The following is a 143788-nucleotide window of genomic DNA, read 5'->3' as shown; positions in this document are numbered from 1 at the left end:
GGGTGTCTTCTAGACAGTAAGAATAAGATGGCTAGCTTCTTAAGATTTTACAAGTGCCTCTCAAACTAAAATCACCACAGTGTTTGGCTAGCAGGAATGTGGTCAAAGAAAATTAGCCAGAAGAGTTTTGGAAAGGAAAAAAAAAAAAAAAAAGAGTACCTGTAATCTACCTTAGTCAGAAAACAAAGGGCTGGGGATATAGCCCAGTGGTAAGTGCTTACCTAGCGTGTGTGAGGCCCAGCGTTCAATCCTCAGTCCTGTAAGAAGAGGTGGTGGCACACATCTTCAATCCCAAGTACTCAGGAGGCAGAGACAGGTGGATCTCCATGAGTTCAAGGCCAGCCTGGTCTACAGAGCAAGTTCCAGGACAGCCAGGGCTACACAAAGAAACCATGTCTCAAAAAGCCAATAAGTAAATAAATACTGAATCTTTGATGGAGCTGGAGAGATGGCTCAGCAGAGAAGAATGTGCCATTGCACATCCTTGCGTTCACATCAGAGTGATTCACCAGAGCCTATAACATCCCAGGTCCAGCGGGAGGGGATCCCATGCTGCAGGGATTATCAGGTACCTGCACTCACATCCTATACACATAATTAAAAATAAATCTTTTTAAACAAGAAAGTAGATGCAATTGCTCCTGACAAGTACTGCATGCTAATTGTCTAAGAAGACGGTTGACATCGCTCAGGACATGACTGTCACAAGCTAATGATGGAAAACTAAGTGTTTCTGCATGTCTCTGCTTCCCAGGGCCACCATACCTGGCCTAGAAAACTAAGTCTTGATCACAGATTGGTTTCCTTTGGTCCCTTGTAGTTATTTTTTACATCAGGCGGTTTTTGCCGGTGGGAGGGAAAGTGAGGCTTGACCGGATATGATTCCCCATATCTCAACATCTACTGAACCCTCCTCACCCAATCAAACTATGGCCCCTGGTTGGATTGATGGACCAATCTACCATTTCACTCCAGTTACACAAGGCGTAGATATGAATTGCTGCTGGCTGCAGGAATATATTTATAAGAACTCAGCTGGTTATGGCAAAGTCACTACCTGGAGGGATCAGGGAATTCCTCCAGAGGAAGCCAAAACCCAAGGAGTTTTTGGTGTTACTTGGCTTGTTATATATCAGCTGTATTCTGTTATGAAAGTCATGTGTGCTTCATAGTTTTCCCAATTGACTTTTCCCCAAGAAGGGCTAACAATGTGGACTGATCACTCTCTGGACATACACATTCCAGGTATTTGGAGAACAGCCTCAGGAAAGGCTTTCTCTGGAATCACATATCTCCCTTGGCCACTTTCAAGGACTAGCAGTAATAACAGTCTACATGCAAGTCTCCTGATTTAAGGTAAATTCCACAAGGAGACACCACCTAGGTCAGGTGGACGTTAAGTAATAGCTTTACACAATTCAGCTTGGACCCTCCTTTCTTACAGCCTTACTAACTTTATAGACCGCTAACTCCTTACCTAACCACTTCTAGGAATATTTAGATAACCTTCTGCGCTGACAGCTATGCTCAGCCAGAACCCCAGTTCAAGCCTCCCTGTAATTATCATCATTAGCAGCATCCGGCCAGGTCCATCCCCAGATGGAGGAAAGTACCTTATCAGAGATACCTCTGTATTCTCTAAGAACAGACTTAACCATCCAGGCTACCTGTTTGAGAAGGCCTGGCGGATGTGCCAATTAAGCCTTACTTCCTCCTTTCCCAAACCTTACCTCCAGTTCCAGATCTCCCTTTAACTATCACCAGAGGCATCTAGCTGTACACAGCTAGCAACTGAGCACACTTTCCCCCACCCTGCAGAAAAACAGCAGATAGCTTGGACAGATAGGAGCCACAGGAAAAAAGAAGACAGTTTTATTTTCTCCCATTGACCTAGCAACTTATAGATTCTTAACATTTTCTACCAATCACGTTTAAGATTATAGTTGAGCACATAAGAGCCCTCTTCTTAGATATTACCCGAATTCAGCCTTTAGTTAATTCATTTCCCCATTGGTCACTTCCCTTTGGGGTTGCAAATGGTTATTGCCTCCCTATGTGATTCTTATCACCCTTCCATTTGACCCTGGAAGCCTGGCTTTATATACCAGGACTTCCAGGGCACAGGGAACAGAGAAGAGAAAAGAGAACGGAAGAACTAGACGGGTAAGAACTTGAGAGGAACAAACTGAGATGGGGAAGAACTAGAGTGAAGGGCTAGAGGAGAGGACTAGAGGAATGAGATGGAATGTGGTGGTATTGTGTTCCCCAAAATATTGTGTACCTTAATAAACTTATTAGAGAACAGAAAATAATAATAAACTTGTCAGAGAACAGAAAAGCCACAAGATACTTAGGCTAGAAAATGTTAGCACACGCCTTTAATCCTAGCATTCCAGAGACAGAAATCCCTCTGGATCTCTGTGAGTTCAAGGCCGCATTGGAAACAGCCAGGCATGGTGACTCACGCCTTTAATCCCAGAAAGCAGCCTTTAATCCCAGGGAGTGGTGGTAGAAAGCAGAAAGGTTTATAAGGCGTGAGGACCAGAAACTAGAAGCATTTGGCTGGTTAAGCATTTGGCTGGTTAAGCATTTGGCTGGTTAAGCTTTCAGGCTTTGGAGCAACACAGTTCAGCTGAGATTCATTCTGGATGAGAACTCAGAGGCTTCCAGTCTGAGGAAACAGGACCAGCTGAGGAACTGGCAAGGTGAGATAGCTGTGACTTGTTCTGTCTCTCTGATCTACCAGCATTGACCCCAATAACTGGCCTCGGGTTTGATTTTATTAATAAGAACTTTTAAGACTCATGCTACAATGGGAGATGAGGAAGAGTCAGATGGGGAAGTACCAGCTGGGTAAGAACAAGATGAAAAGGACCTAGATGAGGCAGAGTTAAGACAAGAGAATTAAGATAGAACTTAGAGGAAGCAGTAGATAAATATAGAGAGAAATCAGCCAAGAAAGGAGCTAGACATGAGAACAGAACTGAAGCTGGGTATAAAGGATGTTATGCCAGAGGAATTAAAGCAAGTGGACTATAGAGCTCGGTGTGCTGGGATTCTATTTCCTGAAAATAGTCCTCACCGTTAGTAGTTCTCTCTCCTGAGCCCCTGGGATGTATAATATTAAGGCTGGTCCCTCTAATATTATACAAGAATGAATAAATGTTACGTCCCTCAGAAAAGTATATTCCCCAAGCTCTTGAAGTGATCCTTGGTATCCTACCTGCCTAGCTGCCGGCCTGCTGGAGTTTTGCTGGAGGTTACTCGGCTTGCTGAGGAGTCAGGATACAGGATGAAGCTCCACAAGCTAGAACAGAAAGAAGTCTAGAAGGCAATAAGGGCAGAAATAAAGTGCTTCTGCTGGGTTTCAGTTCTGCCGAAATGATGGGCAACTGTCATTCCAGACCCACCGCTATGTTCTCCCTAAAATTATGTATAGCCAATTTATAAAATCCTGCTTTTAGTAAATGATTTGTTGTCTGCTATTTTTTTTTTCAAATTTTCTAAACTTTCTAGCAATTCCTTTTATCCACATTGGCCTCAGCCTACAGGAAACACTCTGACTTACAGCCCAAGCTGGACATTAGAAGGAAAAACCGTGAGTTTTTAGCAAGAACTTCTTGCTCCTACATTATTGGGGGGTGAGGAGATGTCTCATAACTTCAGTGTAAGGGGGGAGGGATGAGAAGGTTTTAGCATCTCATTTAAACATCTGAAGATCCATGCAGGAATAGGAACATCTTAAGTTTTTTTTTTAAAGATTTGTTTATTTATTTATTTATTTATTTATTTATTTATTTATTTATTATACAGTGTTCTGTCTGCATGTATCCCTGCAGGCCAGAAGAGGGCACCAGATCTCATTACAGATGGTTGTGAGCCACCATGTGGTTGCTGGGAATTGAACTCAGGACCTCTGGAAGAGCAGCCAATGCTCTTAACCTCTGAGCCATCTCTCCAGCCCGGAACATCTTAAGTTTTAATGTTTTGTTTTGTTCTGTTTTTTCTCTTGGTTCCTTCAGCAGCTGTAATATTGTCTTAGAAGACATTGTTCCACACATGGCCAGGCTTTTATATTTTTCTTCTCTGAAACTCAGAACTTCTTATTTTAGAATACTCTAGAAGCCATTTATATATAACTAACGGCACTATTCATCCTGGTATGCAAATGAGAGTCCAGTCTATTCCATTCTGTCAGGCCACTTTTCTTTCAGGCTACTCAGGGAGACTCACTCCAAGAGCCTCCTCCATTTTGGCTTTTCTTCTTTTTACCCTTTAAATGACAACCCTGCCTGAAACTGTCAAATAAATCACTGAAGTTTTTTCAAAATAAAGAGGGTAAACACGACTAGCACAAAACCTTTCGTACCAGCTGGCCATGTGTTTCCCATCTGGCTGGACCTGCTCTCACAAGGCACTCCTGGATGGGGTGGGAGGAGTCTCATCAGCGGACTCCGGGATTAAGGAATTTCTCCTCCGCCCATCTTTTATTAGCCCTCCTGAAGTTTCCCTGATCACGCTTCTCTATTGCGTCTCTCCCTGTGCCTTGGAGGACTAAACGGCCTTTACAAGCCCACTTCTTGACCAAGGAAAAAAGCAAAGGGAGTTGTTTTTGCGCTGGGACAGTGCCGCACTTCCAGACTGGGAACAGACTCCCGTGCAGGTTCCGAAGGACCTCTCCTTTCGTCTTCACCGTGGTCAGTCACCTCAAGATGGGAAAGCTACAAGACATGCCTGGGAGCGAGCGAGTCATTTTCTCTCCTGGTGAGTGTGTAATGATTACTTCACAAGCAAAACTTTTCATTCAAGTCTTCCTGTGTACATGGCAAGTGTTGGCAGTATGAAGGCTGAGTCACCACGGTTCCTCAAAACAAAGGTCAGAAGACATACTGAGATGGGGAGTGTCACTCAGTGTGATACTACACATCCTCAACATCCGTGAGGCCCAAGTTCCATCCCCAACACCGGAGAAGTGGGAAGGGGCAGCAGGCGGAGATCCATCAGGCATCAAACCGTTTTCCCCCCTCACTTTGGTGAGACCAAAACAGGAAAAAGAACAATACACCTTGCAGACTGAGGGTTCTGTTTGCAGTTACGGACAGTTAAGAATAAGTTCCTGCTTGTCCCTATATTTATTTGTTTGATGGTCAGGATGATGGACTCCAGACAAGTCCATCAAATGCAGGGGATGTGCTTGATAACATGTAGGCAGGAGGTACGTGGGCTGGAAATACATCAGGACATATGCTTGCCCCTGATTGGATGTAGGCAGGAGCCTGGAACTCACTCTTGTAGACCAGGCTGGCTTCAAACTCACAGAGATCTGCCTGCCTCTGCCTCTTGAGTACTGTGGTTAAAGGCGTGAACTACCATTGCCAGGCTGGTTTTGCTTTTTTAAGCCTCTGCAAAATGTGACTCATCGCCATTTCCTGAGAACCTCTCAATGGTCCTGAACCACTATTTCATTAAAGCTTGCTTCAAAATTCGTGGAACTGGTCTTTCGCTCATGAATCTCAGGTTTAACACTTTCGGATCCATTGACTGGCTCTAAGGGAACAAATTAAAAAGTTTGTTTTGTTTTAATTATTTTATTTTATTAATTTATTTGGTTTTTTGAGACAGGGTTTCTCTGTGTAGCCCTGGCTGTCCTAGAACTCACTCTGTAGACAAGGCTGGCCTTAAACTCACAGAAATCCTCCTCGCTGTCCCCAGAGTGTTGGGATTAAAGCTGTGTGCCATCACAGCCAGCATGAAAAAAAAATTTATGTGGATACTGGTTTTGTTTTACAGTGTTTAATTTTGTTTTGTTTTGTATTATTTCTGGGGCAGGGTCTCATGCCTCGTACATGTGCTGTCCAGTAGCCAAGCAAGAGGCTTAGTCATCCCAGGGCCTTACATCCTACATAAGCCATGCAATGTGTGATCATGTAATTTGTATGCAGTGTGATCACGCAATCTATGTGCATGTGTGGCGTAGCTACATTAGCCCATATGTGCATGTGCAGGGGGAACCTATAAAAAGTGGGTTCCATCTATCCCTCCCCTCTCTTCCTGTGCGACCTTTCCATAGGACTAAGCACCCCCTTCTGTTCCCCTTCCCCTAATAAACTCTTATAGTGGGCTTTGTTATACCTCGCACGGTAAACAGCGCTACTTAAAAAATGACATTGTGCCAATTAATAAATAACAAGGAGAACTTGAATTTCTGATCTTCCTGCCTCCACCTCCTGAGTTCTGTGAACATAGATATGTCTCGTCATATCTATCTTATGTAGTTCTGGGGTTGACCCTAGGGCCCTATGGATGCCAGACAGTCAGGCTAGTAGCTTAAACTACATCCCAGCGTCTTGTATTTTGTTTTTGTTTAAAGATACTAGTTTGGAAACAGTCTCACATGTATAAACACCTACCCTCTAGAATGTTCACTGGGTGAGACTAAGACTTCTACCACAATTTTGAGCCAGATTTGAAGCAAGCTTTCAATACTGGTCAGGATGATGGACTCCAGACAAGTCCATTCTGGGGTTCCCAGAAAATGGCCATGCGCCGTGTTGGCTAGGTGCTTATAAAGGCAAACCCACAAGGTTACTTATTTCCTGCCTTCGTCCAATCGGGGACAAGCAAACACCCTGATGTACTTCCTGCCTACGTACCTCCCACCCACGTGTGGCCAAGCACGTCCAGTGCAGTTGGGTCAACCAAACTTGTTTAGGGCAGTGAAAACCTGTGCCTTGTAATCTTACATAAACAACAGCCTCCCGCATTTCAAGAAGTATCTATCCTGGGCAAGGAAGGGGTTTATAAGTCAGAGGCATTTTGTTTTAAGGATCTTGGGAGAGCAAAAGTTACATTTTAAGTTTTAATTACTGTGCCATAGAGATCCATGAAACAAAAATGCCTCTGACTGCCCAAGGATGGATAGTTCCTAAAATGCTGGAGGCTATTGTTTACCGGAGATAACAAGCCCCATGTTTTCACTCCCCTAAACAAGTTTGTTTGACCCATCTGCACCAGTTGTGCTTGATCACACGTGGGCAGGGGGTTCACAGGCAGGATATACGTCAGGATGTATACTTGCCCCTGATTGGACCTAATGGGATATATTTAAGCTGCTGCAAACCAAGACTTGAAACCGTTTTCTGGAAACCCAGAAGATGAACCTGGCCAGAGCCTATTTACCTGGTCAGTATTTAATTAAAGCTCACTTCAAATTTAGCTTTAAATTGTGGTAGTGGTCTTATTCTCAATCAGTGGAATTAACAATCTCTTAGGCACAGTAATTAAAATTTAAAACATAACTTTGGCTCTCACACATACAATAGGGTTGATAAAGTCCACTCAAGCATCTCTGGGATGCTTTTCATCTAGGTCTTGATGTGGGAGCTTCAGGCTTGTGAAGCATGGCTCACTGCACAGGGAACATCCATGTATACAGAAGAATCCAAAGTGCAGCATCACTGTAGGCCGGCAGCATGGGACAGCTGAAGGGTGCTCACGGAAACCAGTCCCCCCAGGTTCTGCAAAGCTGCCTGGAATACTGCTTGCATGTCCTACCAGCACCAAGCTAAGGGACCTGGGAGAGCAGCCCACCCTGGCTTTTGTTTGCTGTTTGCTTGCTTGATTTAAGATTTTTCTAGGGGCCAGAGAGATGGCTCAGCAGTTAGGAACACTTGCTACACATACTTACACTCAGATGATACACAAACACAGAAAATAGATACAAAAGAAATAAACATTATATATATATATGTATATATACACACATATATATACACACACACACATATTTGTGTGTGTGTTTGCATATGTCGTACTGCATATGTGTTGGTCTGAGGACAACTTGTCTCTCCTCCCACTGTGTAGGTTCTGGGGATCAAACTCAACTCATCAGGCTTGGCAGCAAGCACCTTGACCCACTAAGCCATCCTGCCAACCCATAGCCTGGGTTTGAAATCCCAGGGTCCCTTGAAACACTGAAGCAAAGCTTTAAAGACCTTGCCATTCTAGAAGAGATGAGAACAGAGACTAAGTTGTTCTACCAGCTCCCTGTTAATTTCAAGGTGCTGAGCTTCTAGTACATTCCACAGTTACTACTAAAAACCGTAAGGAAGAAACAGGGGAAAGTGGCTAAAATGGAAACTGGCCTGCCATGTTGGCCTCCTCACTGTCCAGTGTTACCAAGAATCCTGCTGAGTCTTCTAACCAGAACTGGCCCCCTTCGGTATGAGATCACTCTCAATATCGGCTCAGCCTTCTCATCTTCATCATCCCCCAGTGTCCCCAATCTTCCCAATTCCATCCCCAACATCACATAGACCAGGCATGGGGGCTCATACCTGTGATCCCAGAACTCTGGAGGACTTTCCAAGAAGGTTAGGAGTTCAAGGTCATCCACCCTGCTGCATTGCTGGTTAGAGGCCAGCCTGTGATATATGGGACCCTGTCTAAATATATAAAAGCTGTTGTTGGCTTTACTCAAAGATCACACACTAATAAATACATTTGAACCTATATTGACACATTACATCAACAAATGCTCCTGTGGTCATGACATCCCTCATCCAACACAAAAGCCTTGTTTTTCTAATTGACATTGTATCTGGAAAAATGCAGGAGTGAAGAAGAAAGACCCTCCAGGAGGGCAAAGGGTTAAACACACAGGTCTGCACATCACGACCTAGAGAGATCTCTCCAGGAACCCTAGAGATGCCTTCATGCAGATTAAAAAGTTTAGGGGGAGCGTGAAGGATTTTTTTTCCCTAAACACTGAAAGGAACCAGATTCATTATGGAATGACTCGAAGTTCAGAGCTAAAAGCAATAGCTAGATATTTCAGAGAGGGATAGTTTAAATTTACTAATTTAATATTACTAAAATAATCTTACTTAAAATGTGTAATTTTTAAATTTTAAAGAAAATCCATTTTTAAAGGTAAATCTATTCAAGCAGCCCTTTCAGGTGGTTCTGCTTTGTTCTGTTTTTGTTTGTTTCCTTTTGGACAGTATCTTGGCCTGAATGAACTGTGTAGCTCCAGCTGCCCTCGAGCTCACTCTTCCTGCCTCTGCCTCCCAAGGCCTGAGATAGCATCTCACACCACTAGTCCAGACTCTCAGAAACAGTTTTTAACTACCAGCCCGACACTTGATCTTATGTTAAACAAGTGCTGGAGATTCACTAAGCACCTTATCTAAACCCAAAACCGAATTAAAAACCTACCTATCCCAAAGAATAGAAACTTGCATTTTAGCACAAATTAAGGGGTTAACTCAAGATCTAAAGAGCAGAGGCAGAAATTCCAAACTAACCAAGTTTTACCTCCCACATGATAACACTTAATAGCAAACAAATTATCTCATTTTAAAAATATTTCTTTCATGTAGGGAGCTGCTAATTCACTTCTTTGGGGGTTTTGTTTGCTTCTATTATCATTCGAACTATGCTAAAGCCATATGCAATTACTGAACTATGCATTTCAGAAGGTTTCTCTGAAGGCCAGTTAAAATGCCTCTGTTAGTTCTGCAGTCTTGAAAAAGTTAAGGCCCCTGGTCACAACCTCAATGCTGAAGTCCACTGGAGAATTCACACAGGAGGAGGGAGCTTGAGCAAGCTCATGGCTACCCTGTTTTCTCCAAAGGGTAACTGTGGGTCTTTCCTTTAGTATTTCTACATGCTTCTTTTGGATCGTTTAGTCAAGAGCTGCTATATGAATAAAATTAGTTTGCTCTCCCCTAATGAAGGGTCCTTTGGATGACAAGACAGGAAACTGGTTACTCTCTCACTCTATAGCCCAGGCTGTCCTGGAGCTTACTACACACTGTATCTTCCACCCGGACTCTCTGAAGGAATCCACTGCTTATACTCCCTTTACCCATGGCCCATTGAAGCACTGAATCTGTTTCCTGGACCTCTAGACCCTGTAGAAAAAGCTAAACATATGAAATCACAGACCCATAATATTGTCCAGGTGGGAAGTTCTCCCTGTACCCTCAATGTTCAGAAGCAGGATTTCTGAATTTCCTGTTCCTACAGTATGAAGGAACAAAGCAGGAGCGTTAATTCTAGCAAAGTGTTGCTTACCCTACAGGGGTGCAGGTGGCCGTTCTGTGGGAGGGTAAATCTAGACACCATTGGGATTCCCCTGACTGTGGGGGTAGTTGAGTTGGTAGAGTGCTTCACCGCAAAAGGAGACCCTGAGTTTATCATAACATAAACTGGGCATGTTGGCACATGCCCACAGTCCCAGCATTTGGGAGGTGAGGGTGAGAGGATGAGAAATTTGAGGGCATCCTCTGCTACACAGCTTGTTCAAGGCCAGCCTGGGATGCAGAAGACCTGGCCACAGAAAAAGGTGCTCTTTTAGATGTCATTGCTCTTCCTCTTCACTGAAATGCCTGGTGGAATCATGACATGAAGCACAAGATGATTCCTACCTAGGAGACATAATATCACTACCTGCAGACAACCAACCATGTGTGCTCATTCCAATACATGAAGGTGAGCCGAGCACACAGCTTAGTTAGTAGAATGTCTGCTAGCATGCACAAAGCCCTGGGTTGGAATTTCCAACACAACCATAAACTGAGCACAGTGGCACACACATGTAATCCCAGCACTCAGCTGTAGAGGCAATTGCTTCCTATGTTCAAGTGTGAATGATTTTAAGCCTAGCCATACTACATGAGAACCTGTTTCAAGAAGAAAAAAAAAATCAAGCAAATATAATAAAAAGATATATAAAGGCAATAGACCATAACCAAGTTCTGAATCTACTCTTAGGGGTAGAGAGATGGCAAAGAGGCTAAAGGAAATGGCTGTTCTTCCAGAGGACCTAGGTTCGATTCCCAGAACCCACATAGCAGCTCACAACCATCTGTAGCTCCAGTTCCAGGGGATCCAGTGCCTTCTTAGGCACTGAATGTATGTGGTGCATGCCTGCAGCAAAGCACTCATACACACACATAAAACAAAACTTTTTAAAAGAATCATGTCTTAGGTAGGGTCATCATGTCCCAGGTAGCAAGTGAAGTCATGCTTGGCATATAGGCAATACAAGCAGTACTTTAAGTAAGCCCCTAAATAAACCAATGAATCAATATCTAATGATGCAGATGTAACAGTCTTATTAAATAAGAAACACAGAGCCAAATGCAGAGTTAAAAGCCCAAGAGGTCATCTCTGCTCTTAGCTACTGCTCTGACCTCTTGGGCTTTTAACTCTGCATTTGGCTCTGTGTTTCTTATTTAATAAGACTGTTACATCTACATAATGATCAGTCTTTTCTACCTTATTCTACTTCCTTAGTGTCTTAGGGTTCTATTGCTGTGAAAAGACACCATGACCATGGCAACTCTTATAAAAGAAAGCATTTGACTGGGGCTGGCTTACAGTTCATAGGTTTAGTTGTCATCATGGTGGGAAGCGTGGCGGCTCACAGGCAGACAGGGTGCTGGACACCGAGCCAAAAGTTCTACATCTGGATCAGCAGACCATAAGAAGAAGGAGACACACTGGGCCTGGTTAGATCATCTGAAACCTCAAAGCCCACCCCCAGTGACACACTTCCTCCAACAGAGCCACACCTACTCCAACAAAGCCACACCTCCCAACAGTGCTACTCCCTGTGAGCGGATGGGGGCCATTTTCGTTCAAACCACCACAAATCTTTTTGTCAAGGTTGAATGCACCAGCCTTTCTCCTGGATCTGGTGGTGGTTCCCAGAAACTTGCTCCTTCTGTTCATTTGCTTGTATTGTTGTTGTTGTTGTTGTTATTGTTTGATAAAGGGTCTTGGTATATAGTCCTGGCTGCCCCTCCAACTCACTATGTAGAGGAGGCTGGTCTAATTTATAGCAACATCCCAGATACTGGGATTGCAGGTGTGGGCCACTGCATCCAGCTTCAAGTCACTTTCAGTGCCATTGATGGTCTCAAGTCTCTGCTGTCTAAGACTGCAGGAGTCAGGCATGGTGGCACGTCTTTAATCCCAGCACTGGGATATTGGTGAAATTATTAAGGCCACTCCACGTAGTTAAAAGGAGATTTATTTAATGGTGGCGTAACTTACAAATTAAGGGATAGGTAGGTCGCGGGGTCTGGGGAAGGTGTATCGCAGTCCAGCGGTGTTCTCTGGAGCTCTGCTTGGCCCACCTCCACCGACCAGGGTCCTGGCACCGAGAGAGCACCCGCCAATCCAGATCTCCAGTTTCCAGGCGCCTCCCTTGGCCCCGCCTTGTAGGCATGACAGTTGCCGAAGTCTCAATGGGGGTTGGAACTTCCAGATCAAAGCTGGAATGGCTACCCACTACACTGGGAGGTAGAGGCAGGCAGGTCTTTCTGAGTTTGAGGCGAGCCTTATCTATGCAATGAGTTCCAGGACAGCCAGGGCTAAGTGAAGAGACTATGCTAAAAAAAAAAAAAAAAAAAAAAAAAGCTATAGGAAGCAAAAATGACATGAAATGACAGTTGAAGATGAGACATCTCAAGGCAAGATCAATGATGAGGATAAACAGGATGTTTGACGTCATCAGGTGGCAAGGCTGAGCTGAGCTCAGGAGGTGGAGTGCTCGCCTTGCCTGCAGGAAGCCCTCAACACACACACACACACACACACACACACACACACACACACACACACACACACACACACACACGGCTGTTAAGTGTCATCTCAACATTGAATCATTGAAGGCAGGAGGATCAGAAGTTCAAAGTCATCCTTAGCAACATAGCCAGTTAAAGGCCGGCTGAGCTCTGCTGCCTCCCCAGGGGAGGCCTTAGCTTTCTGGAGGAGGGAATGGGAGGTGGGATGGGGGGGAAAGGCTGTGGGGGGGGGGGGCAGGAGGAGGGAAGAGAGGGGGATGTGATTGGTATGTAAAATGAATAAAAAATTTCTTAATTAAAAAAAAAAAAAGGCCGGCCCAGCGGACTCTCAACATTTACAAATGACCAGTGAAACCAGAGGAATAAATAAAAAAATGTGTGGGAAGAGATAAAGAGCAATTCCTGCAGATGGATCCCAGTGGGTAGAGGCAAGAGGATGTGTCATGGAGATAAAATGGCAGGAAGACAGGGGTCCAGAGCGATATGAGGAAGACTTTTGTGTGCCTCTGAGAGAGACTGGGTTTTGCTCTGCAGGTTGTTAGGAGACTAAAGGATTTCTAAGAAGGAAAGCGGCATGTTAGGTAGATTTGCATTCTAAACAACAGATGACTCAAGACGAAATTTAAAAAAAATAAAATTTAACTTAATGTCCCCTAATGTTTTTGTTTTGTTTGCTTTTGAAAGACAGGGTTTCTCTGCATAGGTCTGGCTATCATGGAACTCTCTGTGTAGACCAGGCTGGCCTCGAACTCAAAGAGCCATCTGCCTCTGCCTTCCAAGTGCTGGGATTAAAGGCTTTTGAATGGCACATTACATATTTTTGGAAGTCCTTTGATCCAGGTGTGGTGGCAAGCATGTTTGTAATCCCAGTTCTTTGGAAGTTAAGGCAGGAGGATCAAGAGTTGGAGGCCATCCTGGGCTATATAGCAAGAATATTGAAGGGAGAAGGAGAGGGAGAGGGAGAGGGAGGAGAGGGAGAGGGAGAGGGAGGAGAGGGAGAGGGAGAGGGAGAGGGAGAGGGAGAGGGAGAGAGAGAGAGAGTCCTTTGAGTCAAATAATAAACTTTGTCTCAGGAAAGAATCCTAATATTTATTTGTCACTATACAGAGACAACTATTGTTGTTTGTTTTTTGACTCTTTGGGGGGACCTGCCACCCAGCTCCCAAATAAATCACACACAGACACTTTTTCTTAATTATCAATGCCCGGCCTTAGCTCGGCTTGTTTCTTGCCAGCTTTCCTTAACATATCCCATCAACCTTTTGCCTCTGGGCTTTTCCTGTTCTCTTACTTCTGTAAATCTTATTCCATTGCTGGTTGTGTAGCTGGGTGGCTGACCCCTGGAGTCCTACTTCTCTGACTTCTTCTGACCTTAACTCTCGCCTCCCAGTTTTCTCCTTCTACATATACTCTCTGCCTGCTAGACCCGCCTATCCTTTCTCCTGCCTTGCTATTGGCCAGTTCTTCACTAGACCATCAGGTGTTTCACACAGGCACAGTAACACAGCTTCACAGAGTAAAACAAATGCAACATAAACAAAAGTAACACACCTTAAAATAATATTCTACTTTAGACGATATCATCAGAAAATGTAATATTTTGTCCTTTGTGATTTCATGTAAGGAAAACAGGGTACCTTGCTGCTGTTTTAAGTTGAATTTATTGAACTTTTAGTGAAGATAAACATTTTCTTGCACATATCCTCATAATCTATTGTTCTGTGTTTCTCTCTTCTGTACTGTTAGTATATTTTATTGGGGTTGAAGGTAAAGTCATTACATGTCGTCTTAAAACCTTAACTCTCCTTAAGTAAAACAAGTTGTTCCTTGACTGGTTCGTTATCAGCCCAGACTCAAATATCCTAAGCTTTTAAATCCATGTAAAGATTTCGTTTTCAGTATCTAGGTACAGACTCTAAGAAGCTGGAAACTCAGCTACAAGGTGGAGGTGGGGAAGAACAACTCCCTTCTTCCTGCAAGTCCCCTGGGGAGTCTGGCCTGCCAGGTCTCCTTAGCCAATTAGTCCAACACACACCTTCTGCTGGCATGCTGTGGGAAGCTTTTCTGTCTACCAGATGCAAGCATCACTTGTAAACTTTAATTTTTGGTAGAAAGCACTATATGCACATTAAACACAGTATTGAGGAAGAAGAAGAAGAAGGAGAAGGAGAAGGAGAAGAAGAAGAGGAAGAAGAAGAAACCCTGCCATCTCTGGGTTATTTGCAATTTGGCTTTGGTTTAGCCTTCAAAGATATTAAAATACTGGTTCTAACTAGATGCCTCTCTAAGCATCGCAGAGGCCCTGGGAGGGAGGGGACGTGCAACATGATTTTACTGCAATTCAGGGACAAGTAAGCTTTTTCTTAAAAGGACAAGACAGAGAATATCTCAAGCTGTATTGCAATGGCTACTCTGATGTTGTACCAAGAAAAACAGAAAAACAAACAAACAAACAAACACGGCTCTGTTCTGGAAAAAACTTTATTAAAAGACTCTAAAATTGTACTTTTATAGAATCTTCATATGCTACAAGAGGCTCTTCTTATTTTAATTTCTCTCTCTCAAGTACTGGGAACTGAACTCAGGGTCTTATGCATGCTAAGCACATACCTACCACGGAGCCACACTGTCAGTCCTTTAATTATTATCAACTATATAAAAAGAAAAACGAAGGCACTTGCCTTCAAGCCTGAAGAACAGAGTTCAAGTCCTGGAACCAGCTCCTAGGACTTGTCCTCTGACTTTCGCACACACAGACTGTGGCACACATGCACACAAAAATACAAAAATGAGTGAAAGCGAACGTCATTCTCAACACAGAGATTGCACAGAAATAAGCCTACAGTCTGGGTTTGGCCTGCGGTTGGAGCTTGGCCCACCGGTGACGTAACAGGCTGTGGGTTTTTTACAACGAACCAGCATTTCTGAGGGGCTTTGAAGGTAAACAACCCATCTTGCTCCTGGAATGAAGATCTAATCACAAAAGCTACACACACTACAAAGAGCAAATGGCCACTGGGGAGGGCCATATTAAAGTATTCGAGCAATTCACAGATTCCGTCAATTTACAAAGACAAGAATAAGAACAACAAAATCCTTGTCCAGGGCGGCCAAGGTGTGTCAGGAGAGTCATCCCAGCACTGCGGGTCACCCCAGGCTTGAGACCAGCCTGAGCCTCACAGTGAGTTCAACATTAGCTACAGAGTGAGATCCTGTCTCAAGAAAGCAAAAAGCAAAAAAAAAAAAAAAAAAAAAAAAAAAAAAGGTTTGTCTGCATACTTGAGTGCTTGGCGGCAGCAAGATGAATGTCCCTGGATAAAGCCCGGGAGGGGAGTTTCATAGCTATGCTATGAGCAGCAATATACGATATGATAATGGGGGCAAATCACTAAAACTTTCGGGACTCACGGGCCCTCCTCTGTAAGATTAGGCCATTAAGTTAGACTGAACCTGAATGTCCCGTCAGCTGGGAGACTTCATCAAGTCTATTTTGTTACACACAGCAGTCCAGCCCATAATCTTAGAATTTATGGGCCCTGAATGTGTAATAAATTACCAACTGACTACTGACGGTTGTTCTGCCCTTGACAAAGGTACACTAGCTTTTGTGCACTGACATACATCAAATAAATAAATAAAATACAAAAACAAGTTTATATAGTGAAATCTTATTGGGTTATTTCTATGCTTCTGATCCCTAAACATTTTTAAAAAAATATTTATTGCATTTATTTATTTATTATGTTGGGGGAGCATGTGCCATAGCATACCTGTAAGGTCAGAGGACAACTTGAGTCAGTTCTCTCCTTCCACCATAGGGGACCCGGGACTGGAACTCAGGTCCTCAGGCTTGGCAGCAATCCCCCTTACCCGCAGAGCTACCTTGTTGGTCTGTGAGCCTTAGATTTAAAAATAAATCAGTAGAGGCTCAGCCTGGTGCTGCATGCCTGTAATTACAGGTGGCAGCAGGAAGGTCAAACACACAAATAAAGCCAGGTGGAATGGCACACGCCTTTAATTCCAGATCTTCAGGGGCAGAGGTGAGTTCCGGGCCAGTCTGACCTACATAGTGAGTTCCAGGCCAGCCAGGGCTACAAAGTGAGACCCTGACTCAAAAAATGCATTCATAAATAAAATTAGCAAGCATCAGTGGTCAGATGTGCTAGCACTTCCCGGATTGGAGAGGTAGAGGCAGGCTCTGTGAGTTCAAGGATGGACTGGTCAACATAGTGAGTTCCAGGCCAGCCAGGGCTAGGTCATGAAACCCTGTCTCAAAAACAAAACAAAAGGGAATTGAAGGAAGGTAAAGTCGATAGGATCTTCTGGCCTGGATATGAGAACTGGATATGAAAAGAGGATTGGGGATATAGCAAGGGTCACTCTCTTTATTTTTAATTGTGTGTGTGTGTGCACGTGTGTGTATCCATCTTCTGTCTGTGTAGGAGTTTACACACATGAGTGTAGGTGCCTGTGGAAGTCAGAGGCCTTGGATCCCCCAGAGCTGGAATTACAAGCAGTTGTAAGCCGCCTAATGTGGGTTCTAACAACTGAACCCTGGTCCTCTACGAGAGCAGTATACACTCAACCACTGAGCCATCTCTCCAGTCTCCACTAAGAGTAAGTCTGAGGTCTCTAGCTTTTGTAAGACAAGATCATGTCAATCAAGGCAAACGATCCGAGGATCACATTGCTATCATTTGTTGGCCTGCTGTAAATCAGGTTCAGAGTACAAACTCTGCATTTGCCCCAGAAAATGTGAATAGACTGTACATTACATCATTTATGACCGTAGGCAATTTTAATAAGAAATATATTATAAACCAGGTATGGTCTCATGCCTGTAATCCCAGCATTTGAAAATCAGAGGCAGAAGGATTACTGAGAATCTGAGATCAGTCTGGGCTACAGAGTCAGACTTTACCTCCAAGACAAAAGAAAAAAGAGCTAGGAATGCAGGTCAGTGGGTGAAGAAGTGCTTGGCTAACATGCGCGAAGCCCTGGGTTTGACCCCCAGCACTGCAGAATTGAGTGATGATGATCCACGCCTGCAACCCCAGCCCTAGGGAAGTAAAGGCAGGGGCAGCACAAGGTCAAGGTCAAGGTCATCCTTGGCTGCAAGGGAACAAATGCTAGTCTGTCTGGAAAACAGATAGATAGATAGATAGATAGATAGATAGATAGATAGATAGATAGACAGATAGATAGATAATAGATAGATAGATAGATAGATAGATAGATAGATAGATAGATAGATAGATAGATGATAGACAGACAGACAGACAGATAGATAGAAAAGAGCAGGTGCAGAACTGACTGAGGCAAAGTTTAGCACAGCTTGCTGGTCTCTTCAGTTTCTCAGTAACTATTCCTATTTTATGAATGGGAAAACAGCAGAGCCAAGTTAAGAAAAGAATGCAAGGGATGGAGAGATGTTGCAATGAGTAAAGTGCTACACACACACACACACACACACACACACACACATACAAATAAATTCAGATCACCAGAACCCACATAAAATGAGATACTGTAGCGAGTGTTCCCTGTGTGTCTGTGTAGGGATATGTACACGCGAACAAGAGGAGAGGCAGAGAGAGAAGAGTCCCCTGTGCTTGTGGGCTATCCACCAAGGTATATGCAGCAGCGAACAGGAGACCCAGTCTCAAACAGGGTGGAAAGTGAAGGCATTACATGACGTTATCCTTTGACTTCCACATGCATTCAACAGCATGTAACACACACACACACACACACACACACACACACACATACACACATGCACGCACACACACATACATATAAACCGTATATACAGAGAGGAAAAAATAACTTTTTTTTTTAAAAAAAAGAAAGCCTCAGTATGAGTCACTCACACAACAGTTAATCACTGTGGACCACACAGTCTCTGGTTTCCAGAGCTATAATTTTAAATGCTTTCCTAAAGAAAGAATTCATCGTGCTAAATACCCACTATGTTTTACTGCACTTAGATTATTTTTTATTACGTACTAAATTATGTTTTATGAGGAAATGTTGAAAGTATATATAAAAGTAGAGACAATATATCATAAATCCATATTCTTACCATCCAAAAATCAAATATTGCTTGAGTTTTGTATATACTTTCCTAAATATGTGCATAGCTCCTGTATACACCTTATATGTATTTCAGTTTTCAACACAATGGGTTTATACTCCACAGTATATTCTGTAACCTACTTTTAGATATACTGTTGAAAAATAGAAACCTTAATGGTTAAGCAAGCAAACAAGAAACCAGCTCTAAACAAGATGGAAAGAGAGGACTCTATGCTGTCCTCTGACCTGCACACACATACAAAGGTAGTTAGCCTTCAAAATCCAAAGAGATCCGTTTCACTGATTCACTTTGCCATGCCGACAACATGTTGACAAGCTTGTGTGAGTCTGTAGAAATCCCACATATAAACACATGTGCGGGCGCACACACAATCACCAGATTTTGCGTTTGTCCGTGACAACCTTATTTCCTCGAGGCATTTTGCGTCGCTGCCCCTGGGATGAGGAGGCGACAAGGGACTCTCCCTAGGGCGTGAGAAGCCCAGGCCCTCCCTTGACTCTCTCTACTCGAAATATTCCTCATAAAGTAATTCAAAAGACAGCTAAACAGAAGACACCTGGGAACAACGGCCCAAAAGGCTGTTGTGGAAGTTGTTAACCTCATATAAACATAAGTAAACAGACCAAATAACAGCTTGAAATATTTAGTTTAACCCTCCGTGAACCCACCGGATGTCCAACTCATTTGTCTTGTAATTACCTCCCATCTCCTAGGCACAAATTCATCTACTTCAGACATTCCCCATCCAGCTTAGAATCCTTTAAAGAAAAAAGACATGGCTCCCAGAACTTTGTGCAACCACGTATAAAGACAAATTTGTAATTTCCCCAACCATTTATCTCCACTCCGTATTCTACTACAAGAGAAGAATTTTGTCTTTCAAATCCAAGCCAAGGGATGACATCTACGAATCCTAAAATGTGAGCTCCCTCACTAACGTGGATGCTGAAAGTGGGGAGAGATTTCAGTGTTTTACTTTTAAATACGGCTCAGCAGAGGCCGCAAGCATTGCAGGCTATGCAGAGCCCAGCACCTGTTCAGTACCGCCTAATGAAAAGCAGAAGCATGTCCCTTCAGCCATGAATTCAGGCAATTTTAAATGATTACCAGTAATGGGCCTGAAAGCCATTATAGTGAAAAGTGTGGGGTTCTGTACCCTGGAATTTATCTCATCAGCAACTCCCTGGAAGCAGGGAGTCTGGCTGCATCAGCAAAAAGGAACAGAAGTCCTCAACTGCCTTTTTTACCCACTAGTCAACCAGGGAGAACACAAGGCATACAGGGAGGTGTTTGCGCTTACGTTCTGCCATATGCTTTATATGTGAAACCCAAATTCAAAGCCAGGTATGCCAGAAACCACCTGTGACCCAGACACTCAGGAAATACAGACAGGAACATCAGGAGTTCAAGACTCTCCGTGGCTATGTACAAGTTCTAGGCAAGACGGGACTGCATGAGACGCAGGCACCAATCAAGCCAACAAAGACTCAAATTCAGGCTTCAGAGTGGTAGTGCACATCTGGAATGCCAGCACTCAGGAGCTGAAGCAGGAAGACCACAAGTTCAAGGGCAGCCTGGGCTATGTAGTAACACCCGGGCTCAAACAAGTGCAGGAGAGACGGCTCAGCAGTTCTCTTCTGGAAAAGCCGAAAGTAGTATGTAGGCCACCGTTATGAGAGTTCACAGCTCTCCTATGGTGGCCTACAATTGCCTATAACTCTAGCTCCAAGGAAGGGATCCAACACCTTTTTCTGATCTCTGACACACACACATGCACAGCAAATAAACTAAATGTTTTTTGAAGTCTCATCTTACAGATGTTACCTCTCTGTATTTTACCACTCTAACAATAACAACCCAAAAAAGCACAGAATTTAATAAAAAAAAAAATACTATCTAGTATCTATGGCAAGTATAGGAAACGAGATTCTGTTTGCTTTTGCTAGTCAAATCCCTGCTAGATGGAGAAGGTTGACAAAATCGCCCATCACTACCAGAGGGAACCAGAGAACCCAGGTGCTCCTGGGAGCAGAGAACGGAGGAGGCAGAAGTCACTGCTGACTTTCCAAACGCTATTGCTGAGCTCCCACACCTTCATTTCAGGTGGAGGACACACACAAAGATATCTAGTTCATCTTTACAAAGTATGGAATCTGTGAAAGGCCTCAGAGATTCTGAAAAAACTCAGTTACCAAATTCAGTTTGTGATTCTGTCTTCACAGCCATGGAATAAAAACATCATCCATTCTGTTCAGCCATCTTATTGTCAACAATCTCCCACACCTTCCACCAGGGCAGGTAAATGAAGAAGTAGGAAATGAGACTGAGAGCCACGTTAGCAAGACAGAAGAAATTATGTACTCTGCAAGACAACAGTTAGAGGGGCTGACGAAACGGTCAGCAGGTAAAGGCTGCTGCCACGAAGTCTGATAACCGGGCTTCGATCCCTGGGGTCCACCTGATAGAAGGAGAAAACTCATTCATGCTAGCTGTCTTCTGACCTCCAAGGTCACTAAGGAGCAGTGTAGCACGTGCGTACACACACACACACACACACACACACACACACACACTTAAACTAATTTTTTAAAAAGTCCACTCATGTTGAATAGATTACCCATCAGTCATTGTCTCAATTTTAATGTATATATTAATTTATTTAATATACTATATATTAAATCTATTTATTTAATTAAATATAATTAATTAAAATTAGTATACTTAATGTAATATATTACATTAAGTATACTAATATATATTTTTTTGAGACACAGTTTCTCTGTGTAACTGCCCTGGCTGTCCTGAAACTCACTCTTGTAGACCAGGCTGGCTTCAAACTCACAGAGATATGCCTGCCTCTGTCTCCCAAGTGCTGGGACTAGAGGCATGTGCCACCAACCGCCTGGCCAATTTTAATATTTTTATTATTTTTACTTATGTGTGCACATGTCTGTGTAGGGGTTGTGCATGTGAGTACAGGCGGCTGAGAAGGCCACAAAAGAACATCAAATCCTCTAGAGTCCGAGTTAGAGGGAGCTGTGAGTCACCATCTCAGGTGCTGGGAACTGAACCCAGGTCCTCTGGAACAATAAATAGCATGATCTCTTATCCACCGGGCCATCTCCCCAGCCCTCAACCTTGTTTTCTCCCAGAACTGGAGGTTGAGTTTAGGACTTTGAGCATGCATCACCCCAGCACTGAGCATTCCGGGTACACTCTCATTTACCCTCCACACTTTCTCACCACACTGTACACCCACTTACACAGGTGAAATTTAACTAAGGAGGGAGAGTTAAAATTTGCATGCAGATCTTTCTGATTACCGATTTCAGGGCTCCTAATCACTACACTATACTGACTCTCCTGAGATAAAATGGGACAGCCAAGAATTAAAATGAATGAGAAGAGGAGATGGGAAAGAGAAATGAGAAATACATGAGGAACTAACCAAATTCTTTTCAAAAAAGGCAAATTCCATTCCCATGTGAAACATGCGGATGGTGTTTCCTGCCTCATACACAAAATGTCACTGTAAATGACTCAAGAGAGACCTTTTTCCATACTACATGCGTGTCCCAGCATCAGGCCGATAGTGACATCGCCTGGGACCAGCTGCTGCCCATAGCTGGAGGAGGTGGAGACTCCAGTGCTCCATTCTGACCTGATTTCCACTGGAAAATAAATAGCAGCCTTCTCACAGGAAACCAGGGCTTCTTGATTTAGTGGCCAGACTGCAAATATGCAACGGACAAAGGAATAAAGAGATACAGGCATCGGCCACTTGGGGGAAAATCTATTATTATCCACATTCCAAAGCAGGGAAGTGCTGCCTTTTAAAGACTAGTCATGGGGCATGGAAGCCTTCCAGGGCAAGAATGATTCCACTTGATGGGGGTGGGGGTATCATGATCTGGGAAAGCTCAGGGGGTTTCTTATCTCTCTTTTAAGTTGATCAGTATTATTGGTAACTAGGTGCTTTCAGATTCGTCATTAATGTCCATTTGATCAAAGGGATAAAATATAAGTAGATGGCTAAATTTGTTTGGGTGATGTGACATTATGACATTTAATACATTTAATTAAGTTCAGTATGCTGGCTAGTTTTATGTCAACTTGGTACAAGCTTGACTCATCAGAAAGGAGGGAATGTCAATTGGGAAAATGCCTCCATAAGACCAGGCTGTAGGCAAACCGGTAGGTAGAGCATATTCTTAGGTTGTGATTGATCTGGGACTGGTTCTGGGTCTGTAAGAAAGCAGGTTGAGTAAGCCATGGAAAGCAAGCCAGTAAGCAGCATCCTCCATGGCCTCTGCATCAGCTCCTGCCTCCAGGTTCCTGCCCTGCCTGGGATCCTACCTTCATGCTTTTGATGATGAACTGTTATATGGAACTGTGAGTGAAATAAACACTTTTCTCCCCAAGTTGCTTTTGATTGTGGGGTTTTATCACAACAGCAGTCACCCAATCTAAGACATTCGGCTTTCTCAAAATATCTGATACTAACAAGTGTCACTAGCCTTAACAAGAATTTTAGTAGCTAAGAGAAGTATGAAATTACGTGCTGTGTTGTTGACATTTTTGTTGTCTACCGTGTGACAATGGCCAAGTCTGCCTCAGAATGTTTTATCCTGTGATGATATGTATATATGAAATGTCATAATGAAATTTATTCTTTTGTAATCTATTTTTTAAAATGAAATTACAAAATTTAAATACTTAAACCAGGTATGGAGAAACGTGCCTCTAATCCCAGCACTCGGGGGTTGGAGGCAGGAGGATCAGGGGTTCCTTGGCTATATAATAAGTACATTGAAGGCCTGACTAGGCAATGTGAGACCCTACATCAAAATAGAGAATGAACAAGAAGTAAAAAAGAAAGAAGAAAAGAAACAACATCTTGTTCAGTTGGGAAAGCACTTTCCTAGCATGTATGAAGCCCCGAGTTGGGCCCCAGCATTTCCATTGGTTTCAGATCATATATAAAGAAAAATAGAATCAGCTTTCCAGTTGAATAATACAATGTAGAGTTGAATAAGTCTGCTAGACTCCTGTTCAATGATATAGGTTTAATTCACCACTTTTATCTCCATGCACAAGTGAAAAACTAACAAGATGTTGAAGCCTGAGCTTGAGTAATGGGTTTAGGTGCCATCTTCAATCAGCTGGGAACCATTAACTGTGTTTTATTTATTGTTGGTTTGTTTCCTTGCTTGTTTGAGACAGGTCTTACTGCATAGCACTGACTGGCCTGGAACTCAGAGATCAGCCTGCCTCTTCCCTTCCAGTTCTGGGACTAAAGGCATGAGTCACCATGACCAGATTGGGTGCAGTGTCTTAAGGCTGTGTGTTATAGGACAAAATGTAGCCAGACTCTCACTCTTATGCCAAGTATCCCTCCATACAAAACAACAGAGCAATAAGCAATATAACCACCACAACATGGGCAAAGGGGCATTCATTAGAAGACAGGGACAGCATGAAAATGAAGAATAGAACGAATACTCCAAAAGGTCGATAACAGTAGCCCAAAAGAGGTAGTCATTATTTTAAGTCTGGAGTGAGTACAGAAAGATTTATGGTTTGAGCCAGACATGGCGGCACATGTCTGTAGTGGATATCTGTTCTACCTATGACCTTGAAGTGCAGCCCCTAGAGATGTAGCGGGTAACTGTTCTACCTATAATCATGAAGTACCAGCCCCTGGGGTGTAGCCTCGGGACTACCCTTGAGACCTGAGAGGCCCATAGAGTCCTCTCTTCTCTGCCTTGTGGGCTTGGATGGTGCGGACTGACCCAGGCGGAAGAACAGTGTGGGACAGTACCTCAGCCCTCCAGGACCCTGTGTTGACTCTCCTATTCTGCGTAGTGAGTTTTCTCTCCTAATAAATTCCTTTTACCCTTTAAGCAGACTCCCGTGGATTTCTCGTTATACCAATGTCTGTGACCCCAGCATTTGAGGGGTTCGGGCAGGAAAATCAGGAGTTATCATTCTTATAATTACATTTGTTTATTCAGCTCTTGAGTGTGTGTGTTGTATGTGTAAGGCTGTGCGCGTACCACAGTGCACATGTGGAGACCAGCGTCCGCTCTCTTTCCACCCTGTGGCACCAGGGAAATGAACTCAGGCTGTGAGACTTAGCAGGGGAATCTCCATTCCCAACGAACTATCTCACCAGCCAGAGATGAGGGATTCCAGGCCGGCCTGGGCTACACGAGAGCCTGCCTCAAACAAACAAACACAAACAGGAATCCACGGTTCAAACACTCAAATGTAAAAGAAAACTGCTTAGATGATGTGGTTGTGACTGGGAGTTCCCACTGATCAGGCCGGCTACTGTTGTACGTCACATTTTTAATTCTTCTGTTGGTTCAGACAACAGTCAAGGAAGAGAGTACAGGAAGTTCTGTAATCGAATTAAAGAGCTCACAGGGCAGTGGTGGCGCACGCCTTTAATTCTAGCACTCAGAGGGCAGAGGCAGGTGGAGGTCTGTGAGTTCGAGGCCAGCCTGGTCTACAGAATGAGTCCAAGGGCAGCTACACAGGGAAATCTTGCCTTGAAAAAAAAAAAAAAGAAAAAACAAATACCGCCCCCTCCCCCCCCCCCCAAAAAAAAATTAGTTCCTGTGAGGTTGGAGTCATGGCTCAGTGGTTAAGAACACTCATTGCCCTTGTACCCAGGTTTGGTTCCCAGTACCCACATGGCAGCTCACATCCATAAAAATAAGTAAATAAACCCCGCTGGGCGGTGGTGGCGCACGCCTTTAATCCCAGCACTCGGGAGGCAGAGCCAGGTGGATCTCTGTGAGTTCGAGGCCAGCCTGGGCTACCAAGTGAGTTCCAGGAAAGGCGCAAAGCTACACAGAGAAACCCTGTCTTGAAAAACCAAAAAAAAAAAAAAAAAAAAAAAGTAAATAACTATTTTTTTTAGAAAATAGTTCCTGCCGGGCAGTGGTGGTGCATGCCTTTAATCCCAGCACTTGGGAGGCAGAGCCAGGCGGATCTCTGTGAGTTCGAGGCCAACCTGGTCTACAGAGTGAGATCCAGGACAGGCACCAAAGCTACACAGAGAAACCCTGTCTCGAAAAACCAAAAAGAAAAAAGAAAAAAAGAAAAGAAAATAGTTCCTTGTGTTTAAGCTTCATGATTTTTTAAAAAACTTTAAAAAAACAGTACAAATAACCACAAAACAACAATGTGTGGGACAGGGAATGGTGGTGACATCTGTAATCACAGCATAGAGGAGGCTGAGGCAGGAAGGCCTGTGCCAGGCCCAAGGTCAGCCTGGGCTACATAGACTATCATTTTAAAAAAAAGAGGAAGAAGTTTGTGATCACGGAACAGATTTATTACGTGGGCAGGTTTTGCTTGCATGGATGTATACATACTATGTTCATGCCTGGTGCCTACGGAGGTCTGAAGAAGGTGTTGGACCCCAGGGAACAAGAATTCCAGATGTTTATGATCCACCAGGTTGGTGCTAGGAATCCCATTCAGGTTGTCTCTGAGAGCAACAAGTGCTCTTAAGTGCTGAGCCATCTCTCCAGCCCCTGGAAAGGGTTTGTTAATGTCTGAATTTCAAATATCTGTAATAAAACTCCTACTTCTGCTAAATGTATACACATTTACTCAGCCGCCTTGTTTATCCTAGTCTCATAATCCATGTAGTTCCATTGTGCCGTCTAATTCTCTATAAAAATGCACACAAACTAAACAGCTGTAGGACAAAGACAATCTGTTGGGTAACGTCCTGATGTTGCCCGCCTCAATCCACTGCAAAATCAAGTCCTTGCGCAACGCCACATAAAGATGCACCTCAGAGAGGTGGGGCTGTTGCTCATGTGGTAAAACACCTAGCATGCTTTGGGTTCAAAGCATACCTCAGAAGGTATTCAGCTCCCTCAACTTCTCCCCCCACCCCCGTTTTCTTTTAAGAGACAGAATCTTCAGTAGGTCAGGGGTGGTGGCAGAGGCAGGCAGATTTCTGTGAGGTGGAGGCCAGCCTGCTCTACATAGCAAGATCCATGACAGTCAGGACGACATAGAAAGATACTGTCTCAACAAAATAAAACAAAACAAAACAAAACCAAAAACGAGAGAGAGAGAGAGAGAGAGAGAGAGAGAGAGAGAATGAGGAGGAGAAGGAGGAGGAGGAGGAGGAGGAGGAGGAGGAGGAGGAGGAGGAGGAGGAAAAGAATCACAGGCAGGCATGGTGGTGCTCCCTATAATTCCAGCAATTGGCATGGGGAGGTGGTGGGGGCGGGCAGGAAGATCAGGAGTTTTCAAGAGGTCAGGGTCAATCTGGGTTGCATGAGACCAGAGAGGCACTCACTGGCAAGTTCGTGTGTGTGTGTGTGTGTGTGTGTGTGTGTGTGTGTGTGTGTGTGTGAGAGAGAGAGAGAGAGAGAGACAGACAGACAGACAGAGAGACAGACAGAGACGCAAAGACACAGAGAGAGCTCACTATGTTGCCAGCAGACTCTGGAGAAACTCCTGATTGCAATTCCTTCTGCACCGGCCTCCAGAATGTCTGGAACTAATGCTTACCACGGTGCCCAGCTTTCTCACCTGGTTTATTCGTAAGACAAACAGACCCCCATTCTTGTCTCGCTGAGGGCTTCCTCTGTAACTAGAGTTATATAAGAAGTTTCTACAAGTAGCGGTCGCTGAAAGTTCACCAAAAGCAAAGAAATAGAAGCTCCAAAAATAAAAAATGAAAAGGCTAAAAAATTATGGTCTCCATGGGGAGTGAACAGACAGCTACCACCTCCTTAGTGATTCTATCTTGAAATTCTCTTTTCCACTGTATTTTGCTGAAAAACATTTTATATATATATAAATATATATATTATATATAAAATATAATATATATATATATATATATATATATAATGAGACAGAGAAACCCTGTCTCAAAAAAACAACAACAAAAAAAGGAATGATACTGAAAACCGATCATAGAAACAGAGCAGAGATTCCTTAGGAATCTCTTAGCCAGGCACGGTGACGCAGGTCTTTAATCCCAGCACTCTGAAGCAGAGGCTGGCAGATCTCTTAAGTTCCAGGCCAGCCTGATCTACAGAGCAAGTTCCAGACAGCTAGGACTGCAGAGAGAAACCCTGTCTCGAAAATCCAAAACAGAAGGAAGGAAGGAAGGAAGGAAGGAAGGAAGGAAGGAAGGAAGGAAGGAAGGAAGGAAGGAAGGAAGGAAGGAAGGAAGGAAGGAAGGAAGGGGAACTCTCTTGAATCAGAGAAATCTCTGAAGAGAATGGTTGATTTTTGTTTCCTTCTTAGGGAAGATGATTCCCCAAGGCCTCCCGCCCTCTTCAGAGGAAACAGCGACCTGTTAACCCCCCTCTGCCTGTGGTGCGGAGGTGAGAGAATGAGTATTCCGACATCCTAGTTGTTTCCAGGAGATCATCTCTCACTCTAAGCCTCCTCTTTGCTTGGCCTCTGCTTTCCTGTTGAGGAGGCACCATCCTGTTGTGTGGGAATTACATTTGCAAAGTAGACCTTCCCCAAAGCAAACAAAGAGCCCCTTGTATTCCTTCCCCCCACGCTTCCTTTACACCTTCCCTTTGTCTACCCCCGCCCCCCATCATCAGCCCGTGCTCCTCTTCTGCCTTACTCCCTTTACTCTCTGCCTTTTCAAAGGAATATCTCGCTGCAGACAGGAGACCGCAGTCTGTCTCTCAGTCTTTGTCTCCTCTCTACTGATCGGCTTCTTCCTAAAACGGCAGATGGTCAATGAGAGGAGCCATCCTTCAGTTTGCGTGCAGAGACCCGGCAGACAGACCAAACCTAGAAGTCGTTTACTATCAATACTACTCTGCGCAAGTCAAATAATTGGATCCATATGGACTGACTGCCTTAGGGGATTTTACAAAGAACTGAATTCCCAGGTGTTCCTCGGCTTTCAGCGAGCATAGGCAGAAAAGCCAGAACACACGCCTGCCATTGTGGATCTGAATGACACCTTGGTAAGTCAGTGCACCCGTCGGAAGACGTTATACTCAGTTTTGTTTCATAAAGTAACTGGATGCTTAAGTTACATACAAGAAAAGCCTCACCTAACAGTAGTTTCTTTTTTCCCTCCCTCCCTCCCTCTCTTCCTTCCTCCCTTCCTTTCTTTCTTTAGACGGGGTTTCACTCTGTAACCCTGGCTGCCTTTGAACTCACAGAGATCTACCTGTCTCAACAACATCCACAACACATGCACTAACTCAAAAACAAAAATAAAATTGTAAAACACACACAAATAACGGCAGCAAAATGCTGCCACCTAATTTATTTTATTTTTTCAAGATTTTAAGAGCAAAAAACGATTTACTTTAAATTACACATATGCGTGTGTTTGTGTGTGGGTCTATGTTTGTGAGTGCTGAGCCCTCAGAAGCCAGAAGCATCAAATCCCCCTGGAGCTGATGGTTGTGAGTCACCTGATGTGGATGCTGGGATACTGAACTCAGGTCCTCTGGAAGAACCATGAACTCTTAACCACTGAGCCATCTCTCTAGCCCCCCAAAGACAAAGTAGACACAGAAGTTAGAATGTCAAGGTATGGTGGTGCACGCCTTTAATCGCATCCCTTGGGAGGCAGAGGCAGGCAGATCTCTGTGAGTTCTAGACCAGCATAGCCTATTTATTGAGTTCCAGGCTAGCCAAGGCTAAATAGTGAGACCCTGTCTCATGAGACCCTATCTCAAAAAGGGGAAGAGGGAATCATAGAACTTTGTGATGTCAACTTAAAGTCTAAGTGCCTCACTCTAAATTTTTAAATTAATTTTTAACTTGTGCAGATTTCTAGTTAGAATGACATCCCTTACATCCACTTTTAAAAATGTTTTAGTTATGTGTGTTTGTCACAGTTTAGGTGCCCCCTGAGGCCAGAAGAAGGTGTCAGGTACCCTGAAGCTGGAGTTACAAGTAGTCATGGGCCTCCTAACATGGATGCTGGGAATCAAACTGGGACCCTCTGGAAGGGCAGCAGGCACTGTTAACCCCAAGCCATCTCTTCCCCTGCCTCACTTTTTACATGAAGATGGTATATGAAAAAAAAAAAAAAAGTTTCTTTCAAAGCCAAATGCCTGGGTGACAGAAGCCAGGACAGGAAAATCAGAGCTGCTTAAGCCATAAGGTCACGTGGCTTATGTCACACCCAACCACTTGCAATTTTGGTTATGAACTAAACCTCCAAGCTAAGAGTCACACAGCGTTTATCTGTTATCTGCTTACCACTAAACTCTCAGACTTTCAGGCTCTATAGTTCAACAGCGAGGAAAAAGCCCACGTATCTCAAAGCCGTGGAAGAATTCCAACAGTTTGTTAGAAGTTTTATATCATGTGTAATTTATCCAGTTAATGATAATTATTGCCTAGGAGTGACTGGGGTTTATGACGAAAATTCCTGAGACTGCTGTTGATAAAATAAGCTCATGAGTGAAGTTACAAGTGGGAGGGATGAGGGTAGACCCCAGCATGTCTGTACAGTGGATTCTCTTCTAGTCAGCAAATTGACCCATCCTGTGTGTGCTGCGTGTGTATGTACACAGCATGTGTGTATGTGCATGTGTGTAGAGGCCAGAGGATGCCCTCCCTCAACCGCTCACCGCCTTATTTTTTTGGAGACAGGGCCTGAAATTCTCTAATTCGAGCAAACTGACGAGGAAGTCCCAGGGAACCTTCTGTCTCCACTTCCCCAACCAGAGCATTACGTGTTGCTATGGCCAGTCTTTTACAGGCGTGCTGGGGACCCGAACTCAGATCCCCATACTTGCCCAACAAGCACTTTAACAAGCGAGCCACCTCCCTAGCCCCCAAAGAACAATTTTTAATCTAATTTGTTCCTCACTGGAATATTCTGCACAGATCACTAATCTCAGTTCTACTGTGCCATAATAACAAAAGACCGTGGTAACCACGCTAGCTCAGCCGGCTGGATATGAATCACCCCTGAATGTTTCACATATGGTATTACTCTATTATTTTTGTATGGGACAAAGTTGGGAGTCTATTATACCCATGGACCACATTATTTTTCATCAGGTTTGCCAGATATATGAGGGTTAGGAAGATAGTCGTCCTCTCAAAAGTGTGTCCCTTTTATGGCATTATGGGTTCTTGAGAAAATATATGTTTTGGCTCAGATATTAACTTGATGCTGCATTTATGTTCAGTAATGTTTTTTCAACCAGCCCATGTACCCAAGAAGATCCTGGGAAAATTTTTGAGCAAGTATTGTACTGAGTAAATGTTTTTACCACACTCAATATTCTAATTTTACCCATTTGCGATCTACAACATGTCTAATTCGCCATTTCCTCTTAGTAGGGAGAATGCCAATTTTGGTTCCAAAGTTTCCAAAGGGTGTTAGCCTCCTCGTCGGTGCTAATTGGAGACCTCATAATGTCAGTAGAGAACTAAGGTGAGTCGGAGGCCTGGTCACCGGGTAAAGGAGCTCACTGCGCAGGCCTAGCAACCTGAGAAACCAGTTTCACAGATGTTCTGTGATCTCCACAGAAGCGCATGTGCCCACACACACATCATGTACCATACATACAATAAGAATAATAAAATAAGGACTGAAAACACCTGACCGTGACCTCTGACCACCACAGGTTCATGCATGACCAAGTACATCAGCACAGACATGTACACCACACACACACACACACACACACACACACACACACACACACACACACACACACACATCAGAGGGTGGGACAGTTGGACAGCTCAGACATAAGGACACTTACTACCAAGCCTGATGACCTACATTCAACCCCAGAACCCACAAAGTGGAAGGAGAGAACCAGCTCACCCAAGCTGTCCTTCAAGTGCATATGTAAACAAGGAAATAAAATGTAAAAAGAGGGGAAAAGAAAATAAAAACCAAAGGGTCATGGGGTCAGAAGGCAGGAGCGACCAAGACCTCATGCTGACTTTGCATTTGCTTACTCAATTCAGGGCAAGCAACTAAATTTTCTGAGTTTGTTATTTCCTGTGTAAAATGGAGATTAAAAACTATTATAAGATCATGGTCTGGCACGCACCACAAAACACCATAAAATAAGTCTATTTCATTAAGTTAAACAGAAGCTAGGTTACCGTGGTGGAGTAGATCTGTGATCCCAGCATTCAAAGACTGAGGCAGGACAAGGGCAAGCTGAAGACTAGCCTGGGCTACGCAATGAGAGCCTATCTAGAAAATAAAGACAATTACAAACAAATTATACAGAGACTTCGCAGATAGATAGGAGATATGTGTACATTGGATTTTATAGGTTTCTAGGATTGATATAACAAGGATCACAAAGCCGGTGGCTTAAAACTACAGAAATTACTTTTTGTTGTAGTTCAAGAGACCAAAAGTCCAAAAGTCAAGGTTAGTAGAACTGATTTTTGCGGGGATGGGGGTCAGGTCTTAAACAATGGAGCTGCTCCACTTCTCTCCAGGCATCTTTGGCGCTCTTGTCTTGGTTTGTGGCAGCAGGTTTGGATCTCATCTGGTGCTTTGTTCTGAAATATACACTAATGTAGCCCAGTCTGGCCTTTAACTCACAGTGCAGCAGAAGCTGTTTTTGAACTCATGATCCTCCTGCCTCTGTCTCCCAGGTGCTGGGATTACAGCGTGAGCCAACAATATACCCAGCTTTGATTTCTACCTCTGTTCCTGGTGTTCCCCCTGTTTATCATTGAGTGCTGCCTCCTCCTCCTCCTCTTCCTCCTCTTCTTCCCCCTTTCCCTCCAACTGTTTCTTCAAGCTGCAGAATTTTCCACAACACTATGTAGCCCTAGTTGTCCTGGAACTCATTATGACCACCAGACTGGCCTCAAGCTCACAGAGATCTTCTTGCCTCTGCCTCCTAAGTGATGGATTAAAGGCATACGCCTATACATCTGACTACCCTCTCCTCCCTACAGGACAGATATCATATTGGATTTAGGAGTCACCCCATTACAGTAGAGCCTCAATGATAATTATACTTGCAAAGACCCAATGGGGATATAGCTAAGTGGTAGATCAATTGCCTAACAACCACAAGGCCCTAGGTTCAATCCCCAATACCACCAAAACAAGCAATGACTCCGTTTCCAAATAGGGTCACACTCTGTGTCCTAGTTAAGGTTCTATTACTGTGAAGAGACACCATGACCATGGGAACCCTTATAAGGAAAACAATTAATTGGGGCTGGTTTCCAGGTTCAGAGGTTTCATCCATTGTCATCATGGCAGGAAGCATGGCGGTACACAAGCAGACATGATCCTGGAGAAGGAGCTAACAGTTCTACATCCTGATAGGCTGGCAGCAGGACGAGACAGACATTGGGCCTGGCTTGAGCATTAGAAACCTCAAAGCCTACCTCCAGGTACACACTTCCTCCAATAAAGCCACATCTCCTAATAGTGCCACTCCCTGATGACCAAGCATTCAAACACATGAGTCCATGGGGGCCATTTCTATTCAAACCACCACACTCTGAGTTCCAGATTGACACTAATTTTGAAGGGACTCTACTAACTTTGTTCAAGAAATACGTCGCTAACATATCTTTTTAAAAAGTACACTTTAGCTGGGCAGTAATGGTGCACGCCTTCAATCCCAGCACTCTGGAGGCAGAAGCAGGCAGATCTTTGTGAGTTCGAGGTCAGGCTGGTCTACAGAGCTAGTTCTAGGACAGCCAAGGATACCAAAGAAACCCTGTCTCTTAAAACAACAACAAAAAGAAACCAAACAAAAGAAAGGGAAAAAGTACTCTTTGATGTTGTCATACAAGTATATAATGAATTTTAGTCCTACCCCCTCCTTCTCCAATGGAAACATTTCGTCTCAACAAGTGCCCTGCCTGCCCATCCCCCGCAACCCCGCTTTTGTGCTTTTGTGTGTGACTGGTGAGTTTCACTAGGGTTGCGGTGGGAGATGGGTCAGGGGTTATTTGCTGGAGCATGGACAACTTCTAAGTGGCTATACCACTGAGGAAAAGTGACACCCCTTTCCCCAGCCACCATTAACTGCCAATGGTCCCTCAGGGAGGACTGGGACCCCAAGAGCCCTTCCCACTTCCATGATGAAATGTTGATGGATGCCATCTTTTGTAGGTCTTGGGCGGGCAGGCAACCACAGTTGCAGTGAGTCCATGAGCTCACCCGCCATGTTAAGTCCAGAAGACACTATTTTGCAGCCCACCCCTCCCCCGACCTCTGGCTCTTACATTCTTTCCAGTCCTCTTGTACCATATTCCCTGAGTCTTGGGGTTAGGGGTGATACACGTGGCCATTTAGGGCCCAGCACACCATAGTCTTATTCTCTGCACTTTGGCTAGTGGTGACTCTGTACTAACTACCATAGTCCATGGCAAAGGAAGCTTTGATATTCTCTGACGAAGGACCAGAGCTGCACAAAGCTCTGGGTAGATAAAAATTAAGAAGACAATATGGCCCAGAACTTCTATGTCGCTCCGAATGGCCTTGAACTCTTTCTCCCTCCTGAGTGCTGGGATTAAAAGTATGCCCCCCGGGGCTGGAGAGATGGCTCAGAGGTTAAGAGCACTGGCTGCTCTTTCACAGGTCCTGAGTTCAATTCCCAGCAACCACATGGTGGCTCACAACCGTCTGTAATGAGATCTGGTGCCCTCTTCTGGACTGCAGGCAGAACACTGTATACATAATAAAATAAAAATTTAAAAATAAATAAATAAATAAATAAAAGTATGCCCCCACCACGCCCAGAAATGCCCTTATTTTTATGCTGGCTTTGGTAAACTACCTTGAAAATAGGAATGAGAATTTGTACCTTAAAGAGGAAACTAGAGCTCAGATGATGGGATGGTACCCTACCGACTCCTCTTCCTTAGCTATCAATTCCTTCATCGAGCAAGCAGATGGATGGAGTAATACTTCAGGGTCTGGGGTGGATGCTGTGACGTAATGCATGACATATGCTTAGCATGGTACCTGGCTTAAAGGGGATGCTGCTTTGGGCTTGCCTGTCAGAGGTGAACCTCTGTGGGCCCTAGTGTGGAAGAGTCATCATCTCACACAGCTGCATGATGGGTACTCTTGGCATAGACACTTGTATCATTCTGACTCCGCTTTCTTGCCAAGATGTCTCCACACCTGGTTATTCAGTGCCATGATGAATGATCGACCATGACTGCTGCCTCACAGTCACAAAACCACCAGTCACATGACATTGTTCCTCAGTGCCATCAACTCTGTAATCATTAGTTATTGTACTTGTAAAAATAACTGTTGAAGGCAGGCGTGGTGATACGTGATTTTTTCTTTTCTTTTTTTTTTTTTTTTTTTGTTTTTTTTGAGACAGGGTTTCTCTGTGTAACCCTGGCTGTCCTGGAACTTGCTCTGTAGATCAAGCTAGCCTTGAACTCAGAGATCTGAGTGCCTCTGTCTCCCAAGTGTTGGATTAAAGGCATGTGCTGCCACCACCACCTAGCATCACAATTTTTTCGAAAATTATTTAAACTATATAAGTGAATATTTAACATCCCATGAATTTAATATATTCCTCCACCAAACCTTTATAACTTCACAAATAGAAATTTACTCTATAGAAGAGGCTGGCCTCGAACTCAGATCCACCTTCCTCTGCTTCCTGAATGCTGGGACTAAAGGCATACACTACCACCATTTCTGGATTAAAAATTCTTAAAAAAAACAAAACAAAACAAAAACATAAAACAGGTCTGGAGAGATGGCTCAGCAGTTAAGAGCAGGACCTGCTCTAACAGATGACCTGGGTTCATTCCAGTACTCACTACTGTCTGTAACTCCAGCTCCAGGAGACCTGATGCCCCCTTCTGGCCTCTGTGGGCACTGCATGTACATGGTACACGGACATACATGCAAGCAAAACACCCATACATACCAAATAAGTTTTTATTATTTATTTATTTTTGAGACATGGTCTCTCTGCTATGTAGCCCTGGCTGTACTGGAACTCAGTATGTAGACCAGGCTGGCCTGGAACTCACAAAGATATGCCTGCCTCTGCCTCCTGCGTGTTGGGATTAAAGGTCTGTGCCATCACAGTTGGCCTGAAATGATCTTTTGAAATGTTTTAAATAATTTTTAAAAACATTCTCTACAAACCGCAATGCACAACTAGGCAGATGTGGAATTTTACAGGTTGATTTGTAAAATCAAAACCGATTGTGCATGAGTTTCAAACCTTAAGAAGCCTAAGTTTGTATGTGCCCATCACCTGACTCTGAAGACGCCGACTCTAGCACAGTTTCTGACAGTTCACAACCACTCATGTGCGCTTGAGGTTTGATATCTTGGGTCTACTTATATTTCAGAGTATAACTACGTGTCCTTCTGGCTTAGAAAAATTACGATAATTCTCACATATAACAGCATTTTATTACAGGTAAGAAAGCCTGTAAACAGATCTGGGTATGTGTACAAGACAAAACTAGACTCCTTTCGTTTCTTTGGAGATGAACTAGAAAATTCTCTCTCCATCTGTAATGTGGTCTGTGTGCCTGTGGTTACCTGACACTCCACCACACGCAAATTTACAGCAGAGCACGGGTTTTGTGTCTGCACCTCGCCTGGGCTTCTTTTGAAAACTCTTAGATGTTTGCAGATGAAAATGATCTCCATTACTTTTTAAATTGCACTTAAATAAAAAGATAAACATTTTGCAGATTTCCTTCTGAACTTTCTAAACTCCAGGAACCTCTGATGATAGAAACCCACACAAATTAAGCCATTTGGAGATTTAATATAAATAGGCACTACTTTGTAGTAGGTTTGGCAAAGAGAAAGCACTCCAACACAGTTGGCATCAAGCGTTTGGGAATCTTAAGTTAGAGCTCCAGCATTCCTTCTGCAAGAGGACAAAAGAGAAACTTCCTGCCCTTTCCACTGGTTTCTGCATGTGGGACCAATATGGGCAATGCAAAGTTTAAACAGATGCAAATGGAGAGGAGAGGAGGCAGGCCATGCCTCCTTTTACATTTTTCTTCATAAACAGATTGGAGTCACCCTCCTTGGAGCCTCTGCGGAGGAGCCTTCCCACTGAAGTTCCTGCATGCCTGAATGGTCCATTTCACCAATATTTGCTTATGGAAATAAAGGGGAGTGACAGGGGAGAAGCAGAGAGGAATGGGGGAGGGGCTTGAGGCTTGGGAGCTCTGACCACAGCCCAGTGCGCCTGTAACCTTGTCTGATGTGATCATTAACCTTTTCTGGAAAAAGCAGCCGGCAGCCCTCTGAGGTCTGTCTGTAGGATGCGGGGTGAGCTGGACAGATACTGCGCAGACTATTTACAGACGATTCCTTTACTTGGAGAGCTTTTGTTCACTTGTGTGTGAAAAGAAAAAAAATGAGATTTCAGCATTATTTTTTGGTATTTTTTATTTTTGCAATGAGTCTTCTTTTTATCATCGAACAGAGGCCAGGTAGGTCTTTGAAACAATTGGCCTGGGTGACTTGTTTGTTTGCCTGTTTGTACTTCTAGGTCTTTAAGTGTGATGTTTATACTGAAAATGATTTAGGTACACCAGCAGTTAATGGTACTGAGGGAAATAGGAGGCTTTCTGAACTACGTTAGTTATCTTGTGGTGGTGGTGGGGGGGATACTCTTTGGGCATTTTTTCCTAAGTAACTGCATTTTAAAATATTGATATATAGCTTACAATTATTTTTCTAAGAAAATCATTCTCTAAACTATTGCATGTTGTCCTTACAAGTATAAAGAACCGAGAATGTTGGTCTATTAGTAAACCTAGATTTTTAGGTAAGAGGCAAGATCCAAGTAAGTTTATTAAGAGAGCATGCATGTTGTTGATTGGAGGAGGGCAATGTGAATTGAGTTAATGCTGTGCCAAATCATGATGCGACGTGAGGTGATAAACTGGCCGACTGGCTGCCGTCTCTGGCTGTATATCTACACAGGACAGCTTTTGATCGTTATGGAGTTTATGAAGGAAAAAATGTAAAAGGTATGTACGCTCAAAGTGTTTTCATGTTTTTCAAGGACAGTGTCAGTCGTAAGTTTTCTGACACGTAAGTTTCAACAGGAAGATGACAGTGGTCACACCCAAGGCTGTCACTACAGACATGAAAAATGCTTCCTTGACTAGATGAAAGATGGTGTGTCCTGGGCTGAAAAGTCAGACGCTGCTTTTTAATTAGAACCCTGGTTGCTCCGAGGTTAATCAAATGAAGACACCTCCCCCAAGTCATTCCCTTTACAGACATGAGAAAAAAAGTTACAAGTTAGCTGTTGCTTTTTTTTTAATTACCTATAGCAATGATTACTCAATCCAAAATACAAAAATTGGATTTCTAGTTTTCTAAAATACAGAATATCCTGGACAACGTTCTTGTCCAACAACTGCCGTTAATTCCCTAGCTAAGATGAGACGTCTGAGAACGCTGTGGAAGAAATATGTGCAGGCGGATGTCACCACTCAGGTCTTACAGCTAATGCGGGGTATTAGGAATGTGCCCGTGTGTGTGCACCCCAGTCATTTGTGTACAGCTTAATCTCAGATGAACAAATAACTACAGCGCAGTTTGCTGTGAAGACGCTGCATGTTCTCCAGATACCATGTTGTTTTTTTAATTGTTCTTATTTCTCTTTTCTTCAGTTAATTTTCCCAAGAAAAGAAAAGCGTACAGACACAACTGCTTCCGAAGGAGATGTGTTTCACTCCATTCCCGGGTGCCCTTCCCCTGAGGTATTTCCGGACAAATGGTTTTACTGTACGCAATTGTATACCTTTAGTCCTAGTTTGTAATGGGATCACGACTTACAGTGATGCAAAAGTTTAAGAGATGCGTCATGCATGGGAGAATGAAAGGACATGGCATTTGGAAATTGCTTTCATAGTTAAGGAAGAAAATGGGATCGATAATGGGGAAGATACTGACGGTTGCTGGGTCTGAATGGTTATACAAGGCTAATCCATTATGTGTGTTTGCAAATGTTAACACTTTACAGACAATTGAGCACTGGGGGAATTTAATCATAAAAGTGTCATAAACATCTGTTTAGAAAACATGGAAGATCCAAGTGCAGGCCAGAACAAGCCCATTTCCTATTTGGATCAGTGTGGGCTTGAAAGCATTTGGATATTTTAACCCAATCCCTTAGCAATGACAGAGCAGCCTTAAGACTTCAAGCTTAATGTATAAAATCAACTTAATAATACCAACAGGGAGACAGCTTTCCAACCTCATTCATAGAATTGGTCTTGATGGTTGTATCTTTAAGAATGAGTCCTGAGTCCAATTTTGCTCCATGCCTTTTGTGTTTTCACCCTCACTAAGAGGCCAATGACTTTTCCAGCACACCTCCAGTAACACGACCAGCTCAACTAGTCTCAAATGCTGCCCAAGTTTAAGTCACTTCACACAGAAAGAAAGAAAGAAAGAAAGAAAGAAAGAAAGAAAGAAAGAAAGAAAGAAAGAAAGAAAGAAAGAAGGAAAGAAGAAAAGAAAGAAAGACAGAAGGGAGGGAGGAAGGAAGGAAGGAAGGATAATTTGACATCCATTTGTAATTAATTTTAGCTTTTTCATTCATTTAAAGTACGTCTGAAGCAAAAAGAACTACTACAGAGGTAGCCCCAGCTGGTTAAGGCACACAGGCATTTGCTAAATTAGCTTACTCAGTTGGTCTGTAGACTGTAGCTTTTATGGGTCTATTCATCTGGTGTAAAGAATGGTTGCTATGTCTATTGTTTAATACGTGCTTTTCAAACCCAGTGAAAGCCTTAGAGAGGAAACGAAGAAAGAGCAAGTCAGTAATAAACATTTATCAGGGGAGGAGACAGAAAGCCAAGGTTTCCATGCACATGTCTGTGACATATTACTCTTTACTATCCAAGTTATGAAAAGTATGTTTGGTAGAGGAACCTGGAAAAGTACAGTAGGAGGCTCCTCCAAAGCTAATGAGTAGTGATTGAAATGGGCTTCGGAAGGGTTTAATATGTTAAAGTGTCCTTTGGTGTGTGTTGATCAGCCTCACCTTGAAAGACAGCAGTAAAATGTGTTTGAGAGGAGTGAAGGAGTTGCAGATTTTCCTCAGCATTCCTCCATAAATAACAAAGACAAAAGGGGGCTTTTCACAGTAGCAAAAGAATTCCTGTATACACAAAGAAGATGCCCCGAAAAAATACAAACACAAGTCCTTAGTAGGTCAGCCTTTATCTTGGCTTTCTGCACAAATGCCCTACTATAAAATCAGGGCAGTAAATAAGTAAGCTTGACTTGCCAAAGTTAAGGGAAAGTTTGACCCTGACTCCAAGTTTACAAACCACAGGGAAATTTGAATAAAACCAGTGTAAGCCTGCTAATAGCAAGGGCCTTTCTGAAAGAGAGCTGGTGGATCTATAGTCTGCTCATGTTACAGCATCCATTTCCTCAGTGTTTACACTAGCCCTACATCAAGTACACAAACGTCACCTGTTGGAATCCAGTAATTATTATAAGAGCCTATGTAAGATAAACATTACGATAACTTCCCAAGGTCCAGCTCAGCCAGTACTAATCGCAAGTCCCATCTTTGATTTGAGGACAATTCTGAGGGACCTAAGCTGTCACAATTCCTATACATCTTGTAGCAAAACATGTTGACAGTTGGGTAAAGACAGCCTCCTTGGACAGGTAGTCCATACCGAATGGAAACTTCCCTTATTTCTTCACATTTTCTGCATGCTTTAGATGAAATCACATGTGGTCATTTGACTCAGGATCCAGGAAGAATGCAAAGAGGTTGATGAGGCAAACGAATTGACTCCAGTGTGTTGCAGAGTAACCCTTGGCGTGGAGACTTGTAGCTGCTCCTGTAATAGAATGCCCATTATCTTTATTCTGTTGATCTTGTCAGCTCCTACTGTGCTCCTTGCTGACCTCAGCATGACTGCTAGCCTTTCAAACCGACTCAAGGAAATGTGCCACGTCCAGCACATTTCCTTGAGATATATTGTTTTCCCGCAGAAATACTTCAACATCACCTGCTGCTCTAAGTGAATTAGCCTGTCGGAAGACAAGAAAGGGAAGTGTAAGCTTTGAGGAGAGTGTGAGAGGATGGAGGCAGGCAGGGAGCAAGAGTCCATTGTCTTCCTTCTTCCAGCGTCTCTCCCTATCTCAGTGTTTTTACCGATAAGCATCCACTCTGTAACCACGCACCTTTAATACAGACTTTTCGGTGACGAGCGCAACACATGCATAAGATTTGTTTCTAAGAATATAAAGACTATCAAAAGCCAAAGCCCCACCCCCACCCGATGGCCCCTTTTCACTTCTCCGAGACAGTGGCTATGAAAAGATTTTTAAGTCGCTGTCTTGTCAGCCAGGTGTGGTGGCACACACCTCTCATCCTAGCACTTGGGAGGTAAGAGGACCAGGGCCAGCCTGGGCTACGTGAAACCCTATCTATTAAATAACTAAATAAATAATTCTCATTAACCTTCCTTATCATTCAAAATGTGCTTCTAAGTCAACTGTGGTGGTCCACATATGGAATACCAGTACTTGGACAATAGAGGTAAGAAGATCAGGGCCAACCTGGCGTACATGAGACCCTGCCTCAAAATAGATTTAAAAAAAATAAAGAAATATAAAATATAAGTAATAAATTACTCTCCTCACCCTTAGCATTTAAAATATGCTTCTAAACCAGATGCGGTAGTCCACAGCTACAACCCCAGTACTCCTGAGCTGGAGGCGGGAAGATCTGAAGCCTGAGTTTCCTGAGATCCAACCCCAAAATAAAAGTGTGCTTTTCATCCTCTCTTTTCTCTTCTTCTTCAAGTAAGCACAATATTCTGCCAGGTGGGGTGGTGCATCCGTTTAATCCCACCACTGAAGCAGGAGAGGCAGCTGGATCTCTTTCTGTGTGGTCCAGGCCAGCCTGGTCTACAGAGTGAGACCCTTTTCAGGATAACAAAACAACAATAAAAACGGTGGTATTCTGACTCACTGCCTTCCCCCATCTGTGCTGATCCCAATCTTCCTCACCCCGTTCTTCCTCTTGCATTTAGCTGAAATCTAACTCCACCTTTGGCACGGACTCCCTTTCCAAACTGGTGTGTCCACTGCCCATCACGCGGAAACTCTCCTTTGGTAGGTCCCTTCCGCTTCAGTTAGGGCTTCTCTGGGAAGAGAATGCTTCTGCGATCCTCACACAGCAGCTGTGTGTCACACCTCCCATCCCTTTTAGTTTTCTTATCTTGGTGGGGGGAGGTGTGCAGGGGAGGGTGTGGTGTTGGGGAGTGGATGGAAACCAGGGTCCTAAGCATGTTAGGCAAACCTTCAACTGAGCTACGAGCCCACTTCGTTTCCTTTGACCCCCCAGCATCTCTCCAGGAGCCAGACCTGTACTTCCTAAGTGATGTGTCACTGAATTAAATCCCCAAGCCCTGGGTTGTTTTTTTTTTTTTTTTTAATTCATTTTGGTCACATACTGAGACTGGAGAGATAGCTCAGAGGATGAGAGCATGTGTAGTATTAGATCTCCTGGAACTGGGGTTACAGACATTTGTGAGCCACCATGTGGGTGCTGGGATTGAACCCCAGTCCTCTGGAAGAGCAGCCAGTGCTCTTAGCTGCTGAGCCTTCTCTCCAGGTCCTTGTTACTATTTTTTTAAAACCAAGGTTTAAAAAAAAAAAAAAAAAAAAAAAAAAAGACAAGGTTTCAGGTAGTTCAGGTTGGCTTTGAACTCCTAATCCTCCTGCCTGCTTCTCTCAAGTGCAAGATCCCCCACTATCTCACAGAATTTTGTTGTTAGAGTTTTAAAACAATTTATCACATTCCTCTTTGTTTCTTTAGATTTTTTTTTTTTAAATCGGTATTAGGTTAGAAGCCCCTTGAAGACAAGATTTAGCACTTTGATCATGGGGTACAAACTTTTTCTGAATCTAATGGCCTGAGAGCTTCCCCAGGTCTCCTGTGTGCACTTTCAAATCTGTAGCATCTCCACACTGATTGGCATGGAATCAAATGCAGCAATCAGGCTTCGTTGTTGTTGTTTGAAACGGGGTCTCAAGACTCGGCCCTGGGTGAGCTGGCACTCACTGTGCAGACCAGGCTGGCCTTCAGCTCACAAAACCCCACCTGCCTCTGCCTCCTGAGGGCTGGATAATGGGCATGCGCCACCACACACAGCTGGAAAATGACTGATGTTATAGTCAGGCCCGTGCTCCTGCTCAGAGAACATCCTTAACACACCTAATCCACAGTGGAAATCAAGCTTTTTGCCAGAAAACAAAAACATATAGATAATTGTAATGCATGTTCATAATGTAATTGTCACTCTTTTGTATTTGCATATAACTTATGGAGACATGACAATGTCTGCCATTAAAGCAAATAATGAAAACTCTTCATGAGACATAGTCCCCTCGCCTATTTAATTAACCCGTCCAGTCTTACTATGTAGGCCTAGCTTGCCTGAAACTCAGTGTTGCAGGATTACAGGCTTGACCCACCACTCCTGGTTCATTGTTTTTCATTTGCTTTGAGGGGTGTGTGTGTGTGTCTGTGTGTCTGTGTGTCTGTGTGTGTGTGTGTCTGGTTTCATACTCGGTATATATCTGAGGATGGCCTTGAACTTCTGATTTTCCTGTCTCTATCTTCCCAGTGCTTGAGTCCACAAGTGCCAGGGCTTAACAAGCCTTCACCACAGCACCTTTCTCTGTTTCTTTTCTTTGTTGCTCACCTGACCTTGAATTCCTAGGCTCGAGTGACGCTCCTGCCTCACCCTCAGGTGGTGGGTTCTGGACACCGTGGTGTGTGCAGCATTGTACCCAGCGCCTATGTGTCTTAGGCACCTTTTTAATTAGTCACCTATTGAAATCAGGTGGGCTGTGTTAGCACCTGGCACACATGTATGGAATGTGATTGCAGCTGGAGAATTCCACAAAGTCAGTTTGAGACACTTAAGTTGATCTCTAATCTGTTGAGTTTGGCAAGCTGTTGTGTTTCCCTGGTCCAGCTGCTGCTTTGCCCCCCAAACAAGAACTGTTTCTTACTTTTTCTGTTCCCCCCCTGAAATTTCTAGTTCTTACATTTTTTTGGATCTAGTTTTGCATCTTATATCACAGAAAAAAAAAGAAGTCATCAGATGGTCTTAATCCCACCCAGTTCCCTGCACCCTGATCATCCTCACCCTCTTTTTGGTGCTACGAAAGACACCTTTCCACAGGTGCCTGAGCCTCTTTTTCTCTGGGCTGGATGTGAGCAGGGAGGTTGAAGTGCTGACAAGCCTACATCCTCAAGCAAATGCATCCGCACGCTTGTGTGCCTCAGCATCTCATGACTGCTCGGCAGTCATCCTTTCCAGTTCACTCATTTACAGCCTGCTCTCATCTGTTTACATTCCCTGTAAATGGTCATCACTGGACCAGTGAGATGCTCAGCAGGTGAGACCCGTGAGGGGAGGAAGGAGAGAACAGATTCCCTCAAGTTGTCCTCTGGCCCCTACCCATGTGCCCCCCAGCATAGACAAAATGAAAAATGGTACCTGGCCATCAGTCATCTCTCTTTCTAAATGAATTTGGCGTGTTTTCAATCTTGTGTTTGCTTGGTGTGTTGTTCTGAATTTTGTTTCAGACAGGGTCTCCTTTCGTAGTTCTGGTTGGCCTGGAACTCACTAGGTTAGGCTGACTAGAAATTGCATCCATCCCACCTCTGCATTCAACATGGCTGGATTAGAGGCATGAAGTATGGTGCACCAAACTTCTATTTCTGATTTCACAGAAGAGTTTAGTCAATTGACTCGTCGATTAAAATCCCTTCCTGTTGGTCATGGCAGTGCCATAGGCCTGTAATCCCAAATTTGGGAGGTAGAGACATGGAGATCCATAGTTCAAGGTCAGCATTAGGTACATAAGGAGTTTGAGGCCAGCCTGGGCTACAAAAGATATATCTAATAGAAAGAAAGAATGACAGAGAGAGACAGAGAGAGAGAGAGAGAGAGAGAGAGAGAGAGAGAGAGACAGAGACAGAGACAGAGAAAGCAGGGAGAGAGGGTAAAGACAGGCATTGTGTTACACACTTTTTTTTTTTGGTTTTTTGAGACAGGGTTTCTCTTTGTAGCTTTGCGCCTTTCCTGGAACTCACTTGGTAGCCCAGGCTGGCCTCAAACTCACAGAGATCCGCCTGGCTCTGCCTCCCGAGTGCTGGGATTAAAGGCGTGCGCCACCACCGCCCGGCTGTGTTACACACTTTTAATCCAGCTCTCAGGAAGCAGAGGCAGGCTGATCTCTGACTTTTGAGGCCAGCCTGGTCTACATAGAGAGTTCAAGGCCTGTCTCAAAACAACAACAAACAAACCTAACCCAGATGTGGTAATTCTTACTCAAGAGGCCAAGACGGGATTGGGAGTTTGAGGCCAGCCTAGGCTACATAGTGAACTGGTGAGGCTCAGTCTAAGAGAAACAAACACACACAAAGCCCTTTCCCAGGTTCCAGGACAAAACACCTCCTCGTCTAATCTGGTCCTCTGGCCCCTGAGCAGAGGCTTTCTACCTTGCAAGCTGGAGTGTATCTGTACACTCTCTGCCCTTGAGATGGCTCAGTGGGTAAAGACCTGATGGCCAGAGTTCAGTCCTGAACAGGGTCCTACAGGTCATCCTCTGACTCTCACACATGTGTACAGACCCACCATAAATTCATAAATAAAAGATAAATGCAACTTTTTTAAAAACAAAAGATACCAAGAGACCATTTTGTCTAGTGAATGGAACACTCAAAATGAACCTTTTTAGGGGTGGAGAATTTGCTCCTCAGGGGTAAGAACAGTCGCTGCTGTTGCCAGACCCCAGATCCTTGTCCAGCGTCTGCATCTTGTGGTCCACAACCCTTGGTAACTCAAGCTCCAGGGCATCTGAAGTCTTCCAGCTTCCCCAAACACTAGATCACATACACACACACACATTCACACAGACACACATTCACAGACACACTCGTACACACACATGTAAAATAAAATATTTTTTTAAAAATTAACACTTCATTCCGATAACGTTCTGTCAGTCTTCAGTAAATGCCTGTTTTAGATGATAAAAACAAAACAAAACAAAAACACCAGAAATCTAACTCCAAAACATTAAAAGAAACAATTGAGATTGATAGTGGAGCAAACCAAGATTATTAAATTAAAAAAAAATGTCCTTAGTAGTTGAACTTCATACTTTGGAAGAGACACAGGGACTGTGCTGGTACAGTAAGGAATGATAAAGTGCTCTGAGCAGAGAGAAACAGCTGAATGTTCACAACTTCCTTCCTTCCTTCCTTCCTTCCTTCCTTCCTTCCTTCCTCCCTCCACCACCCCTTTCTTTCTTTCTTCCTTTCTTTCTTCCTTCCTTTCTTTCTTTCTTTCTTTCTTTCTTTCTTTCTTTCTTTCTTTCTTTCTTTCTTTCTTTCTTCCTTCCTTCCTTCCTTCCTTTCTTTCTTTCTTTCTTTCTTTCTTCCTTTCTTTTTTTTATTTTTCTTGTTATTAAGACAGGGTCAGCCGGGCGGTGGTGGCGCACGCCTTTAATCCCAGCACTCGGGAGGCAGAGCCAGGCGGATCTCTGTGAGTTCGAGGCCAGCCTGGGCTACCAAGTGAGTTCCAGGAAAAGGCGCAAAGCTACACAGAGAAACCCTGTCTCGAAAAAAACCAAAAAAAAAAAAAAAAAAAAAAAAAAAAAAAAAAAAAAAAAAAAAAAAAAAAAAAAGACAGGGTCTTTCTACATAGATAGGCCTGGCTGACCTTAAACTCACTTATGTAGACCAGGCTGGCCTCGAACTCACAGAGATCTGCTTGCCTTCTGAGTTGGAGACTGAAGGTGTCACAATGCCCAGAAAGATTACTACTGTACCTTGATTAGGCTTAAACACACACATGCACACACACACACACACACACACACACACACACACACACACACACACACTTTTAAAACAGGGTGTGTATATGTGTGATGGTGTGTATGTGTTTGTGTATGCAGGTGCACAAACACATGCTGACGTGGACATGTGGAGGTTGGAGAAGGACCTTGAGTGTCATCTTCAGGAACACTGTCCATCTCCTTTGAGTTGGCAATTGGGTGAGATAGGCTAGCAGAAGCCCCTGGGATCCTCCTGTCCCCGCTTCCTCAGGGCTGGGATTATAAGTGTCCGCCACTCTACCCAGTGTTCTCACATGGTATGGGGACAACCACGGGATGAATGAGCAGCCTGTTGCTGGAGACTGTGAGGAGGAAGAGAGAGTGTGCTTGACATGAAAGTCAGAAGCTAAAACGGAAGCGGACTCTTGGTCCAGCATCGCCTTCTTGGAATTAAAGGCGTGGGCCACAGCACCAGGCTCAGGACTCAGAAGAGAAAGGAAGAGAAGTCGAAGAAAAATTAGACGCGAGGCCTTTGCCTCGGGCTCAGTCCACCCACCCCCGCCCCCGGCTCAGTTCACCCTCTGCTCTGGGGAACACCCCCACCCCCGGCTCAGTCCACCCTCTCTGCTCTGGGGAGTACCCCCCACCCCCGGCTCAGTCCACCCTCTACTCTGGGGAGTACTCCCCGCCCCCAGCTCAGTCCACCCTCTGCTCTGGGGAACACCCCCGCCCCCGGCTCAGTCCACCCTCTACTCTGGGGAGTACTCCCCGCCCCCAGCTCAGTCCACCCTCTGCTCTGGGGAACACCCCCGCCCCCGGCTCAGTCCACCCTCTGCTCTGGGGAACACCCCCGCCCCCGGCTCAGTCCACCCTCTCTGCTCTGGGGAGTACCCCCCGCCCCCGGCTCAGTCCACCCTCTCTGCTCTGGGGAGTACCCCCCCCCCCCGCCCCCGGCTCAGTCCACCCTCTACTCTGGGGAGTACTCCCCGCCCCCAGCTCAGTCCACCCTCTGCTCTGGGGAGCACCCCCGCCTTCCACTTTTCCACCTTCTCCCTCGGTGAAATCAACTTTGATGATTGCTTGCTAACTTAACACCTGCAGGGGCTGAGGAGATGGCTCAGGAGTTAAGAGGACTGCTTGTCCTTGAGGGGACCAGAGCTGGCTCATAGCCACCTGCAACCTCCCTCCCAGGGGATGTAATGTCCCGTTCCGGCCTCCACAGGCACTGCACACATGTGCACAGACATCCATGCTGGCAGAACACCCACACACATAAAACACAAAAAAAGTTAAAAATAACTTAAGAAAATAAGTAAAAGTTAAGCATAGGGAAAGGAACGTGTTGACCAGCCGTTCTTACTGTACTGCCTTTCTTTCTCCCAAATAGAAAAATCTCTGATTCCGTTGGTTCCACCAGAAGAAGAGCGAAAGCAAAGATGTCCACCCATCCCAAAACCACCTCAGCCTGGCGACAGTGTGGCAGCTCCTGCGCAAACGGATGTTGTTGCAAAGTACCTCGGATGGCTTCTAGGCTCTTGAGACGGTTCCTCCTGGATTTTCTTTGACAAGAAAGTAATATAAATGGAAAACAGACTAGGTTGGAGCACACTCACTTGTCCGTATAACAATCCCTCATCTTCTACACATTATTTTATTGGCATATATTCATTATACTGTGATGGGTTTCAAAAAGATATTTACCTACAAGTGTGTCATGTACGTTGACTATATTTACACATGTACATCATGTACGTTGACTGTACTTACACGCATGTACATTATATGTATCGACTATGTTTGCACACGTGTACCCTCCCCTTTCTCTCCCTTCACCCTCCTTTTCATTCGCCCAGTTTTGTTTCTCCTTTAATGGCGTGTACACGTCAGTGATTTTAATTGCACATTATTCTTCTTACATGGATTAAAAAGAAAACCACTTCTCTAATATTACATTTATGTGTTTATTGAGTGTGGACGGGCGCCTCCGTGTGATGGTATTGTGTGGAGCTCAGAGGACAGCTTCCAAAAGCCAGTTTCCTTCTACCATGTGGGGCCTGGGGATCAAAGAAAAGTTGTCAGCCTTGGCCACAGCTCCTTCACCTGCTAAGCCGTCTCACTGGCTCAAGAAAACTACTTTAAAAAAAAAAAAGTGTAATAGCAGGGGTTTTTCTTGTTTGGTTGGTTTGGTTTTTAAGATTTATTTATTTGTTATATATACAGTGTCCCGTCTGCATGTATGCCTGCACTCCAGAAGAGGGCACCACTTCTCACTATGGATGGTTGTGAGCCACCATGTGGTTGCTGGGAATTGAACTCAGGACCTCTGGAGGAGCAGCCAGTGCTCTTAACTGCTGAGCCATCTCTCCAGCCCCCAGAAAACTACATTTTTAAGGATGTAGCTCCATTAGTAGAGAGCTTGCCTATTGTGAGCAAAGCCCTAGTTTGATTACCAACACCGAATTAAATGAAAAATGTTGGCAAAACACCTAGCATCCCAACACTGGTGTGTGTATGGTCCACACATGCCATCAGACTCATGTGGAGCAGGAGAGGCAGGAGGATCCACAGTTCAAGGTTACTTCAGGCTACACTGTTTGAGGACATCCTGTGCTACAGGAGACCTGTTTAAAGGAAATACCACTGGAAGTTTGGCTGAGTGTGGTGGCACATACTTTTAGTCCTAGCTCTGTAGAGGCTAAGGCAGGAGACTCGGGAACTTAAGACCTGCCTGGGCTACAGCAGGTCCTGTCTCAATCAATCCATTCATCCATCCATCCATCCATCAATCAATAGAAGGTTGGGCATGGTGGCATACTCCTTTAATCCCAAAACTCAGGAGGCAGAGGAAGGTGGATCTCTTGAGTTCGAAGTCACCCTGGTCTACAGAGTGAGTTCCAGAACAGCGAAGGCTACACAGAGATTTATTTATTTGTTATATATACTTGTTTCCAAAAAACAAAAATAAAAAAGGTAGAAAGAGCTGGGCGGCAGTGGCACATGCCTTTGATCCCAGCACTCAGGAGACAGAGGCTGAAGTATCTCTGTGAGTTCAAGGCCAGCCTGGTCTAGAAACCCTGTCTTAAAAAACCAAAACAAAACAAACCACCAAAACAGAAAGGAGGAGAAGAAGATTAACTGCATTGATTATCTTTTCAGAGTAAAGAGAAAATACTTGATTCATCAATTCTATTGAAATTAAGGGGAAAGACTGTTAATTGCTACTGTTGTATGTTGTTTTAATTTAATGCTTATAAAAGTATGTTTTATGAGCAATATCCATTTAAGGTTATAAAAGCAAATGTAAAATACCATTTATTTCAAAATGAAAATGTTCATTCCTTTCTCAATCTTTAATGTAATTTATAGAGGGCAAATATAATTGAAATGCATTGTATGCATGTATGAAACTCAAGGAATAGCTTTTTTTTTAAAAGAAGTCAGTGAATTTTTAAGCATTTGATATTGAATATGTTTGTTTTGTGTGTATTCATGGGTATGTGTATGATCCACACATGTCACCACTCATGTAGAAGTTGAAGAACTTTCTAGAGTGTATTCTTTCCTTCTACTATGTGCTTAGAGGCAAGCATTTTTTTCTCAGCTATCGTACCAGAGACAAGCTTTCTCTGTGTAGCCCTGGCTGGCCTGGAACTCACTCTGGAGGTAAGGCTGGCCTCAAATTCAGAGATCTGCCTTCCTCTGTCTCCCAGTGGTGGGATTAAAGGTGTGCACTACCACCAACTAGCCACCCTTAATTATTAAAAAGGAGGGTTGAGGTTATTACATAAAGAATTTGTCTCATGTCTGCAGGATGTGCTGAAGAAGCAGAACCAGGAGGATTGTGAGTCTAAGGCAAGGCCAACCTGGGCTACACCTACAGTAAAGATACATTGTTTTCACGTATGAATCATCAAAGAATAAATAAAAGATATTCTATTTTTTAAAAAAAGAATTTGACCATCCTCAACACCACCAGAAAGAAAATAGGAAAAGAGCAAATCTGGCACTATCATGGGTTTTAATCTTGCTATCAGATTATTAGCAGACTTTCAGGGCTGGGTGTGGTAGCTCATGCCTGTAATCCCAGATCTTGAAAAGTTGAGGCAGGATGATTGGCATGAAGTTAGCTTGGACAACATAAAAAGTTCTAGCCCTATTGGGGCTACAGGTAAGACCTTACCTCAAGATAGATAGATAGATAGATAGATAGATAGATAGATAGATAGATAGATAGATAGATAAACAGACAGACAGGCAGGCAGGCAGGCAGACAGACAGATAGAACCAATCACTGTCCACCAAGGCCAGAAGAGGACATCAGATGCCCTCGAGCTGGAGTTACAGGTGGTTGTGAACCATCTAATATGGAGTGCTGGAAGCCAAGCTCCAGTCCTCTGCAAGAGCGGTAGAAATGCACATAAACCAAAACAGAAATGGTTGTAATTCTTCAGATTTGCTAACGTCTTTAATAAAGTGAGTTTTGGAAAACAAACAAGAAAAACCTTCTAAACTCGTAATTTAAAAGAGAAGCAAGATATTTCCCTTGTAAGTGATTAAGATGCTCTTGTAGCTAGCTGGGCCTGGGAACACTGCTGCTGCTCTCATCACTTGGGAGGCTGGGCCAGGAGGACTGATGTAAGTTCAAGGCAAGCCTAGGATACATAATGAGTTCATGGCCAGCCTGGGATGCATGGTGAAACCCTGGTGAGAAAAGAGGAATGTAGGAAGGAGGAGGGAGGGAGGGAGAGAAGAAGGGAGGGAGGGAGGAACTTATCAAAGTTCAAACCAGATAGAACAGGACAGGCTTGGACGTGAACTGGAAACCTGGTTCTAATGGCAGGGCTAAACCACCACTACAGCATAAAGTACATGGACATAACTCTTCATGCTGCCTCACAGACATCTGTTTCATACTACATGTCAAAAGTCTGCCATGTGTCCTTGCAAGGAGATGAAGTGTAAATCTGCTACAATCAGGTGGATCAGTGAGAGAGCAAGGTTACAGAGCATCAAGGAGTAACAGGCATGAAAAGGATCTCTTGACTCAGAAGCTACTTCATTTTTTTTATCTACTTTGCAGGCACAGTGAAGGAGTAAGGTTGAAAGCCAGACTGCTGCAGGCCTATGCTGGGAAAGAAGGAAGGAAAGAAGGAAGGAAGGAAGGAAGGAAGGAAGGAAGGAAGGAAGGAAGGAAGGAAGGAAGGAAGGAAGGAAGAAAGAGCTGGTTACAAGAAGCAATCGGTCCAGAGGCTGGAGATTTCACTCCATCAGCAGAGTGCTTGTCCAGCATGTACACACTCTGGGTTAAATAGACCCCCGGTAACACAAACAGGGCTTGATGGCACATGTCAAATGCCTTATCATTTGGGAGGTAGAGCTAGGAAGCTCAGAAACAAATCCAGCCTGGGCTACATGAGATCTTTTCTCAGAAAAAGGATAAGAACAAGTGATCCAGGAGAATACATTAATGCCTAACAACCAACTCTTAAGTTAATGAGCATTCACCATATATATGTCCCATTGCAGTTCCTAAAAAGCATGGTCAGCTTTTCTGTATTCATTGTCCTGTTGATGGGGCTTTATCTGAAGTAATTTTTTTAAATTTAAGAAAAATTGCACTTATTTTTGTGTGTATGTGCACGTTTGTGGGCATGCACAAACCACAGCACACACATGGAGGTCTTAAGCCTCAGGCTTTTCCATCTGGGATGGAGAAATGCTTCAGTTTAAATAGCTCAATTGACAGTTTGAGACTCAGCAGGGGCAGTGCTGTGAGCTTGTAATCATAGCACTTGGAAGACCAAGGCAAGAGGAGAAAAGCTGGGGGCTGGAAAGACAGTTCAGTGGTTAAGCACACTTGCTGCTCTTCCATAGGACCAGGGTTCAAGTCTCAGCATCTACAGGGTGGCGCACAACTAACTCCAGTTTCAAGGAATCTGGTGCCCTCTTCTGGACTCCATAAGCACTGCATGGACACATGATGCATAGACATACAGGTAGGCAAACCACCCACATACATAAAACAAAAATCAATAAGTCTTAAAAAAAAAACCAATAAATTTAAGAAAGTAAGTTTGAGGCTAGCCTGGGCTAAATGCTGAGACTCACTCTCAAAACACACACAAGAAAACAAAACCCCCAATGGCATTTATGTCGTGTGTGTGTGTGTGTGTGTGTGTGTGTGTGTGTGTGTGTGTGTGTATCTTATTAAGGCATATATGTATATCTTAATATAGGAACCAGACTAGTCATGATGGCACATGCCTTTATTCCTGGTTCTTAGGAGGCAGAATCAGGAATATCTCTATGAATTTGAAGCTAGCATTTGTACATAGAAAGTTCCAGGCCAGCCAGGGCTGTACAGTGAGACCCTGTCCCCTCCAAAAAAGGAACATGTGTGTGTGTGGAGTGACTTGTAAAGCACTTGCTGCCAAGTCCCCAGGACACACATGGTGGAAGGGTGGATGGAGAGAACGGACTGCTACAAGTTGTACTCTGACTTCCAAACCCACATCATGCATGCCCACACGCTTACATGAAGAACTAGGACTTTATCAATACCATTGTTCCTCTAGTTCACACTTACCACTGCCCACTCCTTCTTGGAGCTTTTATTTACTTTACTTTATTTTATTGGTTTTTTGAGACAGAGGGTGCTCTATGTAGCCTTGGCTGTCCAAGAACTCACTATATAGACCAGGCTGGCCTTAAACTCATAGATATCCACCTGCTTCTGCCTCCCCTTCTTAGAACTTTTTTTAAAATTTTTTTCCCTTCTTAGAACTTTTAAAGATATTGAAAGATTGCTTTCAGCTCTTCCCAGATATCCTTTCAAGAGTCAAATATTTCCGTGTATGGTGGTAAGTGCCTTTAATCCCAGCACTCAGGAGGCAGAGGCACACAGATCTCTGAGTTCAAGGGCAACCTGATAAACAGATCAAGTTCCAAGACATAGATGGGTACACAGTGAGATCTTGTCTCAAAAAGAAAAACAAAAAATTCCAAAACAAATATTATACTGGGTTTGTTTTTTTAATTAACGATTTATTTTATTTCATGTGTATGAGTAGTTTGTCTGTATGTATAAGTGTACCATTTGTCTCCCTGGTACTCTTGGAAGCCAGAGAGGGCATCAGGTCCCTGGAACTGGAGTTACAGATAGTGTGAGCCACCACGTGGGTGATGGGAACCCAATGTAGATCCTCTGCAAGAGCAAGTGCTCAACTGCTGAGCCATCTTTCCAACACCAATATTACACCGCATTTAAATTATTTCACTGTCTTTCCCTTCCACTTGATAAAAAAAAAATGAATAAAATGTCCCAAAGAGCCTCAAGCATTGACTTGCCCATCTGACAATCTTCACATTTCCTATGTGGGGCATGTCCCTACTTCCTGATAGTGCCGCCAAAGAACCTCTTTTAGCCCTTTGGGAACTAAATTATTTGAAGCCAAGAGGCTTTTTAAGGCTCTAACTTCGCCTTGAACACTGTTACCCTCAAACTTCTCCAGCCGCCTCATAACCATCCTTCAACCCCGAGGAATTTGAATCGTGGAATGGGTCAAGATTCCACAAAGGCGTAGAACGCCGCACAAGGCTAGCCCGTTGAGATGGAAAGTTACCCACTGAGGTACCGGTTCCTGTTCCACAGATCACCTTTGCGCTCCTGGCTGTGTGAAACAGCTTTGCGGCCGGACTCTCCCCTCACGCTGGGAGAATGGTGTTTGGCTGTTTTGGTTTTACAGTCTGGGTTTTCTTGGGCTGTTATGTCTAGTTATGTCAAGGCAATAGATAGGCAAGCCGGGGTTGACACCATGCAGCTGAGCCCAATCACCTTTCCCCTTCGGCTTCTTTCTCTTTCTCATCACTTTTCTTCACCTGCTTTAGGAAACTGTCTGAGCTAGATGTGCGGCTCTAAAGTCTTGGCAAGAGACTTCAGCTTGTTTAGACCCTTCCATGACATGGTGACATTCACCGGGCATTTCTTCTCGACCCATCTCATCTATGTGGTCAAATGAACAGCTCCATGTTTTCTGAAAGCCCTAGAGGAAAGTGCCGCCAAAGAACCTCTTTTAGCCCTTTGGGAACTAAATTATTTGAAGCCAAGAGGCTTTTTAAGGCTCTAACTTCGCCTTGAACACTGTTACCCTCAAACTTCTCCAACCGCTTCATAACCATCCTTCAACCCCGAGGAATTTGAATCGTGGAATGGGTCAAGATTCCACAAAGGCGTAGAACGCCGCACAAGGCTAGCCCGTACATCTTTCCCTTTGTGCGTGCCTTCTTTGTGAACTAATGAAAACGTCTGTTCTAGACCAAAGGAAGTTTCTAGATCAGCCGACAGCCTTACTGTGGTCCTCTGGCTGTCCTCCAAAACAAAAATACTGCAGCAAGACCCGGAGAAGGTCGCCAGGAGGAATTAAATGATTGCTGCGTTGGCTTGGCCGATCAGGGCCGTCACCTGCGGCTCTTCAGGCACTTAGCCAGCTGAGGGGTGTCAGGCATGCGCAGTACCAATCCCCCTCTACTTCTAGTGGAGCCGATCACAGTGTAGGCAGGACCAGCCAGCCCCAAGTGTGGAGGGAAGGCCCTGGGTCTGTTCTGTGCAGCTCCCTGTGCGTCCTGCAGTGTCTGGTGCAAGCTGCAGAACCCGGCATCTCCAGCAGGTAAAATGAGAGTGCTGCATCTGGGACGCGTGACTGAGAATTTGTGATGGGGCTGAGATGAACTGTTTTTCACACAAATATTATTATAGGCAGTTGTGGTTTGAATGTGAGTGTCGCCCACAGGCTCCTGTGTTTGGACACTTGGTCTGCCTGGTGATGCTATTGGGGAAGGTGGAGTCCCAGTGGAGCAATGGGTCACCGGGGGCAGGTCCTGAGGATTTGTAGGCTCCAACCCATTTTCTTGTTCATGTTCACTCTGCTTTCGTTGATTTGTCCAGGGAGGAGGGTATGTGAAGGTCAGAGGACAGCTTGCGCAAGTTGGTTCTTACCTTCCATCTTTTTGCTGTTTTTTGTTTTGAGACCAGGTTGGCTGCCCTGAAACTCATATTGTAGTCCAGGTGGGCCTCAGATCCACATATACCAGCCTGCCTCTGCCACATGTGCGGGGATTTTAGGCGTGCACCACCATGCCTGGCTGCTCCCAGCTGTCCTGGAACTCACTGTGTAGACCAAGCAGGCCTCGAACTCAGAGATCTGTCTGCCTCTGCCTCCCTAGTGCTGGGATTAAAGGTGGCCACCACACCTGGCTCTGCCTTCCACCTTTAAAAAAGTTATATTTATTGTTGTATATGTATATGTGGGTGGGTGTGTGCATGCCATGGCGCAGGTGTGGAGGTCAAAGGACAACTTGCAGGTGTCAATCTCCTTCCACCTCGTTGGTCTCAGGGATTAAACTCGGGTTGTGAGGTTGACATCAAGTGCTTTAACCTGCTAAACTGGCTTGCCAGCTCGCCGCCTTGGGTTTGCCTTTTCTTGTTCCGTTTATGTGTGTAAGTGTTTTTGCCCACTTGTGTGTATATGCCTGGTACCTGCAGAGGCCAGAAGACGGGGTTGGATTCCCTAGAACTGGGGTGACAGACTTTTTTTTCCCCCCTGCCATGTAAATCCTGGGGCTGAAACCTCTGCAAGAGCGGACCGTGCTCTTAACTGTTGAGCCATCTCTCCAGCCTCCCCACCCCCACACCCCCCACACCTTGTTTTTTTGTTGTTGTTGTTGTTGTTTTTTTCCAGGCAGGGTCTCTTGTTTGTGACACTGCCCAGTGTACTCCAGGTTTGCCTATGCAAACTCTGGCCAATCCGGTTTCCACTTTCCAGCTCACTGAGAGGTGCGATTGTGAAGGGCAAGCCACTGCTTCCGGCTGTTGCTTGTGTTCTAGGGACTGAATCAGGCCGTCAGGATGCAATGCAGTGCAATACAGGCTTTCACCCACGGAGCCATCTCCCCAATCTGATTGGCATTTTCATTTATTTTTTTTAATGATTTCTTTCTTTTCTTTTTTTTTAATGTTTCAAATTCTTATTCTTTTTTTTTCCTTTTTTTATTCATTTAATTTTTTTTTTCATTTTATATACCAACCACAGTTGCCCCTCCTCTCCTCCTCCGGCTTCACCCTCCTCACCTCCCCTACATCTCACCCCCACATCCACTCCTGAGAGAGGGTAAGGCCTCCCTTGGGGAGTCAACAAAGTCTGGCATACCAAGTTGGGGCAGGACCAAGCCCCTCCCCCTTGTATCAAGACTGCACAAGGTATCTCACCACAGCGAATGGGCTCCAAAAAGCCATTTCATGCACCAGGGATAAATCTTGGTCCCACTACCAGGGACCTCACAAACAGATCAAGCCACACAACTCACCCATATTCAGAGGGCCTAGTTTGGTCCCACTCAGCTTCCCCAGCTGTCAGTCCAGTGCCCGTGAGATCCTACTAGCTCAGGTCAGCTGTCTCTGTGGATTTCCCTATCATGATCTTGACTCCCTTGTTTATATAATCCCTCCTCCCTCACTTCAACTGGACTCCAGGAGCTCCGTCCAGTGCTTAGCTGTGGATCTTTGCATCTGCTTCCATCAGTTACTGGATGAAGGCTCTATGACAGTTAGGATAGTCACCAGTCTGATTACAGAAGGCCAGTATTGCTAGGTGTCTTAGCTGAGGACATTCTTGTGGACTCCTGGAAATTTCCCTAATTTCTCCCTAACCCCCAAATGGTTCCCTCTATCAAGATATCTCTTTCATTGCTCTCCTTCTCCATCTCTCTCCCAACTCAGCCATTCTAATCCCTCATGTTCCCATCCCCCCCCCAGTTTACCCAGGAGATCTTATCTATTTCCTCTTCCTAGGTCAATCCATGTGGGTCCTTCTTAGGGTTCTCCTTGTTACCTAGCTTCTCTGGGGTTGTGGATTGTAGCCTGGTTATCCTTTGCTTTACATCTAATATCCACTTATGAGTGAGTACATAACATGTTTGTCTTTCTGGGTCTGGGTTACCTCACCCAGGATGATTTTTTCTAGTTCCATCCATTTGCCTGCAAATTTCATGATGTCATTGTTTTTTACTGCGGAGCAGTACTCCATTGTGTAAATGTGCCACATTTTCTTTATCCATTCTTCAGTTGAGGGGCATCTATGTTGTTTCCAGGTTCTGGCTATTATGAATAACACTGCTATGAATATAGTTGAGCATGTGCCCCTTGGTAGGATGGAGCATTCCTTGGGTATATGCCCAAGAGTGGTCTTGAGGTAGATTGATTCCCAGCTTTCTGAGAAACTGCCATACTGATTTCCAAAGTGACTGTACAAGTTTGCACTCCAATTAGCAGTGGAGGAGTGTTCCCCTTACTCCACATTGTCTCCAAAATAAGCTCTCATCAGTGTTTTTTATCTTAGCCATTCTGACAGGTGTAAGATGGTACCTCTGAGTTGTTTTGATTTGCATTTCCCTGATGACTAAGGAATTCCTTAAATGTCTTTAGGCCATTTGAGATTTTTCTGTTGAGAATTCTCTGTTTAGATCTGTACCTTATTTTTTAAATTGGATTATTTGGTATTCTGATGTCTAGTTTCTTGAGTTCTTTATATATTTTGGAGACCAGCCCTCTGTCAGATATGAGATTGGTGAAGATATTTTCCCATTCTGTAGGCTGTCATTTTGTCTTATTGACAGTGGCCTTTGCCTTACAGAAGCTTCTCAGTTTCAGGAGGTCCCATTTATTAATTGCTGCTCTAGGTGTCTGTGCTACTGGTGTTATATTTAGGAAGTTGTCTCCTGTGCTAATGCATTCAAGGATACTTCCCACTTTCTCTTCTCTCAGATTCAATGTAACCATATTTATGTTGAGGTCTTTGATCCACTTGGACTTGAGTTTTGCATATGGCGATAAATATGGATCTATTTGCATTCTTCTACATGCCCCTTTGAGTTATGCCAGCACCATTTGTTGAAGATGCTTTCTTTTTTCCATTGTATATTTTTGTTTCTTTGTCAAAAATCAGATATTCATAGGTGTGTGGATTAATGTCGGGGTCTTTGATTCAATTCCATTGATCCATGTGTCTGTTTTTATGCCAATATCAAGATGTTTTTATTATTATAACTCTATAGAAGAGCTTTAAGTCAAGGATGGTGATACCTCCAGAAGTTTCTTTTCTGTACAGGATAGTTTTGGCTATCCTGGGTTTTTTTTTTCTTTTTCCATATGAAGTTGAGTATTGTGTTTTCCAGGTCTGTGTTGGGATTTTGATGGGGATTGCATTGAATCTGTAGATTGCTGTTGGTAAGATTGCCATTTTTACTATGTTGATCCTACATATCCAAGAGCATGGGAGATCTTTCCATTTTCTGATATCTTCTTCAATTTCTTTGTTCAAAGGCTTAAAGTTCTTGTCATACAGTTCTTTCACTTGTTTGGTTAGAGTTACCCCAAGATATTTTATGTTATTTGGACTATTGTAAAGGGTATTGTTTCTCTGATTTCTTTCTCAGCCCATTTAACATTTGTACATAAAAGAGCTACTGATTTTTTTAGTTAATCTTGTATCCTGCCACATTACTGAAAGTGTTTATCAGCTGTAGGAGTTTCCTGGTAGAATTTTTGGGGTCACATATGTATACTATCTATCATCTGCAAATAGTGAAAGTTTGACTTCTTTCTTAAAAATTTGTATCCCCTTGATCTCCTTTTGTTGTCTTATTGCTGTAGCTAGAACTTTGAGTACTATATTGAATATATATGGAGAGAGTGGACAGCCTTGACTTGTTCCTGATTTTAGTGGAATTATTTTGAGTTTCTCTCCATTTAATTTGATGTTGCCTGTCAGCTTGCTATATATTGCTTTTTATTATAGTTAGGTATGTTCATTATATCCCTGATCTCTCCAAGACTTTTATCATGAAGGGGTATTGGATTTTTGTCGAAGGCTTTTTCAGCATCTAATGAGATGATAATGTTTTTTTTTCTTTCAGTTTGTTTGTATGGTAGATTACATTGACAGATTTTTGTATGTTAAACCATCCTTGCATTCCTGGGATGAAGCCTACTTGGTCATGGTGGATAATTTTTTTGATGTGTTCTTGGATTCGGTATGCCAATATTTTATTATTTTTGCATCAATGTTCATGGGGGAGATTGGTCTGTAATTCTTTGTTGCATCTTTGTGTGGTTTGGGTATCATGGTAACTGTAGCCTCATAAGAAGAGCTTGGCAATGTTCCTTCTGTTTCTGTTGTGTGGACAATTTGAGGAGTATTGGTATTAGCTCTTCGAATTTTTGGTAGAATTCTGTGCTGAAACTATCTGGCCCTGGGCTTTTTTCACTTATTTATATATTGGGTATGCAGTGTTGTTGGCATGTATGCCTGCAGGCACCGGATCTCATTACAGATGGTTGTGAGCCACCAGGTGGTTGCTGGGACCTCTGGAATAACAGTCAGTGCTCTTAACTGCTGAGCCATCTCTCCAGCCATGCTTGGGAGACTTTTAATAACTGCTTCTATTTCCTTAGGGGTAATAGGTCTATTTAAATTGTCTATCTGGTCTTGGTTTAATTTTGGTATGTGGTACCTATCCGAGAATTGTCCATTTCTTTTAAATTTTCCAATTTTGTGGAGTATAGGTTTTTGAAGTATGGCCTAATGATTCTCTGGATTTCCTCAGTGTCTGTTGTTATATTCCCCTTTTCATTTCTAATTTTGTTAATTTGGATGTTCTCTCTCTGCCTTTTGGTTAGTTTGGATAAGGGTTTATCTATCTTATTGATTTTCTTGAAGAACCAACTCTTTGTTTATATAAGACCCCAATTTGACTATTTCCTGGTGTCTACTCCACCTGGGTGAGTTTTCTTCTTCTTGTTCTAGAGCTTTCAGGTGTGCTGTTAAGTCACTAGTGTGAGATTTCTCCAACTTCTTTATGTAGGCATTTAGAGCTATGAACTTTCCTCTTAGCACTGCTTTCATGGTGTCCCATAAGTTTGAGTATGTTGTACATTCATTTTCATTGAAATCTAGGAAGTCTTTAATTTCTTTCTTATTTCCACTTTGACCCAGTGGTGATTCAGTTGAGTGTTCTTCAGTTTCCATGAGTTTGTAGGCTTTCTGTAATTTTTGTTGTTCAATTCTAACTTTAAGCCATGGTGGTCTAATAAGATACAGGGGGTTATTCCAATTTTTTGTATCTGTTGAGGTTTGGTTTGTGACCAAGTATGTGGTCAGTTTTAGAGAAGGTTCCATGAGGTGCTGGGAAGAAGGTATATTCTTTTATGTTTGGGTAAAATGTTCTGTAAATATTTAAATCCATTTGAATCATAACTTCTGTTAGTTTCCTTATTTCACTGTTAAGTTTCTGACAGACCTGTTCAATGGTGAGAGTGGAGTGTTGAAGTCCCCCACTATTAGTGTGTGAGGTTTGATGTGTGATTTATGCTTTAGTAATGTTTCTTTTACAAATGTGTGTGCCTTTGTATTTGGGCCGTAAATGTGCAGAATTGAGACTTCATCTTGATGGATTTTTCCTGTGATGAATATAAAATATCCTTCTCCATCTCTTTTAATTAATTTTAGTTTGAAGACTATTTTGTTAGATACTAGGATAGCTACACCAGCTTGTTTCTTAGGTTCATTTGATTGGAAAATCTTTTCCAAACCCTTTACTCTGAGGTAATGTATGTCTTTGAGGTTGAGATGTGTTTCTTTTATGCAACAGAAGAACAGATCCTGCTTTTGTATCCATTCTTTTAGCTTGTGTTTTTTTTTTTATAGGTGAATTGAGTCCATTGATATTAAGGAATATTAATGACCAGTGATTGTTAATTCCTGTTATTTTTGATTTTGTTAATGGTAGTGGTAGTGTTTGTGTGTTTCCCTTTTTTTGAATTTGCTGGTGTAAGGTTATCTATTGCCTGTGTTTTTGTGGGTGCAGTTAACTTCCTTTGGTTCGAGTTTTCCTTCTTCTACTTTCTGTAGGGCTAGATTTATGGATAGGCCTTGTTTAAATCTGGTTTTGTCATGTAATATCTTGTTTTCTCCGTCTATGGTGATTGAAAGCTTTACTGGGTATAGTAGTCTGGGCTGGCATTTGTGGTCTCTTAGTGTCTGCATTACATCTGTCCAGGACCTTCTGCCTTTCAGAGTCAGGTGTTATTCTGATGGGTCTGCCTTTATATGTTACTTGGCCTTTTTCCTTTGCAGTGTATAATATTTTTCTTTATTCTGTATGTTTAGTGTTTTCTTTTTATGTGACAAGGGGATTTTTTTATTGTTGTTGTTCAGTCTATTTGATGTTCTGTACCTTTTTGTACCGTCAGATAGGCCTGTCCTTTAAGTTGGGTAAGTTTTCTTCTATGATTTTATTGAATATATTTTCTGTGCCTCTGAGCTGGAATTCTTCTCCTTCTTCTACCCCTATTATTCTGTCCCTGGAACTCAATTTGTAGATTAGGCTGGCCTTGAACTCACAGAGATCCATCTGCCTCCCTACCCCTATTATTCTTAGGTTTGGTCTTTTCATGGTGTCCCAAATTTCCTGGATGTTTTGTATTAAGGATTTGCTGAATTTAACATTTTCTTTGGCTGATGAATCTATTTCCTCTATAGTATCTTTAATGCTTAAGATCCTCTCTTCTATCTCTTGTATTCTGTTGGTTATGCTTGCATTTGTAGTTCTTGTTCATTTACCCAGATTTTCCATTTCCAGAATTTTCTAGGTTTTTGTTTTCTTTATTGCTGCTATTTCAGTTTTCAAGTCTTGAACTGTTTCCTTCACCTGTTTGTTTTTTCTTGGCTTTCTTTAAGGGATTTATTGATTTCTTCCAATTTTTTGTCTTTTCCTTGATTTCTTTAAGGGAATTTTTCATTTCCTCTTTAAGGGTCTCTATCTTCATAAAGTTATTTTCAAGGTTGTTTTCCTCTGCTTTATCCATGTTGGGATGTTCAGGTCTTGCTGTTGTAGAACCACCAGTTTCCATTGGTGCTGTATTGCTCTTTATGTTGTTGAATGTATTCTTACACTGCGGTCTACCCATCTCTTCCTCCGATTGGTGCAGGTGGAACCTGTGCCTCCAGGGGTCCCTGCTGCCATGAGAGATGGTTGGGGGAGGTGGGGGAGGAGGATGCTGCTGACAGGTTGATGGGGCTGTAGCAGGTGGGGGAGGGGCAAGGGATGTGTCCCCAGGGACTAGGGCCTAGAGAGAGAAGCTCAGGCACTCACCTTTCTTTTCTTCTTCTTCTTCTTTTTTCTTTTTTTTTAAAATGTGCTGGCACACATGTCTGTGTGAGAGTATTTGAAGTCTACTGGAGTTACAGTCAATTGTGAGCTGCCATGTGGGTGCTGGGAATTGAACCCCGGTCCTCTGGAAGAACAGCCTGTGCTTCAAACTACAGAGCCATCTCTTCAGCCCTGATCGGTGTTTTGTGGTTTGTTTGTTTTTAGAGACAGAGTTTTAATGTGTAAGAGAGCCCTGGCTGTCCTGGAACTCAATTTGTAGATTAGGCTGGCCTTGAACTCACAGAGATCCATCTGCCTCTGTCTCCTGAGTGCTGGGTCTAAAGGCCTGTACCACCATGGCCAGCTGATATTTCTTGTTTATAAATTGTTATTGTTTTGTTTGCTTTAGATAGGGTCTCCCATACTTTAGCCTGTCTTGGAACTCACTATGTAGTGAAAGCTGTCTTGAATTCCTCCTATCCTACCTCTACCTCCCTAGTGATGTAAATACAGATGTTGTAAATCACATCCATTTTATGTTATTGTTGTTTTAATTTTGTTTTTGTTTTTTGAGACAGGGTTTCTCTGTGTAGCTTTGCGCCTTTCCTGGATCTCACTCTGTAGACCAGGCTGGCATTGAACTAACAAAGATCTGCCTGCCTCTGCCTCCTGAGTGCTGGGATTAAAGGCGTGCACCACCACTGCCCCGCTGTTTTAAATTTTTTATTTATTTTATTTTTTGAAACAACCAGACTGACCTGATAGTCTAGAAGGCCTAATTCCTAACCCTCTTGTCTCTACCTCCCAAGTTTTGTAGTTACAGGAATACACCACTAAGCCTAGCTTATAATGCTGGACTTCATGCTTTGTTTTGTTTGATATTGTGTTAGATTAATTTATTTTAGGTGTATAAATGTTTTGCTTACATGTATGTGTTTGCACCACATGTGTGTCTGTGCCCCCCAAGTTTAAAAGAAGGCATCTGATCCCCTGGAAATGGAATCGTGGATGGTTGTGAGCCACCATGTGGGTGTTGGGAACTGAACCCTGACTCTCTGCAAGAACAGCCAGTGTTCTGACCTCTGGGCCATCTTACCAGCTTGTGTTGCTATTTGCTTATAATTGTGAGTTAAATCTGCAATATAAATGTCCCATATTTTCACCTAATGATTTTTACACTCATAAATTTGTTCACATTTAGTGAATGCATGTGCTCTCAAATAGGTTATGTGTCCACACAGCAAGGACATGGAGGTCAAAAGACAAGTTTCAAGAGTTGGTTCCTCCCCCAATGAGGGTCTCAGGGATCAAACCTGGGTCCCGTGTACATAGGGCTCTTGTGTGGTTGTTTTAATACAATGCCAATCACACAGTCTGATTATTAAACTCCTATGTCTTATCTCACCCATAGGAAGAATTATTTTCTTGGATGTGAAGCAACTTTCTTGAACAAGAAAACTTCACTTGCCTGCAGATCACTGAGCAGGGAAAGCAACAGCCTAGCTAACGTGTGCTTATATGCAGTAGGCCTGGGCTCTGGACTCTGTCAGCCCACTCTGGTGTAAGGTACAGAGAACTAACCAAGTTTGCGGAAGCCAGTGTCAACAAGGCAGTGGTCAGTCTCCAGATCTCAGGCACTACTAGGGCTTGCTGGTTTCGAGCTACAGAGAAGCAGCATGTCCTCTCCCACAACCTTTGTACAAGGCTCCGAGGAGCCCGAAGCAGGGCGAGCCGACCTCCAAGCAAAGGCCCACTGTCCCGTCTGTAAGAAGTACTTCAAGGACCCAGTGACCATCAAGTGTGGGCATAACTTCTGTCTCACCTGCATCCGTGAATTCTGGAAGGATCTAAAGGATCGTTTCCCCTGCCCTGTTTGCCACTTTAACTGCCCAGAAAGGAGTTTTCAGAGTAATGAACAGCTGACCAAGAAGACCAAAGTTGCCAAGCCGCTCCCTGTAAAAAAGACCAAGAAGAGAAAGCTGGAAGAGAAGTTTTCCTGTGAGACACGCCAAAAGCTTCCGGTCACTTCCTGTGAGAAGGACCAACAGGTCCCGGCCACTTCCTGTGAGAAGGACCAACAGGTCCCGGCCACTTCCTGTGAGAAGAACCAACAGCTACAGCTCCCGGCCACTTCCTGTGAGAAGGACCAACAGCTCCCAGCCACTTCCTGTGAGAAGGACCAACAGGTCCCGACCACTTCCTGTGAGAAGGACCAACAGCTCCAGCTTCCGGCCACTTCCTGTGAGAAGGACCAACAGCTCCAGCTTCCGGCCACTTCCTGTGAGAAGGACCAACAGCTCCAGCTTCCGGCCACTTCCTGTGAGAAGGACCAACAGGTCCCGGCCACTTCCTGTGAGAAGGACCAACAGCTCCAGCTTCCGGCCACTTCCTATGAGAAGGACCAACAGCTCCCGGCCACTTCCTGTGAGAAGGACCAACAGCTCCCGACCACTTCCTGTGAGAAGGACCAACAGGTCCCGGCCACTTCCTGTGAGAAGGACCAACAGCTCCAGCTTCCGGCCACTTCCTGTGAGAAGGACCAACAGCTCCCGGCCACTTCCTGTGAGAAGGACCAACAGGTCCCGGCCACTTCCTGTGAGAAGGACCAACAGCTCCAGCTTCCGGCCACTTCCTGTGAGAAGGACCAACAGCTCCAGCTCCCGGCCACTTCCTGTGAGAAGGACCAACAGCTCCAGCTCCCAGCCACTTCCTGTGAGAAGGACCAACAGCTCCAGCTCCTGGCCACTTCCTGTGAGAAGGACCAACAGCTACAGCTCCCGGCCACTTCCTGTGAGAAGGACCAACAGGTCCCGGCCACTTCCTGTGAGAAGGACCAACAGGTCCCGGCCACTTCCTGTGAGAAGGACCAACAGCTCCAGCTCCCGGCCACTTCCTGTGAGAAGGACCAACAGCTCCAGCTCCCGGCCACTTCCTGTGAGAAGGACCAACAGCTACAGCTCCCGGCCACTTCCTGTGAGAAGGACCAACAGGTCCCGGCCACTTCCTGTGAGAAGGACCAACAGCTCCAGCTCCCGGCCACTTCCTATGAGAAGGACCAACAGCTCCAGCTCCCGGCCACTTCCTGTGAGAAGGACCAACAGGTCCCGGCCACTTCCTGTGAGAAGGACCAACAGGTCTCGGTCACTTCCTGTGAGAAGGACCAACAGCTTCCGGCCACTTCCTGTGAGAAGGACCAACAGCTTCTGGCCACTTCCTGTGAGAAGGACCAACAGGTCCCGGTCACTTTCTGTGAGAAGGACCAACAGCTTCCGGCCACTTCCTATGAGAAGGACCAACAGGTCCCGGCCACTTCCTGTGAGAAGGACCAACAGCTCCCAACCACTTCCTGTGAGAAGGACCAACAGGTCCAGCTTCTGGCCACTTCCTGTGAGAAGGACCAACAGCTCCAGCTTCCGGCCACTTCCTGTGAGAAGGACCAACAGCTCCAGCTTCCGGCCACTTCCTGTGAGAAGGACCAACAGGTCCCGGCCACTTCCTGTGAGAAGGACCAACAGGTCCCGGCCACTTCCTGTGAGAAGGACCAACAGGTCCCGGTCACTTCCTGTGAGAAGGACCAACAGCTCCAGGTCCCGGCCACTTCCTGTGAGAAGGACCAACAGGTCCCGGTCACTTCCTGTGAGAAGGACCAACAGCTTCCGGCCACTTCCTGTGAGAAGGACCAACAGCTTCCGGCCACTTCCTGTGAGAAGGACCAACAGGTCCCGGTCACTTTCTGTGAGAAGGACCAACAGCTTCCGGCCACTTCCTATGAGAAGGACCAACAGGTCCCGGCCACTTCCTGTGAGAAGGACCAACAGCTCCCGACCACTTCCTGTGAGAAGGACCAACAGGTCCAGCTTCTGGCCACTTCCTGTGAGAAGGACCAACAGCTCCAGCTCCCGGCCACTTCCTGTGAGAAGGACCAACAGCTCCAGCTTCCGGCCACTTCCTGTGAGAAGGACCAACAGCTCCAGCTTCCGGCCACTTCCTGTGAGAAGGACCAACAGGTCCCGGCCACTTCCTGTGAGAAGGACCAACAGGTCCCGGCCACTTCCTGTGAGAAGGACCAACAGCTCCAGCTTCCGGCCACTTCCTGTGAGAAGGACCAACAGGTCCCGGCCACTTCCTGTGAGAAGGACCAACAGGTGCCGGCCACTTCCTGTGAGAAGGACCAACAGGTCCCGGTCACTTCCTGTGAGAAGGACCAACAGGTCCCGACCACTTCCTGTGAGAAGGACCAACAGCTCCAGCTTCCGGCCACTTCCTGTGAGAAGGACCAACAGCTTCCGGCCACTTCCTATGAGAAGGACCAACAGCTTCCAGCCACTTCCTGTGAGAAGGACCAAGAGGTCCCGGCCACTTCCTGGGAGAAGGACCAAGAGGTCCCGGCCACTTCCTGTGAGAAGGACCAAGAGGTCCCGGCCACTTCCTGGGAGAAGGACCAAGAGGTTCCCTGTCCACAGCGCAGCCTCGTCCCCAGTCACACGGGGGACTCTGTTTGGCCCATAGAGAAGGCCGCCCTCAGTCCTCGGGAATATATTGAGTGTTACGTTAAGCTGTGGAGGGAGAAGGTGGAGCCAGAGGAGAAAACACTCGCCTCACAAAGGAGGAGGTTACTAGAACTGAAGAAATGGGCAGAGCGCCGAGGAGAAGAGCTGGCGCTTGAATACCAACAGTATAGGTCGTTTCTCCGCGGGGAACGAGAGAACATGCGTGAGCAGTTACAAAACGAAGAGACGGCTGAAATGGCCAAACTACAGGAAAACCTGGCCAAGTTCTCAGACCACATCGCTTCCTTAAAGTGTCTGTGGAGGAAGGTGAAGAGCAAGTATGTAAGGCCAGAACTGGAATTGCTGACCGGGCTTAAAGATTGCTACGAGAGACCCGATAGCTTCAGATGCCCTGATATACTCTCATTTACACTGAAGGAGTATGGCTTCCGGTTTCCTCCACAGTGTTCTGGCTTGGACAGAATTATCAAGCGATTTCAAGTTGATGTACTTCTGGATCCTGGAACGGCATACTGTAAACTTACGGTCTCAGAAGATAGAAAAGCTGTGCAATATGGAGGAAGGCAGAGGTTACCATATAGCTCGAAAAGATTTCGACGGTACCCTATTGTTCTGGGGTCTGAAGGATACAGTTCTGGCCGACAGTACTGGGAGGTAGATGTGGAATGCAAAAATGAATGGGTCGTGGGGGTCTGTAAGGAGTCCTTCCCCAGGAAAAGGCCTAGGGGCAGCAACAGTACTTTTCAACAGTACTCAGTGCAGGACGGATTATGGGGAGTTGGGCTAAACTACTGGGAAAATTATTTTGCACTGGGCCGTGAGAAAATCAGTCTTCTGCCCAGTGTAGCACCTAATAGGGTTGGAATTTTTTTAGACTCTGAAATGCATGAGGTTTCATTTTACAATTTGCGTGATAAGTCCCTGCTGTACAGTTTTAGCGACTGTGCTAGCGGTGCCCTTTGGCCTTATTTCTACGTTGGATATCACTTCACACCCCTGAAGATCTGCACAGTCGAAGAACCTGAGCCGTAAGAAGCCAACACAACCAGCCGATCTAGTCAGCAGGTCTGGGGGGGCGGGGGGAGGGTTGGTTGTTTTTTTCAGTTTTCATTGTAACGATCACAATAGTTGTTTTGTTCTTAATCTGCTTCAAGGAGTTCTAAAGGGGTTAGAGTGCCTACTTTATAAATGATGGGCCCAATTAAAAAGTGCCTTAGTGATCCTTAAAGTAATTAAAACGTCTGTGTTATTCCAGTAGTTGCCAATAAAAATTCATTGATGTCAGTCCATGTTGATCATGAACGTATTTCCCCTTTAGTAAAAGTGAAGCTCTTTGCTGACTGCATGAAAAGCCATCTTTACATTGTTCCCTGGTCCCAGCTCCACACTCCCTGCGGCCACAGTCACCACCTGTCTCCTCTGTGGCTTTCTTACCAACAACCTTGAACTTTGACCCATTGGCTTGTCAGACAAGGCTGTCTGTGGACACCAGTCTGAGGTCACCACCAAGAATGGGAAGGAGGTACAGAAGGGAAGAGAAGCACCTGCCCATGGACATGCTGATGGGGAGCAGCAGCTGACGGAGAGATGAGGAGGAGGAGGAGGGTGACGGTGCGGAAGAGGATGCTGGAGAGGACCACGTGGAGAATGAGGCAGCTGTGGGTAAGCAGGCAGCTGAAGATGGTGAAGGTGATGTTGACACCAAGGGGGCTGAAGACTGGTGAGGATGTCCAGAAAGCGACAGAGGCAAAGTTAAACTTGAAAGGCCTCTAGGATCTAGTTACTTCTTGCCCTGGAACCTCAATGGGGTCCCCTTCACCCAGAGAAGCAGGTCCACCCTCCCACACCGGACAGTGCCACCCACAGATGACATGTGCCGTTCATCGCTCCACCAAAACCACAAAGGGAATCTGTAACAAGGGAGGAAAAAATGAGTCCAAACTTGCAAGGCCCTGCCCCCGCCTTTTTAAAGGAAAATGTATGTTTTTATTTGAATTTAATTTTAATGATGACCAGTGACCAAACCAGTGTTCAGAGTGTTCTGTCCTACTTCTGACTTGACTTGTGGTGACAGTGTTCATTATAATCTCAAAGGTGGAAAAAACAGCTCGTTTAAAAAACAACAGCAAAATACCTTATTCCAAGAATTGCAGTCACTTGCTTGTATGTACCTGACTGTACTATAAGTAGTTGATTTATATGAGATGGCTAAAAAGGCCAAATATAGAAGGTTTCTTTCCCCCCCCTTTGTCTATGAAATTGCTATATTTATACCTGTTTGAAATAATGTCCAGCAATGGCACATAGCCATACACATAATTAAAAATAAAACTTTTAAGTTTGGTTTTGATTTTGTTTCTGATGTACAAAGAAAAACGTTTATTAATGCCAAGCACGTGTGCTCTTTTAATGGTCACTTTTCAGTTTTTAGAGGTCTTGCTGTATAGTCTAGGCTGCTCTGGAACTGGTGACCCTCCTGTATTAGTCCTCCACATACTGTGTTTAGAGGTATATGCTAGCATTTGAAGGTAGTAACTTTCAACATTCATCTGCTTGCCTCAGTATTTCTCACCAAAATGTGCACCATTCTGTTTTTTTCTTTTTTCTTTTCTTTCTTTCTTTCTTTCTTTCTTTCTTTCTTTCTTTCTTTCTTTCTTTTCTTTCTTTCTTTCTTTCTTTTTTTTTTTGAGATATCACTGTAGACTAGGCTGGCCTTGAACTCAAGGAGCTACTTGAGAGTACCCAGTTTTCTGCAGTGCTGAGGACTGAGTGTATCTTGTTTTATTGACTTTATTATGGGATGAAGGAGCTCATCACCACTTACCTCTATTCCAGGATATGTACAATAAACTCTCTTCTTTACAGCTAGGAACTTTGCAGTTCCAGCTACTCCAGGGGCTAAGAAATGTACCTGAAAGTTTTTCTTTGTCCTGCCTGGCCCACGGTCAGGACAAATTTCTCACCCACAGTCCCGTAGCCTTTTATAAAATAATCACTCAGAAGCTTTTATTAATTACAACTGCTCGGCCATTAGCTCAGGCTAACTACTGACTAGTTCTTACACTTAAACTCAGCCCATTTCTGTTCATCTGTATGTCACCACATGTTCCGTGGTTTTACCTCTGTGCCATTACATGCTGTACCCTGGATGGCAGGCTGGTATTCTCTTCCCAGAATTCTCCTTGTCTGCTTATCCCGCCTAGACTTCCTGCCTGGCTACTAGCCAATCAACATTTAATTTGTCAACCAATTAGAGCAACACCTTCACAACATACAGAACATCCTCCAGCACTCCAGGGGCTAAGAAAGGAGTATCTAACTCCTAGTCAGCCTAGGCAGTAGCAAGGAAAGAAACTGTTAAGTTGAGCATCAGTGGTACAGCCCTGTAATCCCAGTGCTTGAGAAGCTGGCACTACACAGTGAGACCCTGACTCAAAACTCTTATACCCCTAAAAACCAAAAAGCTGTGGTGATAATCGCTCACAGTATAAATGGGTCGAGTTTGAGGCCAGCCTGGTCTACAGAGCGAGATCCAGGAAAGGCGCAAAGCTACACAGAAAAACCCTGTCTGAAAAAAAAAAAAAATGGATTTCTGATTTTGAATGCCCTGTTTCCATTGGCTCTGCTTGGATGGCACCTATGCTACACCTAAGAATGCCTTGAGCTAGAGGCCGATTTGGGCTATATAACAAGAACCTGGCTTTGTTCTTTTAAGATTATGTGTGTGGGTGTATCACCTGAATGTATGGCTACACACTGAAGCCAGAAGAGCACCAGATCCCCTGGGACTGGAGTTAACAGGCTGCTTTGAGCTACCCTGTGCCTGCTGGCACTTGAACCCAAGTCTTCTGGAAGAACAGCCAGTGCTCCTAACTGATGAGTCATCTCCCCAGACCTTACTTGTTTTGTTTTTATTTAGATTATCATGTGCCCTGACTGGCCTGAACTTAGAGATTGTGTATTACCACACCCAGCCCTAAAAGAACTTGTCTTAAAAAAAAAAAAATTAAAACCTGGAAATTGGGAGACTGGAGAGATGACTCTGGGGTTAAAAGCACTGGTACTCTTACAGAAAACCCCGTTCTTTTCCCAGCATGATATCACGGCTCACCATCTGAAACTTAAGTCCCAGGGATTCACATCTGAATTTAACTCAGCATCTTGTATAGAGTTAGCAGTGTCTGAGCTCACAGAACCCCAGTCCTGAGCACAATGGAACACTATGGAGTGTTTCCCAGAGTTCAGACTTGAGGCATCTCAGAGCTACAGGCTGAGACCAAAACACCCCTGCCACCCTGCGTGGAAATGGTGGTCCACTGGGCCTGCCCAAGCCCCATTCTGTTCTAGCATCCCAGAATGAGACGACACTTCTCTGAACAGGTAGCACCATCTTAGACTGGTGGTGGGTGGTAAGCATCTCTGTCTGCACCCCCTGGCTTTCCAACCTGAAATCTAGGTATTAGGTCTGTTTCCATCCTGAGTTCCTGACCCGAGAAAACAGGTTCAGCAGGCCTGGATCCCAGTCTCACTAGAGCACAGGGTTCAAAGTCTCAAAGAACCGTACTCAAGAATCACCTCCCTAGGGGGCGCTCCCACACAGCCTTCCCCCTGAATGGTTCTGTTGTTCAAGATAAGACACATCAAAGAGGTGTGGGTGCAGTTTATACTTAGAGTACTTGCCTGGCGTTTGTGAACTCTTGGATGTGATTCCCACAGCACAGGAGGTGTGGATTCGTAAGTTACATTTTATATTCTGTAACCACTACTAGAGAGGGGACGCCATGCTTAAATTTGCAGAAGCTTCCTGAAATCATGTCAGTTGCAGAGTTATACAGTCAAGGAGCACCATCTTTATTTAAGGAGTGTATTTCATGGGTGTGTCAGGTTGGGGGCAGGTACACAGGCAGAGATCTGAAGAGGGCACCAGACACCCTCTGTCATTCTCTCTTCTCGAGGCTTGTTCTCTCCCTGAACCTCCAATTTTGCATCCTCCTGTTTCTGCTCCACTTGGACTGGGGCGCTACAGGTGTGTGTAGGCAGAGCCCATGGTTTGTTATACGGGTTATAGATGTTCAACTTCAATCTTGATCACTGCCCAGCGAATGGTCTTAACCACTGAGCCATCTCTCCAGCCTGGGTTTTTGTTTCATAGACAGGATTTCACTATGCAGCCTTGGCTGGTCTAGAACTTACCATGTAGACCAGGCTGGCCTGTAATTCACAGAGATCCATCCACCTCTGCCTCTGCCGGATGTAATGGCCTTTGCCACCACACCATGTCTTTTGTTTTTTTGAAGGTGGGAACAAACATCTTTTCACCCCAGACAGACCAAAGAAAAGATTGTACCCAGTGATCTTAATTGGAGTTACAGGAGTGTAGGTAAGAGTGTGCCTATTGGAGTCTCAAGAAAATCTCAACCCTCTAGCAATCCTTTAACCTCTTATACAGGCTTCCACAGAAGGAAGGCCTTATGAGCCCTTCCCTTCCTCCGTGACCCAGGGACCCAGTTTTGTGCAGGTCTCCTGGGATTAATTACAGCTGCTGAGTGTTCGTGTAGCCAAAACTGACACTGAATTTCTGGTACTCTTGCCTCCACCTCCCAAGTGCCAGGACTACAGTCAGGTACCACAAAATGGCGCCTCTTAAACTTAGGTTGTACATATTTTAGTAAAATTAGGTTTCCACTCGGATAAAAATATGATCCTCTGTTCCAGGCTGTTTCTACTCCCCCCACCCTAGTTTCTACACAGAGACAGGGTTTCTCTGTATAGCCTTTGGCTGTCCTGGAACTTGCTGTGTAGACCAGACTGACCTCAAACTCACAGAGATCCCCTTGCCTCTACTCCCCAAATGCTGGGATCAAAGGTGTGCGTCACCATGCATAAAGATGGCTCCTGTTTCAACTCTTCAAATCCAGTTCCCTCCCTTTCATTTTTGGGGTAACTTACATGTGTCACAGGTTGCCCCTCTTCTTGCTCATAAAAGTTGCCTGCTTCCAAACCACTTGAGTCAGTATTATGAAAATTATAGTTCCCTCCTCTGGCCAGGTCAGAGTTCAAGATGTGGAGGCTGGCCTGGAACTATCCACTCTACTGCACCAAGGAGTGCCTTGAGTGCCTCTCCCTATGGCCCTGAGTATCAGAGCCTTTGGTGTCACAGGAACAGAGGCAGCTGCAGGAAGGACCTAGTGTGTGCCTGCTTCTAAAAATAGATGCAGGGATGTGTGGTGGCAGGCACCAGTAATCTCAGTACTCAGGAGGTAGAGCCAAGTAGATGCCTAATGAGCCAAGGATACAGAGTGAGACTTTGGAGAGGAGAGAGAGAGAGAGAGAGAGAGAGAGAGAGAGAGAGAGAGAGAGTTAGTTCAAGGCATGCCTCTACTACAGAGTGAGTTTCAGTTTAAGGCTAGCCTGGGCAACTTGGTGAAAACTTGTCTCAAAACTTACAAAAGTTTAGGGTGCTGGAGAGATGCCAGAGGTTAGAACACTGGCTGCTCTTCCAGGGGTCCTGAGTTCAATTCCCAGCAACTACGTGGTGGATCACAATGTCTATAATTAGATCTGGTGATCTCTTCTGGACTGCAGGCAGAACACTGTATACATAATAAATAAATAAATCTTTAAAACAAAAAGATTGGGGATTTGATCAGTGTAGAGAACTGGATTAGCTATTATCTAATACTTGTCGGTTATTAGGATTGGATATACCCCTAAGAGAGAGGGGTATAAAAGAAGGAAGAGGGATGTGAAAGAAGAAAGCAGGGAGGGAGGGAGGGAGGGAAAAACCTCTGGACAACCTGGAAGAAAGGGAACTGGCACAGCCATACTTCTGCCATGGAATGGCAGAAGTCATAAAGCCAGCACAGCTGCTTGACAAAGATCCAGCAAAGCTGAGCCACATGATGGCTGCCATGCCACCTTTGGTTTTCATCTTCACCTGTTACATACTTGGGGCACTTTTAATATTTGTACAATTTGGGGATGTTGGATTGATGGAAAATTCCTTATGAATAATTTATGTCTTCTCCCAGGAATACTGCTTCTAAGGTTATCCAGGAAAGTCCTGAACATACTATCTCCTCCCACACACACTTTGAGGGAGATATCCTTATCTACTTGAAGGTCTTCCTTATGCCTTGGAGGTGGTGTGACACATAAAGAAGAAGCCAGAGGTCTCTTCATGAGGCTATGAGACATTCTTGAAAAACGTGTCCCTGTACTTACACAGGAACAAGATATTCAAAACAAAGCAAAATTAAAAAGGTCAACAAGATTTGGTGGGCTAGAGAAATTGTCCACAGTTCAGATTACAAGCCTCTTTCAACTGTACACTCAGGTAATTACAAGGCATACAACTCTGCCCTACACAGAGACATATTGATGAGCAAAGTATGGAGTGGAAAGATGATAAAAGTATGAGGTGTTAGAACGTCCCTCTTTTAGAAGTTAGCTCACGTAGAGCCACTATAACGTCATATGACCAAGGAATAACAGAATGCCAGTATTAGACATATAGACAAATTCAATAAAGATATAAATGTGAACATTGATTGTATTGTGCCAGAATTTGAATAATAACTGCAGCAGTTTTAGCCTGAGAATTTTTCCTGGGCACTCTGACCACTAAGAGTTAATAATATACTGCTTGCGACATGGCAAAATGCCAAGGATGGTTGAAGATTTTGTCTTGATCTAGTGTCCTTGAAGCAACCAAAACAACCAGCCTGAGCACAGGCTGTTATATGCCTCTAGATTCTCAAAAATTGGGTTATGAGGTTTATGAGTAAGAATGATAACTCTTTTTATTAATGATGTCAAAACTTGAGGGAAAATGATTGGAAATAATAATTCTGTTCTGTCATAGTTTATTAATGATGACTAAAAGATGAGCAAAAGGAAGCAAAACACATGTCCAAAACCAAAAATGATATGATCTATGTTTTGGAACATCATGAATATATCCCTGCTAACTAAATTCTGTAAAATAAAGAAACAGTCTGGCTGCTACTCAGTCAGGCTGCAAGATTCTCCAGACCACCATGGCCTGGCTCACTTCCTTCCCTGCCAACTCTGTACATCCTCTGCAGGACCCATCCACCGCCAGGGATGGCTCCCAGCAGGGAACCACCTCCAGGAGGGTTATTGTAGGTGAAGTAAGCTCTCTCCCATAAGGACAGGTATCACAAGCTGGGCATGATGGTGCCCGCCTATGACCACAACACTTGAGAGGCAAAGGCAGGAGGGTCACTGTAAGTTCAAGATCTGGGCTACACAGTGATGTCCAGGCCAGTTTAGTCTACAGTATAAGACACTGTCTCAAAAGTTAAAACCACAAAACCCCTGGAGATCAGAGAATGCTTCAGTACTGGAGAACACCTGTGAAGTGGGCCTCCAGTTCCCACAGCTACAGAGATCCCCAAGAACACTGAGGCTGCAAGAGATTAATGACCCTCCCCAACACCGAATGGAACCAACTAGAGCCAGGAGGATCTGATAATTTCACCTTTCAACTCAGCTCAGCTGTGCCAGCATTTCACTCCATACCTATTCTTTTATCTCTTATTTTCTATTATTCACCTTTAACTCTTGCATATACGTCTCAAGGTGGTTTTCCTTCTGTTTGTGTATTGTTCAGTTAGGTTTTAGGTCTGTTTCTGATTCTTCATCCAATTCATTTTAAAGCATTCTTTACCTTAGTCACATCTCATACTCTGAAAGGACTCTGACCAGCTTGAGTGTGGCGAGCATGGCTCTGGCAGGCCTTGCCCTCCTCCCCAGTTCCCTCTGCCGTGCTAAAAACCATTAGATTATATCCCTAAAGCTAGCCACCAAGGTCTATTGCCTTATTTGGCCACTTCCTCCTCCTGAGGCTGACTACCAAGGTCCAGCTATCAAAGTATTAAAGTCCAGCAATCAAAAACCCTCTTTGGCTCTCCTAATTAACATTCCCAACTTAAAATCAAACACCTCATCCTAACTCGGAAGTTCCCCCTTTACCTTGATAAACCGCCATCTGCCTATGGGCTATGTCTGTCTCCTCTCTCTCCAGAGCAGTCCTTTGTGGCCATGCCCCTGCCCAGGACAAATATCCCTGCTCCCTTTTTCGCATTCTTTCTCCCTTCTCCCTCATCCTCTACCTCCCGTCTCTGTCGCTTACTTCCTGTCCTCTCTCCCTCTGGGGCAAATAAATCTCCTTTGTGCTGAGAACTTGGTCTTGGGGGTCCTGGGCTGATACTTTTCCTTTCATACCCCACACCTCTTAGTCCTCTCTTTGCTCTTTCATCCTTTTCCCCTCCCCCCTTTTCTTCTTAACTATTACCTTCCATAGCTTTAACAATCCTTAGAATCCCCAGGTGCTAACAATGTCTCAGTCTTCCCTTCTGAGGTGCTTTACGCATCTTAACATTTTCTTTCTTCAGAGTTGATCTAATACTTAAATCCTCGTCCTCACTCACCCTACTTCCTTCCTATGTGAATCCCAAAGATTGCAGGAGGAAGACTACCTCCAACCCAAATCATCATGGCCAACCTAATTAAATTAAGCTTTTTAATTCATATACATGGACTGCTGCTCCCTAAAAGTGGGGTTCAAGAGATCATCACTGGATGTGAGGAAGACAAGGTTTTTAATAGCTCAGGGGTAGGGGATTTCCAAATAGGGGTTTTGGTGGACAAAATAGGTAGGGTTACAGGTGCAGAACATAAGCATACCAAGTTAGTCAGTAATGACCTCCTGAAACAAGGACATGATTGTAAGGTGGTCATAACAAGGTCATCATAACAACAGGTGGTCATAACAAGGTAGTCTTAACCTTTTGAAACAAAGGTAGGGTTGAAAGACAGTAAAACAAAAACATGGTTGCCATTTCCTGGAACAGGCATTCCAGAACCATTTGTAGTTAAAGTTACAGGTGGGACATAGCCCAATCCTTGAGAAACAGAGGTTTAATCATAAACAGGAATGAACCTGGTTTGCCTTGACTATAAGATGGCTTTTAAGCCTAAGATGAAGGCAGGCTGGTTCATGACCTACCCCTAATATTATTAACTAAAATCTGAGTACACTCCATGCAATCCTTTGTTGTTTGCTCTCCAGTAATTTTAGAAGTCTAAGGGGTTACTGTTATCAGTTGGCTAGTAGGATGAGTCCATGGTGATAATACCGAACATCTGTGGTTGCTCTCTCAGTTACTATCCAACTCAAGGAATAATGGGCTTGTACCCTTTATTAGTAATAAAAGGCACCAGGAACTCCTGGTCTGAGTAATTATTTTCCACACTACACACTCAACACCAACACATCCATGTCTCACCTGAACACTAAAAAAACTTCAACTGAATGAATCTAGCTGATAAACATGAGCTATCATGTCCAAGTCACTCTCTTTATATTATTTTTGAGACAAGGTCTTGCCATGTAACTCTGGCTGGTCTGGAATGCCAATATGTAGCCAAAGCAGATCTTGAACTCACAAAGATCCAGATCCACTGGTCTCTGTCTCAAGAATGATGAGACTTCTCCAGTACCACCAGCCACAGCCACTGTCATTTTATATAAGAGCCTTGTATGTATCCCTGGATTTGGTGGGAGGTCCTGCAATCACTTCCTGCAGATCCCCTCATATCGCTCTATTTGAATCTCACAACTAGAAGTGTCCTCTCAAGTCTTTGTGTAAGAATGGAATGGTAATTTCCATAACTGGCAGCTAGCAGAAATAACTCCCCTGACTTTTACCAAGGCATTGCAATGTTGTTCATGTCTCTGACTCTGTGAGCTCCAGCTCATTTCAAAACTTTAATTTTCCTTTTAAATATTTAATCACAGAGCTCAGTACCATGAAGTATACTTACAATCTCAGCCAAGAGGATCTTGAGTTCAAGACCAGCCTCGGCAAAGGAGGGAGACCCTGTCTCAAAAACAAATGATAAACAATGCTGAGACACCTCTGGAATTGGAATGGAGTTTAGCTCCTTGCCTTATTGGTCCCTTTAAAATAATTTTGCAATTTGAAAGGAACACTTTCATTTATTTATTTGAGTCTGTGGGTCAGCACCATGTTCTGCTGTGGAGGTCAGAGGACAACGTGCAGGCATCAGTTCTGTTTCCACTCTGTGGGTCCTGGTGATTAAACTAGCATCACCAGGCTTGGCAGCCAGCTCCTTACCCACTTTTACCCCATCTTGCTTTGTCCTCTCTTTTTTTTGAAAGTTTTTTCATTTATGTGTATGTGTCTGTACGAATTTATGTGCACCACATGAGTGCAAGGAGCCTGCCGGGTCCAGAAGATATGTTGGATCCCCACAAACTGGAGTTGTGAGCCACCCTATGTAGGTCCCAGGAACCAAACCTGTGGCCTCTGCAAGAGTTGTAAGTGCTCTTAGCCACTGAACTATCTCTCTAGCCCCTTTGCTTGGTTTTAATTTTTATTTTATCGTGTGTGCCAGGGTGTGCAATGTCTGTGAATGTGGATAGGCGAGTGCTGTGGCCCCTGAAGTGGTCAGAAAACAGCCTGGTGAGGCAATCCCAATGAGACACTGTCTCACTGCCACTGAGTAACTAATCACTAAGTTCCAATTGATGTAGGGCTGTCTCCTACATCAATTAGTAATCAAGAAAATGCCCCACAGACATGCCCACAGACTAATCAGATAGAGGCAATGCCTTAACTGAGACTCCTTCTTCCCAGGTGTCTTTCCTTGTGTTACTTTGAGAGCCGAAAGTGACAATCATTAACAATGGAGGCTTGTCTTTTTGGACTTGTGTTCTCCAAGCTTTAGGAGCTTCTAGCAGGCGTCCAGTGGTATCTGTTTTGGACAAGAGTTGGCAGGTCTCACCCAGATCACCAATGACTCCCTTCAAATCATTAAAATGTTGATTGTGGATGCGCCTCATCCCATATCCTCTGCAGCTGCGGGCCCAGCCGCCACCAGCTTGACTCCTCTTTCTTCTTAAATTGATGCTTTATTTATTTAGATTTTAGTGTGTGTGTGTGTGCGCGCACGCGTTGCTCTAGGAGTCCAGAGGGTGTTAGATCCCTTGGAACTTGAGTTACAAGCATTTGTGAGCTACCTGTCACAGGTCATGGGGAATTGAACTCTTGTTTCCCTGGAAGAGTGGCCAGCACTCTTAACAGTACTTGATCTTCCTGACTGAGTAGCAAATACACTTAGCTACTGGGCCATCTCTCCATTATTTTTAATTGACATGTAGTAATTGCACAAAACTTATAGTATACAACATGCTATTTCAGTGTCTATGTGTAAGGATCAGGTTGCACCAGGCATGCTTTTTTTTCCCCTCTGCTAGAGATCAAACCAGACCTTTACACCTTCAAGGCAAGCACTCTACCATATGAACTGTATCCCCAGACCCTTATCATTTGTTTGTGTTGGGAAGGTTCAGAATTGTATCTTCTAGCTGCTTCAAGATATCCAATGAGGGCCTGTGAGCAGCAGCAGCAGCAGCAGCAGCAGCAGCAGCAGCAGCAGCAGCAGTAGTAGTAGTAGTAGTAATTTGTTGTTGTTATTTGAGACAAGAGTTCAATTCCTACCATCCACATGGTAGCCCCAAACAGTCTGTCACTACAGTCCCAGAGGCCCTTACATCCTCTTCTAGCTTCTGCAGGGACTTCATGCACACGTCGTACAGACATACATATAGGGAAACTACCCCATTAAGAAAAGAAACACAGGATCATTTTTTGATCCGTGTTGCAGAGTCACGTATCCCAACTAGTTGGTAGGCTGAGCCAGGGAAATCTAAAGGGTAAGAGCCTGCCTGAGCTACAGAATTATTTCAACAAAACAAAAAACTTGGTTCTCCTGCTGGTGTGAGACGTGTGTGTGGGCAGGTACATACCATGATGCTTGCGGAGACTAGAAGACAGCTATTTTCTTTTAGGGGGGCGGGGGTTGTTAATGCAAACAAGGGCCTTGTCATCAAAACAGGTGCTCCTCTTCATCCAGGACCATTTGGGCATGCGCGGGTCCTTTCCCCTCCCACTTCCAGATATCTAATCTCTTTGCAATTGACAGGTCTGTGCGTTCTGTTCTGAGCTCTGCCTGGTTGTAGGGCTGCCCGTGTGCCCGGTACAGGTAAACTGGGGTGGATGGGGGCATAGCTAAGTGCGGAAACCGTAGGAGCACAGATTGTGTGCTGTGTGGTCTCTTTAGATTCTGAAGCCTCTTTTAAGAAAAACGGAATCAAATCGGACATGGTGGCCCATGCCTTATATCCCACCCCTTGGAGGCAGAGGCAATGTATCTCTGGAAGTTGGAGGCCAGCCTAGTCTATATAACAAGTTTCAGGCCAGCCAGGGATACATAGTGAGACTTGGTCTCAGAAGTAATTGTTAATTAATCAAAAAAGACACGATTGCTTCTGGATCCTCATGCAGGCCTACAGGTCAGATCCCAACTCCTTGGGAGGCTGAGGCAGGAGGATCCAAAGTTTAAGGCCTGCTTGAATTACACATAATGAATTCAAGGCTAGCCTGTACAACTTTAAAAACAAAACAAAACCACGTTATTATTCTGTGAGATGTGTGTGGGGGTATGGGCATATCATGGTGCCTGTGGGGGTGGGGGTCAAAAGACATCTTTGTGGAGTTTCTCCTAAGAGCTTTCCGGTGGGTCTTGGGGATTGAATTCAGGTGGTCCTGTTCATCATCTGCCTGAAAACACCTTTACTCACTCAGCCATCTCGTTGCCCAGCCTGTCCAATTTAATACACCCTTTTTAGCTGGTTGGTTGGTTTCCTGGTTTTTTTTTTTTAATTAAAATTTAAAATTTATTTTCCATACCTGAGCCACAGTTGCCCCACACCTCCTATAGTAGATGGCCAGTTCAGTACCCTCTCCACTATTGCTAGGAGTCTTAGCTGGGGTCACCCTTGTGGATTCCTGGGAATTTCCCTGGTACCAGATTTCTCCCTAAACCCAAAATGGCCCCCTCTATCAAGATATCTCTTTTGTTGGTCTCCCTCTCTGTCCTGTTCCTAGTTTTCCCAGGAGATCTCATCTATTTCTCCTTCCCAGGGCGATCCATGCATCCCTCTTAGGGTGCCCCTTGTTACCTACTTTCTCTGGGGCTGTGGATTGTAGCCTGGTTACCCTTTGCTTTACATCTAATATGCACTTATGAATGAGTATATAACATGTTTGTTTTTCTTAGTCTGGGTTACCTCACTCAGGATGATTTTTTCTAGTTCCATCCATTTGCCTGCAAATTTCATGATGTCATTGGTTTTTTTTTTACTACTGAGTAGTACTCCATTGTGTATATGTACCACATTTTCTTTATCCATTCTTCAGTTGAGGGACATCTAGATTGTTTCCAGGTTCTGGCTATTACGAATAACACTGCTATGAACATACTTGAGCAAGTGTCCTTGTGGTATGATTGAGCATCCTTTGGCTATATGCCTAAGAGTGGTATAGCTGGGTCTTGAGGGAGATTGATTCCCAATTTTCTGAGAAACCACCATACTGATTTCCAAAGTGTTGTATAAATTTGCACTCCCACCAGCAGTGGAGGAGAGTTCCTCTTGTTCCACATCCTTTCCAACTTAAGCTGTTATCAGTGTTTTTTTATCTTAGCTATTCTGACAGGTGTAAGATGGTATCTCAGAGTCATTTTGATTTGCATTTCCCTGATAGCTAAGGATGTTGAGCAATTCCTTAAATTTCTTTTGGCCATTTGAGATTTTTCTGTGGCGAATTCTCTGTTTAGACTGTAGCCCATTTTTAATAATATATGTGGTCAGGTGTTATTCTGATGGATCTGCCTTTATATGTTACTTGGCCTTTTTCCTTTGCAGTTCTTAATATTTTTTCTTTATTCTGTATGTTTGGTATTTTCTTTTTATGTGGCAAGGGGATTTTTTTGTTTTGGTTCAGTCTATTTGGTGTTCTGTAAGCTTTTTGTACCTTCATAGGCCTGTCTTTCTTTAGGTTGGGCAAGTTTTCTTCTATGATTTTGTTGAATATATTTTTTTGTGTCTTTGAGCTAGAATTCTCCTTCTATTCCTATTATTCTTAGGTTTGGTCTTTTCATGGTGTCCCAGATTTCCTGGGTGTTTTGTGTTAAGGATTTGTTGGATTTAACATTTTCTTTGACTGATGAAGCTATTCCCCCTGTTGTATCTTCAATGCCTGAGATTATCTCTTCCATCTCTTGTATTCTGTTGTGTTCATTTGCCCATATTTTCCATTTCTAGAATTCTCTTGGTTTGTGTTTTTTTTTTTTATTGCCACTATTTCAGTTTTCAAGTTTTGAAAGTCCTTCACCTGTTTGTTTCTTCTTGGCTTTCTTTAAGGGATTTATTGATGTCTTCCAAATTTCTCTTTGTTTTTTCCTTGATTTCTTTAAGGGAAATTTTCATTTCCTCTTTAAGGGCCTCTGTCATCTTTGTAAAGTGATTTTTTTTTTTTTTTTTTGGTTTTTCGAGACAGGGTTTCTCTGTGTAGCTTTGCGCCTCTCCTGGAACTCACTTGGTAGCCCAGGCTGGCCTCGAACTCACAGAGATCCGCCTGGCTCTGCCTCCCGAATGCTGGGATTAAAGGCGTGCGCCACCACCGCCCGGCTGTAAAGTGATTTTTTAAGGTCGTATTCTTCTGCTTCATCTGCATTGGGATATTCTGGTCTTGCTGTTGTAGGACCATTGGGTTCTGTTGGTGCCATATTGCCCTTTATGTTGTTGAATGTATTCTTTTTTTTTTTTTTTTTAAAGATTTATTTATTGTGTATACAATGTTCTGCCTGCATGTATCCCTGCAGGCCAGAAGAGGGCACCAGATCTCACTACAGATGGTTGTGAGCCACCATGTGGTTGCTGGAAATTGAACTCAGGACCTCTAGAAGAGCAGTCAGTGCTCTTAACCTCTGAGCCATCTCTCCAGCCCCGTTGAATGTATTCTTACACTGTCATTTACCTATCTGGGTTTGGGATAATTATAGGTACAGGTGTTGATGTCTTGTTGGTTGAGTCTTTTGTTTCTTTATTGTTTGTTCCCTTTATTGTCTTTTGTCCTGAATGGCCAAGGATTCTGGTGAATGGCCTGTTGTCTGGTTGAATAGGGTCATCTCAGCTAGGGGTTGTGGGGGTTTGAGTGCCCAGATCCAGCGTATCATCCAGTTCTTATGGCTGGTCTGGGCTTTACTTGTGCCTATGGGGTCTGTTCTTCCAACTGGTGTAGATTTTGCCTGTGCCTGTTCTTCCAACTAGTGTGGGATGCTTATGTCTGTAGGGTCTGCTGATGTTGGAAAGGGCTGTTCACAGGGAGGGTGCTGGGGTAGCTGGGATTGGGCAGCGGAGTGGGTCTGTTCTCCCAAATGGTGTAAGTGGTGCTTGTGCCTATAGGGGCTGCTATTCTTCCAACTGCTGTAGGTGGAACCTGTGCCTCTAGAGGTTGTTGATGTTACCAGTGCTGGTTGGTTAGGTGGAGGATGATGGCCTCAGTGGGCCTGGGTGGTGGAGTGGGTGGTTGGTCTTGTTTTTGAGACCATATCACACTTAGTATCCTGGCTGGCCTGGAACTCAGGGGAATCTGCCTGTCTCTGCATCTAGAGTGTTGGGCATGAAAGGAAGCTGTTAGAAATGTTGGGCTGTATAGACAAGAATTTATAGCATGAACTGGACATTCTGGTTGTTTTGTTTGCTTTGTTTTGTTTTTTAGGTTTTTCAAGACAGGGTTTCTCTGTGTAGCCTTGGCTGTCTGGGAAATTGCTCAGTAGACCAGACTGGCCTTGAACTCAGAGATCTGCCTGCCTCTGCCTCCTGATTGCCGGGATTAAAGGCGTGTGCCACTGCCACCCGACTCAATATAATTTTGAAGGCTGCACATAAATGTGTGAGTACATAAAATGACAGTGAGCCCAGTATTTCAGTATCATCAATGCCAACTAGTATTGCAACCTATCTGTCTTTCTGTCTATTTTTGAGGCAAGGTGTCATGTATCGCAAGCTGACCCCAAATTCCCCATGTAGTCTAGAATGACCATAAACTGTGGACTGTGGTTGGTTGGTTGGTTGGTTGGTTGGCGATGTAGTGAGTTGTATTTTGCTTTACTTTGAGACAAGTTCTCTCAGTTTAGCCTGGGCTGGCCTTTGATTTACCATCCCTTATCTCCCACTCCAAGTGCTGCCATTACAGGGTTCACACAGTATATGCTGTACTTGGGACCAAATCCAGATCAAATCCAGCCTACAGAGTGAGCACTCAATCTGCTAAGCTTCAACCTTGGCCTTGAGGTTTGGTTTTTTTTTTTTTTAAATAGTTTTTTTTATATATTAAGGGGAGGAAAGATGTGTTCAGGAAGAAAGCAAAGCCACCAAGAGCATGGGTGTGGGTTTCTCCACACGTACACACACACAAACACACACACACACACACACACACACACACACACACACACACACATATATATATATAATGTTTACACGCTGGTTCATGCATAATGTGTATGGGTGCTCAGTGTGCATTTGGAGGTCAGAAAGCAACTTTAAGGAGTTGGTTCCCTCCTATCTTTAAGTAGTTTTTTTGATGTGTGTGTGTGTACCCAAGTGCATACCATAGCCCACACGTGGTAGCTCAGCAATAGTTTACAGAATCGCTCCTTCTTTCCATCGTGGGGTTCTGGGGATAGACCTCAGGCCATCATGGTTGGCCTCAGGTACCTTGACCCATTTGTCCATCTTGCTGGCTCTCCTCCTCCTCCCATCTGGGCATGCTTTGTTGGCCTCACAACCGTCTAAAACTCTAGCTCCAGGGAGATCCAATGCCACTGGCCTCCTGGGCACCTGCACATAATTGAAAATTATAAAAACAAACTAAAACCATGTTTTTCCTCATCCACAGGAGTGTGAGGTTCATCACCCCTGTGAGTGCTTTTGAACGCTCACGCCTTAGCCTGTGAGACAGCGACAGACTTTGAATTTCTCTCAACTTCTGAACTGCCTTAAGGCACTTTGGTTAAATGTCCTCGACGACCATCACCCTACCAGGCCAGTGAAACCTGCAGCTGGTCATTCTGCAACGACTTGGAAGGACACCCACGGCTCACGGTGTCTTGAGTTCCTGGGAGGCAAGCCCTGCTAAGAGACCTTCTCTGCTGACTTCGCTTACAGGCTAATGGCTTTCTCCACAGCTCTTGCAGACTTGCAGGACAAGTGTGCCTGTTTCCTTTGCTTCGATCTCTTTAAAAACGCAGTGACCATTCCCTGTGGGCACAACTTTTGCCGGTCCTGCATCTGTTTGTTCTGGAAAGGTCTAAATGACAGCTTCCCCTGCCCTGTCTGCCAGATTAGCTTTCCACAGAGAAGATTCCACAAGAACACCCAGATCCAGAACTTGGTCGATATCACTAAAGACCTGCAGAGGACACAGAGGAAGCATAGGAGGCAGGAAGAATGCGCTGTGTGTCAGAAGCACAATCAGCCTCTGGCCCTATTCTGTGTGCAGGATCTGGAAGTCTTATGTATCCAGTGTAGCTTCTCTAAAGAACACCGGACACATTACACCTGGGCTGTGAAGAGAGCCGCCTCTCGACACAGGAGAATTCTAGAAGGCCACATTGAGCCTTTGCAGTACAAAGTGAAAGTGACTGAAAAAGTACTGTCTCAGCAGCACAGAAGAGCTCTTGAACTAAGGAAGAAGTTCAGGTATTATAAAAATAAAGAGATAAGTGTTGAATTTGAACAAGTCAAACTGTTTCTGCAGAATGAGCATGAGGCACTTGTAAACAAGATACGTATTGAGGAGTTGGTGGCTTTGTCAGAACTGAAGAAATATGTTGGGGCCCTGTCAGACCATATCTCCACATTAGAAGATCTGTTGAAGAAAGCAGAGGCCAAGGATGTTCAGTCAGATGTCACACTCCTGACATGTGTTCCAAGAACCTACCACAGCTTAAAACACCTGAGGCGCCCCGAACCCTGGTCATTCAGGGCAAAGCAATATGGTCTCAGTCTCCCTCCACAGTATTCTGGCCTGGACAGAATCATCAAGCAATTTCAAATAGATGTGACTTTTGATCTTGACACAGCACACCCTCAGCTTGTTATTTCGAAGGACAGGAAATCTGTGTTTTATGGAGAAGCAAGACAAGAAGGATGTGTTTCTGTTAGCCCTCGGAGATTTTGCCTCTGGCCCGCTCTCCTGGGGTGTCAAGGATTTCATTCAGGTCGTTGTTACTGGGAGGTAAAAGTAGGAAACAAGCCCATGTGGACACTGGGGGTGTGTCAAGACTGCCTTCCTGGGGACTGGAGCAATCAGCCCTTGGTTGCCGAGGGCTTCTGGGCAATTGGGAGACACAGTGAGAGGGGCTATGTCACGTATGGGCCTAAAAGAACGGAGCTGCTTCTCCCAGTGGTACAGCCCAGCGCCATCGGCATCTTTTTGGATTATGAATTGGGGGAGCTCTCCTTCTTTAATATGAACGACAGGTCTCTTCTCTACACTTTCAGTAATTCTTTTACCAGCCCCATTTGGCCTTATTTCTGTACAGAAACAGATTCTGAACCTCTTAAAATCTCGGGCATAGTACAGACAAAGGGTCTTAGTTCTTAAGTTAATTTAGCCAGTATATTTAAGCCCTTAAGTAAACAAAACGAACAAAAACACATCTTCTAAATTTAGCCACTGAAAACCAGACTGCATTGTTCTGTTGTTTTCAGTAACTCTAAGAGACATGGTGGTTGCCACAAGTATGACACGCACCTGCCCATCAAAGCATGTGGGAGATTGAAGTAGCCACAGGAAGACAGACAACAGGAAGCCAGGACCAGTCTAGGACCTGTCAGTTTCCTAGAAGTATTAGAATGAGTTAGTTGTCGTCTTTTTTAACTTTTTTTTTCTAAGATCAGGCTGTCTGAAGTACATGACTAGACCTCCCTTTTTACTTTTTGGTGTGTGTATATGGTGTGTGTGTGTGTGTGTGTGTGTGTGTGTGTGTGTGTGTGTGTGTGTGTTGTTGTGTGGGAGGATGGGCAAGGACATGCTGCAGTGCATATGTAGAGTGGAGAGGACCACTTGTTTGAGGTGGGGGGGTCTCTCGTTTGGTGAGTTTCTGGGAATCCTGTCTGCCTCCTATCTCCCGGGATTACAGATTCACATCACTGGCTGACACTATGTCAGCTCTGGGGATCAGAGCGAGCACCGTTCTCACTGGGCCATCTCCCTAGCCTTCTGTCTCATTTTGTCTGTTTTGGAGACAGTTTCATATAGCTAAGACATTGGCATCTAACTCACTAATAGTTGACGATGACCTTGAACTCCTGATTTTCCTGCCTTTGCCTCCTAATCTCTGGGAGAAAAGGCATGTGCACACGAGAGAGAGTTGTTTTTATTTTACATTTGTTTGTGCATTGGGGCTTGGAGAACGTCACAGCACACTCAGGGTGGTCAGAGAATTCGCTTCCGAGGGGTTGGTTCTCTCCTCCCCAAAACGGTTCTAGATATCAAACTCAGGTCTTCAGACTTGATGGCAGGTGCCTTTGCCCTCTGAACCACCTTACCAGCCTTTTATTTTTGAGACAGGCTCTCCCTCTGTAACTAGTTTGGCCAACTTGAAGCACTCTCCTCAGCGTCCTAAGTGCTGGGATGCCATCTAGCCTAACAAAACTTGGCCTCTTGTTTTCTACCCCTTTACTGAGGATTAGACCCAGGGCACCAGGTAGCCAAGCACTCTACACCTGAGCTACACCCTAGCTCTTGCTGGTTGTTTTTAACCCATCTTCTCCGTCACTCATGCTCACACAGTGCACACACTCTGCTCGCATCTGAACTTACAGTGATTGTTTCAGTGAGTGAAACCTCCGTCCCCGTAGGTCAGTCCATTTCATCCTCGGTTTGTCTCCCAGATGAGACAGCACCATCTCTCATTTACATCACTGTTTTCTTGCCCTAACTGGTTCAGTCAGGGCCTCTTCTTCCCCCATATTCTGTTCTCTGACGTATGTTTTTATTGTGTGTGCGTGTGTGTGTGGGGGGTGGAATGTGCGCTTGTGTGTGCACACGCATGTGCGTGTAGAAGCCAGAGGACAACCTCAGCTGTCATCCCCAGTGATTCTGTTCACCTCCTTTGAGGCACTTACTGGTCTGCAGCTGCTTGCATTAGAGTGGATAGCCAACGAGTCCCAGGTACCCAGGTACCCTGTCTCTCCCTTCCCAGCTTTGGGATGACAGATGTGGGCTACACTACCTGTCATTTTTATGTGTCTTGTAGAGATTGAACTCTGCTCCTTGTGCTCTTTAACAACTGAGCCGTCTCTTAAGCTTCGGTTAGCCTGTGGTGGTACAGGCCCATAATCCCAGTGCTTCAGAAGCCGAGGCAAGAGGATTGTGGGTTACAGACCAGTCTGGGCTATAGAGCAACATCCTATAAAATACAATACATACAATAAAATAAAGGCCTATATTCCCAGCACTCAGGGAGTTGGAGGCAGGAGGATCCAAAGTTGAAGACCGTCCTCAGACACATAGCCAGTTCCAAGTCATCCTGGGCTACGTGAGACCCAGTCTCCAAAAAAAAAGAGACAGAAAACCCATCTGTAATTGTTTGGATAAATATTTCGATCCTGCAGTTGGAGACTGAAGTATGTCAGAAAGTGCTGGTAATTCTGGCTCCTTCTGAACTTTGGTGGTGACCTCAGACTTAGGTCTTCCATGATAAATTAGCTGTTGTCAGATGTATTCTTCATGTCTCGACACATATGTAAGACTTTGATGGGGGGAAATGTTTATTAAAAAGACAAACATGCCAGCGTCTGGGAAGCAGAGGCAAGTAGATTTCTGAGTTAGAGGCCAGCTTGGTCTACATAGGGAGCTAAATAAAAGTAAAATTTTAAAAAAGTGCAAATATGTCAGGCTCTTGTTTTCTGTCCATATTTACCTCATATGTAAATATTAAGAAATGAATTTGTGCTGGGCAGTGGTGGTGCACACCTTAAATCCCAGCACTCAGGAGGCAGAGGCAGGCAGATCTCTGTGAGTTCGAGGCCAGCCTGGTCTACAAAGCAAATTCCAGAATAGCCAAGGCTACACAGAGAAATGTGGTCTCAAAAAAAACAAAAAATATTTGTGGCAAGCATATGGGTTGGACATGGTGCCCCCACATCTAAATCCAGCACGTAGAAGCAGCAGGATTGCTGCAAGTTCCAGCACAGCCTGGGCTACACAGAAGATCCTGTCTGAAAATAAGTTTATATGGACACCTCTAACTTCAGGGGCTTGAAACCAAACTTGGCGTGTTTTATGTTATCTGACTTCCTTGAGAAGTCTGTGTCACTTCTGAGTGCCTTTTAACACTCTACGTGTGTGTGTCCATGTGCATGAATGTGTGTTTGGGTGTGTGTGCGCCTATGTGTGTGCCTGTGTGTGTCAGATCCTCTGGAGCTGTAATTACAGGTGAGTAGGAGCCACCAGAGGAAGGTGCTGGGAACCAAACTCCAGTCCTCCTGGAAGAGCAGTGAGCATTCTTAACCACCAAACAGTCTTTCTGGTCCCTTAAAATATCTTAATTAAACCCCAACTCCTCTTCATAAAAAAAAAAAAAAAAATACTATACACAGGTGAAAGCTTACAGGGCTATAGGGTTGTAAGTCTGTCCAATTTTCTGAATTTATCTGAAAAGTGTAACTTCATTTCTTCTATATTGTAAGCAAGCTTTCCCTAACAGTTTGGGCCCTTCCCCAGCCCTTCCAATGTTTTGGGCTTCCTTATGCTGTTTTTAAAACGGCCCTCCCCATTATTTGGCTGCTTGCCAGCCATGAATCTGATCTCCACGATAGCTTCAGTGGTGTGGCTTCTCCTTTCTTGCCTCCATTTGCCTCCTCCAGGTAGCCATCCATGATTTACACCTCACCTGCCCCAAAGCTTTTCTTTTAAGCTCTAATGTTCTTATGACTCAAATAAAATAAAATAAATGCACACACATGAACACTTTTTTCTTAGATCAGGTCTTACTAGAGTTACAAGTGTAGCAAGTTTGGATTTGCTCTGTAGGCCAGGCTGGCCTTGAACAGGTGATGATCCTCCTGCCTCTGACTCCCATTTGCTGAGATCACATGAATGTTTCACTCCAACCTCCACCCAGACTTGTGTCTGGAGCATTGTTTCATGCAGGGTCTCGTATAAATGTGGGTGGTATGAGGGCATGCACATTCCATGTTGTGCATATACAGATCATAGAAGACAACCTTTGGCCTCCGAAGGTATCCACAGCACTCCCGCACATACTCACAGACATACATACACATAAATAAAATGTAAAAAAACATTAAAGCACATAATGTATTTTGTGTTCCCAAACTGAGCTATACAAAACACCCCAGCATACAATACTGTGAAAGTGGCCTTTAAGCATGATGTGGCCATTGCTGTGTGAAAATCAAAGCAATCAGGGTTACCTCTAGGAGACCATAAGACACAGCCCACTAATGTTCTCTCCTGGTGGGGGCGGGGACTCACGTGATCACATGAAAACCTCAGGGCTGTAAACCCACAAGGCCCTGCTGCTCTCCAGTGTCTACCAGTGATTAACTGTTGCTGGAATGATGACGTATTTTTTTTTTTTTTTGGTTGACTTATTTTTGGTGGCGTATCTGCTCATGGGTTACATGTGCTTTGCCTATAACTCCCATCCGACTAATTGGTTCTCTAAGCAAGACTTGGGTGAGATGAATTCTTTGGCCTGTCTGGGTTGAAGATGTATTGGTTCACTTCCCATCGGGAAAAGCTAACACACCCAAAATCTGGGACAGAAGACAAAACATTAACGTTCCCTCTCATCACCTCCTAGTCACTCACCACAGACAGATCTGCCTGTTGATATTTTTAAGGGAACCAGGACCCATGGACATAGATCAGAAGCAGAATGAAAGGCCAGGTAGGGCAGCGCACGCGTCCTGCCCTGGCGCTCGGGAGGTCGAGGGAGGAAGATTGCTCAGAGTTCCAGGTCAGCCTAGGTGACTGTCTCAAACAAACAAAAAAAAGTGACATGGATCAGTAAAGTTCTGTGCTAACTCCAGTAACCTGTATCAGGAAGTGTAAGTAAAGTGATTCCCTAGCTAAGGCAGACCTCACCGCTGCTAACATAACCCCCACGAGTGTCCTAGAAGTTACACAGTAGGAGATCACCAAAACCCACAGTTGACATATAGCCGGTTGGTCAGCATAAGAGGTGTGGATTTACAATGAACATCCCTAGTGGGGCTCTTCTGGGTCTGCGTTCTTGGTGGGATCTAACTTTTTCCTGTTAGTGTCAAAGTGAATTAAATTATAGGTATCCAGCTGATGTGTGAGGGAAATCTAAGGTATCAGGTGTTTGAAATACATGTAGATAAACTGTGGTTCGGGTGCTGGGGATGTGGATCTTTTGGTAGAGTGCTCGTCTAGCATTCAGGAGACACTGGGTTCAGTCTCTAGCGATCCATCAGACAGATGTACCCCTATAATCTCAGCAATAGACAGATGGAGCAGGAGGACTGGAAGGAAGGTCATGGTCATCCTGAAGTACATAAACTCTAGGTCTGCCCGGAAGACATGAGACCCATCTGTCCCCTTCCCCCCACACACCCCAAAAAGAGAGGGAGAGAGAGAGAGAGGCTATTTTTTCTCTAAAGTCAGTCCCATCATCTGTCATCACAACACAGGCTCAGCTCTCACTGTTGAGTCGGGGCTACCAGCTGTGCAGACATTTCTACTGGTACATCCACTGCCAGGCCAGCCACAGTGACTCATCACTGTAACCTTTAGTACTCTGAAGGCTGAGGCAGCAGGATTTTGATTACTAGGCTAGCACAGGCTACACAGCAAGAAAGTTAAAAATAAATAAATAAAAGTTGAGTGAGAAATTTGTGCATTTTCAGCCTTGTGTCTCCAAATTGATCTGTTAGCTAAAGACAAACCACATCATGCTGCTTTCTATAAAATTATTTAAGCAATTAAGCAAAATAAATTTAAATTTACAGAAAATTTCAAGATACGCAGAGCTCCTGTTTATCATTCAGATAGATTCCATGGTCTAGCTAATGTTTGCACATGAACATTTGCAGCATACTCTTAAGCACATGCTGATCTAAGTTATCATGAGCTCAAAGCCAGCCTCGTGGAGACAGTTCTTTCCTTCACCTTGATGTGGGTTCCCGGGATCAGGCGCCTCCATCAGGCTTTGCTGGTGAGCGTCTTTACTCACTGAGCCATCTACCCCACCCTTGTTTCATTTTGGAAACAAGCTGCCTCTCACCTTGAACTAAGGATCTTCCTGTCTCCCGAGCAGTTGGAATTACAAGTGCGCTTCACAGCAGTGATTTCTGTGATGTTTTAAAAGGAAATGAGGAAGTTTAGAGAGGAATGAGCTAGAACGAACCCGAGTCGGTGACATGGGGGAAAAAAAATCACTCAACACTGACTGATGTAAGAGGCAGGCGACCAGTCATTTCTGTTAGCTACGGGTTATGGAGGTTAGTATTCTGGGCTTCCGCGAAGAACCAAGAAGCCACTTCCAGACTGTGAGATCTAGAAAGAGTGATCTAGAGGGGTTCCCAAGGAACTGAGTGCAGGACCTCCCCCTAGTACTCAGATCTGTGGATATACGAGGCCCTTAGGTAAAATGACAGAGTGAAACGCTGGCATGAAGCCGGCGTTTCTATCCCAGCCAAGTGGGAAGATCGGGAACTCGAAGTCAGGTCGGCTACACAAATGAAGGATTTGTGAGGAATTTCTAACAACCTTCTAAAACATTCCAACATGACTTCTAACAACAAACGCAATGTAAATGACAGGAAAGCCAGAGCCGGCCTGCTAGTAAAGCACATGTGAGGAGCCTGTGACTTTACACACCTCCAAATATTTTCCTTGCTTCTGTTTTTGTGCTTCCGAGGTTGGTCGCCACACTGGCCTGGGCCTCTCGGCGGGACTGCCACCCCAGCCTGCTGAGCACCCCAATTCTACAGCATAAACCGTCAAGCCTAGCTTCCTCCAAATGTTTTACATCTGAGGTCGGTTAGATCTGTGAACTCAGAACCCATGGGTCCAGGGGGTTGGGGAGAAACATCCACAGAGGTATCAAAGGAATAGAGGAGGGATTCTTAGTGGTAAGCTTTCTTAAGGGGTACCAGGAGCTTGTGGTCAGGTGTTAAGTATTTAGAATAAACTGAATTCTTCCCAATGTGTTGAGGTTGATTTATTTCTTGATTGTTTATTGATTTTTTTTTTTTTAACACGGTAACTGAAGGAGGCTCAGGTGCTGCTGAGTGATCCTAGGAACAGAGTGTTCCTGGCTTCTTACTACAAATCATGCTAAAGGGTGGTCACACCTGGCTTGGTGGCTCAGGCTGGTGATTCTAGACAGGCAGGAGGCTGAGATTGTGATGGGGCAGGAGGGACATGTAGGGGCACTTTCATATTCTATAGTAAAAAGACGTGGGAGCTGGAGCCATGGCTCAGTGGTTGAAACACTTCGGATGACCTGGGTTTGGTTCCCCACAAGGCAGCTCGAAATCACCTTTAGCTACAGTGAGCATCATCCGTGTGTGGTGGCTCACACCTGCAATCCCATTCCCCAGAGGCTGAGGCAGGAAGACTAAATTCAAGGTTATTCTGAGCCAAAAGGGGTAAAATAGTTCCTGGCCAGCTTGGGCTACAGAGATCCTTCAAAGTCTACCTCTGAAACATAAGGGCTCTTTTAAAAAGATAATAATGGACCAGCAAGATGGCTTAGCAGGAAAAGGGGCTTGCCATGCCAGTCCAAGCCAGAGGACCTGAGTTTGATCTCAGGTGTCCATGTGAAGGTCGAAGGAGGAACCAACTTCACAAAAATTGCCCTCTGACACCTCCCACCTTGCCCCATATATGTGCTATGATGCCTGTGCCTGCGACAGAGCCCGAGGACTGTGGGTAACAGGAGAGTTAGAAATCTCAGTGCCAGAGGCTCTAGCAGCCCTCCCTGCTCAGCCTCCCTAATGACTTACTAGGACTAGATGCGTTCGGGAGACTCCTGTCTCAAAATAACTCATTATACTTCGGTGACTTTAAAACAGTCACAGCACAAAGAACTCTCCGGGACACCATGGGAATTGCTCAAATCTAAAAGTGCCTTGGAGAATTTCAGGATCTCTGTCGAATGTTGATGCTTCCTGCTCCTGCCAGCCACCCCTCACTCGGCCTCTCTGGAAGAGGCACCTCTTCCTGTACTACCTCTTATGTTCTCCTTCCTTCATAAGGTCTGCCCCCAGGCTAGTGATCTGTGATCTGCCTGTGCCTCAGTAGAACCTAAATGAAGCCAAATACACTCCCCACAGTGACACATGCCATGGGGGAGGGGAGTCAGTCAGTCAACCCATGTGTCCTTGGAGAGGGTGTGACTTTTAAGGACAGTGTGGAGGGCCCACCCGGCTCTTGAGTAAAGGAATGAGGCCAAGAACAGATGCCTAACAACTAAGGAGTTTTGCTAGAACTAAGAAGCCAATGCTGCTCTGGGAAGGAGAGGGAGGTTGGCTGGGGTGGGGGGGATGGCAGAAGTGGGGGTGGGGTGGGGTGGTGGTGAATGAGCCGGTGAGGGGGGAGCAGGTGCAGTCTTGAGCTCCACGAGTTAGACCTGAACCTTGATTTTGTTTCTGGAACTGTGAATGTGGAGATGTCGGCTACAGGTGCAAACAAGACCCCTGCAGCACACAGGTGCCAACAGTCTGACTGCTAGAACTATCCCCGCTAGAGAGAAAGGTTCAGCTGTTGCCACCTAGGTTTTCAGAAGAAAAGCCTGACCTAGGTAGGCCCAGCAGGCTGGTCCCACTAAGTGTCCACCATATACAAATGAAAGAGACCAGTAAAGCTGAAGAATAAGGATGGAAATTGAAGTCAGGGGTGGTAGAGTTTAACTCCAGTTCCTAGAAAGGTGGAGGCAGAAGAATCCAGATTTCAAGGCCATCCTTCTGCTACAAGGCTCAATAAATTAACTCAACTACTCGGGTCTGAGCATATAACTGAGTTGGCAGAGTGCTAGCTCATCACCTGGGGAGCCCTGGGCTACTGGTGTGAGCTCCAGGTTTAAGTACCGGCAAAATTAGGGTGGGGCACAGGCATTCTAATTAATTGGTCCTGGCTGAACTGCGTCTGGTTGGTTGACCTCAGCCTTGGTTGCGTGATACGGTCACAGGCCCTCTTCACTGTCACTCTTGAAGGGATCAAATCTGGCTCTTGGAAGATGATCACTCAAGCTTCAGGGTGCAGCCTCACCATCACGGAAGGGATGGTCCTCATGTGGTATGTGTGTGTGGGGGGGGGGGGCTTCTGTCTTGGGTTTGTTCTTCCTGGGATCCAAGGTGATCTTTGCACATTTAGGGCAAAGATTTATATTTATGCCTTGAGCCCAAAAAAAAAAAAAAAAAAAAAAAATGGGACAGACAGATAGAAAAGGAAGATAGAGAAGGCAGCCTCCTTTTCTTCATTTATATACCTATGCCCTCAAGGGAGGACTCAGGGCCCTCCACAAAAGCAGCTCCCAATTGCTGGTTTTACTATTAACACTTAACATTTGTTTGTTTTGAGAGAGGGTCTCACTACGTAGCTCTAGATGGCCTGGAGCCTTGAACTCACAGAGATCCTCCTGTCTCTGCCTCCCGAGGCCTGGGATCAAAGTTGTGGGCCACGATGCCTGACTTTAGCATTTACATCCTACCCCCCTCCCCAAGACAGGGTTTCTCTGTGTAGCCCTGGACATTCCGGAACTCCGCGATCTGCCTTCTGCTGGGATTAAAGGCATGCAGCACGTTTATTTCTTAGAGGGGAGTAGGGATGCACCTCAATTGGTAAAATGCTTGCTTAGCATCATGTCCCTATAGAAGAAGCCACGGTTTGACTCCCGCCATTGCATAAACCTGCCTGTAATCCTAGTGGGGTTCGAAGAATACAACTTCTAGGTTAGACAAGAACTCCTAGAAGAAAACTAACCAACTTCTTTAATCCCTGCCTCCCACGCCTCCCACGCCCAGGAAACACTGCTTTTGTCTGGGTGCAGTTTTCCCTGCCTGCCTCTTCGGCATAAATGTGTGTGGAAAGCCCAGGACATAGCTTCTGCTGCTGAGAGGGACTGCCCAGAGCCAATTGCTCAAAGCAAGCGGGGAGCTGAGGTGAAGTGGGAGGTGGAGGCCGGGTTGAAATAAGACCTGGGATTTTCTGAGGTTCCTCTGTGTCAAGGGGAAGCTCTGCCTCTCCAGGGAACCTGAACTGATTGGGCTATTAAATCTTATGCTGTCTGTTGTGGCTTTTGGAGTCATGATACTTAAAAGACATCCTCACGGAGTCAGAAAGGACTAATGACTGCGTCTGGTAGACCTGGGGGTGCTGTGAAGTAAGTCCAGACCCCTCTTCCCAGATGTTACAGAGAGGCATGATTTCTGTTCAAAGCTGGGAAGAGAGACGGGCTGGGGGTTCGATCAGAGTCCTAGTAATGGTGCTTATTGATACGGTGCTAATGTCCGCAGAGCCTGAACATTCTCGATTCTTCGTTTCTCTGAGTGTAATTGTTCTGGTCACCTACAAAGGGCAGACTAAAGCCTGTAGAAGCTAGCTAGTGGCTTGTCCTAGGTCACACAACCCATAGAATGCAAAAACCTAATTCACCGAGTCAAATTCAACAAATAGGTGTTCAGCCATTTAGTTTTGAGACTGTCTTTTGCTGTATAGCCAGCCTAGTTGTGTTCAAGCTTATGATCCCCCTGCATCAGCCTCCCAAGCACTGGCTTGTGTGACCATGCTGACCATGCTAGGCTAAAAAATGTCGAACTGGTGCCTACCAGAAGTCAGGCCTTGAACTGACTGCTTGTGAATTTGACTATGAGACAGGATCTATTGCTGTTTGGATAGTTAGTGAAGAAACAGATCTGAACTCAAAGAGGGTTATTTTTCACAAAATGGGTGTCTGATTATCTTAGGGTTTCTGTCGCTATAATAAACCATGGTCAAAAGCGACTTGGGGAGGAAAGGGTTTATTTGACTTATGCTTCCATATCACAGTTCATCATCGAAGGAAGTCAGGACAGGAACTCACATGGGGCAGGAACCTGGAGGCAGGAGCCGATGCAGGGGCCATGGAGGAATGCTGCTTACTTGACCTCATGGCTTGCTCAACCTGCTTTCTGATAGAATCCAGGACCCACCTGCCCAGGGCTGGTACCACCCATCATGGTCTGGGCCCTCCCCCATCCATCACTAATTAAGAAAATGCCTTACAGCTGGATCTTATGGAGGCATTTTCTCAATTGAGGCCCCCTCCTTTCGAAGACTCTAGCGTGTGTTACATTGACATAAAACTAGCCAGCGCACTGATGATTCCACCTTAGGGATAAAAGGGGAACCCGGATGAATGACATCTGAACTGGGGGAGGACAGAAAGGAGCTGGGGAGCCAGGTCCAGCTGGATTTCAGCCTTGGGGCTGAAGCAGCATGCCCACATTCTGCTGTTACTACTTCTGTTTGGTTAGGAAGGCCTCCCCTGACTCTTCGGGAAGATGTAAGGTAATAGAGCAAGCTGACTGGGGGCCATCTGCCTGTAATCCCAGCATCCAGACCAGCCTGGGCTACGCAGGGAGTTGCAGGAGATTGGGACAACACAGAGGAATTCGTCTCAAACAATGAATTTCTTAGGTGCTGGAATGGGGGGGGGGGCAGAGCTTTGTACCTGCTAGGCCAAGGCTCCACCACTGGCCTACATCCCCAGCATCCTGTTCTCCATGCTTGGGAGGATTGCACACTTATGGAATCAGAGAACAACTTCTAAGAGTCATTTTTTTTTCCCCCATCATGTGGATCCTAGGGGTTGAACTCAAGTCATTAGGCTCCGAAGCAAGCACCTTATCCACTTGAAGGTATTCTCTTCTCATGGGCTTCATAAACATCTTTTGTGGTTTGGTATTGGGGACAAGGTCTCCTCTGTTGGCCTGACTGGTCAGGGACACTATGTGAACACAAGGTTGAACTTGCTTCCATTCTTCCGCCTTTGCCTCGCAAGTCCTGATATTACATTCGGACACCACCGCTTTTTGCTGGGGTGGGGGGAGTGACAAGGTCTCAAGCAGTCCAGGTTAGCCTCAAGTTCCATAAACAGCCAAGGTTACCTGTGCAATTTTTTTTCCCTCTATGAAGCTACATCCTCCAAGTAGTGATATTTTAATAGTAAACACTGAGGCTGGGCATGGTGACATATACCCTTTTTTTCATTTTATTTATTTATTTTTTGATGATTTTTTTGTGTGCATTGGTATTTTGCTTGCATGTATGTCTATGTGAAGGGTGTTGGATCCCCCGGAACTGGAGTTACAGGTAACTGTGAGCTGCCATGTGGGTGCTGGGAAACCGAAGCTAGGTCCTCAGGAAGAGCAGCCAATGCTCTTAACCTCTAAGCCATCTCTCCAGCCCAGGTGACATGCATTTTAATATCAGCACTGTAGAGGCAGAGGCCAACCTGGTCTACACTGTAAGCTTCAGGCAAGGAAGCAGGGGTTAGTGAGAACCCGTCTAAAAGAAAAACACAGAGTGAACACTGAAAATTTGTGTAGGCTAGATTGTTCTGTTTAATTACATGTATTTGTTCATGCACGTGTATGTGTGCCCTGGTACACATGTGGTGTGTTGGTCCCAGGACAAAATGTGGGTCCCTAGGATCAAACTCAGGTCATCAGGCTTGCCAGCAAGCTCCTTTTCCTCCTGAGCAGTTAGTGTTTTGAGGTAGGCTGGCCCCAAATTCAGCTATGTATCAGAAGAGGACCTTGAGCAGGATGGCCTTTGTCTCCATCTCTACCTAAGATTAAAGGTACATCTCATCACACCCTGCAGGGCTTTATTTTTATTGAATTTGTGTGTGTTCTAAGGTTATCTGTCTTCTGGGTTTTTATTTCATAAGGTCTTCTGTGGTACATTCACTTATAAAGAAACAAATGTAAAAAATGAAAATCAAACTTGGTATGATTTTTTTTTCATTTAGAAAGAGTAGAGAAAGGTGAAAGGTTATAGCAAGACTGTCCTCATTTGCCTGATTCCAAAAGTTTGGTTGGTGGCTGGGATGTAACTGCATTCTGGATGTAACTCCTGCTTCCCCCAAGCTGGATTTCATCTCTGGCAACATTAAAACAAAAGCCCCCACCCGATGCTACTTGGCTGTAACCCCAGCATTTAGGAGCTGGAAACAAAGAGCATTGTTTCCAGTTCAAGGCCAGCCTAGGCTGTATGTGTGTGTGGGGGGGTGTCCCAGGCCATCCCATCCCTTGCCACAGGATGAGACTGTGTCAAAAGGTCCAAACTGAATACACACCTTTCAGCCCAGCACTCAGAGGCAGAAGTGGGGACTCTCTGTGAATTCGAGGCCAGTCTGATCTACAGAGTGAGTTCCAGGACAGCCTGAGCTGCACAGTGAGACCTTGCTCAAGAAAACAAAACAAAACAAATCAAAACAATAACAACAAAACCAAACAACAAAAAAATGGGCTAGGGATATAGCTCAGTTTGTAAAGTGTTTGCCTAGCCTCCTTGAGGCCCCGAGTTCGATCCCCATCAGGACTCCTGTGACTCCAGTTCTCTAATTTCAGCACTTGGGAGGTGGAAGCCAGAGGATCTCTGGTTACAGGGAGGGACATTTAATCAAGGCTGCCTCACGCATTGTTTATTGTCAGTCTAGCCCAGGCTCTGTCAGCCCTGCTGGAGGGACTGGTAAACAGATGGGCTGTGGTGTCAAGTGGTCAGAGGGACTAGAGCTCAGTGTTCCAGGCTTGGGAATGACAGACTGGGATGTGTGATGCCACTCTAAGTTTAACGGGAGTCAGGTACTGAGTGGGACCTAGGACCATCTGAAGTAACTTCTTATTATTTTTTTTTTAAAGAAATTTCTTTTTACTCAAACCATCTGTGAGTTGCCAGAATCCAGAAGAGTAGCTGTCCACTTGAGCTGTGGGCCCATGCAAAGGACCTCGTTGGCAGCTGCAACTCAGAGTCTAAAAACACGAAGAACTCAAGGCTTCTACCACTGTAGGCAGCCCAGGAGACATCAGTGGGGCCACAGCTCATTCCAGGAGGGACTGTGAAAACGGCAGGACAAGTGAGTCCACTTGTCCCTGCAGAGTACCCCAGAGCCAACTTTCAGAAGACAGCCCACCCAGGTCCAGACCTTTCTCTCCAGCCTGATGTCACGGGCATTTAACGTGGCCAGACTCCAGGGAGAGAGCAAGTGCCACATCTGTCTGGATGCTCTGACCGAACCAGACACCACAGAATGTGGACATAACTTCTGTCACTCTTGTGCCTATAACTTCTGTGGGGACCGGGAAGTCGTGCCCTGTCCCGTCTGTAGAAATGATTGCCAAAAGCAGAACATCACAAGCAATGCCCAGCTTGGGGAGATGGTTAAAATGGTCCAGCAGTTCCAAAACAGGGCAAGCCAGAGTGAGGAGATCAGAACCATCTGTGAGAGGCACAACCGGGTCTTGACCCTCTTCTGTGAAGATGACCTGCAGCTGCTGTGTGACCGGTGCGTCGGGCCACAGAGCCACAACAGCCACCACGTAACATCCATTGCACGGGCTGCCTCTTATCACAGAGAAAGGCTTTGGGGCCTAAGCAAGCTTCTTAAGAGGGAAATGAGACGGGCTGAAGAGTTAAGACACATTCAAGACGACGGGACCCAGGCCTTGAGGGAGCAGGCAGAAGCCCAGAGGTGTAAACTGAACTCTGAATTTGAGCGGCTCAACCGGTATTTAGATCGGGAACAGCATGCGGCTTTCTCCAGGCTAAAGGAGGAGGAGAAGGATATCGGGCAGAAACTGAGCAAAAATATAGAGGCATTTGAAAAACGGATTTCTACACTCAAAAGTCTCCTGAACCTTGCTGTGGCAGGCAAAACGTCCTCAGAAGTAGATCTGCTGTCGACAGTCAAGAATTTCTACGAGGATTACGAGAGTGTGAGTAACCCAGACATCTTTTCACCTCAGTTAAGAAGAGAAGGATACAACTTTCCTCTCCAGTATTCAGCGCTACAAAAAATTATACAGCAATTTACAGTTCAAGTAACTCTAGACCCGGACACAGCCCATCGAAACCTGCTTGTTTCTGAGGATAAAAAATGTGTTACATTTTCAAAGAAAAAACAACATGTTCCTGGTTCTTTAAAAAGGTTTATCAAGAGCCATGTTGTGTTGGGGTTTCCGTATTTTAGTTCTGGGAGACATTTCTGGGCGGTAAAGGTAGGAGAGAAGTCCGAGTGGGCTGTTGGAATCTGCAAAGCCAATCTTTCCATTGGGGCAAGGCAGTCCTTGATCCCTCCCGGGTGCTGGAGGATTGTCTGGAAGGGTGACTGCTTTGAGGTCTCAGGAGGAGCAGACCCAAAGTGTTCTCAGCTGAAAGCCACAGGGCCCAGAGTCATTGGCATTTTCCTGGACTATGAGCTGGGAGAGGTCTCCTTTTATAGGATGCCTGAGAAATCTCACATCTGTACTATCAGGGACACTTTTACTGAGCCTGTTTGTCCTTATTTCTATGTAGGAAATAATTCAGAACCTCTTAGACTCTGCTCTGCCACAGATGCTGAGTGAAAACTCACAGCGTAGCCTTAACTAGAACAGGTTTGCTCATGGGCAATACTCCCTTGCCCCCAACCCAGGTTGGCCCCAAGGTTGTTATACAGCTGAGAAGAACTTTGAATTTGTGCTCCTCTAAACTACTTCTTGCTAGGATTATAGGTGTGAGCTTCTCAGCCCTACATTCTTCTTCTTCCTCTCCTTCTTCTCCTTCTCCTCCTCCTCCTCCTCCTCCTCCTCCTCCTCCTCCTTCTTCTTCTTCTTCTTCTTCTTCTTCTTCTTCTTCTTCTATTTTTTATTTTATTTTATTTTTGAGGCAAGTTTTTGCTAGCCCCGACTGGCCTGGAACTCTGGAACTGGATATGCTGACCAGTCTGGCTACTGTACACAACCCTATCTCAGCTTCCTGTACTCTGGGTTTACAGGCATGGATCAACATGTCAGGCAACAGATGCATTTTTAAACTTCTAAGTCTTAATCTGACGAAAGTTTTGCTATTAAACCCTATGCCTAGCAAAGGATACACTATCGAGCTATATACTTCAACCTTTCCATCTGTGAGAGAGTCTTGGTGAGTCAACCGGGCTGGACGCAACTAACTCTGCAGCCCATCCTGGCCCAGCACTCCCAAGGGGCTGGCGTTACAGCCTTGCATCACCAGCCCAACCCACCTCAGAAAGAGATAGGAGTTTTAAGAATTTATTTTATATCTGAGAAGGTCTTATGTAGTCTAGGCTAGTCTCAAACTTGATACATAGTAGAGGCTCACCTTGGCTGACGTTGGATTCCTGACCGTCCAACCTCTGTCCCACAGATACCCAGCCTTTGAAATTTGTATTTGAAGATAGCCTAGTTTCCTTATAATCTCAGAAACATTTTAAATATTAATAAGGAATTAGATTAACAGTAGCAGAGTTCTAAAGTTGAAAAATGTTCCCGGGTTTTCATTTTAGTCATCAAATCTCGGTGTTACCCTCTCTTTCCCCATTTCCTTCTCCCCTTCCTCTTCCTCCCTCCCTCCCTCCCTCCCTCCCTCCCTTCCTTCCTTCTTTCCTTCCTTCCTTCCTTCCAGGTCCAGTACTAGGGATTGGGTTCAGGGCCTGGAGCATGCTATGAAAGTGCCCCACACTGAACTAACATCATCAACCATGTCTGATTTTGATGTGGTCTTGTTAAGCTGTCCAGGCTAATCCTGAATTTGTTATTCTCACACTTCGCCCCCGCCCGCACTTCTCCAGTAGCTGGGATTGCAGGCAAATGCCTTTATGTCTCGATAAATTTTGTGGGGTTTTTAAAGCAATTTTTAAAAATTATTGTGCGTGTGAGAGAGAGAGTGAGCGGCAGACAGCGACAGATTGAGGGTGCGGAGGTCAGGAGACACTTCTCTTCTTCATCATATGTCCCAGGATTGCATTTAGTGTTTAGGTAACAGTTGCATGACCAGCCCTTTTGCCCGGGGAGCCATCTCAGGCCCTCAAATTGGTTCTTGACAGAGAAGTGAACAAGGGAGAGAAAGGGACTACTAAATGACACCAAGTTACAGTTAGAGCAAACACAAAGTACCTTGTCCGTTTGCAAAGTGGGGTGATTATAGACAGTGATAATGTACTTTCAATTTCAAAAAGCCGCAGGAAAGCATTTGAGAAGTTGTCACCAGAAAGGGAGACAAATGTTTGAAAAGGTAATTGTCACCTGATAGTTAAACACTACAAATGTACACATGTTGAAACGTGACAAGGTTCCTTTTAATGTACCGTTTTTATCCATTAAATTTAATTTTAATAAAAGAAAAATGATTCTATATGTAAAGGTTGTTCCTCATGGTCTGGAGTTATCACTATTGTCTTCTCATAGTTTTTTACTTAATCCTTTTTTTTTTAAAGATTTATTTTATGTATGAGTGCTATATCTTCATGTACGCCTTTATGCCTGAAGAGGGCATCAGATCCCACTATAGATGGTTGTGAGCCACCATGAAGTTGCTGGGAATTGAACTCAGGACCTCTGGAACAGCAGCTGGTACTCTTAACTGAGAACTATCTCTTCAGCTCCCTTCACTTAATTCTTAAATGTCCAGGCTTGGTGGCTTGTGGCCGTATTTCTGCACTTAGAAGCAGGAGAATCTGGTTTTTTGCTTTTGGGGGGTAGGGGTGGTGGTGACTTTTTGCACTTCCTCCCTCCACCTCCCAAGTGCTGGAATTATAGGCATGTGCTACCATCCCCAGTTGTATGCACTGTGGAGAACGGAACCCAGGGCTTCACGCATAACAGGTTAGCAGTCTACCAACTGAGCTGTTTCTCAGGTCCAGAAGGGACCTTTCATCAAAATTACATTTATTGTGTGGGTTTATGGGTGGGCACCTGTACCATGACAGCCAAGTGGAAGACACAGGACAACGTGCTGGAGTCGGTTCTCTCCCTAAACCTTGTGGGTTCCAGGAAATAGGATGCCCTCTTCTGGCCTCGGGGATTAGGCGTGTACAGGTGCACACGCATACATATATGCAGGCAAAACACTCAGATGCATAAAATTAATTTTTAAAATGTATACTTTTCCTCATTCATTAAAGGACCCCAGGGCCTCCCCAATGATGTCATCAGTAGCAACACTCTGTACCCTGGTGTTCTAGTCTGGATCTGCCCTCTGCCCCAATGGCCCAAGCACTGGTGCTGTGAGATGGGCAGAGGTGAATCAGTCACATTTTCAGTTAGCATACAATAGCGTCTTTTGTTGTTCCAGGCTGTCCTCTGATTCACTGTCTAGCTGAGGGTGATCCCAACTGTTGATTCTCCACACGCTGACATGACAGGCCTGGACCACAAGGCTGGGCTAGAAGAGTATTTAGTTACAACTTTTTGTTTTTGAGACGGGGTCTCCCTCTAGCAAAGGCTAGCCCCAGATCTGAAGCAATCCTGTTCCAGCTTCCTGGGTATTGTGGTTACTGAGATGAGCCACCATGCCCAGCTGCTCCCTGTGAATTTCTCTTGTTATAAAATATTTCTCTGATTTAGCTGTATGTGTGTGTGCATGTCTGCATTTAGGAATCTGCGTGTGCCAGGCCAGAAGAGTGTAAGATCCCCTGGAGTTGGAGGTAGGCAGGTAGTTGTGAGCCACTTGCCATGGGTGCTGGGGACTGCTACAGCCCTGAGGGTGAGCACGTGCCAGCATTCGGAGGAGGCTGTGGTTTTGACTGACGACTGATTTTGGGTGCTGGGATAGAATCCAGCTTCGAGGTTGACTACTCTAGGCAAACACTATGCCCTTGAGCCGCAGACCCAACACCGAGGCTGCAGGTGACTGTTATTGAGATGGGGTGTCGTGCAGCCCCAGCCGCCCTTGAACTCCATGTGTAACCAAGACAGCCCCAGACTTGATCTTCCTGCCTTGGCTGCCCAAGTGCTAGGATGACAGGCACGAACGAGCCACTGCTCCAGGATGTGCGACTTCCTCATTCAGCGACACAAGGGAGATGAATATGTGAGAGTTGATCACTCTAGGCCAAGGGAACAGCAGGTGCAAAGGTCCAGAGGTGGTCACGTGCTTGGCAGTCCAAACCACCGAAGCAGGAATAAAGCAGTGCCAGCAGAGAACTAGGGAAAACGGTGGAGTGGGGAGAGGAGTTGATTTCCGAAGGACCTTCACTGTCAGCCCTTCGATTTTGAGAAGGAAGTATGTGCACAGTCACATGGCCTAATTTGTGGTTTAGATCTCTGGGGCTAGACAGATGGCTCGGTGGTTAAAGGGTACTGGCTGCTCTTCTAGAGGATCCAGGTTTGATGCCTTGTTACCCCATGGTGACCCACCCCTCAGTAACGTCAGTTCCAGTGTGTTGAATGCCCTCTTCCGGCCTTCTCAGGCAGCAGATATGCACATGGTCCATGGACATACATGCAGGCAAAACACCCATACACATAACATAAAACAATAATGTACAAGGAAGAAAGATCTCTGACTGCTGAGTTAAAATATAAATGTTTGGAGAAGAAGGGAGTTGAGGTGATCAGAATCAGATGCCCTGGGGCCAGAGTTATGGCTCAGTGGTTACCATGCTGGATGCTCCTCCAAAGGACCTGGGTTTCATTCCCAGCACTCACATGATGGCTCCCAACCACCTGTAACCCCAGTTCTAGGTGATCTGATACTCTCTTCTAGTATCCATGGGCACCAGGCACACACACTTCACAGGCATATAAGCAGGCAAAACATTTATACACAGTAAAATTAAAAACCTATTTAAAAGAAAAAGAATAAGATTTAATAAAAAAATATATTTTAAGGAATTCTATTCTGTGTAGGTACACTAAACAATAATTTTATTAAAGTCATTAAATTAAAAATAAGCATGTTAAAGATTTACAAAAAAAAAAAAAAAAAAGGAAAAGCACAAAGGAGCTGGAGATAAAGCTCAGTTGGTAGCATGCACGAAGGACGGAGCTCAATTCCTGTTCCATAAAGGGGACAGAGATGGGGATGCCTGCAATCCCAGCACTTGAGAGATGCAGGGAGAAGGATCACAAGTTCAAGGTCATTCTTGAGTACACAGGGAGTTCGAGGCCAGCCTGGGCTACCTGAGACCTTGCCTTAAGAAACAAGAACAACAACAATCCCAAGAATATCCCAGGAGAAGGATGAGCAAAGGATTTGGGATGCATGTCGCAAGAGAGTAATGAAAGGTCACAGATCTGGGATTGACACCAATTTCATTCATAGAAGAAACGGCAAGCTGGGTCTGGGAACTGAACTCCATCTTCCGCAGGCTCCGTCTGCGCACCTAACCACTGCGCCATCTTTCCAGCCCCTGCCAACTCTTAAGTACATTCTGGTTTCAATATGTGAATGTTAATTACTGTTTGGGGACTCCACCATATTACTGGCAGAAGGCATGTATATGTTTATCTTGGAGGAGGAAAACTTTTAGAGTGCCCCTGCAGTGGCTGTATCTAAAGGAAACGGGAATTTACTGTCCACAAGCAAGAGTTTGTAGGATCGAATGAACAGTCCTTGCCTGTCAGGTTGCATCCATCATATCCCGATATAATTATGTTATAATTCTGCAGGGCTACAGACTGCAACCTGCAGAACAGAGATCACACTCATAAGCCCTCAGGGAAAAGTCGTTCTAATTTTAGGCAGAGACACCTGACACTCATGATCTCACCAACTGGGAGATGGAAGCAAGAGATTCCAAGGCCAGCCCTAGCGACATGAGGTCCTATCTCAAAAACCAAAAACAAAGGCACCAATTGATCAAAAGGAGCTCTAGGAGAAGCATTGCCACATGAAAACACTTCATTTTCACTGCAGGAATTAATCTGTTTAATAATACCTAGAGAGAAATCGACTTGACATTTGAATCCCATGACAATTCTGAACTATAATCCAAGACCAACAAGAATCTTTTTCCTATTTGGACAATGAAAACCTGTAGTATTGTGTGTATTTGTGTGGTGTGCATGTGACGCGTGTCGGTGCACACACAAGAGCGTCTTGTTGAGAGTTTAAAGGCCAGAGCACAACTTTCAGGAGTTGGCTTCTCCTCCACCAATGGTTCCTGGTGACTCAGGTCACCAGGCTTGTATAACTAGTACTTTTCCTACTGAGCCATTTCACCAGCACCATTTGGTCAACTTTTAACCCACAGACGGTCTTATGCCTATACTTTAACACATTTTTATTTTTTGTGGTTTTTTTTTTTTTTTTTTTTTTTTTTTTTTTGCGGGGGACGGGATCTCTCTGTAGCCCCGGCTGGCCTGAAACTCATTCTGTGGACCTGGTCAGTCTTGACCTTCCTATGTCTGCCTCGCAAGGAGTAGGATGACAGGTCTGAGCCACCACACTCAGCTCATTAAACGCACTGGTGAAATCACAGTGTAGTAGAGAGATACACGGCAACTCCTTGAAGAAGGGCAAACTGAAGTGAAAGTAGCAGATTATTCCCCGAGTCTCTCAACTCTGGCCCATGGAAGGTCTCACCGTGTTACAGGCGTCACCACGTCACCACTTGGGCTCCCATTGCCCCAGGAGTTCTTGGCATTCTATTTCTCGACAACACACTGCAGGACTGGCACAGCCTATGTCCTGTGAGATCGGTCCTATATGAGGAAACTGTTTTGTGCTTTTGGAGCAAGGTCTCATTCTAAGGACTGGGCAATGGGCTGACCTCAAGCTAGTAGTGATGCCCCTGCCTCAGCTCTTCAGGTGCTGGGATTACAGGTGTGAGTCACCACAACTGGCTGAAGGAAATTCTTTGTAAAAGCTGACTCAGTGACAGAGTGTTTGCTTACTATGTGTGAGGCATCTGGGTTTGATCCCCAGCACCCGAAAACAAGCAAGCAAACAAAAACCAAGTTAGTTGACTTTTCTCTCGTCCACACACATATAAAATGCATGGGAGCCTCTTCGGAAGCAAACATCAACCACAGGAAATAATGCCTTCTCTCAGCAGCTTAACTGTGGCAAGACCTCACTGGTTTTTAAACCACGTTTACAGCAGATTGTCATGTCACACTTGCTTTCCAAACAGCCAAATTATTCCAGGGTTCTTAAACTATAGCTTGGATTCCAGAAAAGTCAAGAAGTTAAATTACTTCAAACTATGCGAAACATTCTCAAGTTTTCCAGACTGCTTTAACCACCCAGGGGCTCACGTTCCCAGCACACACTGCGACTTCGGCAAAGGCTGCAGGTCCTAACTGTGGCAGCCGGGCGGTCTGAAGTGACTGTGGACTCCACAGCTGTCACGCCCAGGAGCCTCTCATGTTCTAGCTGGCTGAGAGGCCAGTTCCAGCAACCGCTTACTCAGGAGGGCATTGTGTCGTTTCAGATATGCTATTATGTCTCCTTGCTTTTCAACAATTTCTTCTAGGTTTGACATAGTCCTGCAGAAGTCAAGATATAAACAGGTTACACAAATTCACCAATGTTCTTTGATATCATTTCAAATGAGTCCTCAGTGGTATTCAGTAAGGTAAATTGTGCCCAGTATTTTCCCTTGGGTTTTATACACCAGGGATATTCCAAAATCAGTCTTTCATGAATGAACTTAGTGATTTCCGCTCTGGAAATCAATCTGTTTTGCACATATTGCCTTTACTTTTACTTATTTTAGGCTTTTTTTTTTTTGCCCAGAAAAGTTGCTAATATTTTTTACAATTTAAACTGGGTGGTGGTGGCACATGCTTTTAATCACAGCACTCGGGAGGCAGAGGCAGGTGGATATCTGTGAGTTTGAAGTCAAAATGGTCTACAGATTGAGTTCCAGGACAGCCAGGGCTACACAGAGAAACACTGTCCTGAAAAAAAAAAAAAAAAAAGATTTTACAATTTAAAGTCAACACGTGAGCCAGGTGATGGTGGCCCAGTCTTTAATCCCAGTATTCTGAAGCAGTTGGATCTCTGAGATCCAGGACAGCCAGGGTTACACAGAGAAATACTGTCTTGAAAAACCAAAAATAAATAAGGAAAGAAAAATAAAATTAATTTTAAAAACATGTAAAGTCAATGTGTGGTGCACGCCCTTCATCCCAGCACTCAGGAAGCAGAGCCAGGCAGATCCCTGTGAGTTCAAGGCCAGCCTGGTCTACCTAGCAGCTTCCAGGACAGCCAGGGATAAATAGCTAGAGTCTGTCTCAACACCCCACAACCCCCAAAAGCAGTATCCTCCTAATTTGATAGGGGTGACTATGATGGCTTGTGGTGGTATTGTATTCCTCAGCTTCCAGTCTGAGGAAACAGGATCAGCTGAGGAACTGGCATTGAGGTAGCTGTGGCTTGTTCTGCTTCTCTGATCTTTCAAAATATTGTGCACCCTAATAAACTTACCTGGGGTCAGAGAACAGAATAGCCACTAGATACAGAGGCCAGAAAATGGTGGCACACACGCCTTTAATCCTAGCATTTCAGAGGCACAGATCCGTCTGGATCTCTGTGAGTTCAAAGCCACACTGGAAACAGCCAGGCATGGTGACTCACGCCTTTAATCCCAGGAAGTGATGGCAGGAGGCAGAAAGGTACAGAAGGCATGAGGACCAGGAAATAGAGCTGGTTAAGCTTTCAGGCGTTTAGCAGCAGTTCAGCTGAGATACATTTGGATGAGGACACAGAAGCTTCCAGTCTGAGGAAACAGGATCAGCTGAGGAATTGGCAAGGTGAGGTAGCTGTGGCTTGTTCTGCTTCTCTGCTCTTTCAGCGTTCACCCCAATAACTGGCCTTGGGTTTGTTTTTATTAAGACCTTCTAAGATTCGTGCTACAATGGCTAATCTTGGTTGTCAACTTGACTGCATCTGGGATTAACTGAAACTCAATCCCTGGGAGCTCCTGGGAGGGATTCTTCTTGGATCTGGGCCACACCTCCTGGTGGCTGCGCACACAAAGGACGTGGAGGAGGAAGCTCTGCTTTCTGCTTGTGCCCTCACTCTCACTGGCAGGTCCACCTGTCCCGCTCTGGAGCCCCTCCTTCCTGGTGTTGGAACTGACTTCCCCAGGGTCCCAGTGTGGACTGAAAACTGGCAGCTCTCCAGCACTCCTCTGGGACTCCAGCACCAGATTAGGACTGCTGAGACAGCCAGTCCCGTAGGCTGAACAACTACCAGATCCTTGACCTTTGTGTCCAGAGACAGCCATTACTGACCTACATAGACCACAGCCTGTAAGGCACTCTAATAAAAAATACATACATATACACATACATACATACATACATACACACAGATACATACATACATACACACAGATATACATACACACATACACATATATACACATGCTGTGGAATAATCCCTTTGTACACTGTGAAGATTTGTTTCTCCGATTGGTTTAAAAAAAAGCTGACTGACCGGTAACCAGGCAGGAATTACAGGCAGGACAACCAAACTAGGAGAATGATGGGAAGAAGAAAGGTGGAGTCAGAGGAGACGCCAGCTGCCCAGGAAGCAGGATGTGTAGAAAATGAGGAAACACACCATGAGCCATGTGGCAGAGCATAGATAAGAAATAGGGGTTAATTTAAGTGTAAGGGTTAGCTGGTAACAAGCCTGAGCTATCGGCCAACCATTTACAACTAATATTTAGTCTCCAAGTCAGTTATTTGGGAAAGAGCTGACAGTTATTTGGGAGTAGGCAGTCGGTACAGGAAACCTCCACCTACACACACACACACACACACACACACAAACACACTACATACATAAATACAGGGTTTCTCTCTTAAGTAACTCTGGGTATTGTGGAACTCACACCCTGAACTACATAAAACACAGCAAGAGGCAGGTGGATCTCTGTGAGTTGGAGGCTAGCCTGGTCTACATAGTGAGTTCCAGCACTAAGGAAGTCAAGGGAAGAGTCAACAGTCTGAGTCTACCCTGGGCTACAGAGCAACACAGCAAGCAGGAGTCTAGTGTCTACCCTGGGCTACAGAGCAACACAGCAAGCAAGAGACTAGCCTCAAACCCATAGCGAGACCCGACCCCAAACCCCAGACAAACAAATAAACATCAGGGCTTAGCTCCTACTTTGCCCAACTCCATATTCACATCACATGTGTCTATCCTCTCAATCCAGTGAATGACATGACAATTTTATGTTAAGTCTGTATTCAGAATCAAATTAGTTTTCACAGCTAAGCTAAGCTAAGGTAAGGTCTACTATTTATTATATTTCATATACAAACTTCTATTTTCCCGGGAGTAATACTTGCTCATTTTAAAATTTATAAGGATTTTGTTCTTGAATGAATATTATTTATAACAGAAACAATTATAAACAATCTGATTATTCAGTAATGAAGAAGGCTCTTTAAAAACACGATAGATCTAGAGTTGTGGAGCATGCCTCTGATCCTAATGGGTAGAGGAAGGTGGCTCTCTGTGAATTCAAGGCCAGCCAGGACTACATAGTGAGATCTGTTTCCAAACAAACCAAAAAGTGCTATGACTGGATACATTACAGTACAGAGGAAAGTTATATGGGAAGAAAATGCTTATTTTTCTGAGAAAAAATTCTGTCTGCTGGCCTCCAACTTGGGGTCCTCCCATCTCAGTCTCCTAGGTCTGTGTGTGTGTGTGTGTGTGTGTGTGTGAGAGAGAGAGAGAGAGAGAGACAGAGACAGAGACAGAGACAGAGACAGACAGACAGACAGACAGAGACTAGGGATGAACCCTGAGACTCATACACAGAGCCTCTGACTACATTCTTAGCCTTTATAAAAACTGACTAAAAATTACTTTGGGTCAAGACTTTGCTAAATTGCTCTGGCTAGGGATCCACCCTGCTTCCTTGGAGGCATCCCCAGTAGACAGAATCAGAGGCACGCACCATCAGGTAACTGAAGGGAAAAAGTTAATTCTTTCTGACTTTTCACTGCCTGTTCAAGCCTTACCTGAAGCCGGTCTCGGATACCGTATTGCTGGGGTAAGCAGAGATTTTTTCTTCTTCAAGTACATCAGGCTGTGGTTTGGCTCTATTGAACCTCCTAACTTTCACTGAAATAATAAAATAGTTTTTAATTAGATTACCTGTTTCTGAAGAAATTCCTATGTTCATTTATTCAAGTGATACTAATTGGTTACTCTTTTTGCATAGATAATATATATGAGATTTCATAATGAGTAAACAGTTTGAATATAATTGTTTATCAACAAACTTACACATTTCAATCTACTAAGCAAGGACTAGTAACAGGGAATGTCGAGATTATCATCAGTAACAACAATAACAATAATAGCAATAACATTTACAACACATGAGCACAGCTTGAGTGTCCTAGAGGATGACCTCATTCCAGTCTCAAGACCACATCATGAAGTGAGCACTCATTTTTTTTCCTTGAGACAGAGTCTCACTGTGTAGACAAGGCTGGCCTGAAACTCAGAAGAGACCCATGTGGGTCTGCCTTACAAATATTGGGATTGTGTGTGTGCTTGGCCTGGCCTTTGTTTTTAATTTAGATGCCAAATTTACATGCAGGGCCTAGCTTGCTGACTTGGTTATAATCCCAGAGCTTGGAAGGCAAAGGCAGGGGGTTGGCTATAAATCCAGGGTCATTCTGGGTGCGTTGCAGCAGTTCTCAAACTGTGAGTCACGACTCCCCTGGAGGTTGAATGACCCTTTCACAGAGTCACATATTAGATATCCTGCATATCAGATATTTACATTACAATTCATAACAGTATCAAAATTACAGCTATGAAGTACCAAGGAAAATAAGTTTATGAATGTGGTCACCACAATGTGAGGAATTGTATTAAAGGGTCACAGCACTGGGAAAGTTGAGAACCACTACCTTATAGGAAACATGTTTGTTGATTTGTTTCCTATAAAAGCTTTACTTTAGTTAGCTGAACATTCTTTCTTATTTAAAAATTGTAAATTGCGTGTCTAAGGGTATGCGCCTGTGCTTTCACGAAGCCAGAGGCACTGGATCCCCTGGAGTGGAGTCACTGGCAGTTGTGAGACACATGACATGACTCAAAGGCTCCCCCCATCTACGGATGACACAAATGTAGGAAACTGACTCATGGGTAGTGGTTGTCTCTTCTGTTAGTGTGAAAGAAGACCGGAAGTGGTCAGAAATGAGAGACAGGGGTACTAAAGGAGTCCTCAGCTGACAGGGAGACCGGGAGGCTTCTCACTAAAGGGACAGGCTATGCTTCCCAGTGCGCAGGAGAGAGGCAGGCAGAGGTCCCAGGACAGCGGCGTCCGCTCTCACCTGCATACAGCAGCAGACAGCTGAGGGAGCAGGTCAGCTCCAGGGCCAGGACGGCCAGCATCAGCTCCAGGTACAGCCTGCCGGGCTCAGGGAAGGAATGCTGTACGCACAGGAGGAGGAGCAGTGCCGTGTTGCCTGAGGAAGGAAGGAGAGAGGCAGAGATGGGACGCTGGTCTCCAAGGCAGCACCAAGTTCCTTTTGGTTTGCTGTCCATAACCTGTTTGCTTGTTTGCTTATGTATCCCACTTCCTTAAGCCCTGGTGATTTCCTAAATGAAAGAATGAACTGTGTTGTTATATATAACAAACCCTTAAGGTCAAGAGAGCATTTATGCTAATAAGGGTGGGCTCTACGTAGCCTAAGCATGGGTCTAGTAACCAGAAGGACCAGCAATTAGAGGGTTGGAACTTCTGCCCCACTGGCCCCAGTTGGGGAAGCTCAAGAGGTTAGAAATTTAAATTCTTAAAAAAAAAAAAAATCTGGAGGGCAATAATTTGGCTTGTAATATGCTTGCCCAGCATGGATGACAACCTGGGGTCAGTCCTCAGAACCACATAAAATCAAGGATCTGGCTTCTAACCCTGGAATTCAAAAGGTAGATGCAGGAGGACGAAGCCTACATAGTGAGTTTGAGACCATCCTGGACTACATGAGACCTCATCTCCAAAACTCAAGGACTTAAAGATTTAGCTCAGTGGGAAGATGTTTGCTGGGGAAGTTTGAAGCCTTGGGTTTGGCTCCTAGCACCAAAAACAAAAACAGAAAAGGAAAAATAAAAAAACAAAACACCCAAAGAATCTCATGTTGTGGAATAATCTTTTTGTACACTGATTGCTTTAATAAAAAGCTGAACTCTAAATAGCTAGGCAGGATCTCCAGACACAGAGGACACTGGGAAGAAGGGAGGGAGGGGTCAGGAAGGATGCAGAGCAAGCAGCGTGGGCATTACACTGAGCCATGAAAAAGAACACAGATTCAAAGATATGGGTTAATTTAAGTTTTAAGAGCTAGTCAGAAACAAGCCTAAGCTATTTGCCAAGCTTTCATAATTAATAATAAGTCTCTGTGTCATGATTTGGGAGCTGGCTGGTGGGACAGAGAAAGACTCACTACAATCTGACCTTGTTTTTAAACTAAGGGATGATTTCTTCGCTTTAGAGAAATACTAAACTGGCTTCTGTGGTTCTTCTGCACATGTGAAAAAAATATTTATTGACACAAGGTCTCAACACTGTGTAGGCTGGCCTTCTCCTGCCTCAGCCTCCTGAAAGTCAGATTTTAAGAAGGTAAAGACAAAATAATTTCTTCATGAATTTCAAAACTATTATTTTCAGATTTTGAAACAAACAGTTATTTCTAGATCATTACTGAGAGTATTCTTTACTCTTGTCCCATATAAGGGAGATAAAGTGGTTAAAAAGTTCCTGATTTATTTTTGTGTTATGGTGACACCTTCTGGTCACATGGTGGTTACACATCCGTTAGAACTTGTATTCATCCCCAGGAGAGTCCGGAAGCAATAACCTCTACCCACTCACCCAGGCTCAGTCAAGGTGACCCACTTTACGGTGTTCTTTCTCTGCTGAAGTGTATTCCTTGAACCTCTACTAAGACCCCTGGTGAGTGAATGGGCTTGTGGGTTACCCTTCACAACAGTTCTCGACCTGTGGGTCAAGACCCCTTCGGCAAACAAACCTGTATCTCCAAAAACATTTGCATTATGATTCAGAACAGTAGCAAAATTAGTTAGGAAGCAAAAATAATTTTATCGTTGGGGGTTTTATCACATGAGGAACTACTAAAGGGTCACTGCATTAGGAAGGTTGAGAACCACTGCTTAGGGTAACACACTGATAGAATACAGAAGAAAACTTCAATTCTGTAGAACTGAAGAGGTCATTCTAAGGACAAAATTTGACAGAGTCAAAAGTCCCTAGGTCAGTTCAACTTAATTCTATTAAACCTCTGAAAGCCCCACAACAATAGAGAGAAGCAGGCCAGACCACCTGTGCTGCTACTGGTCATGCCTTGAGTCAGGACCCATGAGACTTGTGTTATTTGTTTCCTGTATGTGTGGGGTACCAGGGATTCAACCTAGGGCCTTGAGCAAGATAAGCAAGTACTTCATCACAAGTGTATTCTGAATCTGATTTTCACGTTTTGTTTTGTGGTAGGGTCTTACTAATTGTGATGGTTTGAATGACAACAGCCCCCATAGGCTCACAGGGAACGGTACTATTAGGAGGTGTGAGCTTGTTGGAGTAGGTGTGGTCTTGTTGGAGGAATGTGTCACTGGGGATGGGCTTTGAGGTTTCAGATGCTCAAGCCAGACCCAATGTATCTCTTCCTGCTACCTGCCAATCTGGATGCAGAACTCTAGGCTCCTTCTCCAGCACCATGTCTGCCTGTGAGCTGCCATGCTTCCTGCCATGATGACAATGGACTAAACCTCTGAACCTGTAAGCCAGCCCCAATGAAATGTTCTCTTTTATAAGAGTTGCCATGGTCATGGTGTCTCTTTACAGCAACAGAACCCTAAGACACTAATGAAGTAGAATAAGGTAGAAAAGATCGATCATTAGATATTGACTCACTGATTTATTTAGGGATTTATTTAAAGCACTGCTTGTCCTGCCTATATGCCAAGCACAACTTCCCTTGCTACCTGGGACATGACGACCTGGAGAAACAGCTGAAGCCATGGCTTGTTGTCTTTAACAACCTGCTGACTGCCATGTACGCCTCTGGAAAATCGCCTTGTCGTTTTAGAGTGTAAAACAGGAATGCAAACTGGACCCAGGACGCAGGCCTTTCAGGAGCTGTTCCCACTTTGGTCCCCTGGTGACACCTCCTCTCTTCCACTCTCCTCAGGGTAGGAGTGCTTATTCCAGAAGCACTGGAATTGCTGCTCCTCGACACTAAGTTACCCAGGGTAACCTTCACACACCCTGTAGCCCAAGCAAGCCTTAACACTGTGATTCTCCTGCTTGGTCTCCCAGGTGGCAGGCCTAGGCCTGGTGAGGCCGGGCTTAAGACATAGGTGTTTTTGAGTTTTCTGTTTTGAATAATATAGCTTATTTGTCTATCTCCTAGCAAATTATTATCATTATTTCCTATAGCACAAAAAAAATCACTGAACTTCACTTTAAAAATCCTTTTATGGCCGGGCGGTGGTGGCGCACGCCTTTAATCCCAGCACTCGGGAGGCAGAGCCAGGCGGATCTCTGTGAGTTCGAGGCCAGCCTGGTCTCCAAAGCGAGTTCCAGGAAAGGCGCAAAGCTACACAGAGAAACCCTGTCTCGAAAAACCAAAAAAAAAAAAAAAAATCCTTTTATGGGGTGAGGTTTTTATTTGTTTGTTTGTTTAAGATAAGGTCTCTCATGTAGCCCAGGCTGGCCTTGAACTCCGGGGCCTCCTGCCTCCACCTTGTAAATGCAGAGACCTTTTCTAATCCTCAGAAATATCAACAGCAACAGCAGCAGCAGCATCCTTCCTCCTGGAGCAAGTCAGCTGGCTGGTTCCAAAAAGGTGGAAAATTCTCCATTTGGAAAAGGGCTGCACTCATATCACCTCCACAGCAAATAGAAATTTCAAACCAAAATTAAGGCTATCTGCCCAGCATGGTGACACAAAATTTGTAATTCTAGCACTGACTTGGGAGGCAGAGACGGGAGGATTGCCATTAGTTGGAGGCTAGCCTGATGGAAAAGAGAGCTCTGGGAGTGCCAGCCTACAAGACACAGTGAGATCCTGTATCAAAACAGCAGAGACTGGAGGAAAAGCTTCAAGAGGCGGGTGGCACAGAGCGCAGTCGGAGAGTGCTTGCGGAGATGCCCCAAGCTTTGGGTTCAGTCCCTCTTCCCACCAAAAGAAAACTTCAGGATAGCGGCTACAATATGTATCACTCGCAAAAAGAGACTATATTTGATTCTAAAATCAATAAAGTCTAATTCCACATGTCCTTTTATCACCTTTGGCACTCAAGCTGCAGAGCAGCTGAGATTTGCAAGGCTTACCAGAAGAGTGGACCATGAGGGGGAGTGTTTTGAGACGCCTCGTAGACCGGTAGATCTGGGAATAGCCGCGGCCTCTGACTTTGCTGTGGTGGTAGTGGAAGTAGCGGTCAAGAAGCACATGCAGAACCCACAGGCTGACTTTCCCAAGGATGATGACCGTCTGGACTCTCAGTGGGCTGGTGTAGTTTTCCGGACACTTGTCTTCATTCGGATTAGGGTACGAACACAGCACACCTGTTAAAAACGCCAAAGTAACAAACACAACCTGTGGGAAGAAAAGCAGGAGGATTCACAGTCAGCATGTAGGTTGCGGTCAGGACCAGTGAGATGACTCGGTGGGCCAAGGAACTTGTCCCCAAGACTGACAACCTGAGTGTGACTCCCAGGATCTACACGGTGGGAGGAGAGAACTGACTCCTGCAAAGCTGTCCTGACTTCAGCGTGTGCTGTGGCACGCGTACCTGCATGCACACAGGTGTGAACGTACACACCCACACATCAGTGTAATAAAAATTAGCATAAATATACAGGTTTAGGAAACAGGAACTGCCATTTCCTAAAAGGCTGTATGACTTAGGCCATCCTACTCTGACAAATGACTGTACAAGCTTTTTACCAAAAGCATTCTGAAGAACTGTGGGAGCTGCGCACAGAGACATATGTCTGTCATCCGAACACTCAGGAGGCTGGAGAATTTAAGGTCAGCCTGGGCTATACAGGGAGATCCCACGTCCAATTTGAAAGAGAAAAATGCAAGAAATCTAGAACACAGACAAAATCACAAATAGGAAAATAAAATCGCCCTAAATCCCATTTAAGGAGATGATCACGGAATGTTGAACTTTTATGCCTTTCTCTTTTATTGAAAAAAAAGAGAGGTATAAAAGGAGTTGGTTATCTCAGAGGCAATTAATAAGGACTGGGGAGATGGCTCAGCAGCTAAGAGTGGGAACAGCTGTCTGTGGCAGAGGACCTCAAGGGTTCGGTCCCCAGCACCCATGTCAAGCCCCGGAGGATCGGATACTCTCTCTTCTAGCCTCCAAGGACATCTGCACTCCCCCTCCCCACATAATTAAAATTAAAACAATTTTAAGAACTAATAAAATTATATGCAGAAGCAGGTAGATCTCTCAATTCTACAAATTGAGACCTTGACTTTAAAAAAGGGGGAAAAAAAGCATTCCATGTGCATGTCCAAATACTTGAAGGCATTATCACCCACTGGCCCATAAGCTGGCCTCTACTGATTTGGACAGAAGTCCATAACACAGCCAGACGAGAAAGCTGTGCAACAATGAGTCCCGGCTGTGACATGGGAGATCGGTCAGCAGAACTCAGAGCTTGCTAGAATGTATCATCCTGTCCTCCAGAGCCAGTCTCTTGGGACACAGTCCACCTTCTAATGAAGTCTGATGAATGGGGAACTTAGAAAAGGAATGACAGTATTAAAATTAAATAAGTAATCAATTTAAATTAACATGGATCTGCATATATGCTAATGAATGAATTCACATATGAATTTATCAAAAGGCTAAGGTCTTAGTATGCAGCCCAGACTGACTTCTTCTTTGATCTCTGCCTGCTAATTGTCAACATTACAGGCATGTTTTTTTTTGTTTTGTTTTTTTTTTTTTTTTTTTTTAAGACAGGGTCTCACTATACAGCCCTGACTGGCATGAACTTGATTTGTAGCTCAGGCTGGCCTTAAACTCACAGAGACTGCCTGCCTCTGCTTCCAAGTGCTGGAATTATAGGCGTATGTCACTAAGCATGGCTTTAACTTATGAATTTATTGTGCATGTGTGTGTGCACTTTGCTAGGACATGAATATGGACATCAGAGGACAATTTTTCCAGAGTGGATTCTCTCCTTCTACCCTGTTTGGAGGCAGTGTTTCTATTCATAGACCAGCTAGCCTGGAATGCAGAATACCAGGTACTTTGTGATTTCTAAGTATGACAATCACACTGCCACTTGTGTCCTTACACACATGCAAACATCTCTACAATACTCTCTTTGAAGTATAGGCACAAAAATTTGTACAAAAATACACATACCCAGGTAGATCTCTGTGAGTCTGAGGCCAGCCTGATCTACAGAGTGAGATCCAGGACAGGCACCAAAGCTGCACAGAGAAACCTTATCTCAAAAAATCAAAACAACACATATATAAAATATATATAAAATACAGTTTAAAAGTGGATAGATATATCCCAAGTACCCCCCCCCCCCCCAAAGAGCTTACACCCGTTGTGTGTGCACACGTGTGTATGCACCTGGGGGGGTCAGAGGACAATGCAGGTGTTGTTCTTTGGGAGACATCTGCCTTGTTGTTTGGTTTTGGAGATGGAGTTTCTCAGGAGGATCTGGGGCTCACCTCCTATTAGATGAGGCTTGCCAGAGTCCCAGGGTTCCTCCTGTGTCCACCTCCCCATTGTTGGGAGCGTAGTCCTCCCATTGGAGGGGGGACCCAGCTCCTCAAGCATATCTTATGACTGGGCCATCTCACCACCTCCACGCTGGTGTGCTTTTAGAAAGAGCAGCGCTGCACTGAACTCACATGTATAAACAACAGAAGATTTGCTATGATGACCGTAGGAAGAGGGTGGAATCTGGGTCTAAAGTGAGCATGTAAGGAGTGGTGTGGGAGAGGCTGGGTGTCCAGAAGCGGGTCATCATCCATACTTTGAAGGATCTCCAAGGAACCCTGTGAGGCAAAAACACACAAGTTACAGCAAGACTTTCTGGGTCATGTTTCTCTTTCTGTTCTTTCTTTAGGTTTTTCAAGACAAGGTTTCTCTGTGTAGCCCCAGCTATCCGGGAACTTGCTCTGTAGACCAGGCTGGCCTTGAACTCACCGGGATCCACCTGCCTCTGCCTCTTGAGTGCTGGGATTCCAGGTATGAGCCGTCACACCTGGAACTTTTAAAACTACTTTGTATGATTTTTGTATTGTTTGTGACACACAACTATGACCTCAGTACTTGGGAGGCTAAGACAGAGTAACCCAGAACTTGAGTCTAGTACCAGCCTAGGATACTGAGCAGTCGCTTCTTCTACAAAGACAAAATGAGCTGGGGAGATAGCTCAGGAGTCGAGTGCTCATCCAGCATATGTGACACCCTGGCTTTGGTTCCCTGCACTGCAAAAACAAAACAAAACAAACAAAAACCCCAAGGGCCTGGGGTGTAGCTTAGTGGTAGAGAGTTTCCTCCACATGAATGAGGTCCTGGCTCCAATGCTTAACACCACACACACACACACACACACACACACACACACACAAAAAAAAAAAAAAAAAAAAAAAAGCAAAACTTTTATTAAAACAATCTTTCAGAGAGGTTCATCTGCCTCCCTAGCATAGGGATTGAAGTTGTGAGACTTGAGACATGGTCTTACACTCACTGCACCCCATGCTGACTGTGAACTCACTGTGTAGGCCAGACTGGCTTCCAACTCATGTTTGGGAAGCCATGAAAGAACCTTTTTTTAAAGACAGGGTTTCACTATTTAGCTCTGGCTAGAATGGACTTGCTCTGTAGCTCACAGAGATCTGCTTCTAACTCCCAAGTGCTGGGATTAAAAAGTGTGTTTCCACACTTAGTCCCATAGAAGTAGTTTTATTTCCTTTCCTTTCCTTTTTCTTTTTTTTTGGGGGGGGGGTTTGTTGTTGTTGTTTTGTTTTGTTTTGTTTTGTTTTGAGACAGGGTCTCTTTCTACATAGCCCTCGATGTCCTAGAACTCACTATATAGACCAGGCTAGCCTGAAACACAGATATCCATGTGTCTCTGCCTCCAGAGTACCAGAATTTAAAATGTACACCACCATGTCCAACTATTTCATTAATTTCTATAACTCCAGAACAAAGTAATACATGGTATAATTTAAGCAACCCATTTTTTTAAACTGCAATAAGGTCTCCCTAATTTGTTCAGGCTGGTCTCAAACTCCCGTGCTAAAGCAATCCTCTAGTCTCCACACTTCATGTACTGAGATTATAGGTAGATGCCACCGTGTCCGGCTTCAACCTATTTCATTAAGCCTTCAAAATGTAAGCCTCATCCGAGCCAAAGAGCTCGGCTCGGGGAGAGAGGGAAAGTCATTTTTGTTCAGGAGGATAGCTACTGGTAGACTGACCATGCTCAAGCAGATGTGCTCACACCCATGCACGGACAGACAGCACTAATTAAGGCTCAGTGGGTTATATAAAAAGAAGAGGAGGAGGAAGACGAGGGGGAGGACATGAAGGTGGTTAGGGGACCACTGACGGGAAAGAGTGAACTCAGAGGGAAGGTGAGGGGCGGATGTGATCAATTCATACATTGCATACACGTACAGTCTAGGCTGGCCTCAAATTCTCTATGTGGTCGAAGCTAGCCTTGAACTCCTGATCCTCCTGCCTGTACCCACTGGAACTGTAGGCATGCACCACCACACTAGGCCACAGATGCAATTATTAAACTGCCTGGTGTTCTACAATACTTTGAAAATCGGCCTTACTAAGAATGCCTTAAAGAGAGCCTGGGCGGCGGTGTGGCTCAGTGGTCAGTGCTCACCTAGCATGTCTGAGAAACTGGGGTCTGTCCCCAGCACCCACCATCTCATTTCTTCCAAAAGTGACTAAAACAAGCTTTTGGTTTTAACAGAAATATTCTAAGTGCCAGTAGGAACATCACTCCGTGGAACCATTAGGGAGACATGAGTTTGTAGGAATTAGTCTCCACAAAAATGTCTAGCTGTCAGTTGAGTCCTGGGTGCTAACCTAAAAATTCCAGCCATGTTTAAAGGTGCTGTGTCTGCAGTCACATTACCTCCCATTCTCTGCTGCATACAAATGAGGCGCGTCCTTAGTGGACACTGGTATGTATGGGGACAGTGCCACCTGCCCAGAATCTCAGCACTTGGGAAGCAGAGGCCATAAGATCGATGGTCATTGAAGGTTAGCCTGGACTACATAGTGAGTTCTAGGCTGGCAAGTTAGTGAGATCCTATCTCAAAAAGAATAAAGAAGACTGGAGCGAGCCTTGGCTCAGCAGTTAAGAGCACTTGTTGCTTTTCTAGAGGATCTGAGTTTGGTTCCCAGCACTGACATGGTGGCTCACAACCATCTGTAAACCTAGATCCAGACTTCCAGGGGTCCTGGTCTTTCTCCTGACTTTCTCTGGCATGTACATGGCACACATAGAAGCATGCATTCTAACACTCATATAGATACAATAAACTCACACACACACACACACACACACACACACACACACACACACACTCATTTTTAAAGAGTGAAGGGATATGAGGGGTGATAATAGTCAAAACTCAATACTAGATTTACATGTAGGAATCTAAAGTGTGACTCAGGTCTGGGGTACTGCTCAGTTTTCAGACTCGGGCACCTAATGCTGCTGTGGTGCCCTGTGTATTCAATCGCTTGGAAGTGTCCACTTTATTTGCTGCAATCTATGGTACAATTCTGATGATTTTTGTTTGTGTTTTGAGAGCGGCTCTCTCTAGGTAGGTCTGGCTGACCAGGAAATTCCTAACTTAAACTCAACTTGTGGTGAATCTCTCGCCTTTGCCTCTGAGTATTGTGATAGCAAGCATGCAACACAGGCTAGCTTACAATTCTGGTTGTTTCTGTTCCCAACCTGTCTTCCTTGAGCATTTTCTCTATCTGAAGAACATGGGACCTTGCCAATTTGCCCCTCAGCTAATGTCTAAGCATGCTTATATGTTCAGATAGGGCAATTCCCATCAGGGAGCCTTCCTGGACACCTGAGATCTGGAGCATGCCACATCTCTATCTCTGTTTCCAAAGTATTATGTGTAACTCCCCTGTCATACTGTCCACTAATGACTTTCCCCCTTCTTTATTTTTTCCAAGGCCTGCCTATTTATCCACCTTTCCTGGTAGACTACATTGGATTTACCAATTCCCCACCTCTTACTTGTCTGTCTTACGGACACACTCAGCAAACACTGGTGCAGGAATCAATGTACACACCACATCTGTCTTTGCGGGTTTCCACAACTCACTCACGGCCATCAGTCGTGAGAAGTCCCGCTCATCGGGAGAAGCAGTAAGGACACAGGGAGGCGGGACCAACTCTGACCAGAGGTAGTAAGAGCTGTGGCTCTGGGAGGGTCCCCAAGTTAGACGGCGATAAAATTCAAGTCCTGTTGCTTACTGGCTATGGTAAGTTACTTCACATCTCTATTTCTCAGTTTCTGCATCTTTGGTTTTTTTTTAAGATTTATTTTTTATTTTCTATGTATATGTATGCATACCACATGCATGTGAGTGCCTAATGAGGCCAGAAGAGGGCGTCAGAACTCTTGGAGCTGGAGTTAGAGAAAGTTGTGAGGCAGGGGATGTGGGTGTCGGGAATTGAACCCGGGTCCTTTGCAAAACTATATGTACTTTTAACCAACCAGCAACCGCTCCGGCCTTAGTTTCCTCCTCTTAAAAATAGACACTCATAAGAGTACCTGTGACCAGTCTTGGGTAGGAAGATTCAATGAGTTACCTCACAAACAGTGCTTACTACAGCACTCGGCGGGCTGAACAATCAATGTGAGCCTTGCTTTCCAGCCTTCCCCATCCCCATCCCTCTTCCTGACGCCCTGAGCTCTCAGGAAACCGCTTTGATGGCTACACTACTCCTCCCTGTTCTTCCCCAGCTCCCTGCCTCTCACAACACACCCTCACCTTTTCCTGGTCATTCCCAGCTCGTCACCTGACAAGCGGGTCAACTTCAAGCTCTTGAACATTAGGACAGTTCTATTTTCTCTTTGCTCTTTCTACCTATTTCTGTGTTGTTTCTGAATCAGTTTCAATCTACTCATCATTAGTCCCATTTTATCTGTCTTCTTACAAGTCTGGTTTTTTCATTTTTATTTTTTCCAAACCTAGGACCTCACACATATGAAGCAAGTGCTCTAACACTGAGCTGCATCCTCAGAACTCTAAATTATTCCTGCGTTTCTTCTATGAACTCCCTATAGCTCCCTAAGACCAAGGGTGACCTTGAACTTACGATGCTCTAGCCCTTACCTCCTCAGTGCTGGGCTTACAGATGTGTGCTGCCATGCCTGGTTTATGTGGCGCTGAGTCCTGGGCTATGTGCAAGCTAGGGAAGTAAGAACTCTACCAAGTAGGCCCAACCCATTCCACTACTTACAACTGAGTGAATTACTACTACCGAAGAACTGACCTATTGTTTTGGCCCAAACACTGGCTCTTCACTTTTTTCCCCCCAGTAACTGCTTCCTTTGGGGACCCGATGACAATGTTGCATTAAGCCTTACTGGGACCCAGGTACGGTGGCGCATGCTTGTTTATAACCCCAGCATATGTGAGGCTTCAGCACAAGGATTACAGTGAGCCTGAGTTATGTAGTGTGAGCCTGTAAAAAAACAAAACAAAAACCCTGAGGGAATATCTCTAACTCTTTTCCCTCTCCCTCTCCTGGTCTGGGGGTAGTCAAAGAACCAAAGACGGTTTGTCCAACCTACTCTCCACGAGGAGTGCGAAGCAAAGACAGACACTAGGCAAGTTGACAGCTGCCCACCGACCCCAGGGTAGACTCCGAAACGACTCCTGTCACTGCAGACACTCTGAGCTGCCCTCCTTTGGGTCCTCACAGAGCCCTGGGTGTTAATTCACCAGAATCTGCACCAAGTCCTGGTCGTTATAAATGAGCCATTAGTTCGCCGACTCACTTGAGTGTCTGGGCTTGCAACACAGTCCATGCATTTAGCTCATTAAATGTGCGTTTTGTTATCTACAAAATACCAAAAGCAGGCAACCTACTCAGGTCCATAGTCATTCAGCTATCTAACTGTTGGCAAAATAATCATCACCAATTGTCTGTTGAAGGAAACATCAGGACTGTACCCCTGAAACTGACGTATCCAAGAACTCCAGGGCAGCTCAGCACCAAGAAACACTTGCTGCTTGTTTTTTTCTAAACCATTCACTTTTCCTTTTAGGTATTTATTTTCTCTGTAATTGCCAGCCCATGAAATCTCATTCTTAAAATTTCAAAAACAACAGGCTTTGCTTTAATACATGAGTCTTAAGTTTCCATGTATTAGTTTTCCATTTTCCCAATTGAAAAATAAAACTAGTTTTTTTTTCTAGTGTTACTGTTAGAAACATATTTATTTCATCAAGAAAATTTAACTAGCTAGGAGTGGTGGGGCACTCGAGCTATCCCAGCACTAAAGAGGGTGAGTTGGAGAACAGTTTGGCAAATTTGAGGCCAGGTTAGGCTACATAATGAGTACCAGGCCAGCTAGGGCTACACAGTAAGTCTAAAATAAATAAAATAAATGACTGCAGGAACCACAGACACAAGAATCTAAGCTCTGATACGTCTGGAACCTTGCTTTTCTGGATGGACCTTAGAACTAAGACCACGGTGATGTTCTTTATATTGTTTTAGTTATTAGCTCGGGTCAGTGTGCTCACGAAATGTCAGCCTTGTATTTCTCAAGGGCAGGAATTTTCAAACGCATGTTTCCTCCCGAAGTTCCCCCCCACCATCCAATTTCAAATCAACATTTAATCATAGTGTCTTAATAAACTTTCAAACACAAGATTTAGGCAATTGTATTATCGTTCTATACTGGCTACACCGTGAACTGGGCCACCGCGTACTTTAGAAAAACAAAACAAAACAAAAAAAAATTAAGTTTGCATCTATCTAAGATTAAAACATCTTTCTGTTCCTACCATGCCTACATTCAAAACAGCACATGATACTTTTTTTTCCCCCTCCAATCTCGGTTTCCGGGAGATGAGAGCTACAGGTCGTTCCCGAGGGATGCTGGAGTTCAGCCCCGCACCACAGCCACTCCAGGTCCCGGGTCCTCTCTCCAGCCACCGCAGGAAGACCCACAGGACCCACAGATAGGAGTCGGGCTCGCCGGGGGTTTGCAAGCCGCCACCGGCCTGCCAGCCTCCCTCAGGAAGGACTGTCAGGCCAGCGCGCATCACGTGCAGCTCCCAGTTCCGGAACCAAAGACGCGCGGTGCACGTGAGCCGCGGACCGAAGGGACCCTGGCGGCCCACCGGGCCGCGTCCCTCCGACTTTGATCCGGAAAGGCTCCCCGGGCCCGCGGTCCCCCCACCCCGCACCCCCGCACCCAGCGTCCCCTCCGGTCCAGGCCGCTGCGGCTCTGGGTCGCTCGCAGCCCGCAAGTCTCCGCCCCGCTGAGCCCAGCACAGGAAGCGGGGATGGCGGGGACAGGGCTTGGCGTCTCACTCACGTCCTCCAGCCTGCAGCCCGCCGCCATGACCCGCCGTCGCGGGGCCAATGCCCCGCCAGCCTGACCTCTCCACCGGCGCCCGGGCACCCAGGGCCCGGGACAGTCGCACCTTCGGGGACCTGCGCGCCCCCGCCCCGGACACACCCACTTCTGCGCTCGCCCCGCCCCGACTGCCCGAGGCCACGCCCCTCTATCTAAATCAGCCGATCCCCAGTCAGGGGGCGTGGCCTTCCCCCCGCCAGTCTCCAGCTCGGGCGTCGTTCTGGCCCAGGCGTTTCTTGTGGGGCGATGGTTGGTGGTGGATCTCCCCTAAACCGTTGCTTGATCTGTGGATCAGAGATTCAGCAATTGAAGGACGAATTTCTAGTGCAGCCGTTTGAACATGATCGGCAAATGCTTCCCTTTAAAACGTTACTTCTGTGGCGCAGTGTTTGCTTGCAGCAAGGACTTGGAAAAAGACGCAGTAAAATCGTAACTCCACCAGTAGAGGGACCGCACTGGAATAAAGATTCCGGTTTCTGTAACACGATTCACAGGTGTCTCCACAGAGAAGCAAAGCATTTATATGTTTTAGGGGCTTAGGCGTTTTGTTTCTGTCGTCGTCGTTCTCCACCCCCCCCCCCCCCCCCCCCCCACACACACACACACTTTCTTGAGACAGGGTCCTGACTGTCCTGGAACTCACCATGCAGACCAGGCTGGCCTTGAACTCTCAGAGATTCTCCTGTCTCCCGACTGCTCTGATTAAAGGCGTGCGCCACCACCCTTGGCCCAAGATTGAGTCAGTTCTTTTCTTCCACCATATAAGTCCCAGGCTTGGTAGCAAGGGCCATTTGCCAGCCCTCAATTTTTTATTAAAACAAGGTCTCATGTTAGTCATGCTGACCTAGGACTTGATGTGCACAGAAACTGACCTTGAATCCCTGGTCCTCCGGCCTTCGCCCACTGACACCTGGCATTACAAGTGTGTGTCGTCACACCTGATGAGTTGTTTTGTTTTATATACGAAGTATTTATTTTTAATTGTTTTTATTTTATGTGTATGAGTATTTTACTTTAGAATACATGTGTATCTGTGCACCATGTGCGTGCCTGTTGCCCAGGGAGGCCAGAAGAGGTCACTGGATCCTCTGGCACCTAAGTTAGAGACAGTTGTGAGCTGCCATGTGGGTGCTGGGAATGAAACCCAGGTCCTCTGGGTTAGTGCATTTTAAGCGCTGAGCCACCTCTGCAGCCTGAGTTTTAATTATATTTATGGGATCAAACTGGGTGTGGTGGTACACATCTCTAGTCCTAGGACTTGGTAGAGGCCGGAGGATCATGAGTTCCAGGCCAGGCTTTTAATGAGTTAGAGGCGAGCCTGGGTTCTGTGAGACTATCTCATGAAGAAATAAAGAGGAAGAGTCCTCAAGGACTGTGGCTGAAGAAGAATTGGAGCGCAAAGGTGTCATTGACGCCGACTGGACTTGTCCATCGGAGAGAATGCCTCCACATGTCCTGGAAAAACTAGCTGAAGCATGTTGCTTCCTTCTCTCCCTCTGAGGCCTCTCTGCAGGCACTGGAAAGAAATAACCCCCAAGACCTCAAAGCATTCTTCCTTATGTACTGCATAGTTTTAATTGGCTTTTATTCTTTAAAAAAAAAAAAAGCTTTTACTGGCGTCTGTTAATTGTATGTAATAATAGGTTTCATTATGACATTTTCATACATGCGTATAATATATTCTGATCATAGTATCACCCATGCCTTCTCTTGTCCTCTCCCACTGAAGGAGGGGTCTTTCCCCAAGTAGTCCCATTTCTGCTTTCATGTCTGTGATGTGGTGCGTCTGTGTGTGCGTGTGTGTGTGTGTGTGTGTGTGTGTGTGTGTGTGTGTGTGTGTGTGGTGAGTGTGTGTGGTGTGTGTGTGTGGTGAGTGTGGTGTGTGTGTGTGATGTGTGTGTGTGTTGTGTGTGTGTTGTGTGTGTGGTGAGTGTGGTGAGTGTGTGTGTGTGTGAGTGTGGTGTGTGTGTGAGTGTGGTGTGTGTGTGAGTGTGGTGTGTGGTGTGGGTGGTGAGTGTGTGGTGTGTGTATGTGGTGTGTGTGGTGTGTGTGTGTGGTGTGTGTGGTGTGTGTGTGTGAGTGTGTGTGTGTGAGTGTGGTGTGTGTGGGGGGTGTGGTGTGTGTGTGAGTGTGGTGTGTGGTGTGGGTGGTGAGTGTGTGTGTGAGTGTGTGTGGTGTGTGTGTGTGTGGTGAGTGTGTGTGGTGAGTGTGTGTGGTGAGTGTGTGTGGTGTGTGTGTGTGGTGTGTGTGTGTGTGTGGTGTGTGTGTGTGGTGTGTGTGTGTGTGGTGAGTGTGTGTGTGTGTGTGTGTGTGTGGTGAATGTGTGTGTGTGTGTGTGTGTGTGTGTGTGTGTGTGTGTGTGCCATGAGTTTAGGATTACATACTTACTGGAGCATGTGTCACTTACCAATTCCTCCACTCCCAAAGAATCAATCTCTCTCTCTCTCCTTTATTTTTTATTCTTTTGCTTTGTCTTGTTTTTAAGATGTTGTTTCTCTGTGTAGCCCTGGCTGTCCTGGAACTCTGTAGCCCAGACTGGCCTTGAACTCACAGAGATCTGCCTGCCTCTGCCTCCCTAGTGCAGGGACTAAAGGTGTGCACCACCCCCACCCATCTTTGACTTTTATTCTTTATAAGGAAGAATATTTTATATTTGATAAGGATAAGGAAAGTTAGACTATTAGTTGCTCAGCAGATAAAGGGGCATGCTTTGCTAGCCTAACCTGAGGCCTTGAGTTCAATCCCCAAAACCCCTGTAAAGGGAACAGGAGAGAACCTGCTACTCCACAATGTTGTCCTCTGACCTTCTAGAAGCATGCCATGGGTATGGTATCCCCACCCCACAGAATAATAACAAGTAAGACAAACTTTTAAATACATTTTAAAAATAAGAAAACTTAAATCCAGAGTTCTAGTTTAGCTGTTGTGTAGCAGGAATCTTAAAAGTTCTTATTAATAAAATCAAACCTGAGGCCAGTTATTGGGGTGAATGCTGAAAGATCAGAGAAGCAGAACAAGCCACAGCTTCCTCACTTCGGCAGTTCCTCAGCTGATCCTGTTTCCTCAGATTGGAAGCTTCTGAGTTCTCACCCAGAATGAATCTCAGCTGAACTGCTGCTCAAAACCCAAAAGCTTAACCAACCAAATGCTTCTAGTTTCTGGTCTTCACGCCTTATATACCTTTCTGCTTTCTGCCATCACTCCCTGGGATTAAAGGCTCACTTTCTGGGATTAAAAGCATGTGTCACCATGCTTGGCTGTATCCTTGTGGCCTTGAACTCACAGAGATCCAGACAAATTTCTGCCTCTGGAATGCTAGGATTAAAGGCGTGTGCTACCACTGCCTAACCTCTATGTTTAATATCGTGGCTGTTCTGTTTCTGACCCCAGATAAGTTTATTAGAGTGCACAATATTTTGGGGAACACAATACCACCACACTGTTGGACTTTTTTTCTTTTGTTTTTAGAGGCTGAGTCTTGTGTAGCCAAGGCTGCCCTCCAATTCATTCTGTAACCAGAGATGACCTTGACCTCCTGATCCTCCTACTTCCATCTCCCCAGTGCTAAGATTACAGACCTGGGCCACTACCTCCTTCCTCCCTCCATCCCTCCCTTCCTTCCTCTTTCTTTCCCTTTCTCTCTCTCTCTCATTGCCATCTTTCCTTTTTTTTCTCTTTCTTTCTTCCTTTTTCTTTTTCTTTCTTTCTTTCCTTTTTTTGGTTTTTCAAGACAGGGTTTCTCTGTGTAGCAGCCTTGGCTGTCTGGGAACTCGCTCTGTAGACCAGACTGGCCTCAAACTCAAAGATCCACCTGCTTCTACCCCCTGAGTGCTGGGATTAAAGACGTATGCCGCCACAGCATGGCATCTTTCTCTTTATTTTGTTCTCTCTTTCAATTTTTCTTTTCTTTTTCAAATGGAGTCTCATGAAGTTCAAGTTGGCCTTGAATTTGCTATGCAGTTGAGAGGATGACCTTGGACTCCAGATGTTTCTGTTTCTATCACACAGGCACTGGGATTATGGGCATGAGCCGCTGTACCAGCTTTCATTGTATAGCTCATTATCATCTGTATGTGTTATTAGTGTGTGTGTGTGCACTCATGAACGTGTGAACGCATGGGTATACACATGACACACAGTGTGTGGAGGTCAGAGAAGAACTCACAACAGTTTTTCTTCTTCCGCCGTGGGTTCCCGCGACCAAATTCAGGCCATCAGCTTGTATGGCGAGTACTTTTCCTGGCCTAGCCATCTCCTCAGCCATGTCTTGCAGTTCTAAAGAAGCCTTTTATTCTGAGCACATGTTTTCTGGTCAATCTGCCCTCCTTCCAGGGCAAATCAATGTTGAGTGAAGAGCCTTGGAATCACCAAACTCAGCTAGAATTTGCGATCCAGCACTTTTCCTTATCTTTAAAACGGACAAAGTGGTATTTCTAAAAGGAGGGTGAGGGCTGACAGGTAGATTAGTGGTAGATGCTTGCCTCACGGGCTTGAGGTAGAGTGACTTCAATCTCCAACGCTGAAAAAGAAATCTCTTCCTTTGCGTAAGACTGCTACACTTGAGGAACTCATGAAATGCTGGCTTCCTTCCTGCCCCCTCCACCCAGTCTCTCGACTTCTCCATATTATGTATTGCTAGGGAGGAGGGGCCAGGTGCACGCAATGCTCTTTCTGGGCATCCAGCACTGCACTGAGTGCAATTAAGTACTTAATAAATGCCTTTTGATTAAGTTCAGCATCATCCTAAGCAGGCGAAAACCACTCTGCTCAATCTCCCTGATTAGATGATTCTCCCTGGCAGAAGTTCTGATGGTGCCGGTGCTAAATTCAGTGCATTGCTTTAGCAAATGGCATAATGAAGTTTTGGCTCATCACTCCTTGAGATGGGGTGATCACCCTCACACCTGTCTCACAGTCCCACCTCTACGTAGGCTTTTGGACAGTCACATGCCTGCAATCTGAGATCCAGCCTTTGGTCGATGTATCGATTATTTTCTTGTTTTGGGGACAGACTATCAGGCAAAAGTAACTTAAAGAAGAAGGGTTTAGGTTCATAGTTCATGTGCACAGTCCACTGTGGAGGGTACTCAGACAGCAGGGGTTACAGGCAGTCTGTTACATTGTCTCCAATCAGAAAGCACAGGAGGATGGAGCTGGTGCTCAGGTCTCAGGGACGGAGCTGGTGCTCAGGTCACAGGGATGGAGCTGGTGCTCAGGTCACGGGAGGATGGAGCTGGTGTTCAGGTCACAGGGATGGAGCTGGTGTTCAGGTCACAGGGATGGAGCTGGTATTCAGGTCACAGGGATGGAGCTGGTACTCAGGTCACAGGGATGGAGCTGGTGTTCAGGTCACAGGGATGGAGCTGGTACTCAGGTCACAGGAATGGAGTTGGTGCTCAGGTCACAGGGATGGAGCTGGTGCTCAGGTCACAGGGGGTGAGTGCTGTGCTCAGGTCCTTTGCTCTTTCTATTCAGTTCAAGATCCCAGGCCATGGAATGGTGCTGTCCATGTTTACAGTAGGTCTTTCTATCTCCATCTAGTCTAAAAGCTTCCTTTACACATCCCCAGAGGTTGTTTCCATGGTGATTCTAAGTCCCATCAAGTTGACACTCCAGATTAATCATCACGATCATCCCGTTACATTACGCAACCTAGAGCCTAGGAGGCTGAGAAATGGAGGCTCATGGGCCAGACTGGCGAGTGTCCTGTGGCTCATCATGGTCACCACCCACCTCACAGCAGAGGGTGAGCAGACACGCTGAGGAAGAAACTTTCAGAAGGAGCCCACATTTCCCTCCTGCCGTTACTCTCCTGCGAGAAGCCAGTCTGCACCGGATCTTTATCGATTCTGTAGCATTTCCTGAGGGGCGAGGGGCGGAGCGCGGGGCCTTCTCTCACTTCTGTCTCGCTGGCTCTGTCCTGTTCTCTCCTCCGTGTTTCTCTCATTTGCTCAAAACCCAAAGGAACATTTCTCCTTATTTTCAGTATAGGTGTGTAGCTCACAGTTTGTTGTCTGAGCAATTCCTCGATGCCCTAACTCTCTCTTCCCCAAATAGCTTACACACACACACACACACACACACACACACACACACACACACACACACACTATATATATATATATATATATATATATATATATATATATATATATATATATATATATATATATATATTTGTTGAGACAGGGTCTCGTGTAGCCCAGGTTGGACTCCACCTGATTCTGTGGCCAAGGGTAACACTGAACTTCTAAGATCCTCCTGCCTCCACCTCCCCAGAAAGTTCTGGGATTGCAGTTGTGTGTCACCAGGCCCCTCGCACTCCTCCAAAATACTTCTTCTCTACAAACAAAGAACTCTTTTTTCTTTTATTATATATTAATTGTGCATAATCGTGTGTCATCATGACATTTTCGTGCACGAACGTAATGTATTAGATCACACCTTCCCACTCTCCTATCTCCCCCCGCCTCTTCTGTTCCCTTACCTTTCCCAACTGGTCACCTTTTACTTTCATGGATGTGTGTGTGTGTGTGTGTGTGTGTGTGTGTGTGTGTGTGTGTGTGTGTGTACTCACACTGTGAGTGTTCCTGTTCTTTCCCTTCCTCTTTGTATTTTTAAAACATTTTTTCTTGCCTGCCCTGGTGCCACACGCCTTTAATCCCCCAGCACTCAGGAGGCAGAGGCAGGCGGATCTCTGTGAGTTCAAGGCCAACCTGGTCGACAAAGCGAGGACAAGCCAGGGATGCTACACAGAGAAGCAAAAACAGAACAAAGAACTGTTTTTTGTTTTTGTTTTAATTATGGTGCATGTGCGGGGTGAGGTGGAGGAGTCACGAGTATCATGGTGCACATGTCGAGAGGACAGCCTCTGGGACCAGGTCTCTCCCGCCCATGTGGGTCGGCAGATCCAACTCAGGTCCTCTGACCCTTCCAGCTGAACTATCTCCCAGGCCCTGTGATGATACCGTTTCTCTACCTCTTACCATCGCCTCCTATAGAGCTCGGCGCCCCTCCACCACACCAGTAGCTGCTCCCTGGATTCCAGCAACGGGGCCAGGGAAGGCTGTGATTCACATGGTGTCATTTGAGACTGAGAACTATGTGTAAGCTTCCAGGAGGTGACTGGCCTGAAGCTAGGACCATATTAAATTTGCCCAGAGCCCGCTGGTGTTTAGTGGTGCAGTTTCCACTCTTCCCACTGAGCGGCGCTGTTCCCCTGTTAGTCGGACGCAGATAACGCCGCTGTAAACTGTATCAAAAATTCAATTTCTGACTAAGCCTTTGAGATGGATGTTCAGGCTTCCTTTTGGTGGTATATTTGAAGAGGCTTTTGAGTGACTCCTATGAAAGCGAAGCGAGCTATGCTTCGAGAAGAATTTAGTGTCGCCCTTAGCTAGAGGAGGTAAATACATCCAAACGTCTATCGACAGAATTTAATCAATTTCAATCTTTCTGCTATGTAGCCCTGTCTGGCGGGGAACTCACTAGGCAGACAAAGCTGGCCTCAAACTTGGGCGATCCTCCTGCCTCTGCCTGCCAAATGCTGGAACTGCAGCCTCAGTACTACGCCTGAAGACGGAATTAAAAAATGTAAGCGTTCCAAGGGACAGAGTAACATCGACTCAAAAGCCCAGGCACTGGGGAAGCTGAGGCAGGAGGATCATTTCAGTCTAAAAGAGACCACTCTGTGCAATATAGTGAGCTGTACATCACACCCCTTAAGAGGGGGAGACTTCAACTATTGGCCCCAATCTCACCATCACCAAGTCGCCAAGGCGAGTACCCTCTTATCAGTCACTATGTCTGCCAGGTCTTACTGTGTGGGCACAGAAGTTAAGAAGTCAGGAGAGCAACCAAAATTCTTTAACTGTGGCTTTGAGAAAAGAAAGTCTAGGTCTTTGACTTTCCCTTTAACAAGAAGAACCGGAAAAGAGAGTTGATGTTCATTGTACACACGCTAATATCAAGTGCTGATACGAAAGTAAGGGGCATTACACTCATTTTGCAGAAAAGAAAGCCAGACTCAGATAAAGTAGACTCTTTGAACACTCAGAGCTCTAGCAAAGTGTGAGTTCATGTGAAAGCCACGTCCTGGGCTTTCTCCACCTCTGAGAAGGTGTGGTGATATACTGAGAATGGCCCCCACAAGCTCTTGTTTGAATACTAGGTCAGCAGTTGGTGGAATTGTTTGGGAAGGATTAGGAGGCGTGGCCTTGTTGGAGGAGGTGTGTCACTGGGGGCTGACTTTGAGGTTTCAGAAGACTAGCACCGTTCCCAATGTGCTCTCTCTCTGTTTCCTGTTTGTGGATCTGTATGTGAGCTCTCTGCAGCTGTTCCAATGCCTCGTCCGCCTGCCTGCTGCCACCCTTCTGGAACTGTAAGCCCTGTAGAAACCCTTCCTTCTATAAGTTGTCTTGGTCATACTGTTTTATCACACCAATAGAAAAGGTGAGTATTTCTTCATTTTTTTTAATGTGTGTGTTTGCATGTGTCTGTGTGTGTATATTTAGGTCAGAAGACGAGAAGACTTGAATTGAAGCTTATCAATTAGTCTACACTGGCTGGCACACAAGACCCAGGATCCTCCTGTCTCTGTGTCCCTAAGTATTGAGTTTATAGTGCATGCCACCATGTCTATCATTTTTACATGGGTTCCGGGGATCCAGTTCAGGCCCTTTACTGATAGAGCTGTCTCCCTAGACTTTGTGTTTTTATTAGCACATACTAATTGTATGAAGCAATTTTTATTGCTATTTGATATGGCTTTTTAAAAAATTTTTATTTGTTTGTTTTTTGAGACAGGTAGCGCTGGCTGTCCTGGAACTCACTCTGTGGACCAGGCTGACCTCAAATTCACAGAGATCCACCTGCCTCTGCCTCCCGAGTGTTGTGACTTAAGGTGTGTACCACCATGTCCATCTTGGGTTTGTTATTTTTTTTTTAAGATTTATTTAATTATATGAATGTGAGTAGTTTTTGTCTGCATGTATATCCATGCACTCTGTGTGACCAGAAGAGGTGATTGGATCCCTTTAAACTGGAGTCCTGGTCTGTTTGTGTACGACCACAGGGATGCTGGGAACCATCTGGGAGAGCAGCCAGTGCTCTTAACCACTGAGCCCTCTCTCCAGCCCTCTGCTTTACTTTTTTGAGATAGAGTCTCACTATGTAACTCAAACTAGAAAAACAAAAAACAAAACAAAACAGAAACCTTACTGTATGATGCAGGCTGGCATCAAACTTGCGCAAGCCGCCTCCCGCTTCATCCTCCCGAGGATGTTGGAATTACAGGTGTACATCACCATGCCAGGCAAAATAATAGGTTTAATTATGACACACACTCTTCGTGTGTGTGTTTTGTTTGCTTGTTTTTGAAACATAGTCTCCCTACATAGCCCTGGCTGTCCTGGAACTCCTTTTGTAGACCAGGCTGGCCTTGAATTCAGAGATCTACCTGCTTCTGCCTCCTGAGTACTAGGATTAAAGGACTTTGAGCTGGAGTTCTTCTCCTTCTTCTATCCCCATTATTGCTAGGTTTGGTCTTTTCATGGTGTCCCAGATTTCCCGGATGTTTTGTGTTAAGAATTTTTTTGGATTTAATATTTTCTTTGACTGACACTGCCTTTATAGAGAAATCTTAGATGACTTTTTAAAAAATTTTATTGATTCTTTGTGGGTTTCACATCATGCATTCTGACCCCACTTATTTCCCTGTCTCCTCAAATCTGCCCTTTGCCCTTGAAACCTTCTCCCCAAATCAAAATCAAACTTAAAAGAAAAACCAAAAACCAAACCAAACTAACAAAATGAAGAAGAAAAAGAAGAAAAAGAGGAGGAGGAGGAGGAGGAGGAGGAGGAGGAGGAGGAGGAGGAGAAAGAAGGAGGAGGAGGAGGAGAAGTATGGCCCGTTGAGTCACACATTTTACCCTTTGGTCCATTCATCTTTACTGCAAGTATTCATTACCACAAGTCATTGATCTGGCTTGAGGCCTTGGGTTTCTGCTACACCACTGATAGTGGGCTCTCATTGGGGCTCCTCTTGGATATCCTGTTGTTGTCCTGTATCATGGAGACCCTGCTGTTTTAGGTCAGCAGGACCGGCCCCTTCACATGCTCTAGCAGATTACAAATCCACCAAGATGATGTCTCAATTCTCAACATCTATGCCCCAAACACAAAAACACTCACATTTGTAAAAGAAACATTACTGAAGCTTAAATCACACATGAAACCTCACACATTAATAGTTGGAGACTTCAACACCCCACTCACACCAATGGACAGGTATTATCCAGACAAAAACTAAACAGAAATAATGGAACTAACAGACATGATGAATCAAATAGACCTAACAGATATCTACAGAACATTTCACTCAAACTCAAAAGAATACACCTTCCTCTCAGCACCTCACTGAACTTTCTTCAAAACTGACCACATACTCAGTCACAAAGCAAGTCTCAACAGATACAAGAAAATTGAAATAATCCCCTGTATCCTATCAGACCACCATGGATTAAAGCTGGATTTCAACAAAAGAAACAACAGAAAACCTACAAACTCAGGGAAACTGAACAACTCTCTATGAATGACTACTGGGTCAAAGCAGAAATAAATAAAGAAATTAAAGACTTCCTAGAATTCAATGAAAATGAATGCACAATATATTCAAACTTACGGGACACAATGAGAGCCGTGCTAACAGGAAAGTTCATAGCACTAAGTGCCTTCATAAAGAATTTGGAGAGATCTCATACTAGCAACTTAACAGCACACCTGAAAGCTCTAGAACACAAAGAAGCAAACATACCGAAGAGGAGTAGATGATAGAAAATAATCAAACTGAGGGCTGAAATCAATAAAATAGAAATAAAGAGAACAATACAAAGAATCAATGAAACAAAGAGTTGGTTCTTTGAGAAAATCAACAAGATAGACAAGCCCTTATCCAAACTAACTAGAAGACAGAGAGAGAATATCCAAATTAACAAACTGAGACATAAAAAAGGGAATGTAACAACAGATACAGAAGAAATCCAAAGAATCATTAGGCATTGTGTCAAAAACTTGTACTCCACAAAATTGGAAAAATCTAAAAGAAATGGACAATTTTCTTGATAGATACCACTTACCAAAGTTAAATTAGATCAGAAAAACAATTTAAATAGAACTATAACCATTAATGAAATAGAACAGTCATTAAAAGTCTTCCAAACAAAAAGCCCAGGGCTAAATGATTTTAGAACAGAATTCTACCAGACTTTCAAAGGAGAGCTAATACCAATACTCCTCAAATTATTCCACAAAATAGAAACAGAAAGAACATTGCCAAATTCATTTTATGAGTCCACAGTCATCCTGATATCCAAAAACCACAAAGATTCAACAAAGAAAGATAATAAACAGACCAATTTCCCCCATGAACACAGATGCAAAAAATTTAATAAAGTACAGGCAACCTGAAGCCAAGAACACATCAAAAAGATCATCCGTCATGATCAAGTAGGATTGATCTCAGAGATACAGGGATAATTCAATGAAAATCTGTCAATGTAATTCACCACATAAACAAACTGAGAGAAAAAAACATGCAATCATCCCATTAGACGCTGAAAAAGCCTTTGACAAAATCCAATACCCCTTCATGATAAAAGTCTTGGAGAGATCAGGCAATTTACATCAAGCCTATAGTCAACATAAAATTAAATGGAGAGAAACTCAAAGCAAATCTGCTAAAATTAAGAACAAGAAAAGGCTGTCCACTTTCTTCATATCTATTCAATATAGTACTTGAAGTTCTAGCTAGAGCAATAAGGCAACAAAAGGAGATCAAAGGGATACAAATTGGAAAGGAAGAAGTCAAAGTATCACTACTTGTAGATGATATGGTAGTATACATAAGTGACCCCAAAAATTTTACCAGAGAACTTCTACAGCTGATAAACATCTTTATGAAAGTGGCTGGATACAAGATTAATTCAAGAAAATCAATAACCTTTCTATACACAAATGACAAACAGGCTGAGAAAAAATCAGGAAAACAACACCCTTCACAATAGCCACAAGTAGTATAAAACATCTTAGTGTAACTCTGACCAAGAAAGTGAAAGAACTATATGACAAGAACTTCAAGTCTTGGAAGAAAAAAATTGAAGATATCAGAAGACGGAAAGATCTCCCATGCTCATTGATCAGCAGGATTAACATAGTAAGAAATGGCCATCTTACCAAAAGCAATCTACAGATTCAATGCAGTCCCCATCAAAATTCCAAAACAATTCTTTACAGACCTAGAAGGAACAATACTCAACTTCATATGGGCAAACAAAAATCCAGGATAGCTAAAACAATCCTGTACAATAAAAGAACTTCTGGAGGAATCACCATCCCTGACTTCACGCAGTACTACAGAACTATAGTAATAAAAATGACATGGTATTGACATAAAAACAGATAGGTTGATCAATGGAATAACATCTAAGACCCAGACATAAATCCACCCACCCATGGACCTCTGAGTTTTGGTAAAGAAACCAGAAATATACAGTGGAAAAAAGAAGGCATCTTCAACAAATGGTGCTGGTGTAACTGGATGTTGGTATGTAGAAGAATGCAAGTAGACCCATGTTGGGAGGGCCTGCTGGTCAAAGGTCACAGTCAACCATGCCTGACAGCTCTCTCCAAGCTTGACAACATGGATGACTTCTTCCCCAGTGAGACTTCCTGCTCTCTACCTGTCCTTATTGGAGGCCTGACCTAATCTGAAAGTTGTCCCTAAGACTGGAGGCCGATTTATCTCTAGTGTGACCTTTGGCATTGTTCCCTGTTAGAGCTCTCCCCCTGCTGCCCATATGGTAACTAAGACTTGTACTAGGAGCTTGATGATAGGAACACACTGTTTAATGTGAATTAGGTGATGCCCCAGCCACTGTCCCCATCCTTTATATCCCTCTGTCTTTCTAGAATAAAGTGGAGCTATAACACTTAAACTGTATCCTCAGAGAGCTATCTCCATTGACCCACATGCCGCCTGACATGACCTTGTTCATTCACTTCTGCTCTCTCCCCCTTCATGGACCAGTGGCCAGTGATCCCCAAGAAAGAAGGAGAACCACAATCCATATCTATCACCCTGTACAAAACTCAAGGCCAAGTGGACCGAAGACCTCAACATAAAACCAGATACACTGAACCTGATAGAAGAGAAAGTGGGGAATAGCCTTGAATGTATGGGCCCAGGAGACAGCTTCCTGAACAGAACATTGATAGTTCAGGCACTAAAACTGACAATAAATGGGACCTCATGAAACTGAAAAGCTTCTGTAAGGCAAAGGACACTGTCAATAGAAAAAACAGCTTATAGAAAGGGAAAAGATCTTCACCAGCTCCACATCTGACAGAGGGCTGATCTCCAAAAACACATAAAGAACTCAAGAAACTAGACATTAACAAACTAAATAATCCAGTTTAAAAATGGGGTACAGATCTAAACAGAATTCTCAACAGAGGAATCTCAAATGGCTGAGAAACACTTGAAGAAATATTCAACTTCCTTAGCCATCAGGCAAATACAAATCAAAGTGACTCTGAGATTACATCTTACACCTGTCAGAATGGCTAAGATCAAAACCACAAGTGACAGCTCATGCTGGAGAGGATGTGGAGCAAGGGGAACACTCCTTCATTGCTGGTGAGAGTGCAAACCTGTACAGTCACTTTGGAAATTAATATGGCAGTTTCTCAGAAAATTGGGACTCAATCTAGCTCAAGACCAAGCTATAGCAATCTTGGGCATATACCCAAAGGATGCTCAATCATACCACAAGGATATTTGCTCAACCATGTTCATTTCAGCTTCATTCACAGTAGCCAGAAACTGGAAACAACCTAGATGTCTCTCAACCAAAGGATGGATAAAGAAAATGTGATACATTTGCACAATGGAGTTTTATTCATCTGTTAAAAACAATGACACCATGAAATTTGCAGGCAAATGAATGAAACTAGAAAAGATCATCCAGAGTGAGGTAACCCAGACCAGAAAGACAAACATGGTATGTGCTCACTTATAAGTGGATATTAGGTATAAAGTAAAGGATAATCATGCTATAATCCACAGACCCAGAGAGGCTAAGTAACAAGATGGCTCAAGGAGGATGCATGGATCTCTCTGGGAATGGGAACTAGAACAGATTTTGCAGGTGGACTAGGGACAGGTGGGGATGGGAACAGATGGGATCTGGTGGGGGCTGGAGGGAGAGAGTACTGAGATTACTGGAATTGGAAGGCATTTCAGGGTCGAGGTAGAAATCTAGTGTAATGGAAACTCCTAGGAATCCATGAGGGTGACCTCAGCAAAGACTCCTAGTCATGGGGGATATGGAGCCTGAAGTGGCCCATCTTCTGTAACCAGGCAAGGCTTTTGGTGGAGGGATTTGAACACCAGCCCAGCCACAAAACCTTCAACCTACAATTTGTCCTGCCTGCAAGATATGCTGGGGTAAAGATGGCACAGAAATTGTGGGAGGCATCACCCAATGACTAGTCCAACTTTTGAGCCCCCTGCCATGAGAGGGAACCCATGCCTAAGCCCTGCCTAGAGGGCCAGGAATCAGAGTCTGGATTGCTCAGAGACCTAGGATAAAACCAAACATGACCAAAACAAAAAAAAACCACACAAACAAACAAAACAAAACAAAAAACCAACAGCAATGAAATGATTCCTAATGATACTCTGTTATACTTACAGATTGGAGCCTAGCATAATCATCATCAGAGAGGATTCGTCCAGCAACTGAGGGGAGCAGATACAGAGACCTGCCGCCAAGCGTCAAGGCAGAGCTAGGGGAATCCTGTGGAAGAGGGGGAGGAAGGATTGTAGGAGCCAGAAGGGTCAAGAACACAGCCACGGAATCAACTAAGCAGGGCTCATAGGAGCTCACAGAGACTGACCCAACCATCAGGGAGCCTCCAGGGGTCTGATCTAGATCCTCTGCATGTCTGTGATGGTTGTAGAGCTTGGAGTTCTTGGGGGCTCCTAACAGTCAGAGCAAGGGCTATCTCTGACTCTTTTGCCCGCCTTTGGGACCCTTTTCCTCCTACTAGGTTGCCTCATCCAGCCTTAATATGAGGGGAGGGGCCCAGTTCTATTGCAACTTGTTATGTCATGTTTGGTCGATATCCCTGGGAGTTTTGCTCTTCTCTGAAGGGAAATGGAGGAGTGGATCCGGGAGAGAGGGGAGGTGTGTGTGAGGGGAGGGGGACTGGGAGGAGAGAAGAGAGGGAAAATGTTGATCAGGATGTTTTATATGAGAGAAGAATAAAGAAAGAAAACAAAGGGGGCTGGAGAGAAGAGAGGGCTTAGCAGTTAAAAGCACTGGGGGCTCTTACAGAGGACATGGGTTTGAGTCCCAGTGCCCATATAGTGGCTCACAACCATCTGAAACTCCAGTTCCAGGGGTCCCCAAAACCTGCTCTTGAGAACACCAGGTACACATGTGGTGCACAGACATACACATAAGCTAAAAAAAAGTTTAAGATGGGAGTAGAATCATTACAGTTTCCTGTCCTCTTCCAATTCTACTTCAAAGTTTGGTGTTTGACATACTTGGTATACATAGCACCTCTCTAGATATCCTTACCTGTTTCAGAGACTCTCTGTGTGTGTGTGTGTGTGTGTGTGTGTGTGTGTGTGTGTGTGTGTGTGTGTGTACCAGTGAAGTCCAGAAGAGGGTGTTGGATCCCCTGGACCTGGAGATACAGGCAGTTGTGAACTGCCCTAGGTGGGTGCTGGGAATCAAACCCAAGTCCTCTGAAAGAGCAGCAAATGCCCTTAACAAGTTAACAAGCAAGCCACCCCAGCCCCACCCAGAGCAATCCTGGGGAGCTTTTCAAATACTTACCCCTCGTAATTAGATAACAGTGACAAGAAGAATCACTGAGCAGAATTGTTTGGACTCTCGTATTATAAACACTCGCTTGCTCCATCTACTTTTGAAACAATGTTTAAGATTTCCTGTCATCTGTTTCCAAAAGAGGAAGGAAAGGGAAGTGATTTGCAAGTATTTGAACATGGTGTTTATATTTAGTTTAGGGCTGGAGCTCACATTTCTGCAGTTTCTATGGTTTAGGGGGAAGAGTTAGCTAGTTTCTGTTGCTCCAAATGATTAAAAACACACAAAAATCCTTCAACTTTCTACTTTTATATATTATATATATATAATATATAAAATATGTATGTGTATTCTTGAGTGTGAATGTACATCACATACACACAGGAATTGCGGGAGGTCAGAAGAGGTATCACATGCCCTAGAGCTGGAGTTACAGAAGGTTGTGAGATGCCATGTGGGTGCTGACACTGAACCCCGGTCCTCTGCAAGAGCACTAAGTGCTCTTCACTGCTGGACCATTTCTCAGCCCCTTACTTTCTACCCTTCTTTCCTGCAGGTTTCTCCATATCATTAGTTAGAAAAGTTGCCCTTTGCTCTCTGCATCCTGACTTCCCAGGTGTGATGTGACCTGCTGCCATGCCATGATGGGCTGTGTCCCCTCAAACTTCATTCTCCAAGACTTTGGTCCAGCAGGAACAAGAGCAGCAGCTGCACTGCTTGGAAATTTGTCAGAGACAGGAATTCTTGGGTTCTGCTTCAGAATTTCTCAGTTTAGAAACTTGGTATTCTTTCTTTCTTGGGGGGGGGGGGGAGGTGGGGGTAGAGGGGAGATGGAGATGGGCGGGGAGGCAGGGGTGGGGTTTTGTTTTGTGACAGTGTCTCACACAGCCCAGGCTGGCCTGGATCTTACTCCCTTGCTGAGACTGACTTTGAACTCCCAATCTTCTTGCAGATCCTGCCTCCCAAGTCCAAGGATTACAACTGTGTACCACATCTGATGGAGACTTGAATGAAGCCCAGCAACGTGTGTTTCCCTATG

At 44.8% G+C, this 143788-nt stretch overlaps 5 protein-coding genes across 5 annotated transcripts; 4 read left to right on the top strand and 1 right to left on the bottom strand.

Moving 5' to 3' along the window:
* Window positions 1-36776: 36776 nt before the first annotated feature.
* On the top strand, window positions 36777-48612 carry Apela (apelin receptor early endogenous ligand). The gene is made up of 3 exons (XM_052752809.1): window positions 36777-37125; window positions 38320-38409; window positions 47934-48612. The coding sequence occupies exons 1-2, from the start codon at window positions 37050-37052 to the stop codon at window positions 38406-38408; spliced, it is 165 nt and encodes a 54-aa protein (XP_052608769.1). The 5' UTR covers window positions 36777-37049; the 3' UTR covers window position 38409; window positions 47934-48612.
* A 15813-nt stretch (window positions 48613-64425) lies between these two features.
* Window positions 64426-68310, top strand: LOC128119330 (tripartite motif-containing protein 60-like). Its single transcript, XM_052752744.1, has 2 exons — window positions 64426-64770; window positions 67090-68310. The coding sequence occupies exons 1-2, from the start codon at window positions 64426-64428 to the stop codon at window positions 68290-68292; spliced, it is 1548 nt and encodes a 515-aa protein (XP_052608704.1). The 3' UTR covers window positions 68293-68310.
* Window positions 68311-85391: 17081 nt separating this feature from the next.
* LOC128119329 (tripartite motif-containing protein 60-like) lies at window positions 85392-86828 on the top strand. Its single transcript, XM_052752743.1, has one exon. The coding sequence runs from the start codon at window positions 85392-85394 to the stop codon at window positions 86826-86828; it is 1437 nt and encodes a 478-aa protein (XP_052608703.1).
* An 11620-nt stretch (window positions 86829-98448) lies between these two features.
* Window positions 98449-102012, top strand: Trim75 (tripartite motif containing 75). Its single transcript, XM_052752808.1, has one exon. It carries the CDS (start codon window positions 100433-100435, stop codon window positions 101834-101836), a length of 1404 nt encoding a protein of 467 aa, XP_052608768.1. The 5' UTR covers window positions 98449-100432; the 3' UTR covers window positions 101837-102012.
* A 1532-nt stretch (window positions 102013-103544) lies between these two features.
* Tmem192 (transmembrane protein 192) lies at window positions 103545-126953 on the bottom strand. The gene is made up of 6 exons (XM_052752364.1): window positions 126812-126953; window positions 120104-120250; window positions 117544-117808; window positions 113528-113662; window positions 112199-112301; window positions 103545-108700 (listed from the first exon to the last, which is right to left on the bottom strand). The coding sequence occupies exons 1-6, from the start codon at window positions 126836-126838 to the stop codon at window positions 108577-108579; spliced, it is 801 nt and encodes a 266-aa protein (XP_052608324.1). The 5' UTR covers window positions 126839-126953; the 3' UTR covers window positions 103545-108576.
* Window positions 126954-143788: the final 16835 nt, after the last annotated feature.

The sequence above is a fragment of the Peromyscus californicus genome, unplaced genomic scaffold (genome assembly GCF_007827085.1).
Source record: "Peromyscus californicus insignis strain IS unplaced genomic scaffold, ASM782708v3 Scaffold_23__1_contigs__length_62951481, whole genome shotgun sequence".
NCBI lineage: Eukaryota > Metazoa > Chordata > Mammalia > Rodentia > Cricetidae > Peromyscus > Peromyscus californicus.
Note: the sequence above shows the minus strand (reverse complement) of the source record. Positions and strands in the feature narration are given on the sequence as shown.

Excerpts from the sequence above, each read along its gene's own strand:
- Apela (XM_052752809.1), top strand. The coding sequence starts at position 37,050 with ATGAGATTTCAGCATTATTTTTTGGTATTTTTTATTTTTGCAATGAGT. Across the intron at positions 37,126-38,319 it reads TATCATCGAACAGAGGCCAG|TTAATTTTCCCAAGAAAAGA; the intron begins GTAGGTCTTTGA and ends TCTTTTCTTCAG.
- LOC128119330 (XM_052752744.1), top strand. The coding sequence starts at position 64,426 with ATGTCCTCTCCCACAACCTTTGTACAAGGCTCCGAGGAGCCCGAAGCA. Across the intron at positions 64,771-67,089 it reads AGACACGCCAAAAGCTTCCG|GACCAAGAGGTCCCGGCCAC; the intron begins GTCACTTCCTGT and ends TCCTGTGAGAAG.
- LOC128119329 (XM_052752743.1), top strand. The coding sequence starts at position 85,392 with ATGGCTTTCTCCACAGCTCTTGCAGACTTGCAGGACAAGTGTGCCTGT.
- Trim75 (XM_052752808.1), top strand. The coding sequence starts at position 100,433 with ATGTCACGGGCATTTAACGTGGCCAGACTCCAGGGAGAGAGCAAGTGC.
- Tmem192 (XM_052752364.1), bottom strand. The coding sequence starts at position 126,838 with ATGGCGGCGGGCTGCAGGCTGGAGGAC. Across the intron at positions 113,663-117,543 it reads CCTCATGGTCCACTCTTCTG|GCAACACGGCACTGCTCCTC; the intron begins GTAAGCCTTGCA and ends TTCCTTCCTCAG. Across the intron at positions 112,302-113,527 it reads CTGTCTGCTGCTGTATGCAG|TGAAAGTTAGGAGGTTCAAT; the intron begins GTGAGAGCGGAC and ends TTATTATTTCAG.